The sequence below is a fragment of the Danio rerio genome, chromosome 11 (assembly GCF_049306965.1).
Source record: "Danio rerio strain Tuebingen ecotype United States chromosome 11, GRCz12tu, whole genome shotgun sequence".
Classification (NCBI taxonomy): domain Eukaryota; kingdom Metazoa; phylum Chordata; class Actinopteri; order Cypriniformes; family Danionidae; genus Danio; species Danio rerio.
In genome coordinates this window covers 13,178,984-13,323,162 of record NC_133186.1, presented here as the reverse complement: position 1 = coordinate 13,323,162, position 144,179 = coordinate 13,178,984, and the positions used below count along the sequence as shown (strand labels likewise).

Here is a 144,179-nt window from a genome sequence, read left to right as displayed (position 1 = left end):
TTTCTCTTTTTGTTTTACCTGAAAGCACAATTAATGTTCAAACGATTTATAATGTTTAAAGTGGCTGACAATAATACATATTATTACAATAATAATAGGAATTAATCTGCCTAGTTTTTGAACTGTGCAGTGCTGTAGCTGCTTAATTAAACCTACTACGCTATTGTATTTCAATACTGGTCATTATGGTGGCACTTTGAGAGACAATTTTTTTCTGAGGTGGAACCACTGGCCTAAATGACCTTAGAAACCAGCAGTACGTACATTTGCTTAATTAAATCACATCTAACATGATTTGACAAATCCCACATGCAGCATTAATACAAGAACCAAGAGCCTCATGAAAAAGACAAATAGTGGTGAGCTCACCTAATTTTCTTCTTTTTAGGCTGGGGACGTGAGCGTCTAGTGTTTTGGCCTTTTGATAGATGTCACTGGGCCAGACACTCTTAGTAGGGCAGCTGGAGCCTGTGTTGAGCAGTCTGGTGTCTGCCTGATTTTCATGGCCCTCGGCCTTTCCTTTCTTAACAGGAACCGGTCTCTGATACACAAATGAATCAATGAATGTTAGGCATAGGACGAGAATCGGTTTCAAGCTTACCCAAGCGGCAACCTCCCGCTCTCCCTCAGGAAGCCAATACGGAAGTAACTCCGCTAGTCGTGGCCGCTCCTGGCTCCAAAACAGAGCAAATTTCACAGTGTTTTATGTGGCTTTACACAGTCAACTGCCTTTTGGACTTGTTTCCTACAATTATTAGATGACATGGCATGCTGAGTGCACTTAATTGTGCTCACAAACAATTCACGTGGCCTCCGTTTCCCATGTGATTAAAGTTATATACTTATATACCATCTCTATACATGTATTTGTTTTATTTAAGATCGTTTATATTTATATTTAGAGCTGTAATGCACTCCAGAATCTGACAGATTGACTAGCTGTAGGCTCTAGAACAGTCATCTGAAGCGTTGTCATAAAGTGTTATGCTGGACTTCATCAATAGTCTTACATTAACTAACACAGACTTACTTATATCTGAAGTGTTTGGAAGTAATTCGCGTTTTCCTCCTGTTTAAAAATGTCATAAGAACAATGTTTAGTGGCTTAATGTATTACAGCAGTGTTTTTAAAAGTCTAAACACTTTATTGATATAGTATACAACCAAGCACAAGTGGTCAGAATACAATCGAGTCACAGGTGATAAAGTATTAAGCGTTCTCCCAAAGTAAAGTGTGTCTGAACCAGGTCCAAGCTAAATGCCAGCAGGTGTCTGTAGCTCCGCTCACTCTCCGCCTCTTTGCCCTTGTTTGCTATCCCGCCGTGGGTGTGATGACGCGCGTACAAAATGGCGACGGTTGGCCGCGCCTACTTGTGGCTTCTTTTGCGCTCTTTAGAAACCTATGGGTGACGTCACGGATACTACGTCCATATATTTTACAGTCTATGGGTTTACCATGGTTTGGAAAAGTCAAGGTTTTTAAACCACCAAATGTTTCTGTTTTAACGTTCATATGGTTATGTAAGGTTTTTTATGCATTTTTGAGAGTCAGTGATTAATTTAAATTATTTTGCCGACATGTTTACTGTTCCAAAATATTATGTTTCCTAAAATAAAATGTTCAATGAGAAAAAAAAAAGTTATTTTCTTACTAAGACATTTAAAAAAAAAAAAACTTTATTTTAGAGCAGTTATGTGAAACCGTTACATTTTAATTCAAGGTAATCACACCATCAGAATCTTATACTAGCCCATACCTAATGAATGTGCACCCTTTAAACCAAAAACTGCCTAAGACCTATTTATGGTTAAAGCTGCAGTCCATAAGTTTTGCATCTTTGTCACCATCACTGGTTGAACTGTGCAATCGCAGTTATTTGCAGAATTCAACTCTTTTCATGAAAGAAGCTCCTCAGTGCAGATCTAGCTGATGTTTTGCTGTGTGTGGCTGTCAATCACTGGACCGTTCGGGATACTGTACTTAAGATTTTACATCTTGACAGTTCAACACAAATAGGTAAGCAACATTTGTTCAGACCAACTGAGTGAAAATAAAGTATTACACTAAATCGCACAACATACCATGGTGATTAAATCTAATAGCATTTAGCTTATATCACATCAAACCATGCAAATTATTATTGTACTTTGTTCTAATATTGCTTATCTTTAAAATGTGTGACTGTGAATTTAGTGTTTGTTAAAATTACTTTTAGATTCCAATATCTATGAAGTCTAATCTCTAATTGTCTCAAAATTCAAATTTCAAATTTCAAATTCAAATTGGCTCAGTCCCTAGCTTATCAGGGGTCATCACAGTGGAATGAACCACCAATTACTCTAGAATTTGTTTTTGTTTTTCATGTGACGGACGCCCTTCCATCTGCAACCCAGCACTGACAGTCTACTAAGGCCCAATCCCAATTCTATTTTATGTGGCAGCTGACGTGCAGCAGGGGGGTTGTATCTAAGACAGTTTGCGTTTATTTAAAAGTAAGATTAGTAAATCCAAATGAAATAGTCCCTTAAATATGACATCGGGGCTTCACTTTCATGCTCATGCTGCACGTTTGCACTCACACTTAAAGTGTACCAAACAAACTGAACCACACCTGGGCCCGATTCAGAACACTTGCACTTGTCAAACAAACTGAGAAATGGGCACAGTTCGGATAGCCTAGTGTGAGTAAACCATACTTTGTGAATCCTCAGTGCTGGGAAACACCCATACACTTTCTTATTCACACACACACACACACACACACACACACACACACATACACACACTACAGCAAATTTAATGAATCCAACTAACCTAAATGGCATGTCTTTGGACTATGGGGGTAACAGTGTGTTCACAATCGGAAGCAGCGAGAGCGTCAAAGTAGCAAAAGTCATTCATTTTCCAAGGAGGCCGGCAATGATAAGCAGCGAGGAGCATCACAGCGTCGCTGATGTGGGTGTTGAGGAGAGTTAAAATCAAGTCAACTTTATGGTAATGAGCTATGACATGGTTCTGCGACAAGCAATCAAAATGTAGAAGTCCACCACTTGAGAGGAGTCCAGAGAACACAGTGCTGTGAACTTTGGTTCCGACCATAGTTGTTCCCAAGAATTTGATTATTGCGGTCGCCACTTTTCCAATTATTTACGATGTTTGCTTAGAGGGGCATACATTAAAACGTTACTGGTGAGTTACTAATGTGCATTAATGTTTTTTGGGTTTTTTTCCTTGAAAAATGCGGGAATCGCATGCGACCATACAAAACAAGATTGCTGCTTCAGAATATTTCAAACATATGGACACATATTGGATAAGTAGAGCAAAGCCACACCACAAGCAACCTCCATAGTTAAAATAAATTTGATAAAAAGAGCGCAACATTTTCACGTTAGAAAGCTTGTTTTATGCGGAAACGTAACTGATTTGCTGATATGCTGCAACAGCTCCTTTAAATACAAGATCAATGTTGATAATTTTAACGCTCTCGCTGGTGAAGCTGTGAAGGCAGACAGTGTTGTTGCCAGGGCAGCCAGGAGAAAACGTACACGAACATGTGGAAAACATGTAAACTCCACAAATTTCATATAAAGATATTGTTGTTTAAACCCAAAAGGAAAAAATAAAATGTTTGGAATATTGGAATATTTCCTGCGAAAACCTCCCACTACCACCCCAACTATAAAATATCATTAAAAGCGCACACTTGTGAATCAGGTTAAGGTACAGCAATGATGATAGCTGACTGCCTAAAATAATTTCTTGTAATGAAAAAATTAAAAACACAGACTGCAGCTTTAAAGAAAACATACAGTAAAGAAGAAACACTTACAGTTTTTTGCGCTGTTCGAAAGAATTGAGCCACATCACGGACCATAGTACCAAAGCCATCGTAAATCTTAACATATGGCCTCACCCAGGAAGGAAGCTGATTACGGGCGTCTGCGCTTTTGAATCTGGATTGAAAAACCCAAAAGATTAAAGGGCTAGTTCACTCAAAAAAGAATATTCTGTTATGAATTACTCATTTCATTGCAATCCCCCAAGACCTTTGTCTGTCTTCAGAACACAAACTAATCAGAGAGCTCTCTAATCCGCCATAGAGGGAATAGAAGTTGAGAAAAGGACCAAAAACATTGTCAAAACATTCCACGCGACATCAGTGGCTCAACAGTAATCATAAGAAGCTCCAAGAACAATTTTGTGCACCAAACATCTGTCAATATATCTGTTCGCCTATATATTCTCTTACATATCAAGTCGTCAGCATGCATGTCTTCTATGAACAATATGACCATATTGCCATTAGAGTAAACACAATATGCCTGCAGTAAACACAACCCTGACTTGACACAGGAAACAATAGAGAATAAAGTAAATTTTACAGTTTTTTGCTGCATAAAAGAGTTCTTGGAGTTTTGTATGATTACAATTGAACCACTGAAGTTACCTGGAATGTTTTGACAATGTTGTTGGTCCCTTTTCTGAAAATTTAAGCATCTCAGGACCGTTTCTGTCCAAGGAGGATGAGAGAACTCTCTAGTTTCTTCTTAAGTTAAGTTAATTTGTGTTCTGAAGATGAATGAATGTCTCAGGGGATTAAAATGACATAAGGGTTAGTAATTAGTAGCTAATCCTTTAATATGGATGTACTTGCTCTACAGTCAAACTGGGAATTTGCTGTACTACCATTACCTGTGATCACAGAGAAAGATGGCTCCATAGTCTTCTCTGTGGCGGATCACTCTGCCAATGGCTTGATTCACAGCTCGAGAGGCCTGCTGTCTGTACCATTCCTGGCCAGTCAAATACTGAACAACAAGACAGACCATATAAGAACACATACACACCCAATATCTTTACACAGGGATGTCCACACTTGGTCCTGGAGGGCCAGGGTTCTGAAGAGTTTAGCTCCAACCCTAATCAAATACACCTGAACAAGCTAATTACGCTCTAACTAGGTATACTAGAAACTTCCGGGCAGGTGTGTCAAAGCAAGTTGGGGCTAAACTCTGCAGGACACCGGCCCTCCAAGACTGACTTTGGACAGCCCTGCCTTAACCATAGACAATTTATTGCAGGCTTTTTTTACACCTTGAATACATGCTCACATTTTGATAAAGGTTATTTTTGTTGTTCTTACAGAAAGCAATCCATTTGATGATTTTTCTTCAATATGGTAGTAGAACAGTTTACTTTATTTCTCAATTTATGTGCTAATCGTCAATTTATTTCAATTCATTTATTTAAAACAAGTTAAATACATAGAATTTCATTCAATGTATACGTTGACGCATATTAATAAATAGGTGAATGAACAATTAGTAAATCTGTCTTTTTACTAGTGTTCAAAAATTGGCAGGGTTTAAGATGTTTGTTTTTTTAATGCCTATAAAGTTGTCATGGCTGTAAACACTACACTACAGTAAACACTATTACAATTGAAACATTTGGTAGTGTGACAGCAAAGCAGAATTTCCTGATGCCATTCCTTCAAATCCATCAGTAATCATTTTATTATGCTTCCTTGGTAATCACGAAAAACGTATTCTTATTGACGATTACCTTTACTCCACTAATTTTATTCCTGCACATTTCATCCAGATACTGCATTTTTAGCACCACTCTGGGGTCCATCCTGGGGGGAAAGGGAAGTCCAGTGATAACAACCCCTCGACCGTATGTGTCAGCAAAATCCAATCCTTCACTTGCCTAGGAGAACGATGGAAAAATAAAAAAAAGGGATAATATTACTGATGGTTAATAATAAATATTTATTGCATTAAATATTTATAGTCTCACCTTTCCTCTACACACAGCAAAAAAGCTGCCTCCACTAGAGTTCGGGTCATCCACCTTGCCATAATAGCCATCAATCACCTGTAGAAAAAAAATGCTATATGTTAACATATACAGTGCACCGCATAAATGAGTCAACCCTTACAAAAAAAAAGAATATTTGTATCCTTTTCACAATAATTATAGACATTATATTTTGATATATTTAAACAAAACAGTTTTATTAAGAAGATATATTCATTAAAATGAGAGTTTGTTCACAGAACATCACTAGGAATAAAAACATAATACATTTAAATTAAATTTAGGTATTGCAAATAATATTACAAAGTACAACATTTCAACCAGGTCTGCCGAATATATCGTTACAGCACTGATATTGCAATGTGCATGTTCGCAATAGTCACATCGCAGTGATCGGCAATGTACAGTAGTTGGAACTGACATAACAGTTAACAAAATAGTGCAGTCATTTCATATTTTAACCTTAGAGTGGAAGTTTATTATTTGCATGCGTTTTCAAGAGCTGACTGTAAAAATATGAAGCAATTTTAAGAGATTTGGGCACAATAAATGAAACATTTTATTGTACATTATATAAGTTTTTACTCAGTGAAAACAATACAGTGTTATTTTTATTATTTGACTCACCAGAAAATTATAAATCATCTTTTCTCTGTTGTATTTAACTTTTCTTGTCATTTTTGAAATTAAAATTGCATTTATAAATCGCAATATACATTGCAGTGGATGACAATATTGCAATGTCAGTTTTTACGAATAGCGTTCAGCCCTAATTTCAACTAAATTCCATAATTTTTTAGGTTTCTCTTGATTTTTCCTCTTTATTAAAATTGCATTTCAGATTTTGCCCCAACACATTTATTTGGGTGTACTATTGTTTTAAACTGCGATCTTAAGTTATTTTGTTAAATGAGCTCTAGTTTTGGTACTGAGTGCTCTAATGCATATACAGTGCTCAGCATAATTGAGTACACCCAATATTGAAGATGAATATTTGTATCCATTTCTCAGAGAATATAAGCAATGTATTTTGGTGCATTTGAACAAAACATATTTATTAAATGGATATATTTATTAAAATAATATTTCAGTCACCAAACATCTTTAGAAATAGACAGTAATACATTTAAATTTATGTAAAACATTGGGGAGAAAAAAATAAATTCACAAAATTTCAACAAAATATTAAACCTTTGTTTCTCTTGAATTCTGCCATTTTTAAATTTTGTATTTAATATTTTTCTCTTACATATACATTTGGGTGTACTAATTGTGTACCATTATCATAATTTATTTCGTTAGATTAGATTCAGATTTGGCTTCCGTAGTCACTAATCTAATGTTTATGCAAAAATGTAACTAGAAAATATTAATTTAAATGAGAGATTTATGAGGGGTGTACTCATATATGCTGAGCACTTTACACTAATATATCATTGTATAGCATCATATAGAAAATATTATTGTAAAAGAAAGGGTTGTACTTATTTATGCTGGACACAGTGTGCGAGTATAAATGCATGATGTTTAAATAACAGACAGCAGATGAAGTTACCTCTGTAAAAGTGCCTTTACCCCTCGGCTCTACAAACATGGGTTTCACATTTTCAATGCGATCTGCATGTCCTTTTGCCTGGGAGAGAGAAAGGAATTGTTAGATGCTGATAATTAGTTGTTGTGTAAGTTGGCAAATAATAACACAATCAAAGATTTAAATCATTTTAAACTTAAAGGGGACCTTTTGTGCCCTATTTTACAAGATGTAATCAAGTATCTTATGTCTGTGTGTTAAGTTTCAGCTTAAAACACCACACAAATCATTTTTTTACTTAATCATTTTGAAACTGCCCTTTTAGGCTTTGATCCAAATTATGTCACTTTAAATTCAAATAACATTGTGCTCTCAAAAGTAAGCGGAGCTACAAATGACTGCATAGTGGCAGATTCAAAACAAGACTAACATTCTATGCTAATGGGCAGGGCTTTGCCACTCTGATGACACATACAAAGGAAGAATGTCAATTAAAGTGTTTCTGAAGAAATTCTTGCATAATAGGTCACTTATAAAAACGGAAGCCTAGATATGCTTGTGTATGTCTATCGGGTTATCATAAGCTTAGCAATTATGAACAACATGACTTTAAATTTTTATTTCATTCATTCATCCATTTTTTTTTCGGTTTAGTCCCTTTATTAATCTGGGGTCGCCACAGCGGAATGAATCGCCAACTTATCCAGCATATGTTTTACACAGCGGATGCCCTTCCAGCTACAACCCATCTCTGGGAAACACCCATACACTCATTCACACTCATACACTAGGGACAATTTAGCCAACCCAATTCACCTGTATCGCATGTCTTTGGACTTGTGGGGAAAACCGAAGTACCCGGAGGAAACCCATGCCAACACAGAAATGCCAAATGACTAGGGCCTGACGGAATCTAAATCGGAAACGTTTTTTGCTATTTCTGCTGAGAATTTTGGTAAAAATCTGCGGATTTCTGCGGAATGATTTTGGGAGTATCATAACTAAAACCTTAATATGTAAAATAAAAAATAATATCTTTTTAACTTTTATTTAATGTTTAAAATGCATATTAATTAGATTCACTTTATTTGGTAAACAAAGCAAGTCTCTCATATAATATATCTACTAAAAGACAGAAAATATTACTGTACAAACTGTATTGTAAATAAATCAGATGAAAAGTTTCATATTAGTAAATAAAATTACTATGAATAATTTAAAAACTGAATAAATATGGCTATTACACAAATTTACACAAGTAAATAAACAAAATTTATGATGGGCTAAAAATCTGCGGAAATCTGCACGTGCAGATTCCGTGTGGGCCTACAAATGACCCAGCCGAGGCTCGAACCAGCGACCTTCCTCCTGTGCAGCGCTACCTACTGCGCAACCACGTTGTCTTATTAATTTTTATTTTAGTTAAAATCCAGAAAGAAAACAAATTAAAACAATAAATAAATAAATATAAGAAAGATAAAAAAACATAGTAACTACAGGATTAGGACTCTAAGACTATATCAACTGAAGAATATTCACATTCTCATCAAAGGATGAAACTGAAAAACTGACAAACAAAATTCTATGTGCGCTTAGAAAATAATTCAAGATTTCAATGCAAAAATTAAACATTTTGTTGAAATAAGAATGAGTTTATCAGAATTTTAAATAAGGATGCCCAAACTAGGGCCATGCTAACCTTTGATTTGCCCCACAATCCCATCTGAAAAAATAAGGAAAATGATGGGGATGGTGTAGTTATTGTCATTTTTAATGTAATGTAACCTTTTATTTGTTTGTTTTATTGTTAAGCTACAAAAAAAAGCTTAATTAAAATTAAATGTTTTAATTAAAATTCTGTAGTTTAGTTTAAAATGTACATACTGTCACCTCACAAATAGAGGACAATGCAGAGACTTCAAGGCGATTCAAGGCAGATTCTGCTAGAAAAGTGTATTCAACTTCGCTGTGTTATAAACATCATTATGTTTTTATTGCAATAAGTAACAATTAAAAAGTAATACTGCATTAGTTAATATGATTCAAATTGATGTTTACTATTTATTTTTAAATATTTTGAAATAAATTAGGAAATTACCTATGGCAACTTTAATGAGAAACAGTTTGGTATATTTATCTTTGTCCCACGGCTCTCAATAATATTCGTTTTTTTGCCTTTCTTACGAAAAAGTTTGGGCACCCCTGCTCTTAATCAAAAAATTGATGTTCTTTTGATAAATCTAAATCCCAGCTCCTTTTCTATAGGTGATTTATCTACACGTTTCTCATAGTGAACTGTAATTATAATGTGGTCGTGCAGAAACACACACTCACCCTCCAGAACTCCAGAGTTTTATCCATGACTGGGTATGATGGGAAAAACACTAGCAGCCCATGAGGGACCACCCGTGACAGATTTACTGCAAACACAATAATAAGAGCATCATTCAACTGTTCATCATGCAGATCATCACATTTTCACAAAAAAAAAAAAAAAGATCTTACCGAGAGTGTTTCCCATGGACGACATGTTTTCAGGAACAAACCTTTAAAAAACAATGTAGTATGTTAACATACACACTAAACCAGTAACAAGTAAACAAGTTTTTCAAGTTTTTCAAACAAACCTGTAATTTTTCGAGGACAATAGTCAATTTAAGTGTACATAAGGATGAAAAAAGACATTTATTTAAAGGTGAACTGTGAACATTTAAAACAGGGGTCACCAAACTTGTTCCTAGAGGGCTGGTGTCCGGCAGATTTTAGCTCCAACCCTAATCAAACACACCTGAACTAGCTAATCAAGGTCTTACTAGGTATACTAGAAACACACACGAGGGTGTGTTGAGGCATTCATTTATTCATTCATTTTCTTGTCAGCTTAGTCCCTTTATTAATCCGGGATCGCCACAGCGGAATGACCGCCAACTTATCCAGCAAGTTTTTACGCAGCGGATGCCCTACCCATTTCTGGGAAACATCCACACACACATTCACACACACACTCATACACTACGGACAATTTAGCCTACCCAATTCACCTGTATCGCATGTCTTTGGACTGTGGGGGAAGCCGGAGCAACTGGAGGAAACCCACGCGAAGGCAGGGAGAACATGCAAACTCCACACAGAAACGCCAACTGAGCCGAGGTTCGAACCAGCGACCTTCTTGCTGTGAGACGACAGCACTACCTACCGCACCACTGCCTCGCCTGTGTTGAGGCAAGTTGGAGGTAAACCCTGCAGGGACGCCGGCCCTCTAGAACCAAGATTGGTGACCCCTGATTTAAGTTTGGATATTTTTATATATATTTTTATTAAAGCCTTTTAATGCAGTAAATGCCACATTATTCCATTTTACTACAAAAATAGGGAAAATAATTAGATCACATTTTAAAAAAATGTTTATAACTGTCCGCTTGTTAAGTGTGACGTCACGTGGAGCGGCTTCCGGGTCTAAGCGCTCAATTCAACTGAATGGGGAGATTCATGAAATGGTAATAATAAACGTTTACAAAGCGATTTAATACTTTTTAAAGTCACGATCGCATTATATATGTCCATGCCTAATATCCGATGGCCAGAAAGTGATTCATCGTTTTATAAATTGTTAAAATTTTGGTATTTGTTATGCAGCAAGCCCAGAGATTGTTGTGTACACTATGACTTTATGTAAAATTAACTTTAATGTGTGATAGGAATAAAAAGTGATCATAAACGAATGATTTCTCCACTTAAGTGAATGGCGGCTTGGACCCGGAAACAGTATTACATGCGTCACAAACACGTCATCACTTAACAAGCGGGTAGGGTGCTTTGATGTTTGAGATGAAAACAAGAATAAAAGAATAAAAGTTGATGGTGTGTTATCAGATTGCAAATATGTAATTGTAATTTCTAAATTGTAGACATTTCCTGATTTCAATTAATTAGACATGCTTTTAGACATTCAAACAGTGTCGAAAACATTTTCATTGATTAATTTTCTTTTCAGCTTAGTTCCTCTATTAATTAGAGGTCGCCAACATATTCAGCATATGTGTTACACAGCGGACGTTTTGCTATTTTGATAAACTATAATAGATTTTTTAATAGACCAAAACAAACCCGGTCTAAAGTCCAGTGCAGAGTTGTGCCTCGCTTACACACTGCCTAATACACACGAGATGTAGAGCAATACGCAAATATCTTTACATATGAAAAAGAATTAAAATATTAAGGATATATATATATATATATATATATATATATATATATATATATATATATATATATATATATATATATATATATATATATATATATATATACACACACACACACATATATATATACATACATACATATATTTATATATATATATATATATATATATATATATATATATATATATATATATATATATATATATATATATTTTTTTTTTTTTTTTTTTTTTTTTTTTATATATAAAAACCACTGCATTCATGCCTTCATCTCGGGAGGCTTTTTCAGTTCATTCAATTTGCTTTTGTATAATGTTATTATTATTATTAGCAGTTTTATTTATTATTTCCATATTTATATGGTTTATTAAAAACAAGCTTAGATTTGTCCACCTGCAGGTTTTAGACCATGTGGGGCATAGCATGTGTACTAGGATATAACTCAGATTTTTGACCACACTTTGTTATTATTGTTCATTTATTCGTTTGCTGGAAATTGGAACTGAATTTAGAAATAGTTTTGAAACAAATATTTGGACTTAACAAACTAAATTAATTATTTATAGGCTAACTGATGTCTGTGCGTAAAGGTTTCCCTATCCACGAGAGCGAAAGTAACCGTTAATCATTTATCTCTCATTCTCGTGCTGTACATGCTCTGTTTAACTGTTTTCTTGCTAGTAAAATGCTCAGTTTTTCCACTTACACTTACTTTACATCATTTAAATAGCAAATGTGCTGTGGCGCGATGCAACTGACTCTTAAAGGGAATGGGAGATGAGACTCTGATTGGTTTAATCTCAAAACACACCTATAAATCATTAAGAAAATAAACTCAACCCATTTAGACCATGCGCCACGGCGCAAAGCGGATTTTTCCGTCCTTAAAATAGCATAAATGGATTCTGACATGCCCTGAAAGCGTTTGCGCCCTGCGCTTTGCGCATGGACCGTCAAAATAGAGCCCATAATGTTGGTTTTATGTGACCTGAAACAGAAAGCAGCCTTCCCTCTATACTTAAAGCTAAGATACATAGGAGTTCAATTTTACATTAGGCTATATGTAGATAAAAACATTTATTATTACCCATTTCCTGATTTCAAAATGTATTTTTACAAACTGGATATCTGCAGTATGTGAGTTCAGAACACAAAAAAATCTGAAATTTTAAAATACGCCTATAAAAAAGTCCCGAAAATTTCAGTAATCTTACATTTCAGATGTTTAATATTGAAGTTATGAAATTCAAATTCAAAATAGGACATTAAAATTAATAAATTCTAATTAAGAAATTCAAATTTAGATTGTTTTGGCATATTATTAGCTCCATATGTTTACCGTTATTTTCGATCCATTAATGCATTCTTGCTGAATAACATAAGAACTTTCTTTCAAATGCGTAACCCAGAGCACTTTTAGGAAAACACTGACCTCCTGTCAAAAGCCGTGCTCAGCTGAACTCCATCTGGACCTTTTTCAATGATACTGACGAAGATCTGATCACGCTGGATGACATGAGGGTTCTCCAGGGATACAGGGAAAGGACTGGAAAAAAACGAGCAGAGAATTAGCATCCAGTCCACATGCAACTCATAAAAGCTGAGTGGGGACAGCTGGAGAAGAGGAGCACGGACATTTGCATTTCACAGGTGAAGGATGAGAGCGGCGAGAGGGTTCCGCTGGTCAGAATAATGCAGCGAACTTCCTGACGGAGCAACTCCTGCATGCTGAAGCCCGGAGAAAAACACCAGTAGCTCAGCACGTTCCCTTGAAAACATACACATGCCATTTAAATCTTTTATACAGCTTCGGTATACATGTTTAATGTGCAAAATTTTAAAAATTCGTTATTCCTATGCATTCAAGGAAGGGTTGCATGATATTGGAAAATATGTATATTGGTTTGGAATATGAATAGCTTGAACAGATCTATTTGGAAATAATTCACTCATTTAGACTGATTGGAATGATTTGTAGGAGAGTGAATGATGCATAAAGTATTACAAAGAAATTACAAGCATAGATAAATACAAGAGTAAGGATATAACAGTATTCAGGTTTGGATATGTAATAATCAAATCTAAAATAACAATGTATAGTCTTCATTGTGTATAAAATTGAATTAAATAAATCCAATTGCAATTTCTTGTGCCTGAATACTTAAAAGAGGTGGTCCAGAGTGTATTTTTAAGGCTTGGTTGTGTTTGTAAGATGCAAAGCAATGTGTGCTCATGCTTCACTTGTAGAAATATATATATATATATTAGGGCTGTCAAATGATTAAAAAAATTTACGTAATTAATCACATTTTTTTTCCTAAGTATTTATGATTAATCATGAAACCCGGTGTTATGCTAATAACAAACAAACAAACAAAAATTATTTCCATGTTGGATTCTAAGGGTACTTTCACACTAGCACTTTTGGTCTGCACCCGATTTCGTTTGACGTCATAGTACGGTACGGTTTAGCTAGTGTGAACGTGTCTTCTGAGCTCGGGTGCGCACCCGTGAACCGTACCCGAGTCCGCCTGAAAGAGGTGGTCTGGGGTACGGTTCATGTGAACTCTGGTACGGTTCTGGTACTTTTGATGTGAATGCAATTGTACCAAATCACGGAAGTGAACCACCAACTATACAACAAACTATCGTTTTCATAACGTTTGTTCGTTCGTGTATGTGTGTGTGTCACGTTTCGTACCTTGGTGACACGCGCTGGACTGAGCCAAGGCAAACACAGTGATGCACAGTGATGTCTGCTTGTCTCCTCCAAAAACAGCTTTTTGCAGCAGATGGACGCGAGTCGCTTTCTGTATGTCCCAAACCAAAAGCTTCAGTTAAAGCAGCATGACCGCGATGTGCGGAAGTCTTTCCATTTCAGCGCTTGCTGAACAGACAACGCGCGCAGTACAGCGGACCCGGAGAGCGAGGGATCCCTTCAGACTCATTAACAAGCATGATCGCGTTCACCAAATTTACTTAAACTAAGCGTTCTAAAGTATGTCTGTATTTTACAAGCAAGGATTCTGACACAGCAACGTAAAGCAGACACTTAATGGAAGTTGCGTGTAGGGGGAAACACGTCAAACTTATGAAATGTGAGGGCTCATGGAAGTAGCCTAAAGGCAGAGAATAGGGCGGCTATCTTTGACAGCTTTCGACTTCATCTGCCACTTTCACTACAGTACATTTACATGGACACCAATTCTCCGCTTCTAATATTATTATACTAATTACGTGAAAAGTTCAACTATGAAAAGCTATGCTCTAGAACATGTGCTCAAATTAGGTGAAGCTCCCATATGAAAACAATTCAGAAATTTCACACCTTGTTTCTTAATCGAAGAGGAAGCCCAAACATCCGTGATCTGCTTCTTCTTGAAGTTGCTGTTGTCTGGATGAATGTGGACCTGATATGAGACAGAGTCAGAAATCTCACACAAACTAAATAAGTGAGTGAATAAGTGAATACTGGCCTGACAAACATAATATGTAACATTATAATAACATTATTCACATTTTTGAATTTTTTCAAATTTTTTGTTTTACGTTTCTGAATTAAGACTTTTTCAAGGCTGTTTATTTGAATGTAATGTATTTTTTATTTAGTGCCATGTCAGCAACCAAGGCTATCTTCATGGCAGGAATCTTTCAACAATAAATATACAATTTAAAAATCAACAAACAAAATAAAACATAAATTAAATAAGATTTTTTGTGTTAATACATGATAAAAATTCTAAAATCTTTTCGGGTGTTACTTTGTCAAAAATGTCCTTAAAAGAGTTCATTTCATAAAAAGTCCTTCTGGAATCAGTAAAAGCAGGACAGTCCAGTAAAATATGTTTTACAGTAAGATGAGTTTTGCAATACAAACACTGAGTAGGGTTTTCACCTTGGAGCAAAAAACCATGTGTTATTCTCGTATGCCCAATACGACATCTGGTAAAAACTACTTGATCAAATCGATTCTTAAAATGTCTTAAAATTCTGTGTGAAACTTCAGGTTGGATTTCATGTAATTTATTGTTTTCTAATGCATCCCATTCCTTTTGCCACTTGTTTAAAATGTAAGCGTTGATAAAAGGTTTCATCTCTGACGGAGGAATTTGGCATTTGTTCACTACTTGCTTCAAAGCATCTTTAGCAGCTGCATCAGCTCGCTCATTGCTTAAAAGTCTGACATGTCCTGGAACCCAGCAAAAAATGATGTGATAAAACTGATTTTGTAGTTGGTGAACTTTAGTTAAAATATTGCTGTTTATTTGATGTTAAAAAAAATAAATGCTATTTACAATATTTTTAATTAAATATTAGTTTATTAAACTGATTTTTTATTTATTACGTAATTTATTTTGTTTTCCTTTAATAGCAAAACTAAATGTCCAACAGCCGTTACTCCAGTCCAGTTTCATATGCCAGTCAGTTTAATAATTTACAATTTTTTCTGTTATGCTATTGTGATTCTCAAAAAAAAATATTATAAGTATTTTTTATTATTATAAAAACACTGCTGCCTAATATTTGTGAGACTTTTCTTCAAATATGTGTTAATGAATAGAAAGTAAATTTTAAACAAAATATGTCGATTCTTTTAATGCATTTACTTTTACATTTGACCAGTTTAGTAAATACTTACAGAATAAAATCCTAATTCTAAATCCCAAAGTCCTAATTAAAGAAAAATGACTAAAATAAATAAATAAAATGTTATATTCCACAGATGTGTGTTTATGGATCTAGAAAACAGCTGCATAAAGGAACCACATTAATGAATCAGCACCTCATAGTGATTATGGACAACAACAGACTCAATATTATTTGATTTTTCTACAATCAAATAAAATGTTTATTTACTTCGCCTTAGACCTGATAGCTTCAGACAACTACATGTAGCAACATAGCAATGAAGATTTGATAAACATGGAAAATCAAACCTTGAACTCCTTTAAACTATTTCCAGTCTGTGATTTCTTGCTGCCCTCTGCAGGTTCAGCCACAAACACCAACTAATTCAGAATAGACCGACAAGAAAAATATTAAACAAACAAATAAACCCAGAAAATGGTCAAATCTTTAACATACAATGTCTGACCTGGATAATATCTGCCACTTTCTGAAGTCCACTAGTGTTCAAAAAGACACCAGGTCCTGAAAATTAGAATCAAAATAAGTCATACCTGACTCTTGATACCCCAACATGGAGGCAACAGCCTGTGTTAAAATCCCTGCCTTTTAATATAAATGTTAAAAAACTTGAACGTTTTTAAACAAATTTCATTATCTCTATTACTCTTAACATGGGGAGACATTAAAAATTAATTTAAAGTTCCAGCTAATATCACTTTGTTCTCGCCTATCGCTTTTAACCCTGAATACAGATTGATCTGAAATACATCATTTGTTTTTTAAATGTACTTCAATGAGTGTTCATGAACTAAATTATAAATTCATTAACAGAGTTTATCATACACCCGTTCATTTCAAAAAGATTTACACAAATGCATCAGTTCATTGTTAGGACTCTTTTTGGAAAAAGAATACACCATTTTCTACAAGGACTTTACGATAAAATTGATTTTTTCTCTGGAATTTTATTTGGTATATGGTGGAGTACAGAATGCACAAGGCTGGGGAAGGTTACAGAAAAAATCCTGCAGCTCTGAAAGTTACAATGACCACAATGGCCTCCATCATCCATAAGTGGATGATGTGGAAGAAACACCAGGGGCCTCATGTACGAAGACTTGCGTGGAAATCTTACTAAAACATTGCGTAGGCACAAAGCTGTAAATGTGCGTACGCAGAAAAAATTTCAGATGTATGAAACACTGCGTACGCCGAATCTCACGCATATTCTTTTGTACATTCGAATGAACGTGAAACTGAGCGCAACATGCACGAGTGCAAAACCCCTCCCTGCCTCCTCCCCCGTATGAATATGCTAATGACTATGCTAATGGCAAAACCCAACGAAAAAGCAATGGCAAAAGCAAGCAAAAAGAGAAACTTTGAACAGAATGTGAATTGGAAGTGCTGCTTTCGGAGGTAGACCGGAGAAAAGCGGTGTTATTTGCAAGTTTGTTCTCCGGAATTAACAACAAAAGAAAAAAATAGAGTGAGAGAGTTTAGCTGATGCGGTTAACATAGTTGGGTCTGAACATCGCACTGAGTGCATTAAAAAAAAAGACATAGTATGGTTTATATCTGTAAAATGTTGCAGGACGCTTAATAGTTTCAGTGGCGCTACTCGTTAGACGCATGTGATCATGAATTGATACGTTCGAGCATGAACTCGGCTCGAATCCAGCGTCTGATGAACTCTTTCTTGTTTTTTTTCCCCCGCTACATATCAGATTTTGCCAACTATTTATCACGAGAAAGACAAGTAGGAATCATCAATAAGTTCATATCAATAAGCATCATATTTTATTTGCACATTTATTGAATGGAAATGTTTCTGATTCACGCATGCAAATTCATCTTCAGATGGTGCCTTTATAGCAATGTGCGTGCGGTAGATCGCTCAGATTACATTGGGAAAACAGGCGACTGCTGCAAATTGTGCTTTAATGTTTGGCTGGTCAAATGTATGGTATGGAAACCTTATATACCTGCTGAACCCGTCTCATACAGCTGCCATTGCAAGGCTCAGACACTTTGTAGAGAGCAATTTAACACAACTGCCTCTAGGAGTCGCCAATGGAAACAAAACAGACACGCACAAAAAATGTGCGTACGCCTGCCAGAAAGCTGCCTTAAAGCTGCGCACATTCCCACGTTCAGTTCATTGTTAGTAAATCCAAACGTGAGCGATTCTGAGCGTGAAACCTGGCGTACGCAAAGTTTTTGTGCGTACGCAGCGTTGATACATGAGGCCCCAGGACTCTTCTTAGAGCTGGCTGACCATCTGAGTAATCTGGGGAAAAGGGCCTTAGACAGGGAGATGATCAATAACACAATGGTCACTCTGTCTAAGCTCCGGTGTTCTTCTGTGGAGAGAGAAGAACCTTAAAGAAGGACAACCATCTGTGCAGCAATCCACCAATCAGGCCTATATATTAGGTTGGCCAGACGGAGGCCACTCCCCACCTGGAATTTGCCAAAAGGCATCTGAAGGACTCTCAGACCATAAGAAACTAAATTCTCTGGTCTGATAAGACTAAAATGTAACTCTTTAGAGTGAATGCCAAGCACTACGTTTGGAGAAAACCAGGCACCACTCATCACCAGGCTAATACCATCCCAACAGTAAAGCATGTTGGTGGCAGCATAATGCTGTAGGGATGTCTTTCAGCAGCAGGAACTAGAAGAATAGTCAGGATAGAGGGAAAGATGAATGCAGCAATGCACAGAGACATCCTGAATTAAAACCTGCTACAGAGTGCTCTTGACTTCAGACTGGGGCGATGGTTCATCTTCCAGCAGGACAATGACCCAAAGCACACAACCAAAATATCAATGGCGTGTATTCACATCAACTCAGTGAATGTCCTTGAGTGGTCCAGATAGAGCCCAGCCCTAAATCCTATTGAACATCTCTGGAGAGATCTGAAAATGGCTGTTCCCATCCAACTTAATAGAGCTTGAGAGCTACTGCCAAGAGGAATGGGCAAAAATTCCCAAAGACGGGTGTGCCAAGCATGTGGCATCATATTCAAAAAGACTTGAGGCTGTAATTGTTGCCAAAGGTGCATCAACAAATTGATCAAAGGCTGTGAATACTTATGTGCATGAGATTTTTCAGGATTTTATTTTTAATAAATTTGCAACAATTTAAAAAAATCTTTCTTTACATTTTCATTATAAGATATTGTGTGTAGAATTTTGAGGAAATAAATGAATTTAATCCATTTTGGAATAAGGCTGTAACACAAAAAGTGAAGTGCTATGAATACTTTCCGGATGCACTGTATGTGCTGATGTACTAAATTTACCGATGAATGATTTAAAAAAAAAAAGGATCAACTTATAAAACAATGGATAAATACTCACTGCCAGCTAAATAGCCTGTGATCTGCTCCATGGCTTCAACAGTTTCTGTTTTAGTTTTAGAGTTCACATTAGCCATTTCAAAAAGCTCAAATATGAAGCTTTAAAAGAGGGAAAGAGAAAGAATTAGCATCTAAAAAAAAGGTATGACACAAATATATCAAACAAAGTCTCTTTTACGCTCACCTGCCAGGTTTGGTGATTCCTTGATTGTTTGCTGGCATCTCAAAATCATTAATGGCAGTTTCCAGATCCATCAAAATTTCTGTAAGATTATTTAGTTAGCTTACTGAAAGATGAATCCTAAATAACGTAATAAAATCTATATAATTTCTAAAGTGGAACCTACGTTTTACTTTTGCAATTGTGGTGATGTCCATTTTCAAACCTGTCAAATAATATGAGGTAAACAAGGTTTTTATCAGGGGTTATTTGTAAACAAGTATATAAAATGTCCAATATCCTAAAATAATTTACAAAACTAAAACAAATATTTAAGAAATAATGAAAACTTGATTGTCATTTCAAGTTAAACTAACCTGAATTGAGTGATTCCACATTAAAGTCTTCAGCAGAATCTGCTTTGCTGATGTCTGAGGCCTGCTCTCGCAGAAGTCGATCCACGGCCTCGATGGCAGAAATCAGGTCATGAGGCGTGAGGTCAAACGAGGTGGACTCTTCACACATCTTCTCCTGAAAAAAAACATTTAACCGTTAAAGAAAATCAAGTATAAGTACTGCATTGTTTCATATGATGAATTGCTAAAACAATATAAAGACACTTACGACATTATGAGCTTCGTCAAAAATAACCACAGCCCCTTTCAGCTCTATATTGTGTGCTCTTCGACTCTGTGGATCAACAAAAAACAGAATTTAAAAGTATATGCAATGAATGTGAAATGAATATGAAATAAAACATTATAATGGTACACTACTTTTCAAACTTTTGGTGGTTATTTTTTTAGAAAGAAAGTAATTGTTTCCTTTCAACAATGACTCGTTAAATGGAAATAAGTGACAATAACGTTTTAAAATAGTAAAATAAAAACAATTATCTATTTAATAGCATTGCAAATTGCTCTGGTATGTGTTCACAGTGTGTTTTCACTGCTGTGTGTGTGCACTTAAATTGGGTTAAAAGCAGAGCATAAATTCTAAATATGAATGAAGGCAGCATGGTGGCTTAGTGGTTAGCATTGTCGCCTCACAACAAGAAGTTCACTGGTTCAAGTCCTGGCTGGGCCAGTTGTCATTTCTGTGTGACACTTGCTTGATCTCCCTATGTTCGTGTGGGTTTCCTTTAGGTGCTCTGGTTTCCCCCTTATTCAAAAGCTATGCGGAACAGGTTAACTGAATAAACTAAATTGGCAGTAGTTTATGAGTGTTTGTGAATGTGTATGGGTGTTTCCCAGTACTGGGTTGCATCTGAAAGGGCATTCGCTGCATAAAGTATATGCTGGAAAGGTTGGTGGTTCATTCTGCTGTGGTGACCCCTATTAGATGGACGGACGGACGGACGGACGGACGGATGGACGGACAGACAGACAGACAGACAGACAGACAGACAGACAGACAGACAGACAGACAGACAGATAAATAGATAGATAGATCTAGATCATCTAATGAACCAACCAACCAACAAACAAACAAACCAACCAACGAACCACTGAACGAACCAGCAAACAAACGAACAAACCAAAGAAACAATGAACGAACCAACAAAACCAACAAACAAACGAACGAAATATACATATAATAGATTAGCAGTGCAACGGTTTTCCACATCGGTAAGCTATATGGATGCACTGATGTATCGCTATTGAATTCATTTAAAGCCATAAGCATATCGGCAATAATATAAATACAGTTCATACCTATGGTTATTTGATTACATGAAAGAAATTAGCTGCATGTCATTTGATTAATCCAATGCTCTTCTCTGAGCACAAAAATAAATTAGAATCTGTACAAAATATCAGACCTGAGTCCAATACGTACAAAATGTCAGATGTTTGATGGGAAAGCAGCTGGTGTGTGCTATCCTCAAGCGCAGGTACAAAACCTTTGGTTAGTTTGAGCTATAAACACCTTGGACAGTGAAAGCAACCAACTGCTTTTTAGTGCTTTCAGTAAAATAAACAATGTACATATAACTACAGCCCTGGATTTATTTGTTAAGTTTATTAATTAAATATATTTCATTATATGTCATATCAAAGTTATTGTTGTTAAGAAAATAACAAATAGCATGAAAAAAATCACCTTTAAAGACCTTTGTTATATTATAATTTCATCTTAACTTGTGCCTCTCTTAAAAGATTGCAAAGCTGAATGTTAAACAGATCCAATCCATTGTCATTAAAAGTAATTTAACTGAAAAAAGTAGTACTGTACAGTACTGCAATTTACCAATATCTGTGTTTAAATTGGCTGTAAGTTTTTTTTTTTTTTCAAATCAGTATCGCCACAGATATTAGAAGCAACATGTGCATTACCACTTTACAATATTTCACATTATACAATATTCTCAATCAAATGGATGTAGTCTTCAAAAAACCCAACCCCAAACCTAACCGCTTTTGGTACACTTCTAAAGTGATGATATGAGGGTGAAAATGTCTTACCTTTGGGTCAAGCAGGTAGTTGTAGGGCATGAAGATGACATCAGCGTGTTGTTTGAGTGAGCGTGACAGGTAATATGGACAAACTCTATGAGAACAAACAGTCAAATCCATGACACCATTTACTCTCGCAAAGAAAACATTGGAATAAGAATGCTGCATCACCAGATTGAAGAACTGTTTAAATGCAACTATTTCTTTCATTGCAGCATCTCACCTTTGCTTTTTGCCTGTTTTTACAAGATCCTCCACATCCAGAATAGAATTCACAATCTCCTTGTCAGTGCTTTTCTCTAAAATTGAACAACAACAAAAAAAATTGTGAAAACAATCATATTTATTAGTAGCCTGTGCATTATCTCTTAAGAAAAATGTCTCAATGCTCTTCTGAAAGGTCACCAGTGTAAGCCACACACCATCGACATTGTTGTAGAAGATACAGGAACGGGACGAGACTTTTGCTCTGCACATGTGGACCTTAACATAAAACATAATGCCTTCATTATCATGGTGCAGAAATACTCTGATACGTGACTCTGGACAACAAAACCAGTCGTGATTCTCCTTTTATATTGAAATTTGACATTTATATATTTATACGAAAGCTGAATAAATAAGCATTCCATTGAAGTATGATTTAGGACAATATTTGGCTGAGATACAACTATCTATTTTTAAAATCTGGAATCTGAGAGTTAAAAAAAACTAAATACTTTAAAGTTGTCTTTAAATGTACCTAAGTGAGGTGCTTAGGAATGCACATTACTAATCAAAAGACACAGTTTTGATCTATTTATAGTAGGGAATTTACAAAACGTTTTCTTTTAACATGACCTTTCCTTAATATTCTAAATATTTTTGTCTAGTTTTGTGGTCCAGGGTAACATATTAAGAATCTATTGTCAAATATACTCACAGTGAGGTACTAATCATACCTTAATGTGATTACTTTCATGACGCATCACTTCCTGGTTTATGCAGAGCTGCTCTCTAGATCCCAAAACACAAATCTTTGGCCTACAATTAAAAAAAGCCAGGGATGAGCTGAGATAGAAATTTTGGTCAGTGAAAACAACAGACAAATCTTTATAATTGGAAGCCGATAACCACGATAATAATTAATTCCTGAGCCTGATTAAAAAAACAACAAGGAAATACATAGTAGAAAATTTTCAAAAGCTTTACTGCAGAATACAAGGACTCCAACATAAATTCTTCTAAAATGTGGGTTTTCTCAAAAAAAACTTGTTACATCATGAAGCATATTTCTGATATGAATCAACAAGCAAACATTCTTAATTTATTAGTAAATAATTATTTTTTTAATAATAGTAAAATAAGCATTAATTAGCCGATAACAATTTGGCCGCCAATATATCGTGCACCAAAAAATAAGAACAAAAAAGAGCAATTATTACTTTATAATAGTAAAATATTTATATTATTACCTATTAATATTAAGTAATATTAATCTATTTTTGTGAACAAAAAAATTACCAAAATAAAAAAAGTAAGCTAAACTAAGTCTAACTCAAATGTACAAGCTTAAACAAAAATATCAAGAAGTCCTATCAAGCAACTTTTTTTCCAACATTAATAGAAATAATTATTTCTTCAGAATCAAATCATCATAATAGAATGATGACAATTTAGCTTTGCCATCATATAAATAAATAAAAATGTTCAATTTGTTCAAATAGAAAACAGCTTTTTTAAATTGTAGTAATAATTTACATCGTTAATTTAAGATTTTCATTGTCTATATCAGGGGTGACCAAACTTTTTCTTATGAAGGGCCAAAAACCAAAGTGGATTGAGGGTAATGGGCTGAAGCTAAATTTAAATTTGCCATGTTAACTTCCTAATTTAATTATATTTAAAATGTAGATTTCTACACTTATAAATATAATACAATAAAGATATAAACATTCTTATGTATAACACCATAAAGTTCATTCATTTTTATTTACAAAATTTTTTTGTAGCTCATCAATTAAACAAACAAACATAAGGTTATGTTAAATTAGAAATTACAATCTCTGTTGAAGGCATTCACCCCAACCTTCCCCATTATTCTGCATCTCTTCTCAAATGGGATGGCGGGCCAAATCAAAGCTTACCATGGGCCCTGATGTATATGATCATGACAGACTGACAATAGAATATATTATAAAAATCTTATATTGACTGACCTGTATGATGTATTCTTCAGCTCATTTACAACTTGTGTTAACTGCGAATGAGTCCTGGAGGCATATATGATCTTGGGAATGTCAGTATAATAAGCTTGAAAGAAAGAAAGAAAAAAAATAAGGAAGGAAGGAAGAAAGAAAAAAAGAAAGAAAGAAAGAAAGAAAGAAAGAAAGAAAGAAAGAAAGAAAGTTAATAAAGACAGACAGAAAGAAAGAAAGTTAATAAAGACAGACAGATAGACAGAAATTAATAAAGAAAGATAGACAGACAGACAGACAGACAGGAAGGAAGGAAAGAAAGAAAGAAAGAAAGAAAGAAAGAAAGAAAGAAAGAAAGAAAGAAAGAAAGAAAGAAAGAAAGAAAGAAAGAAAGAAAGAAAGAAAGAAAGAAAGAAAGAAAGAAAGAAAGAAAATTAATAAAGACAGACAGACAGACAGAAATTAATAAAGAAAGACAGACAGACAGACAGACAGACAGGAAGGAAAGAAAGAAAGAAAGAAAGAAAGAAAGTTAATAAAGACAGACAGACAGATAGACAGACAGACAGACAGACAGACAGGAAAGAAAGAAAGAAAGAAAGAAAGAAAGAAAGAAAGAAAGAAAGAAAGAAAGAAAGAAAGAAAGAAAGAAAGAAAGAAAGAAAGAAAGAAAGGTGTGATTTAGCTTATGAATTCATCTCATCATTTATCCTTGAACACAAGATTTTACTAATGATAATAAAAATAAATTCATCAGTGTAGGTCAATACTTGGTGTGTCTCCATCAGTAGCTGCTGTTCCCCATGATGACATTGGTCTATCTGCAAACAGCTCCGCTCCACCCATTCTCTCTGTTATCTTGCGGGCAGAGATCGTGTCTTTGAAGTGGTCTCTCCATGCCAGCGTCGAACACAGAAGACAGAGCGTTTTACCTGTGCCAGTGGGACTTTCAAGGACACCATTGACTTTCTGGAAAAAGTGCAAGGATGTGTCAAAACTATTAATAAGCAATGAATGAATGGAACAATGTGACCTTACCGAAGACTTTTAAAATAGCACTGCATATGATTAAAGTGCTACAGCTTTCGCTTGATACACATTTGGAAATGTTTTATAAATTGCTTGAGCAAAGTGCAATTTGCATTTACTTTGTAAACCACTGATGACAATTCTCTGATATTTAAGACGTTTTTTGTGCATAGAATTAAATTTATATTTGTTTTTAGACAACACAATATCAATGGTTTAGTTTAGTTGAATAGCCTTACTTTTCATTTTACATAGCTAGTTACTCCAATCAACTGTCAAAGTAAAAAAAGACTATGTCTTCATTTTAATTTTTTTTTTATTAACATTATAGAATAAAACAAGTTTTATACTTATACCCGGTTTTGGGTTAATTACTATAAGAAAGTATATAATTACAATTGTATTTATATTACTTTTCTATTTACTTTATCTGAAAGTAAAAAAAAAAAGTGAAAGTTATTTATTAACTAATTAAATTTTTTAACTAAACATTAAACAGAAAATAGAAATTCAACTCTTAAGTAATTAAATTTGTTTTAGTATAGTTTTGTTTTTAAATAACACACAAAAGAAATGTGTTTGCTGCTTAAATAATGGCTGAAACAACAAAATTTCTGAGATTTCTTTGGGACAACTTAATTTTTTACAGTGCACTTACAATTTTATCAATATATCAAAAGATCAGATGCAAAAACCTCTAAATGTCATTCTAAACTTTTCTTCTAAAATGAGCATTTTTCTCAGGCTCTCGTAGGTAGGTTCAGTAAATTCCCTTTTATGTTGATGAATAGACTATTTTCATCATCTGTAAAGTGAGATCATTTAACATAGTAACAAAAGATTAAAAGAAAATTGGCACACTGCCACTTTGGCTCTCAAAAAGTTCTTTAATATCACATAACACAACGTTTCGACCTACATAGTCTTCATCAGGTAAAACAATACAAATTGGAGTACTCGAGAAATAGTGATACAGCTCTACACATCACACCTACAATCAATCACCCAAATCAGCCAAAAAGACAGTAAACAGGCACATAAGCTATACATACAACAATAAACATATGACAATATCAAATACATACATACCATTACAGAAATGATTAAAATACAAATACTCATTTTTTACTTCCTCAGAGACAGAGTATTTAGTGTATAAATATAGCGCATCACATCTGCAAAAAATAATCACATAAATCAACCACAACATCAGTGAACCAGAAGGAAAAAAATTGTATACACATATATTTAGTATACATCTGACAGAATGTCGAAAGTTTGTGTTTCAATGCATTAAAATGAACAGTGATAGCATTTCGTTGATCATTTAATTGTATATTAGTTCTGTTAAGCAATTCTTGTTTTTAAACACTGACTTGTTTTACTAACGTTAGCTAAACCACAAGGGAATTTATTCATTTAGATCACATTTTTGTACTGCATAAAATCACACCTTTAATCTTCAATTGCTTACCCGAATGAGGATGACTAAAAAAACATTTGTTTGTGAAGTTACACTTTGCGCATTGACCACATAATTACCTTAAGGAACTGAGAAAGGATTATCAGACCGTTCAGAACCTTGATCTGTTTATTTAACATAGGATGTTGAGAAAAAATGCTTGTTTTTAAAGGAAATTTCAAATGGCATTTAGAGGTTTTTGCATCTGAACTTTTCATGTGTTAAAATAACAAAGAAACATTTTTAAATAACCACAGCATATTTCGTACACATCACATACTAACATAAATTTCAAAACCATTTTATCGTTTCTTATGCATGTGCTGTCAGACAAATGGTTGAAAAACTGAGGTAATATACAAAATATTGTATTAAAATATATATTTAAAATGTTTAACCCTATAGTCATGAACTGATTCCTCAATTAACCTTTAAAGTATATGCAGTTTCGATAAATGATAAATGTTCTATACTTGACAAATATAATTATTCAGCAAAATTCTCAATAAAGTTGATTTATTTACACTGCTGAATTTATGTACAGTATTTAAGGCAAGTACATTATAAGTAACTACTTAAACTACCTAAAAATTAAATGTAATACATTACTTTTACAATAGAAATAAGATTTAATTACAGAAACTTATGACTTTGTAACTAATTACACCCAACACTGACACCTAATAAACACAGTCAATTCAGAGAAAGTGGAAATTTTCTAACCTTCTCTTCATTTATTTCCATACCTCCAACTTTAGATGAGTTTTAAGAAAGCAAACAAAATGTAGATATACAATTTTTACATCCTTAAACTTTCAAATTGCTAACTTATATGACTTAATTAACAGAATATTTCAATGACCATCTAGACCTGTAGGTGCAGTTAAATGAAGGATAATCAAGACAAGTGTTCTCACTTTCTGCAGGCACTCGATGACTTTGCTCATGTAGTCCTCCTGGCAGGGGTACGGGGTGAAGGGAAAGTCCACATTGATTCCTTTAAGTTTAATAACAGGCATTTTCTACTAAAACACACTGACAACATCTGAAAAAGTAACGCTAAATCACCCACTCTCAACGCTAAACCACAGCCCCTTAATAAAGCACGAATAAACAATCATTCGAATCAATTAGCTCTTTCTGTATAACATGGTGCAACGGTAAACGATGCACTAAACTTTCAACAATCAACATGTCAACTACAGTAGCGCGCCATTTGTTTTTCTCTTCTTCTTTTCTGCGTGTAGACTCGTGTCAAACCAAGATTATGCCGCCTCCTGCAGGCCAGGCTTGAAAGCTGGAAGCAGTAACTTCTAGGGATAGTTAACCCAAAAATCTAATCACTATTGTATTTACTCTCACTTAAGTGGTTAAAAAGGTTTAGTTATTTAAAAAAAATAAAAAAAATGCTTAAAGTAAAAAAACCCATTCATACACACACACACACACACACACACACACACACATACTTAAAAAGTTTATCTTGTGTCAAGTTTTTCTTTGTGAGAAATGCATAAACATTTTACTTAAACACTGAAAAAAAACTTCTGTAACTATAATTGCATTATATATATATATATATATATATATATATATATATATATATATATATATATATATATATATATATATATATATATATATAGTTTTTCATAAGGTTTAAAAGGTTGGTTGTTGCTGTAAAGTATCCAAATGCTAATTTAGAGATGTTTTCCCCCTTTTATTTTCATATCACAACCATTTCTCACATCTAGAGCTTGCATGCTAATATATGAAATAATACAACATCAAAAAAAACAAACCATGGCAACAAAAAGGAATAAAGGGATAGTTAGAAAAATTAAAACTCTGTCATCATTTACTCACTCTTCACTTCAAACCTGACTTTCTGTTGAACACATGAGAAAATATTTTTAAGAAAGCTATAGAAACCAGTAGGTAAGTATTTGCTTTTACAGATTTTCAGCTTTAAAAATATCTTCTTCGATGTTCAGCAGAAGATCTAAAATCATAAAGGTTTGTTTTGTTAGGAATCCTGCCAGAATATGTTGAATTAAATTCATTACCGGACGGTAGTGTATTTGAGGGTTTTTTATTTCTTACATGCTCTTTGAATGGAAAAGATTCGGTTCACAATAAAACAAAAGCCAGAACAATTCCAGAAAGTCTGGAGCCCTTTTCTAAATGTTTAGTCTGAATTATTAGCCCCCCCTTGAATTATTATTTTTTTATATATTTTCTAAATTATGTTTAACAGAGCAAGGACATTTTCACAGTATGTCTGATAATATTTTTTTTCTTCTGAAGAAAGTCTTATTTGATTTATTTCGGCTAGAATAAAAGCAGTTTTAAATTTTTTAAAAACCATTTTAAGGTCAAAATTATTAGCCCGTTTAAGCTTTATTTTTTAATAGTCTACAGAATAAACCATCATTATAACTTGCCTAATAACCCTAACCTGCCTAGTTAACCTAATTACCCTATCAGTGTAAAAAAAAACAGGCCAATCAGAACAAAACACAGACTCTGACAATCCACACAATTGCATGGCCACAGCAGTTTGATTGGATACAATGTTTCTTAACGAGATTACAACAGTGATCACACCCCCACCCATTTTTAAAGTTTAGTTTGTATATTTACTACACTGTAAAAAAAAAATTATAACATATTTTCTTCTGAAGAAAGTCTTATTTGATTTATTTCAGCTAGAATAAAAGCAGTTATTAATTTTTTAAACACACTATTAGGGACAAAATTATTAGCCCCTTTAAGCTATATTTTTTAATAGTCTACAGAATAAACCATCGTTATAACTTGCCTAATAACCGTAACCTGCCTAGTTAACCTAATTAACCTAGTTAAGCCTTTAAATGTCTCTTTTAGCTGTATAAAAGTGTCTTGAAAAATATCTAGTTGAATATTATTTACTGTCACCATGGCAAAGATAAAATAAATCAGTTATGAGAAATGAGTTATTAAAACTATTATGTTTAGAAATGTGTTGAAAAAAATCTTCTTTCTGTCAAAGTGAAATTGGGGAAAAAATAAACAGGGGGGCTAATAATTCAGGGGGACTAATAATTCTGACTTCAACTGTATTTCTTAATTGCCTTTTTCTTTTATTTGTATAATTTATTTATTCTTTTGTTTGTTTGTTTTATTATTCTTATTTTTACATTATCTTATGTTTGTATATCTTTGTGTATATATATGGCATTTTAACTTTTATTTATATACTTTAGTGTATAATTATGATTTCCTGATAATTTCTTGTTTAGTAAATTGTATCAGTGCGTATATCTACATGCATCAATACTATGTGTGCTTTATTGTCTGACCTAAAATGAACCTTATAAAAAAGGAAAAGGTACTGCCCCATGACAGCTTCTGTTTCTTTATTTTTGAGAGTGTGCTGTACTAATAAACTTGAATAAAATTTAGTTTAATTTGCCAATCAAATAAATAACCTCCAAATGCTCAGAAAACATCCGGTGTCCATTCCTAAACAAGTCATGATAAATCAAAGGTTGTTGCTGACAAATTGAAAGTAACATTTTTTTATGAATCAGGAAAAAGAAAAAAAACAGACTTCAAAGTTCATTTAGAAGAGAAAAAAAACTCTATTAAAATGTATACTAATACATCTGCTACTGTTTTTAACCATCGAAATAACACATGAACATGTGCGTGTGAAAATATACGCTCCCACCGTAAAATTTGGCAGGAAGTATGAAGTGTTGTTTCCTCCTTGCAGTTCCCAGCATTGTAAGGCAGAAGTGTCTTCTGCAGCTCTTATTCAGGAGAAATGTATTTTCCGTTAAAGCAAAGATGGATTTCTCTTTACTGAAGTCTCTTTAAAGTTGAAGCCTGAATCAAACATTGTATTTAATGATGTTAAAAATTAAACACTCACCTGATAATGCATACAGGCAATAAAAAAAACAATAAATTGCACAATATAATGGTTATTTCCAATGGTTTTCAAAGCTTAAACTCAGAAGTGCTTTGCATTAATCTGTGAACACTAAATGTATATCACTGTCATAACTGCATAATAAGCATAACACTTTACAATAAGATCTTATTTGTTAAACTAATGAGGTAAAAGTAAAAAAAAAAATTTAGTAGTGATTTCCAAGATTATTTTCACTTGTATTACATTGCAGACATTATGAACACAACATATTCCATGTTTGTCTGGTCAACTTCATTTCATTTGTTAATATACATCCGGTCCTGTAATTGAGACAGATGAAACAAGTTGGGACAGAAGCAAATTAGGGCTAGTAATCAAGTAAATTTGTTAAATAATGATGTTATTTGATATAGGTGATGTCAACATGTGATTGTAATTATGATTTGTTACAAAAGCAGCATCCAAGAAAAGTCTAGTCCTTACCTCAAGCTGGTTTGCCACCCGCCATTAAACCAAGAAGAAGAAGAAGAAGAAGAAGAAGAAGAAGAAGAAGAAGAAGAAGAAGAAGAAGAAGAAGAAGTCTAGTCCTTAAAGAGCAAAGATGATCCAAAGATTGCCAGTTTGCCAACAAATATGTGAGAAAATTATTGAGATGTTTAAAAATAATGTTCCCCAAAGAAAGATAGATTGGCAATAGGATATTTCACCCTCAACAGTGCATAACATAATTAAAAGATTCATGAAATCAAGAATCAGATTAATTTCAGTGCATAAAGGACAAAGGTTAAGCCTAAAGTGATCTAACATGATCTCCATGCGTGATAACATCACATGAGCTCAGGATTACTTTTAAACCATCATGTACAACAAACCATATAGTTACACAAATACCAGTTAAAACATATTGTGCCAAAAGGAAGCCCTATAGCAACAGTGTCCAAAAGCACTGTCTCTGGGCTTAGGCATCTAGCATGGACCATCACACTGTCTGTAAAGAACTGTGGTCAAATGAATAAGGTATTTTTGGGAGAAATGGACTCTGTGTGCTCTGGACCAAAGAAAAAAGGATCAACCAGACTGCTACTAGCAACAACTTCAAAAGCCAGGGTCTGTCGTGGTATGGGTTTGTGTCAGTGCTCTTGGCAAAAAGATAACTTGCACTTCTGTGATGGCACCATTAATGCTGAAAACAGATTTTGGTGCACAATATTTTCTTTTCCAGGGACACCCATTTCAATAAGACAATGCAAAACCATGTTCTGCACACGGTACAAAGTCCTGGATGCAGAGAAAAAGGATATACTTGACCTGTCTGCAGTCCTAACTTGTCTCTAGTAGATAATGTGTGGCACATTTTGAAGTGCAAAATGTGACAAAGAAAACCCTCTCCCAAGACTTGTTTTTAGGAACAATGGAAAAAAATTTTATTCATTCATTCATTTTTTTGTAGGCTTAGTCCCTTTATTAATCCGGGGTCGCCACAGCAGAATGAACCGCCAACTTATCCAACAAGTTTTTGCGCAGCGAATGCCCTTCCAGCCGCAACCCATCTCTGGGATTTTTTTTTTTTTTTTTTTAGTAATCACTATTTTCTTTTTCATTTGTGTTTTCCATACTGTCCTAACTTTTTCTTATTTGGGGTTTTAGAAATTAAAGGAAAACGTTCTTGTTTGTATTAAAATCTAAATTTACATCTGATTCTGATGTCAAATTGTCATAATCTCTTTAAATATTTTAGTTTGATTAAGGATCGGCTTTTCCTGTTTTGATATCAGTCTTGAATTAGGCACTTTCAAAACAATTAAATTGAACTAAAACAACTGAAAATCAAAATGTATACTGTATGATGTATAAAATAATGTATAGAATTGAATGAAATATTTTTATTTTACACATCTGATTCATTCATTATGAATTTATGAATAAAATAAATTTTCCTTCGGCTAAATTAATCAGGGGTCACCACCGCAGAATGAACCACCAACTTATCCAGCATATGTTTTACGCAGTGGATGCTCTTCCAGCCACAACCCGTACACACTCTTTCACACACATACACTACGGACAATTTAACTTATGCAATTCACCTATACCCGCATGTCTTTTGGGGAAACAGGAGCACCCGGAGGAAACCAACGCGAACAAAAGGAGAACATGCAAACTCCACACAGAAATGCGGACTGACCCAGCCGGGGCTCTAACCAGTGACCTTTTTGCTGTGAGGCGATCGTGCTACCCACTGCGCCACCGTGACGCTAAATTAAGGTAATATTATATTTATTTTTTTCTCTTTTTAGGCTACTCAACCTCACATATGGTTCCAAACCTGTAACCGTAAACTTCCATAGTAAGAAAAAAACTTAATTAAGTCAATGGTTTCATGTTTATGACATTTTTACAAAATATCTTCTTGTAGTAAAATAGTTAAAAACTAATGAATGTTTAAAACAAGTACACAATCATGACAGAATTTTAGTTTTGGGGTGAAATATATATTTTTGTTTTGTTTCACTGTGTGTAAATGTTACAATTATTTGTTTATTTATTTAGCAAAAAACATAAACACACGTAAAAATTATTATGCATACTGGGTGAATGTATGCGCCCAGGTGTGCGATAGATATGCATGCACTTGCCTGACAAAATAAAATAGCAAGTAAATTGACAGCAAAAAAAAAAAATGAATAAATAAATAAATAAATAAATAATAATAATAATGCCTGTTTTCTAAGTAAGCATTTTATATGAACGATAATAAAAAACTGAGCTGATTTGTATTTGCGTTCTCAGTCTTGCTTATTTTCACTTCTAAGTGTTTCGTCACAACATGGCGACGCGCTCAGACGCCAGGCACGAATTAAACACTGAAAACACACAGGTACAGTACCTTAACCTGCTCACTGTCGATCAATTTCTGAAGATATAACATTATGAAAGTGTCTAACGTTATGAAAGTCTTGCTGCACGCCCACGAAGGGAACCTGTCGTCAAAAATGAGTGTTATTTACGAAGGAAGTAGCTTTAGCCCGCTAATCAGCAGACAAGCCAACTTACAAGCGCACTTTCAACTCATGTTATCAAAATATCAAGATTAATCTTTAAGATATTTATTAGCGATCTGATTTGTTTATAGTGTTGACATAAACATGTCGGTATGGCTTTATGTACTGAAATTGTGATGAAAATGATAGAATTGTTGAATCTACGCGCGCGAGTGTGCTGAACAGGATAAATGCGGAGTTAGCGAGTTAGCCTGAGGTTTGCAGCTTTATCACTTTACGAATTTATGGCGAGGGCATTTTCAGTTGTAACATTTCATCAGAGATATGATACACTTCATAAATGATCCTTTTAAACTTTTAATTCAGAGAAACTAATGAAAACAGTTAGTTTGTCGCAAATTCAAGTGTGTTTGATACTCCGCATGCTCAATATCAGAATTATCTGGTGAATAATTTAGATATTACCTACATATACTCTTAGCATGTAATAGGGATTATATCTTATAGATATACTAATTTAATATGCGTAAATTTGTGGCGAAATGATGAGCTGTAAAGGTCAGTATCGACGCATTTTCTATTGCACAGATTACTAGTTAACACGTGCTTTGAATAAATGCCTCAGTGGTCAGATTTCTTCATGCGTTAACCTGTTCCTACTCATTTATTTTGCTTGTGCTGGTTATACCTTTCTGGCTTTTTTTTTCAAAATCTAGTGAGTTTCCTGCGTAGACGGCATTTTAAACCCGTGTAATACCAAAAATGTTCCCTAGGTAGGGGGCTCACTGGGATTTGAGACAGTTCTGCGTGTGCTTGCCACACGTGGTCATCTCCATCTCTATTTTCCTGTGTATAAATGTTTTTAAGTTTGTATGTGCCTGTTTGTAGTAAAGATTTTTGTTATGTGTCATTAAAGTGTCATTTGACATAAATGTTCATATTCCACTATATGCATTATTGCTGTCAGGGCACTGAAGACATGGAGGAGATCATTGGGGTCTGTGGTTTAGAGGCCAGAGGACTGGTTGAAGGGAGCAGTTCACCTCCAGATGTGAAGACCCCGTCCCAGGATAACGTGCTGGATTTTGCGGGCCTGGTGAGCAGTGAGGAGGAGAGAGGGGAGACACCAGGACGTGAGGACAGCACCCCTGACCCCCTCGATGTGGAGTTGGATCCTAACGCTGAGAAAACCAAGGACCAAAAGGAATTTGGTTAGTGTTTGCCATTAAATGAATTTGTTGGGTATAAAATAGGAAACCGCAGAGTCCCATATATTTAGCTGCAATTCGTATTTTTGTACTTTGGTGATCCACGATCATTTGTTTTAACAAGTGATAAGAGGCCAGTGTTCAAATGGCAAGTTTCTCCTTGCCTTAGCCTGATTCACAATAGTAAGCTTGTAATAATGTTTTCTAATTTGAGTGGTACCAGTTTTTGTGGAAAATATGGGTGTACTGTCATTCATATACAAACAGCATCCTGGCTAGCAGACTAAATGGCATGTGAGGATCATTTATAGTCTTTTCTCACAGCAGCTGATATACACCATTTTAAAGGACGTAAACCATAACAATGGTCCTAAAGTATTTTCTGTTTTACTTTTATAATTTTCATAGCTTCTGAGAATCCCAAAAGGTAATATTGATAAATAATGTAATGGCAGCTGTTTTACCATTACGTTATGATTAAATTGCCTCTTGTTACTGTTATGAAATGGTTTGACGACAAGCAGTTTACCCAGATATTTAAAAATGAACTCATTTTAGAGCAGTAATCAGAATACCGTGATATTGTGAAACTGTAATATTTTTATCTAAAGTTATCATATCGTCAGAAACTGATGAGCAGGGCCAGACGGAGTCTGCGGATGTTTTTTGCTATTTCTGCTAAGAATTTTGCTAAAAATCTGCGGATTTCAGCGGAATGGTTTTGGGAATACCATAACTAAAACCCTAATATGTAAAATAAAAAATAATAATTTATTTAGTGTTTAAAATGCAAATCCAATTAGATTCACATTATTTGGTAAACAAAGCAAGTCTTGTATAATATGTCTACTAAAAGACAGAAAATATTTCTATACAAACTGCATTGTACATAAATCAGATGAACAATTTCATATTAGTTAATAATATTACTGTAAGTTAAAAACTGAATAAATATAGATTTACACACATTTACTCAAGTATATAAACAGAATAAATGATGGGTTACAACTCTGTGGAATTTTGCACGTGCAGATTTTGCGTGGGCCTACTGATGAGCTTGAAGTTGGTTCATAATACCAGCGACCTTTTTGCTTTGAGGCGATTGTGCTAGACACTGCGCCACTGTGCTGCCATTATTGTTATATATTGCAGTGTTTCCTCTAGGATTTTTTCCAGCTGTGGCGACAGGCCTTTTTTACACAGATCTACCAACTACCTGTGGCATTATTTCAATAACAAATGTCGTAAGCACAGTATTACAAGTCGAGATCGCATTTATGTAATACGAGCATGCAAATCTCTTTGCTTGCGTGCCGATTTCCTCTGTTCTTGCACAAAACTTCTTGCAACTCCCCTCGAATATATGCTGCTTAAGCGCAAAGGATCTTCTTGTGCGCTCTCAAATAAACGCTGCTGAAGTGCGATTTAGTGCGTTTATGTAACAAGTATGTCTCTAACATTTATTATATTTGCTAGGAATATTTATGAATGTCTCCAATAGACCTACAGAGCGGTATTAATGCGTCCTGAAGTGAAGCGGCTATAATCTCCAGCAAGATAAAGTCATTATATGCAGAGCCCCAGACCTGTGTCATTATAGAAGCTGTGTTCATCTTAACTGAAAGCTACGTTGTTTGCTGGCCTCACGCATCATGCACCTGTCAGTCAGTCAGCACGTAACCTTAAAGGGTTAAACAAATAACGCAAAGCACTACTACGATTACAGAAAAGTTTGTGCTGTTATAATTCACTTACCATTTAAAACGTTTTGGTGTGATTATAAACCGCTATTAAAAAAACACGACTGAATGTCATGAATGAGATGCTTTAATGTAGCCATGGCAGGATGAATTTTGCCGTGGCACCCTGCCATGGAAGAATGAATGTAGCGGAAACCATGGATTGTTATATTTATTCACATTGGTAGCATAATGTATGAACATTTTATTGTAAAAATTTGGGCCTTAAAATCTGTGTTTGTGATGTATGGTATCCACACAGTTGTGACTGACCACCACACATAATTCTCAAAATATAATATTCACAATCTTTGAGGAGCTGTGACGATAAAGATAGCACATAACAATGGTCACGCCACTTTTTTTTTATTGCTTGTAAATTCTGTGTAAACAGGAACCAGAACTTTTCAGTATTTCGATGTACTTCTAAATGAAATGGAATAAGTAAGGATGGGACTTTCTTTTGGCGTATCATCCCTTTGTAACAAACTAACAGTAAAGCCTCGTTTCCACTGATTGGTACAGTACGGTATGGTTCGGGTCGGTACGGGTCACCTTTATCAGGTTTGCGTTTCCACCACAAAGGGTACCCTTTTGGTCGGCGTGGTGTATGACAAAGTTTAAGTCGACGTCATGCTCACTCGAATAAATGTCTACAGTAAAGCTGTACAGGTCGTTCACATATCATAATGAGCAGCATGTCTCACAAAACAGATGCTTTATACACATAAATACTTGTTTATAAATGTTTATCACTAACTTTTCTATGGACAGGAGTTGAACTGCAGATAAATGACAGTGTGAAATAGGCTACTGTAATGTCTGTAATTATTTAAAATAAATACATAAATGCAACATATATGAACACATACAGCCCCTTAAAGTCTCCGATATATTATTTATTACAGAAACACTACACACATCATACATTTAGTACTTATTTGAGAACAAAAACACACGCAATATAGCCCACAGTCAGCGCAAACCTCTCATCTGTGTCTGTAATCTTCAGCAGCACATGTAAGCTCTGTCAGAGAGTAATTTTGTCATTCCCAGTTCATAATAGTCCAAAAGGCAAAGATAATCATGGCAGTTTGTTCATAATTCAGGTTGCTAAAACAATTTTGCACCTGTGTTTTGACGGATAGTCTTTTTTTCCGCGTTTCACTCCCGCTTCACTCTCGTGCTTTTTTTCTGAATGGATCAGAGGACGGAGACACTTCAATTATAGCACTCACGTTATTATCATCAGCTCAAGAAGTTCGTTATATCAAATATAGAAGCGATCGCAAGCTCCCGGAAGAAAGCGAATACCGGTCGCACTTTTAGACGGACTCGTAAAACAACAACAGGACACGGCAGATTTTTCTTCTTGGCTTTGTGTCTGTTCGTCGAGACGATGACATGGTTTGTTTGAGCCTGGGTCATCCATGGCTGGTTATTATATGCATATAGTTTTTCCATGTAATGTCTTGGCTGTGTATTTAAAAAAACATGGCGGTTCCTTTGTTTACCTTCTGTGTAGCTCCACGAGCTCGTGACGTATCTCTGTAACCAATCAGCGTTCAGCTGCATGTGTAGCTCCACCTTTTGGTACCCTTTCTCCCGTTTGGTACACTTTCGAAAGGGTGGCGAAAAAGTGGTACGGTACGGTTTGGTTCGGTACACTTTTGACAGTGGAAACGGCCATAAAAGCGTACCAAACCGAACCGTACCATACCGTACCACTCAGTGGAAACGGGCCATAAGAGTGCCGTGGCTAATAATATTGTGGCTGAAGCTGTCAAGCCGAAGGACGGAGCAGAAATGGGCCCTTCACTCCAAAATGGGGAGGCAAATGATCAGACTTTGATTGAAGATTAACAAATCGAACATTTTTTTTTTCAGCTGATCAACATGCACGGATTAATTGTTCACCCTAAGAAAAACAATGTGCGCTAGCAAATTAAATATTGCAAGTTTTGATTGCCTAGAGACTCAAACAGAGATGTAGACAGAAGTTAAATCTGCAGACTTCAGCTTTAAGCAGTATATCTCCTTGTTTTGTAATGTTTAATAAAAGTAAAAAGTTTGTAAAAGATGTAATCTCTTCTGTCAAATGGTTATTCTATGCATAATTTTCCCCTTTGTTGTTGTTGTTGTTGTTGTTGTTGTAGGTAAAGAGGTTTTGTTGCTGATGCAGGCACTTCATACCTTAGCAACCCCTGAAGAGAAACTTGCTGCCCTTTGTAAGAAATATGCAGACCTGGTATGTATTTGGGCATAGAGATATTGGGAATTATATTTCATACTAAATGTCCTTACTGATAGATTTCACCCAAAAATAGATGGTTCTTTAGACGCATGTATAGTTGATTGAAGTGGAAGTGAAAAGAAGATTCCTACACAAAGCAATACTCTAGTTATGTGGTTTATTATAATTTTATTTTTTTTAATTTATTTTTTTTACCACAACTAAATATTCTTAAAGATTTAAAGTTAAAAATAATTAGTTCTTAAAGTTTTTGGTAATTCAATTTCGGTAGTTAAACTTGGTATATTGTTCAGGATGTCATGTTTTAGGACAAATGTAAAAAAAACTGTTGTAGTAAAAAATTTTTGGCAATAAGCATTATTTTTGGTCCACGTTGTTGACATTTACGAACAAATTGAAAATGACAGTGTTATGAGCATGAAATAATTAGAAATGCGTGGCAGGTTTGGTTTGATTTAGGGCCAGTACACAGTATATACCAAGCCGACAAAACCCAACTGCGTTGTCATCTCACGTTGGTCACATCCGGTTCTGTCTAGACCAAAAAGCTGCTTGTGAACACGCCAAGCTGATGGCAGCCCTTAAGACGACGAGGTGACAGCATGGGTTTCGTTGGTGGTTCGGCTAGACATGTACCAGCCTAAAAACAAACTAAAAACGGGACACCATGTGACTGAAAATGTCAGAATGATCAAAGATATCATAAAAGCCATGATGTTGCCCAGCACTAGCGGGATCAAAATCTTTATTCGTGTTTTTGCCATGTAAGAATTATTGTCAGTGTTTTTGATTCTCCACACACACAATAAAGAAGACATAACAAAATAAACCAAAGAGAAGTGTGAACGTTCCCTAAAATAACTGTTTCTTTTTTAAGTGAAATATTTTGTTTGCCAAACTTTGAGTGTATCACTAAATTCTCGTGATCTTCTGATGCAGCTGGAGGAGAGTCGCAGCATGCAAAAGCAGGTGAAGCTGTTGCAGAAGAAGCAGAACCAGGTGCTGAAGGAGAAGATCCACCTGCAGAGCGAACACAGCAAGGCCGTCCTGGCACGCAGTAAACTAGAGAGCCTGTGCAGAGAACTTCAGCGCCATAACAAAACCCTGAAGGTAAATCCACCAGACCTCTTGCACAATCGATGATGGAGATGTTTCACTGGCTTTCACTGATTTAGATCGTCATTGTGATGGCAGGAGGAGAACGCTCAGAGGTTCAGGGAGTACGAGGAGCGGCGCAAGGAGGCAACTCTGCACTTTCAGATGACACTCAATGAGATCGAGGCTCAGATGGAGCAGCACAACTCTCACAACAGCAAGCTGCGCCAAGAGAACATGGAGCTGGCCGAGAAACTCAAGAAGCTCATCGAGCAGTATGAGCTCCGGGAGGAGGTGAGCCAACATCTGTATAATATGCAGATTTGCTGTTATGCTCTGGTCGAATCCTTAAAGCCTGGTTTATACTTCTGCGTCAAGTGACCGGCGTAACCCACGGCGCATGCAACACCCGTAGCCGTGCATTTATACTTCTGCGCGCTGTCTTTGTTGGTCTGCATTAACACCTCCGAAACGCTAGTTGGCAGTGAGGTGTTAATGTTCCTCTGTGTCTAGTTTCTTCACTGCTGTTTTGCTTTTCCTGAACACATCCTGGATGTACAAGTGGCTCAAACTCGCTCATTTTGAGGCAGGAACCGGCTAACTTTAACTATGAGGTAAATACAATACAAAACAAAACTTTCCATCCGGAGCTCCTTCACGGGACTCCACACTTGTAAAGAATTGCTCTATTGGGCTCATGCCATTCGCACGGCTCTCGGTCCCGCCCAGACTTGTCAGCGCTACCAAACCGACCAATCACAGAGCTTGCGCTACGCGTTGTTGCGACGTGTAGTTTCATTTTTTGAGAGGTGCACGTCAGTGACGCTGACGGCCACGTTGAAGGGCTATGCGTCAATGCCATAGCATACGCCGGCGTTTGATTCAGAAGTATAAATCAGCCTTCAGTCTTCACATAATTATGAGGTGTTTTATCTGTCATAATTATATTGTGAAATTAGCTAACATGAAACATCATGCAGTTTGGCACAGATTTATTGGTTTCAGGATCTGTTTTGTCATTATATGATGACATTGTGAACGCAATAAAGATTTCCAGATCTTAGGTCTGTTCTTCCTATGTGGATGATTCTGTTAGCTGGATTTGATTATTGATGATTTAACAGGATCCAGGATAGATTAATTTTTCAAAAACTGGGATCTGGGATTTGTTGTCAAAGCAAAAGCTCTATAAGCTCAAATCTGCTCGGGATTAGATTGTGTTGTTTCAAGAGGAGATGATAATGAAACTACCAACTACTGATATATTTATATAAGAGCACTTTATTAAATTGTGGAAAATAACAATATTCTGAAATTATTATTGTTTTATTGTTTTGCTATTTTTTAAGTCTATGCATAGGTATGTAATCTACAGTCCAGTTTAAAGGTTTAAAAACTGTCACAGAAATAAATTTTCAAGGGGTTCAAAGAGAAAATATTTTTTTATTTAGTGACTAACATGTAATATTAAGGCATGTTAAGTGTTTCTCAAACACTTTTTTGGAGGACTACCAACTTTGCTCATTAGCATGTGTCCTTAACCAAACACAGCTGCTCATTAGCAGAGACTGAAAGACCTGTAATGGGTATGACAAACAAAGGAGACATCCAAAACATGCAGTGCTGGTTTTCCTCCAGGAAAGTGGTTGAGAAACATTGTATTAAGATACAGTATGTACCTTTTAGATATAAATGTGAATTTTGAAAAGGTATTGCCCCAGCTTTTGTAAAATTTTGAGAGTGTATGATTATAGACAGGATTAATATTCTCATAGAGATATTTGTTGATTTGACGCAGCTCAGGAGATTAGGCATGGGCCGGGATAAGATTCTGACGGTATGAGAATCTTGGATAAAAATATCATGGTTTCACGGTATTGTGATTACTGTTCTAATATATGCTCTTTTTAATATACCTTAAAAACGGTTATTGTCCCATGCCTACATAAGATGCAGATCACGTCTTAAATATTAAAATGCTTTTTTGATGCAAAATTAATTTAAATAGCTATTTGTGCCTTTAACAAGTACATTTTTCACTGTCGTGTAGAAAATCAGTAAACTAAAAACTTAAACAGTAAACTTAAACTAAATCAATTGCTAAGGACTCTTGACACATAAAAATGAAAAGAATGTAAAAATAGCCAGCATATATGGAAAGTGTTTAACTCATTGAAAAAATATATATATTGCTGATAATTCAATATTAATCAGATCATGTCATTCCATATATAATTTGGAGTATATACTTTAAGCAGCCGAGCAAGCTGGACACTCAAGTTACCAAATATCAAGTGTCCAAATTTACTCCACAGTTTCACCGATTACCTCCATTTTTCAAAACTGTAAACACGCTGACTGAGATTGAAGTCACTCCCCAATACTAACCAGCCCAATGAAATAGCCCCTCCCCTGTCACTTGATTGACAGGTTTCGGTGTACACATTGAAAATTTAAATGCAAAAGGATTTGCCATTTTATTAGAGTTTTGGCAGGTTACATGCAAAATGCAAGGAAAAAGCAAAAGCAAATGAAGCAAGTAATATTGCTATTTACATATGTCACGCCCAAAGCAAATGGACTTTGCTTTTTCAATTAAAATAGGCACTACGCATTCGCGAAAATACTGAAATGTAAACGGTAATGCAGGATTTGCAATTGCATTTAGATTATGACACAATTTATGCGTCCACCAATAATGGAAAGCCACCAATAATCAAAAATGCATAATTATATGGTGACATGGGTTTGCAATCAAAAAATGTCATTATAATGGAAGTCAATAGAGCATAAACAAAAATCAAAACTCAAAATCAACGTTTGTATTTACTCAGCACACAGATAAAGTGTTCAAACACAAAGAGCTTCAACAACAGCTGATGGACGCTAAACTCCAGCGGACGGCTGAGCTGATGCGAAAGGTGGAGGAGAAACAGCAGAGAGAAAGAGAGTTTGTGAGTATCCTTCTCATAATCCTAATCCTGTTTCTGAGCCTGGCTTGATCCTCAAGTATTAGTACCTACAACTAATATGTTGATAAAGCTCTTCGTTAACATTCCTGTTTCTCCAGACTAATAATTGAAAGCAGTGGCAACTTTGCCACCATTCTACAGATAGTGGCATTAACATCTTTATTTTAGTTGGACAGCACATGTATTATTTATATTAAATGTTTTGTCACTTAGAAAATGCATGTTTAACCGCTTAAATGACCTGTAAGCTTGAGTTTGAGGATGCACAAATGGTAACATCTGAAACTTATATTATATTATATTATATTATATTATATTATATTATATTATATTATATTATATTATGTTATATTATATTATATTATATTATATTATAGTCAGGGCTTGACATTAACTTTTTTTGATCACCAGCCGCTGTGGCTAGTAGTTTCAACAGCACTAGCCACTCTGCATTTTCACTAGCCACAATTTTGTTGTTGGGAAAATATTTTTTTAATGCATAAATTTGACTTGCTGAAATTTAAATAATGTCTTATGTCCACATGCCTCATTCATTTCACTTTTTTGTGTGTTGTGAATGACCTTGCTCAATAGTAGGGTAGGGTTGGGACGACTATGCCATCGTTCATTGCCGATGGCCAATAGACAACACAATGCTGAGCCAACATCACCAATCCTCTGCCCCACCCCCGCCGAAAACCTGCTCACAAACCCATCGTATGATGCCAAATTGTTCGACATCGCCCAACCCTATTTCATAGTGTCGCATTGCAATTAGTTTTATTTCACATGACTTTTAAAAGTTTAACACTTTTTAGAGCTTAAGTATTTACCAATTTTCTCTCTAGCCACACCAAACTAATTATTTCCTTTCCACAAATTTTAAATACTGTGCAAAACATGCTAAATACAGCTGGATACTTACACTTTTTATATACACAGCATTTTTATGTTCTTTAAAAAACAATTGACATTTTTAAATCTATCTAAAACTATACACAGTAGTCTGTCCTGGGTGATGGTCCCAAATCACCAGTTAACTATATATAAATGGATAGAAGGGCTGGGCGATTTTTCAGATTTTTTTCGATTAATTCGAATTTACGTTTTCAGACGATTTAATTTTGAATCAAATCGAGAAATCGCGATTTTTCAAAAATATATATTTAATACATTATAATGGCACCAATGCACTTTGGTTCACTCTATGAAGCAGGAAGCACACCAGAAGCGCCTCACGGCGACGTGCTGCGCAGCATCACGCAGCGCCATGGATTTTAGAATTCTAAACCGGTTTCTATACACACACCGATGCCGACCAGCCACGATTCACGAAGCAGTTCATATTTCAGCCGCGCCACAGAGCGCCATCTGATTAGTTTCATGTTAAATATCATGCGAATGTGCGCGTTTGGTGTGTGATAGTTTAAACTGTCATGTCCGCGCCGTGTCATGTGCGGCACTTCTGGTGTGCGACCTGCTTGACTGCCTGTTAAAGCGTGAAGTCATGTAGGATTTTACTCGTTGCATTAATCTGAGTCACGTCTGTGTGGATTGTCAAGACATTCCCTCATCAAGTTGATAAACTCTTAACATGTATGAAGGATATTTTGTATTCAACAGAACAATCTTCTGAAGTTGCAACTTTTCAACAAAAATTAAGTTGTATCAAAAGGAAATGAAGGTCCACAAAATCCAACCTTTAAGTCTTAGCTTGGAGCCCACCATTCATCACAGTGGCGGTTGCTTGTGTTATGAAATTTGCCGTTTTTGCTCATGGCACATAACTGAGCCAGTCACGTGCTGTACACTCTGGAGCTACAGGAAAATGTATTTCAACATAATACTGATTAGTTTATTCCTGTAGCCTAAATAGTAAAGTAAAACCAAAGTGTTGGGTCTTATACTGAGGAAAGTGATGGAATATAAGAGTCGTTCTATAATTGTAGTTACCTTTTGCATCTGCTAGATCAGGGGTCGGCAACCTTTGTGACCAAAAGAGCCATTTTGGCCCTTTTACCACAAATAAATCAAATTTGCCTGGAGCCACAAACCATACTTGACTGTTAAATTATTATAAAAATGTTTTGTTTAATACAGATGTAAGGAAGTGCCTAGATAAACCTTATATAATAAAAAATGTGTTTTGAATATTAACACATTAAAAAGTCATCTCTAAAAATAATATATTTATGTATGTGTGTTTAAGGACATGTCTTGTAATTATTCACTTAAAGACTACTTTAATTATCCACTTAAAGACTATATTGAACATTCTTCTTCACTTAAAAAGAAATAATGAGTCTGATTTTTGAGTTACTAAAATTACTGCTTAATAAATTAAATTAACATCTTGAGCTAAAGCACAAAATGGTGGAAAAGGTCAACTGTTATTGGCAACTGTTGGTGCAAGTTGAAAAGTTTAACACTAAATTAAACAACAATTAATAACAAAGTCACTTGCTTCGCAAAAATGCATAAATGTTGGTTTCTATTCTCTGTTCAGCTCTTGAAAAATGCAACAGAGTCGAGACACAAATGTGAGCTGATGAAGGAGCAGGAGCATCAGCTAAAGCAGCAGCTCACTTTGTACATGGACAAGTTTGAGGAGTTTCAGACGACTCTCGCTAAGAGCAACGAGGTCTTCACCACCTTCAGACAGGAGATGGAGAAAGTGAGTGTGACATGAACAGCAGAAGTCTGCATTTATTTGATCTAAAATATTTAAATAAAACATAATATTCTTAAATAATATTACATTTAAAACAACTTTTTGCTTTTATTGTAAGATATAATATATTTTAAATATTATTTACTTTTACTGCAAAGCTGCATTTTCATTTACCAAACCCCTCTATTCTTCAAAAGTCATTCTATGAGTGCATGTCCACCAAAATGTTTTTGTTTTCACAAGCTAAGCACTTTTAGTCAATGGAAGCACAACATTTTTAAATGCACATTTTTAAAATGTGAATCTCTTTTTTTAAAATGCTTCGACAGTAGAAAAGCTTGTTTTTAGAACATTACACTGGTGTTTTCAGCTGCGTCAAAAGGCTTTCGTGAATATGTTGTCAAGAGTATTGAGTTTGGTACTGAATTTAAAAAACTTTAACATTTGAGTGGTTCAGCAAGTACATAAACACTGCTGACTGGCCATTGTATCGATCAGCTGGACTGTCTATGAGCAAGAGCGATCCAGTGATGGACCAACTGATCTTCATTGCTTTGAAATGTTCCAGTGTCTGTATATCTGTTTGCACTCTCTGAACAGCAGTGAATTGATGACCTTCACAGTAGAGGTGTGAACCCACACTGGCCTCACAGTTCAATTAGTTTGCGATTATCATGCCATCGATTCGGTACAATTCGATTATCTCTTTGTATTGACGATGCTTAACATACACAGATTTATTTTTTTTTCACAGCAGCAATTCTTGTATTAAAATGTATAAATATATTTATATTTATACACTATTTGTAAAACAATTTTGTCCCTTAATACAAACAGTCAAATACATAAACTGTACCTTTAAACAACACAAGCATTTAAAGTAAATAAACAAATATAAATATCCCACTCGCTTTGTCTAGCAAGTTCTTTCTTACACCCCTTCGCTTGGTCACACAGTCAACAAACAAAGTGCTGCGTGCTGGCGCTCTTCACAGATGAGTGACACGGATAAACGACAGCGACGATCACAGCTGATCCATGATAGACGCGGTGGAGAAAACTGCACAAGCGCTCATGTCTGTATCCAGAAGTATCGCTGTAACAGCCAAGAGGAGAGGAAACATCACCCCAGCTGGTCAAATAGGCCACAGTGAGAGAGAGATGGAGCTTACTTTCATTCTCTCAATCGCAGTGAAATTGGGGCTTCTGCTGTATGTGTCAGTGAAAGACTGTCCAGCAAACACACACACGCAGTGAAATTGTGCACAGTTTCTGCGTTTTCAAGTAGTTGGTGTGTTGTAAATACTTGCGCTTGCCTCCCTCGTCATTGTGAGTTAAGGCGACATGGAGCATATAAGATAAATGACGTCCATACATAATAACCAATATATAATTACCGGTTATGATTATTACTGAACCCATATCGAATTGTCCGCGTACACCGAAGAAACTATTCATTTTGACTACTTCACAGCCAATCACAGGCATTTCTGTTGAGTACGTGAACACAATGGCTAATCAGCAGTGTTTAAGTATGTGCTCAACAGTGCTCAAAAGTTAGCGAGAAATTACTTTTTCTGTACCATTTGGCATATAAATCCCTGTATTGTTACAACACTAAATTGTACCCCAATATGCTAATTTGCTGGAGAAAAAAAATTCATTCGTTTGTAATTTATTTGAAATGGAAATATTTAAAATGAATAGAAATACTGACTGATTATCTTAGTCATCTAACACTTACTTAATATTACACTTGAAGGAACACAAACTATTCAATTACCTAATTATCATAATCTTCAGTCAGTAATACAAGTTAAAATGACATAGAAGTGGTGTCTAAATTTGTTTACAAAAACAATGAGATTTTGTATTTAGTGTTTTTTTTATTATTTATTTATATAAAATAGTACAAAATAATAACATTTAAAGTTTTAAGCATTTAAGTTTTAATATTTCTACTTTTTCATCTTCTCTGAAATGATCAGGCCTGGTTATTTTTAGACATAAGTTTGCACAAAATAAGATGTTTTGTTGATGTAAAAATTGAAATGCTTGCTTTGCTTGACATGTTTTTATTTTCTGTGACTTATCAGATGACAAAGAAGATCAAGAAGCTTGAAAAGGAGACTACGTTATGGAGGACCAAATGGGAGACCAACAACCAGACTCTACTGCAAATGGCAGAAGAGGTAAGGGGGAATTAACACATTTTTCTACATTTCTAAATTCGAGTTATGAACTTCTGAGTGATTAGTTGTATGTTTATGTGTGTCTGTATAAAAATAATTTTCTTTGTGTAAATGTATAATTAGCACTTCTTGTGTGTGCTGCCTTTCCTTGTTGAAGTGCTGAATGCCTTCTTATTTGTAAGTTGCTTTGGACAGAAGCATCTGCTAAATCACTACATGTTAAATGTGTAAAGGTCATATGACCAGCAAGGAAGATCACAGCATCCCATTTTCTACAAGATGCATTCAGTGTTCTTGCAGTCTTCTAAGTTTCATTCTTCCACGATAACTTGCCAAGTGCTGTCTCCACGAGACGGCGAGTCCATTTTCTGCTTTCCTTGTATTGAAAAACAGCCAGAGTCATTTGGCCAAGTGATGATTGTGGTTTGCACTACCTTACCAGATTACTGTGCTGGTTACCAAAATAGTAGTATGATACAATTCACAATGCTGCATTTACAATTTCTGACAATGGAATTTGAAATAATTGGATACCTGAACCACTCAGTGGAATTGAGCCATAGTAATATACTGCTGCCCAAGCACTTACTTAGGGCCCGATCACACAAACGCAGTTTTTCTTTTTTTAAAATGTAAGGTCTTTGTTATTGACAAGAAGAAGAAAAAAAGTTTGTTGCAGTGCTTTTTTTTAATGTTGCTAGGCAACAACTGAATCAACTCCGTATTGTGCATGAGTGTTGCTGTTGATATTATTATAATTTTAATACAGTGCTCCCTCGTTTATCGCAGGAGTTGCGTTCTAAAAATAACCTGGGATAAGCAAAATCCACCAATTAGTCCGCTTTATTTTTTACAATTATTGTAGGTGTTTTAACGCATTAAAAACCCCTGCTACACACTTTATGCACTTTTCTCAGACAGGCGTTAACATTTTTGCACTTTTCTTTCTCGTTCAAACACTGTCAAAGTTCAAACTTTGGTAGAAAAAGAAGTCCAGCATTATAGAATGAAACCAAAGATCAAAATCTGTTGTCAGGCACAAACATTTATCACTATTAACAATAGGTTCATAAAGCTTTTTAGCTTTGTGTGGATAATGTTGGCATAATGTTCTTTTCCCTGCAGTCACTGATCCATAAAGCTAAAGCAGACCCCATCCTTAAGGGGGTCGCACATCAGATGCGCCGTGCACATGACAGCTGGAAGTAACACACACCGGACGGAATATGAACAGTGTTCTGAGTCGTAGTTGGGGCACCACAGGCAGCCGCCAACTTGCGCACTGGTGTGCGTACCCTGATATAAGCCTATGTTTACAATTCTAAAATGCAGGGCACTGTGTGGTGTGATGCATCCGGTGTGCAACCCCCTTTATGATGGTCTTGCTGCGGACAGTTCCAACACTTTTTGCATCCTTGTTGAAACTCACACTGCTAGCGATCAAAGATTTATGTTAATTTGACGAGCTAAACTTATTCTGTACTGTACAGGAGACATGGAGGAGATTGATTGACAATGGTCTACAGCCAATCAGGACGCAGAACACAATGCACTGTAAAAAAAAATGTCGAATGTCGAATTGTACTAAATTAATCCACAAAACTGCGAGGCGAGAGGTAAACCGCATTATAACAAGGGACCACTGTATTTAATAATATTAAGAGATTCAATATTTGTGAAGTCATACAGCTTCAGATAACTCGAAACAGCAACCACAAGTCTCTCCTTCATCTTCAAAAGTCTCCATAGTCATCTTGACTACACAAACACTGCTGTCACCTCAGTGAAAACCCCCGCTTCTGCTTTCATTTGATTGGAGAATTAAAAATATGCGACACTGCACTTTTTCCGCTCATAGTTGACGTTTTTTCAACGGTGGGCTCAACAGCAATAACTCGAAGAGCAGCATGTGGTTAAAATGCTTCCATGCTGTGCAGGTCTCACAATGTGAAAAACGCTCCTGGCCATTAGTAAATTACTCAAAGGCGCCTCTCTACGCAAAAAAATGTGTTCGTGTGATCGGCTACTTATGATGTCTTTTAAGCTCTAAACCAACACCAAAAAAGAAAAGAGCTATAAGTATATCAGTGCCTTTACTCAAACCTTTGAATATTTCAGAATTAGTTTTAAAGTCCCTGTTTTCATTTGTCTTGAAGAAAACAGTGCGAGACAAAAATTACAAGGCCCTCCAAGGTAAACTGGATCGTCTGGAGAAGCTCTGCAGGGCCCTGCAGCGAGAGCGCAACGACCTAAACCAGAAACTCCGAGTACTTCAGGGCCCTGCAAAAGATCCTGAGGAAGAGGGTACTGGACCTCCAGACCCCCAGCCGGAGGAGCTGTCTAACCCAGAGCTGGAAAGAGAGGTGGAGGGAGAGGTGGAGAGAGAAGTAGAGGGAGAGATGGAGGCTTTGGTGCCTGAAACAGAGAAAGTCGGTCTTCAGCCTGACGATTCGAGCAGCACATCATCCACACAACTTATTGACGACTGAGCCTGGCCTTCTGGTGGCCTTTCTTTTTTTGTGGAGGTATATATTTTTGTCTAACAATTATTATCATAAAGTTTGTGAGGAAAAAGCAGGACATTAGTGAAGACGCTAACTGCTCTATACGTTGATAATCCGCTTTGTGGCGAGCACTTTTTACTCCCTATTTTCTATCACATTGTATTTTCGTAGGAAACGGTCATGTGGTCCAAGGCGGCCGCCATGCAGCTTTGTTTCGTATGTTTTTCGTTTTTTTTCTTCTTCCCCGATTCTGTTCTCGGCTTTTTCCTGCTCAGCTTGTGCTATGGTTGCACATTTTTTTGTTTGGTTTAGTTTGTTTCTCTTTAATAAAATGTAGCTCTTCGCTCTGACCTCTAGAATCTGAATAAATCATTTTGGTTGCATATATATATATACATATATATATACATATATATATATATATATATATATATATATATATATATATATATATATACACATATATTTATATTTATATATATATGCATTTTATTTTGAAGTAAGCGTACATGGTCAACAAGCTCTAGATGAGCAGATAACCTTGAGACTTGAGTAACAGGGCATTAATAACAGTAGAAACTGAGGTTAACACACACTCATCTACTCATTGGCACTTTGAATCTGATCCGACACGGGTCTGTAGTAAGTTTGGTTTCTGTGGATTTAATTGAACTGGAATTTATAGGAAGATTCACATCTTGTAAATTAGAGAGTGGTCAAGACTCCTCACCGCTTGCGACTGGTTTTCATATGGGAATCTGAATAAGGGCTAGTTTGACTTTGAAAAAGGCTGCTACATCTCCAACAATTATGTGAAATATTAGAACAGGGCCAAATACTTGCGTCAGTTTTTTTTTTCTTCTCATGTTTAAGAACTTTCTAAGTGAGGGAGTACATTTTTGTACCATGAAAAGTGCACATGTAAAGGATGGTAAAATTCTACTTGGCTTTGTATTCATTGAAATTTAGTTAAACTTTGCATTCCTAAGAGACGTGATAGTTGCTTTTCTTGAATCGGGGATTTTGAACTAGCTGGATTCATAGTTTAATTTGACCAAACCATGGAATCAATCAGCATTTTCTCCCCGAAATATATTTTTGTTTTTCATTCATTCATTTCTCAAAAACTTTCCTTCTCATTTTTAGAAAAATGGCAGTTATTTTTCTAAAAGGATGAGATTTAACTAAGAATCTCCCTTTTGTCTGGTTTTATTTCATTAATCCTGATGATAGCTATTGTTTGAATTCACCTTCTTTTTCTGTCATCTGCAATATTTAAAATGGTTCAATTATAAAAATCATGGGAAAAATATAGTCAGTCTAAGACAATATATACTTGCAAAAGTAAAAAAAGTTTTGTTTTATATATATATATATATATATATATATATATATATATATATATATAAATGAATGTAAATCTACAAAAATGGCAAACCAAAAATTAATTCTTCAGAAATAAAAATAAATTTTGCTAACAAAAAATAAATAATTAAACTGCAAAAGGGAAAGGAAGTTTTGAGAAATAAAAATGAAATTTGCTAACAAAAAAAAAACTCATTAAAAATCAAGGGAACTTGAACGTTTGCTTTATAATTTAAATTTTTTTATTAAGCAAAATATTTTGTTTTTTTCACTGCTTGATTTTTATTTGCAGTTGTTAGCAAAATTTTATTTTATTTATCAACTTAATTTCCCTTTTGCAGTCGTTTATTTTTGTTATCAAAATATTTTTTTTTTTTATAATTTAAATAAATTTTTGCTTTGCGAATTTTGGAAATTTGCATTTATTTATTTTTTGCTCAATACTTAATTTTTTGTTTGCAAAACTCTCTTTTATTTCGTAAATTAATATGGCCCTAGGTTGACTCCATAATAAACCAACCAATCTGACAGTCCAAACCTGTTTGACTGACTTTCTTCACAGAAAAAAAGAGATTTTTCAACACATTTTCTTTTTATGTCATGTTTGGAGTAATATGAGGGATTTTACTTTTGTTTTATCCTTTCGGTGAATTGGCTAATTTAGATATTTTTTTTCCAACTCTTAAACTTGACCCAGAATTGACTACAATTAATTTCACATTTTAAAAAGGGGCCTTGATGTATTTGATGCTGAATGTGATTTCTCTCTTTCGTTTCTTGAACACTGTAGTGATCGAGAATAAAGTCTGTAATTCGATGCTCAAATGTTTAAAAGAGCTGCAAAGATTTTCAATGTTGTTAATGTGAATCTGTCTTTAGAGAACTGAACTGATGAATGTAGAAGTTGCCAATCCCATGTCTACAAACGGGCAGCCCTTTAAGAGCTGATCATTCTCACACATGGACACACAGGGTCTAAAAACACTTGCCAGCCTCCTCGGGTCCATTCCAGCATCTGCCACTGTTCATGTCCTGATCTGGCCAGTACATTCCTGAACGCCGAATCCAACATCACATCCTTCAGATAATCTACTTGTAGTGGAGCTGGGCACACTTTTGTAATAATGTAATGGAGGCATTCGAGAAATGCAGAGTGACACCTATTTTTGTGAGAAACTCGTTTGTTCGAAACATGGGCTGAAATGAAAGTCTGAATGTTTAACTTTGCCAAACTAAAACTCAGTAGATCTTCACCACTTTTCTAAAATCTTGTACCTTGTTTTAATTTTCCATCGTCTAAACTTTCTTCAAATGATGGCTAAGAATGTTGATGTTTATTATAACAGCATATGTTTAATCTTCTCTCCGGAAGTGTGAGCAGTTTTTTTTTTGGACACATCTGTAATTGGGGCCATGTTCATTTGAAATGTTTGGTGTGTTGGTACTGTCACTTCGTATTGCGACTGTTTTTTGTTTTGTTTTTCGCTACGCCCCGGTTCGATTCTCAGGTTATGCAAGAAATCTACCTCTTTAGGTAAGACGTACTGTGAAAGATGCTCAAGAGAGCTTTTCTTTCTCCCCCAGCCCAGCCCGTGACCCCTCTGAGATTGTACAACGCTCTTGTAGTTCTGTCTTGCTTTTCAATAAAACATTTTGTAGAATTTTCTTTACCGTCTCGTTTCTTGTGTCAACCATATTTTTATGTCTACCACATACAAGCAGGACTTGAAATAAAAATGCACAGGGCTGTGTTTCCATCCAGAAGGACTGATCTCTTTGCCATTATCCAGTGTTTCTCAACCACATTCCATTCCACCATTGTTGCATGTTTTGGATGTCTCCTTTCTCACCCATTACTGTTCTTTCAGTCTCTGCTAATGAGCTGATGATCTGAATCAGGTGTGTTTGGTTAAGGAGACATGGAAAATGTGTAGAGACGGTGGTCCTCCAAGAATGTGGTTGAGAAACAGTGCCCTTATCCCTTTAAAGGGATTCTGAATAGAGTGCCGTGTGTGCACCCATCCAACTTCCTTGCGCAAAGGATTATGGGTGCTCGAAGGGCACTTTTAGAAAATACCAATATTTCCAAAATCACAGGAGCTTTATACATTTTGTCACTGAAAGTGGTGTCTGCTAATGTGAACGAGCAATTCCATGGAAAACTTTAATTAGTTGAAGGACCCCTTTCAAGATCATGTGACTGAAGCCCACCTGTTCAGTTTATGTTGTTTTTCACATATTTAACTCTTTTGGAACCGTTATAAAATTACGTTTTTGTTGTCGTTTGCTGTGAAACCCCTATTGTATTAAATAAAATGTATTAATAAAATGTATTAAAAGTAGTCATAGAGAAAATGTATAGGCTATTCATAATTTGATATAAAATGAATCGCTCTACATGAAGATGAATCCCTCTCATGATATTTGCATATTATTAAAAGTAGTTTTTCTTCATTTTTGCTGTATTTAAGGTTCATTCATTTTCTTTTCGGCTTAGTCCTTTTATTAATCAGTGGTCGCCACAGCAGATTAAACTGCCAACTTACCCAGCATATGTTTCGTGCAGCGGATGCCCTTTCCGCTGCAACCCAACACTGGGGAACACCCGCACACACTCACATACATTATAGCTAGGCCCACACAGAATCTGCGCGTACAGAATTCCGCAGATTTCTGCAGATTTTTAGCCCATTATTAATTCTGTTTATTTACTTGAGTAAATCTGTAAATCTGAATTCATTCAGTAATTTATTACTTTTTATTTAATATATTAAGGTTTTAGTTATGATACTCTGCTGGATACTCCCAAAATAATTCCGCAGAAATCCACAGATTTTTACTAAAATTCTCTGCAGAAATAGCAAAAAACGGTCGCAGATTCCATCTGGCCCTGATTATAGCCAATTTAGCTTATTCAATATATAGCGCATGTCTCTGGAGTGTGGGGGAAACTGGAGTACCCAGAGAAAACCCACAGGGAGAATATGCAAACTCCACACATAATGCCAACTGACTGGGGTATTTAAGGTACAATTTAATAAACTTGTACAAACAAAAGAATCGGTAAAGTCAGTACACCCTATATTCTCTCAGACATTCACCCATTATTGCCAGTTGTAAGGCACTGTTGACATACAGAGCAAAGCGTTATGACCCCCTGCATGATTTGCTATTGCCACAAGCCTTGCCGTTTAAAAGATGCTCAACCCACATGCCCTGCTGTAACAATTTGGGGTTCGTCAAAGTTATTTATATTTGCATCCAACACAAGGATACAAGAACTTACATCTTTATGGAGCTAATATGCCAAAACTATCTAACTTTGAATTGTGTTAATCTGAGTAGTAATCTAATAAATCTGACTTTATATATGCCGTTAAAATAGTTTTCAATTTGAATTTCATAACTTAAATTTAATAACATAAGTTTAAAGTTATAATTTGATTATTAAAGATCTGAAATTTAAGACAGTGTGACGCAGTAGGTGGTGCTGTCGCCTCACAGCAAGAAGGTTGCTGGTTCGAGCCTCGGCTGGATCAGTTAAAGTTTCTGTGTGGAGTTTGCATGTTCTTCCTGAGTTTGCGTGGGTTTCCTCAGGGTGCTCCGGTTTCCCCCACAGTTCAAAGACATGCGGTACAGGTGAATTGGGTAGGCAAAACTGTCTGTATGAGTGTGAATGAGTGTGTATGGATGTTTCCCAGAGATGGGTTGGAGCTGGAAGGGCATCCACTGTGTATAAACATATGCTGGATAAGTTGTTGGTTCATTTCTCTGTGGCGACCCCAAATTAATAAAGGGACTAAACTGAAAAGAAAATGAATGAATGAATGAATGAAATTTAAGACAACTGAATTTTTCAAGGCTGATTTTTTTAAAGACGTATTTTCAAACTTCAGATTATTTTGTGTTCTGAATTGACTGCAAGTTTTCAAAATTAAGTAATTCAGAACATTCATTCATTCATTTTCTTTTTGGCTACTGCACCACTGCGTCAAATTATCAACATTAAATTCAATATTCTAAAATAAAAATAATAAAAAAAGAATTTAGAACATCAAATTAAATATTCTAAAATAAAATAAATTTAGAACATCAAATTAAATATTATAAAATAAAATAAATTTAGAACATCAAATTAAATATTATAAAATTAAAAAAGAATTTAGAACATCAAATTAAATATTCTAAAATTAAAAAAAGAATTTAGAACATCCAATTAAATATTCTAAAATAAAATAAATTTAGAACATCCAATTAAAAATTCTAAAATAAAATAAATTTAGAACATCAAATTAAATATTATAAAATAAAATAAATTTAGAACATCAAATTAAATATTATAAAATTAAAAAAGAATTTACAGGGTCCCCGCGGGTCCTTAAAAAGTCTTAAAATGTCTTAAATAAAATTTTCGATTTTTAAGGTCTGAAAATGTCTTAAATTCTGTAATTTTCCATAAGGAGGTCTTAAATTTCATGTGGGATCTTAAATGTCATGTCCGACTCGTCTTATGGCGGCAAATCAATGCCAATATAAATCGAGCGCAGCGGTGATGTTTGCGCGTGAGGAGAAGTGAACCGTGAGCAGATTACAGGTCTACACGCGAGAAAATTACAGCTCGCGAGCGCACAGGGGATCTTCACGCGCGCGCTCAACTGATCCAGCGCGAGAAAACAAGTCCCGCGCGCGCACATTATCATCTGTGCGCACGATGTACGCTCTCGCGAGCGAGGTCATGCCTACAGCGCGCGCGCGATCAGTTCTCTCTTCTCGCTCGCTGGTTCTTCTCTCTGCTCGCGCGAAACATTTTGGATTTTTGTGAGTCCTAGGGCGGGACTTGGTTTTCTTGTTATCTCTAACGCTATTGGCTACTCTACCTTTCCAGAAGTTAGCCGGGATTGGACGCAGGTAAGCTAGTTTCCCCGTTAAATAAAAATATATAGGAAATCTTATCATAATGTCACAGTGTGAAACATAGACTTACTTTCTCAGTAATAATAGGTGACGACTTACTTTCAATAATGAGATATTTCTTGTAATAATTAATCTCATAATAATGCCTATTCTTACCATCATGACCAAGTCATATAATGACATATCAAAATAATGAGATATATTCTTGTAACAAACTTTATTACTTGGGAGAGAAAGAGAGAGTTATACCATGTGGCAAAAGATCTCTCCATTAAACAGAAATTGGGGAAAATATACATGGGCTATTAAATCAGGACGAATAATTCAGACTTTAAATGTGTTTTGAACCATTTGATGAAGTTTAGCACCTACATTTAAACTGAACTCAAGCCAAACGTGTTCAAATTTATAAAAATCTTTTTTTTTTCTAAGATTCATTGTCCTTGACTCATTTTCTGTGAAGAACAAGTCAGAATAAATTGGATGGACAATAGTATACAAAATAGGCTATACATGCATGCAGTGCATAAAGTACAAAGGTTTATAGTAAATATATTGCCATTAGTCTGTTATTCCACTATACAGTTAAAGTCAGAATTATTAGCCCGCCTGAATTAATAGCCCCCTGTTTATTTTTATCCTAATTTTTATTTAACGGAGAGAAGATTTTTTTCAACACATTTCTAAACATTATAGTTTTAATAACTCATTTCTAATAACTGATTTATTTTATCTTTGCCATGATGACAGTAAATAATATTTGACTAGATATTCTTCAAGACACTTCTATACAGCTTAAAGTAACATTTAAAAGCTTCACTTGGTTAACTAGGCAGGGTAATTGGGCAAGTTATTGTATAACGATGGTTTGTTCTGTAGACTTTTGAAAAAAAATAAATAGGTTAAAGAGGGTAATAATATGGACCTTAAAATGGGTTTTAAAAAATTAAAACAGCTTTTTTTCTTGCCGAAATAAAACAAGAAAAAAGTGGGCTACTAATTTTGACTTCAACTGCATATGTGACCTTTAAGATGTGGGCCTGTCGTATAGAAAGTAGTATTTGTATGCCTCTAAAATGGAATGATGTAATGGATAGTGAGTAAAGCCAAACGAAGATTGTAGAAATTAAATTGTTGCTCAATAGGTGGCGATAAAAACCCATCTGAATGTCTGTCACTGTATTTTTTATGTTTAATTGGGCTAATCATTTTTGATTGAAGTCTTTATATGCAGGTTATTCAATCATTAACTAAAAATGAGATTGAAAAATATATGAGCAATTCCATGAAAATGTCAACCTTATCATGAAAAAATAAACTTTTGACCAAAATAACAAAACCTATTTAAATTTGCTCATTAAGGTCTATATTTTATTGTAATGATGTGCTCTTGTTGAATTTTTAAGGAAATTGGTTTGTTTATCCATGAAATATGAGGATTGTGCCAATGGTAAATTTCATTATAATCCAACCACATTTCGTGCTTTAGAATAAGGGATTAAAGACTCACCTTTTCCATGCTTTATGTTAACAGTAATCATTCTGCAGAAGGATTGGAGTCTGTAGTATAAATAATTACCCTTACTTTTTCATAACATTACTGCCCTTTTGATTTATGAGCTGCATATTTAAGACATCACGCAGCTTCGGTCACGTGTCACGTCCGTAACGATTTAATGAAAAAGTTTATACTGTGTGTGAGGGACCGAGCCAGCACGTACAGTAAGGGGCATACAAAAAAGAAGATTTTCAAAAATAATTACTTTAATAAAGTCAAAAAGGTTTACAAAAAGTTCAAAAATAAATTAATTAAATAATTAAATCAATTGAAAGAACAATAAACTAAACAAGGAAAACAAACTGAGTTCAAACCAAACAAATCATGTCTAAACCAAAAACAGAACTCTATGAAATGACAAGACAGACCACATTTATAGCACAGGGACTAGTCCACATTAAACAAGAAGGGGGAGACAAAAACATACAATTTACAAATACAATAAACTAAGCCAAACATCTAAATACAAATCTAAATATAAAGTTAAATAAACTATAAATAAGGCAAAACTAAATATAAATCTGAATAAACAAACATTGCAAATCATTATTGAACCTAAACTAAACATGAGCTCTCCCTCCAAGCCATTAAGCCAATGGTATCGGCAGGCGGAACCAAAAGACGGCATCTTGCGGCACGTCGGACCTTTAGTTGGGCGGACCACACCCGGAAACTCTGTTCCTCGTCGGCACTGCAGCACGGTAACTTAAACTCAAAAGAAAACTAAAATTAACAAAACATACAGTACAGATAACTGATTTTGTGTGCACCCAAAATAGTAATAAATGTACTGTGAATAATAAAGAAAGGTAATGAGAAACTGAAAGTGTATGAGTCTTATTTAAATCAGATATGAATGAAACGAAAATGTATAAACACAATAACTGAACTGTGACCAAAAAATAATCTTAAATGAATAAGTATAACGTGTGTGTGTGTGTGTGTGTGTGTGTGTGTGTGTATGTGTGCGTGCATGCCTCACTCTCAATGTGTGGCCACCACACTGGCCATCACACTGTGGAATAAATATTATAACAAATAAAATGAAACTTTGTATACAAAGCCAAAATATGTCCATACTAATTATGATCGCCAATTCATCTCAGGTCTTTGCTCTAAACAACCACAATTTTGCGTTACGGACGTGACCATTTTTGAACTCCTTATTAATATAAGCCAATGACTAGCGCATATTTGTTCATTAAGATGCTGCATTACAATTACTGACTTACATTACATAACATCCATATGTTATATCAAGAACTGAACATTTCATTTAACTATAAACCACTTTAGTAACATTTCAGAAATAAATGTTTAATAAGAAAACAACATTTTACATATTGCCATAATTGGCCATAATGACTTAACCTATTTCCTCCGTCTTACTTGCGGTTCATGTGCGCACGCGCTGCCTATAGTGAAAGATAATGACAATGAACCATAAGGCTTTAAACCTATACATTTTGTAAAGTATAGGCTAAGCATATAACAATTTTGTTATTTACATGTGATACTGCATTAATTTGCATACATGTTTTATAAGCGGTAAAATGAAGCATCAGTTTGGTGCGAAGTTATAAAATATTTTTCTTTGTTTGATTTGTAGATTAGGCTATTTAAAATGTATATAAGAATCATTAATAGCTGTTATTTTCCAAATGGAAAAAAGGGTGGTTTGTTGATTGTAGTCTGCACTAAATCATGAATATGCCTAGTTGAGTTTATGACGCGGCTCCAGGCAGCACAGACGACCAGGATCAGCGCTGGTTCGTCAACTCCTGTGTCAAACTGTGGCCAGAATATCCTTCTTTCATTTTCCTTTTTTGGCAAAAAACATCTGTAAGCGCGTGTGTTTGCACGTGTTACTGTCATGCCAGTTAACAAATATGTGTTGCTCATAAAAGCCGATCACAACGAACGCGCTTCTTCATCCCAGAGACGTGAGGCGCTCCGCAATGCATTTTATGTTGACAAGAAGAAAAGGAGCACGGTGCTCTTTTGAATGTCACTATAGATAACAACTGAATTAGCTGGTCTATTGTGCGCGAGTGTTGCTGTCAATGTTTTCATAATTTAAATTTTTAAATAACATTATAAAATTCAAGATTTGTAAAGTCATACAACTTTGGATGACTTAAAACAACGACCACAAGTCTCTCCGTCATTAAAAAGTTCGCCGTAGTCATCTTGACACTGCTGTCACCTCCAAGGAAACCCCGCCTCTGCTTTCGTTTGATTGAAGAATGAAAGACGCCACTGAGGTAACATGCTTTTCTTCTGGAGCGCACAAAGCGCGCAATGACAAAACGCGAGGCGCGCAAGGCGCATAATCAATAACCTCCATGCATTTGGTCTTTTCCCACTGCTCAAATGCGCACGCCGCGGGTCAGGCCACAGCGGAGTTTTCGTTTCATGCAGAGCATAAATATGTTTTTTATTTCATTAATTAAATAACTATTTATAAAGATAAATTATCAAAGCGACACAATTCATTTTCCAAGCCCTTTATCCAAAATCTAAGCACTTTCAAAGCTTAAAAATTGGCTATAGCCTACATTAAAATTGAAACATTTTCAAAGATTTCCAGCACCCGGCAAATGCGCTTGAGTGCTTATTAAAATTATTTTAATAAGAATAAGAATAAAATAAGAATAAAATCTTGATATTGATCTAAGCTTTAACTACATTATATGAGTATTAAATTTGTTAGAAAATCGATAGGACCTGCAGCTGTAAATATTTAATTCAATATCTTACACAATCGGTTATGAACTATAGCCTAAAAATATAAACATTATAGTCATCCATCGTACATGCCGACAACCAATGACTATTTTTCTGCTTGTTTAACATAGCCTACACAAAACCTTTCTTAAGTTTTAAAGTTTTCTCTCTCACCCTGGTGCGTATGAACTTTTTGCAACCTGTCCTGAAGTGACTGCCGACGAGAAAAAGAAAGCAAGCGCGAGTGGAGAAATTAAATTATTTATTCCATCAACTAACACGTTAACTAGAATAAACTAAAATAAACTTTGTCAAATATAATATTGCCATATCTGTGACAAAACTAGATTTTAAATATTCTCCACGTAGACAAGGTCTTGCGCAACAGTCGGGCAATGATTTAATTAAAGTTTGTCTGGAAACACTAACTTTAGGAGCCTGCTAAACATAGGCCCATTATAGCTGATTATGTTTATTATAAATTCTATATTATTCAGAGTATAAAAGCACCATGTTAGCATGCAACATTGTTACCGAATTGAGTTTTGAACATTCGAACGTGCGTTAACCTTTAACAACACACAAGCCATAATACGAATTAAATATAACAAGGTGATATCTATTTAAGTTTGATTAATTGTGCAACCTTACCATTCAGATGTCTCAGAGGTTAAAGTTTATTGGTTTACACACCCAACAGATATCCACAAATAGGTCTTTGGTCAAGTTTTGAAAGCATTTATCTGATTTTCATAATGTGTCAACTGTCAATTTCAGAGCAGTCACGTCCGTAACGAAGACAAGTCACGTCCGTAACGATAGTTTTTCCTCATTAATGCAAAAATGAAAAACTAAATAAAATTAATTATATATGTCCCATGCAGAGCCAACCCTTATCCTTTTGACTGTTATATATTTTTTTGGCTTCTGCATTTTCATTCACAGAATTTTCACAAAGTATGTCAACTCACAAAACTCATGTCTTTTTTTTGTCACGTCCGTAACGCATTCATTTTGCCGTCATTTTAAATATAAAACACCTGCATAGACTGATATTTTTTTGATGCCTGAACTCCATGGTTAAGGGGTAAGAAAAATATAAACATATATTTCAATATACTGTTAACATATACCTTCTCTGAGAATATACGTTTCATTTTTTTACTGCAAATGTCACGTCCATAACGCTGGAAACAGCCATATATAATATATATAGATATATATATTTTACACTGATCTATATTACAAACAATGTTAACAATTATAATAATATACAAAGCTGCACTGCACATATAGTATGCATTGTATGGAAAGATCTAAAACGCAAATAAACTCTTCTGAAGACAATATTTCCTAGAAAGATCATCCCCAAGTGTAATAATGAGCACTGCTGTTGTGGTTAATAATGAAGTAAAATACAACAAACCAGACAAGTGCTGCACGGACAAATCAAATGGGTTCAGAAAGTCATGTTACAAGAATGCAAGTCATTATTTGACTGTTTCTCGAGATTGAATCCTCATAAAGTTCATAAAGTTCTCAGAAAGTTTCTTATAATTATGACTTGCAAATTGTATATATATTTAACGGCGTGATCTTTTAACTTGCGTCCAATCCCGGCTAACTTCCGGAAAGGCAGAGTAGCCAATAGCGTTAGAGATAACAAGTAAACCAAGTCAACCAAGTAATCTGCTCACGGTTCACTTCTCCTCACGCGCGAACATCACCGCTGCGCTCGATTTATATTGCTATTGATTTGCTGCCATAGATTTGCCGCCATACTTCACCACATCATTCTGTGTTCACACTGAACATTTTCCTGTTTTTTTATTTTATTTTTTTTTTATTTTTTTTTTTTTTAGGTAAAGTCTTAAATTTTCATTTTAGAGGACTTAAAAAGGTCTTAAAAGGTCTTAAATTTTCTGTTAAAAAATGTGCAGATACCCTGATTTAGAACATCAAATTAAATATTCTAAAATTAAAAAAAGAATTTAGAACATCCAATTAAATATTCTAAAATAAAATAAATTTAGAACATCCAATTAAATATTCTAAAATAAAATAAATTTAGAACATCAAATTAAATATTATAAAATTAAAAAAGAATTTAGAACATCCAATTAAATATTATAAAATTTAAAAAAAGAATTTAGAACATCCAATTAAATATTCTAAAATAAAATAAATTTAGAAAACATCCAATTAAATATTCTAAAATAAAATAAATTTAGAACATCAAATTAAATATTATAAAATTAAAAAAGAATTTAGAACATCAAATTAAATATTATAAAATTAAAAAAAAGAATTTAGAACATCCAATTAAATATTATAAAATTAAATAAATTTAGAACATCAAATTAAATATGCAAAAATAAATAAATTTATAACATCAAATTAAATATTATAAAATAAAATAAATTTAGAACATCAAATTAAATATTCTAAAATTAAAAAAAGAATTTAGAACATCAAATTAAATATTCTAAAATAAAATAAATTTAGAATATCAAATTAAATATTCTAAAATAAAATAAATTTAGAACATCAAATTAAATATTCTAAAATTAAAAAAAGAATTTAGAACATCCAATTAAATATTCTAAAATAAAATAAATTTAGAACATCCAATTAAATATTCTAAAATAAAATAAATTCAGAACATCAAATTAAATATTATAAAATTTAAAAAAGAATTTAGAAGATCAAATTAAATATTATTAAATAAAATAAATGTAGAACATCAAATTAAATATTATAAAATAAAATAAATTTAGAACATCAAATTAAATATTATAAAATTTAAAAAAGAATTTAGAACATCAAATTAAATATTATAAAATTTTAAAAAAGAATTTAGAACATCAAATTAAATATTATAAAATAAAATAAATTTAGAACATCAAATTCAATATTCTAAAATTCAAAACCAGAAATTCAGATCAAATTAAATATTATAAAATAAATTTAGAACATCAAATTAAATATTATAAAATAAAATAAATGTAGAACATCAAATTAAATATTATAAAATAAAATAAATTTAGAACATCAAATTAAATATTATAAAATAAAATAAATTTAGAACATCAAATTAAATATTATAAAATAAAATAAATGTAGAACATCAAATTAAATATTATAAAATAAAATAAATTTAGAACATCAAATTAAATATTATAAAATTTAAAAAAGAATTTAGAACATCAAATTAAATATTATAAAATTAAAAAAAAGAATTTAGAACATCAAATTAAATATTATAAAATAAAATAAATTTAGAACATCAAATTCAATATTCTAAAATTCAAAACCAGAAATTCAGATTGTGAAATTCAGATTCAGCAGAAAGTAGGTCAGGGGTGATCAACAGGAAGAGTAAATGATCACCTAAAAGTCAAACGAAGAATCCCTCACTTCTGCTTGATTCATAATTATAGATGAATTACAGGGTGCAAATTATGAGGCTGATGGAAAATTTTGGAAATAGGTCAAATAAATGTTCTTATCTACATATAGCCTAATGTAAAATTGAACTCGTATGTATTTTAGCTTTAGGTATAGGGAAGGCTGCTCTCTGTTTCAGGTCACATAAAACAAACATTATATCAAAAACTCCTCAAGTGGCTTTCCCTGTACTCTATTCACAACAATAAAGACTTTTAACACCTAGTATGTTAACAAATGAGGTTAACGAGAAATCTCTGAGCAAATCATTCTTAGTGAGTCTCTTAATTCATTTATAAATAATTCGATTCGATTGAATCTGAATGAACAATTCAGTGACAAAGAGAGAGATCTGGCGCCACCATTGGACATTTTGGTTTCAATGTATATTAGCCAAAAACAATGGAATATTTTTAAATATATGGGAAAATCAGATCATTCAAATAAATATAAATGCAAGGTTAAATATGAAATCTTAGATGTGAATGGATGATAATTAAAAGAGGCATTTCAGTGCTGATAATGGGCTTTCGGCAAACATACTCAAATTTTCCCTAAAATACTATCCTATATGCTAAACTGTACTATAATAAATAGCATCTTATATAATTTGATGAAGAAGTGTTGCATGCAAGTATGTACTTGACCACAGTTGTAAAATGCTGACAGTTTGAAAATGCAATTGGAAAGAGCTTAAAGTCCTTACATTTGACTTTGATAAAGGTGTAAGAGCCCTGTGTCTGCTGAAACAACCCGTCCGAGGTTACAGTTTAGGTCAGAATCAGCTCTTTATCCCTCAAAGCACTGAAAATGTTAATAAAATTGGTTAACCAATGAGATTTAATTGAATTAAATATAAGTTTGCTTGACTGAAGCAAGTATATATTTATTACACAAACTACTGAAAATAGCTGACCCCGACAGTCAGTTTGCAGAAGAATTGTGTCCTCCTGAGCCTCACATACACCAGTAAACTCAAGCAGCTCAGTGATTGGCCAAAATGCTTAGTGGGTGCTAAGCTTTTGGGTGATCGTTTACTCTTCCCTGTTGATCACCCCTGACCTACTTTCTGCTGAATCTGAATTTCTGGTTTTTAGCATATTGAATTAGATGTTCTGAATTTCTTCATCTTGAAAACTTGAAACTGCATTTTACAAAACCAATATCTGCAGCCTATCAATTCAGAACACAAAAAATCTAAAGTGTGAAAATTAGTCTTAAAATTCAGTCAAGAAAATAATCAGTTGTCCTAAATTTCAGATGTTCTATATTCAAGTTATGAAATTAAAATTTAAATTAAGCATTTCGAATTTAAAACTATTTTAACAGCATTATTAATTTACAATTCAGATTCAGATTGTTTTGGCATATTATTAGCTCCATACATCTTATTTACCCAGACCTTAAAGAGTTCGTTTACACAAAAATGAAAATTCTGTTATTAATTCCTTGTCAGAACACAAATTAAATGATTGTGTTCATTCTAGATGAAATCTGGGAGCTCTCTGACTCTCCCTAGACAGCAAAAGACGTTCATGGTAAATTACTGAAAGGGAACTAAAAACATTTATGTGACTCCAGTGGTTGAACTGTTATCATGCTAGGCTTCAATAACATCATCAACAGACTATTTTCCACTGCCTCAGATCAGGGTGCGCATTTACTACGTGTAGTATGACTCTTATGTGTTGTGCTGCTGACTCCAATGGTAATCGGTTGTATTGCCCAGTAAACACACCCTGATGTTGAAAAGATGACACTGCTAAACATAGTGGTTTTTAGGGGTTTTTTTGTGGCACAAAAGGGTTCTTGGAGCTTCGTATGATTTCAGTTGAACCACTGAAGTCACATGGAAAATTTTCAGAATGTTTTTAGTTCATTTTCTGATATATATATAACATATCAAATGTTGAGAGAGAGAAATTTTTAAAAATCAGGCCAAATGTTGGCTCATTTTGGATTTCAAGACAGCTACACATTCCAAAAAAGTTAGTACAGGTAGCAATAACAGGCTAGAAAAGTCAAATGTACACATTAGGAACAGCTGGAGGACCAAAGTTCTACTTATTAGGTCAATTGGCAACATGATTGGGTATAAAGAGCCTCTCAGAGTGGCAGTGTCTCTTTGAGGTCAAGATGGGCAGAGGATCACCCATTTCCATCACAAACAGGAATGCTATAATGGAAATCACCATAGGGGCTCAGGACTACTTCCAGAAAATATTGTCGGTAAACACAATCCATTGTGCCATTCAACATTGCCAGCTAAAAGTCTATAAGTCAAAAAAAAAAAGCCATATTTAAACATGACCCAGAAGCGCAGGTGTTTTCTCTGAGCCAAGGCTCATTTAAAAGGAACTGTGACAGCGATCTTTGGTCAGACGAATAAAAATTTAAAGTTCTTTTTGGAAATTTGGACGCCATATTACCCAGACTAAAGTGGACAGGGACGACAGCTTACACATTTGGAAAGGCACCATCAATGTTGAAAGGTATATTTGAGTTTTAGAACAACATATGCTCCCATCCAGACGTCTCTTTCATGCAAGACCTTGCATTTTCCAACATGACAATGCCAGACAATGCTCATACTGCATCAACTAGAACATCAGGGATGTGTAGAAGAAGGAGTCCAGGTACTGAAATGGCCTGCCTGCAGTCCAGAGCTTTAACCCATAGAAAACATTTGATGCATTATTAAGAGGAACAAAGCAACAAAGAAGATCTAAGACAGTCGAGCAGCTAGAAGCCTGTATTAGACAAGAAAGGAAGAACGTTGCTGTTCCTAAACTTGAGCAACTTGCCTTCTCAGTCCCCAGACATTTGCAGACTGTTGTTGTTAAAGGAAGAAGGGAGGCCTCACTGTGGTAAACTTTTTTGAAATGTGTTGATGCCATGAAATATTTAATCAACTTATTTTTCCTTTAAAATAATACATTTTCACAGTTTAAACATTTGACATGTCATTTCTATACTGAAAAAAAATCTTGAAATTTAAAACTTCCACATCATTGCATTCAGATTTGATACACAATTCGTCGTGTCCCAACTTTTTGATATCGGGTTTGTAAAATACCTTCATTTGTGTTCTGAAGATTGGAAGTACATACTGGAAATGATCAACAAAACTCTTAAAACAGCACTCTTTAAGTTTTTTTTCCAAACATAAAATGTTTCTTGAAATAGTCTTGAATAACTTTAAACTAAATAAATTCTGCAGCTTCCTGATCTGCCTCCAGATCTAGTCTGAAATCAAGCTTGCAATTTAGACAAAGGTAAAAGAGAATTACACTCATTGACCACAAGAGGAGCCTTGACAAAGTTGCAGAGACTGCGTCCGAAATGGCCGACTACTCGAATTTAAATTTACTACACGGTCATTGGAAAAGTAAATTCTATACAGAATGAATGCGAGTTGTATGAATGGAGCTAGGACGTAATACATCCTCCATTTGTAATTATCATGTGATCTACCCACGTCACTTGCATCGCTTCTCTCCAATTCATGAATTCTCTCACATGGCATCATGGGATAGCGCAGCTTGCATCGGATGCACATTTCAGAATCTCGCTGGAAGTAGTAGGTCATCCGGGTGCTTCTTGCATACTGTTTTTCAAATACTAGTGATTCGGACATACTACTCGGCTCTCATACTGTTTTTAAAGAACTATATAGTATGAAAGCATGCTATTTCAGACGCAGCCACAGTGTCCCTTTAATACCACAACTGTTACTGGTCTTTATATTTTGGCTTATGTCAAGAGACAGAATAAAGCACATCGAACAGTGCATCTGTACTTTATTTTCAGAATTAAACGGCGTACAGACAGTTATCAACAATTTTGGAATACAAAATCATTTTAAAAGTTATTACAAAAGATTTATTGCAAATTGACACCAGGTTTATGCACACAAAAAAAGAGAAACTGAAATTTGTGATAAGCCACACCAGGCCGTAACTTCTCAGAAGTGATTGAACAAGTGGTGCAGTCTTCCATACCATCCAAACCAAATTACTCTACTGCTAAGGATGATGGGTGAACCTTTTAGATAAGAGTCCACAGAAGGACCCTGTCATGGACGAAGTATCAGAATGCATGGAATGGGGAATAAATGGACTTTACGGGATAATACTGAAAAGCAAAATGTGAAGAGTAAGAAGGGGTTGTATATTTAGAATGAGATCAGTTATGATGCCTGTCCCTCCAGCTCTGACGCAGGAGTGTCTGGCTCTTCATCATTGTAGATGTTCTCAGCCTAGACCAAAGTTTGGGAAAATCAGTATAAAGTCTGGTACCAATTCCACTGAAACAAAATAATGAGAACAGTAAACCTCCAGATTTACTGTACTTACCATCTGCCATACTTGCATAATGTTGTCCTCTGACACGGAACAGATTACCCAGGGTTCATTTGGGTTCCAGGAGAAATCAGAGATCTTAGCTGTGTGCCCACCATGAATGAACTGAAAAAAAAATATTTCAGTAAAACATCTTAGTATGCTACATTGCTATTATCAAAGCCTTAAAGCAGGTGGATCAACTTGGCGTTTAAAAGACCTACAAACAAAATACCTGACCATCTATCTGTCTAATGCAGCACAACTGTTTTCATTTCTTTAATTGCAGTAAATAATAGGGGTTAATAGTAAATCTTTCATGAGCACAAAACCAGCAGATTCCTAAAAAATCATTTGATACTGAAGATTATTAATGGTGCTGAAAATTAACAGAAGAAGAAAAAAACTTGCTTTAAATTGTAATGATTTTTCATTGATAAGACTTTGAGTATTTTATATAAATGCAGATTTAGTAAGCATAGGAAAAGTTTTTAGCAAACAAATAAAAAGTTTTATATAAATAAAAAAACAAAGCTCAAACTTGTATATTATCAATCAAAATTATTTTACCTAAATATTTTACGTGCTATCACACTGGCGTAGTTTTGAAATGTTATTACGAATCATAATAGTTATGAGTACATCTATTTAATTAAATATTTCAACAAATTCTTTTTGACTTACCAGCAGCTCAGGAGGCCCGTCCTCTGCGTCCTCTGCAGACTGCTCTTCTCCAATTTTACTAGAACACACACACACGCAAATATGTTATTCATATTTGTTGCTCCAAACACAGATAAAATCAATGACTTATTCACAATGCAAAAAAGGGATGTGTATTAAGTAAGAAAAAAAAGAAAGATCGAATATTAAAAAATAACAAGAAATAACACTAAAAAGAACAATGAAAGGCCATTTAGACAGAATGCTCTCCATGCTACTTTTCTATTGTTTTCCAATGCTGACACGCGCTGAACCAATGTGTTTAAGCATTACGCTCGCACCTCGCATCTTTTGGAAAACTGCAACAAAGTGAAAGATCTTCAAATTTCACACGCATCACAGCTCATCACTTTTAGGCCCAAAAGCAGTAGCCCAATCGAAAGATCTCGGAGGCAGAGCAACCATTGCCAGCTTCTGTTTATAGTAGAAAATTGGCATGACAGCTGTTTTATTTACTGTTATATCATGGTGGAGGCAGCCCTCATTGTGGATTTGTCTAGATAACCAGATGTCCAAGTTATATGATAGGCTTGGGTGGTAATACGATATACCGCGGGATCTAAAAACAGCAATGGTGTCAGTGTCAATACCGTTATACTGGATATTTAATATTAAATATCCTTTATTTAATGCCTACAAATACGTATGCGTGATTGTCATCACGGGACAGTGTGGAGGATAGAGAGGGTAAGGTGATGTGGCGAGTCGCGCCCAAGTGACCTGCAGTTTGGCAGTATTTCTAGTTTCGACCGAATGAGAAAGGAGACGTGGTAAATATGAACTAGAGGTCTGCATTCCCGCTGCTGTACTGCGGGGTCCGACCAGATTTCTTGCGATGTGGGAATAAATTTCCGAATAAAGCTTGGGAGCCGTCGGCAACTCTGGTGTAATTTGAAAGGGAGCGGACGCACGGTCTAACAATATCACTGCGAGCAAGCGAGCACGCGCATCCGTGTGTGTGTGTGTGTGTCGCTTGGTGCTCTCTGTGTGTGTGTGTGTGTGTGTGTGTGTGTGTGTGTGTGTTTTGTGTGAATGAGAGAGAGAAAGAGCGGTGTGTGTGTAGCTTGGCTCTCTCTCTCTCTCTCTCTCTCTCTCTCTCTGTGTGTGTGTGTGTGTGTGAGAATCAGAGAGGGCGTCCCGCGCAAAAGATTACAAGACAAACAGGTGACCGCGAACCTAAGGTTGCATATACAGTTTTCAGTTTCTGAATGGTTTAGGCACAAGCCAACAGTTTGATGACGCTGTCTAAGCCTAACATCATAATTTTTTTATTATGCACGGCAATACCGGGGTAAAATAGTGAGGAGGTTTGACAGTATCAAAATTTGGATACCGCCCAAGATGTGATGTATCTTCAAGTGCTTGTCATAACATTTTTCCGTTTCGTACGTTTTTTTATATGGGTCTGATATTGTCGTTATTATGTCAGGTTCATAATATCACGTCATGTGGACCTCGAGTTGGGCTGTGGCTTATTTTAAACCATTTCTGAGCGCCGCATAAAGCTTTTTTAAAACAAAGATGCATCCAGTGTGAATAAGCCCTAAGAAAGAAAGATAGAACACTAAAAAAACAACAACAAGAAAGAAAGACAGAAAGTAAGAAAGAACAAGACAGAAAGACAGACAGACAAACAGAAAGACAGACAGAAAGTAAGACAGACAGAAAGACAGACAAACAGAAAGTAAGACAAAAAAGAAATACAGACAGAAAGACAGACAAACAGACAGACAGACAGAAAGAAAGAAAGAAAGAATTTTCCTTAATGATATAAACTGGAAAAAAGTAGTACCTCAGGTCCCAAACATTGAGGCGTCTGTCAGTGCCACTGGAGGCCAGGATGGTTTCGTTATGAGGAGACCACTGGACCTGTCAAAGCATTTGCATTACTCCATTATTCTGTTACATTGTATTTTATCATGACTCCATATTGTTACATTGTAATAGAACCTCTAGTATTACTTACCTGGAAGATTTCATCCTTATGGGACTCAAATGAGTGAAGCTTCAGCTTAAGGTTACGCAGATCCCACAATGCAACAGTCTACAACCAGAAACAAACAGATTACACTGAGGATATTACTTTTTTTTTTATGTTTTTTTAAGAATCCTCCGTTAAGCTGGGGCTCCCAACATAAAAATAAGCATTTCTTGTTGTTTTTATCATAACAATTTGCTAGCTGAATGAAACCATTTCTTTTTTCATCAACTGCAGGTATATCAGGAGCCTTATAGCATGTTGGGTTTTAGTGTATAGTGTGCTGTAATAATAATCATATTGAACAGAAATTTTCTGAAATCACTTTCTAAATATACACATCTAGATTGTACCATTTCACATATAGATTGTACTTTCACAAATGGGTTTGCCTACAAGCTAGTGAGACAACCTGTTTAACTGTCAAAAAATAAAGGTATATAGGTCATAGATAATTTTTTTTAAACTAGATTAATCTTACTGTAATCTTGGAATTATTCTAGATTAAATGGCTCATTTAAATTCTGCCGAAGGCATTCAGAATATCTGTGCTACTCAAAAAATAACTAAAAGTAAGTGTTTGAAAATGGGTTTCTCAAGCCAGGTTTCTCCTGTCTCCAAAATGCATCTTAAACTGCTTGAGAAACTGTTCTACTATCACAAGGATCACCAAACTTGTTCCTGGAGGTCCAGTGTCCTGCAGATTTTAGCTCCAACCCTAATCAAACACACCTGAACAAGCTAATCAAGGTCTTACTACATATACTTGAAACACTCAGGCAGGTGTGTTGAGGTAAGTTGGAACTAAACCCTGCAGGGCAATGAACCTCCAGAAACAAGATTGGTGACATCTGAACTATGATATATGGTGATGAAAATAAATGATGTTCAATAAGATGTTCTTGTGTTTATTGAGTTAAACATGAATTTTAAACTGTAGGCCTACATAAGCTCGTAACAGCGGTTTTTGATTACCTTAATCCAAATAAAATCATAACTAAACTAAACAGAAATGGAATTAAGACGTTTAGTATGCATATATTAGTGGCATTATTCACGTAAACATCACAATCAAACTATTACCATTATGTAGGACTTTTCGCCATATTTTCCAACAAGATCCATATACGTGGCTGTCAGTAAAGGACTGCACACACACATCATGAAATGTGGAAGTTTTTTCTTTCCATTTGGTGCGCGTCATTAAATTCCATAACACTCTCACCAGTCCTTACTTCTTAATTGCGTCTAATACCACGGGGGCATGAATGAAATGTTCATGAGTGAATGTGAAACTGCGCAACTGCAGTTAAAATAACCCAATAACAGAAAACTCTTACATGAAAGCACTTCACATAAACTTTATGCTTTAAGCATCTTCACCCTAAGAAAAACACTTTAGCTACAAAAATCCTTCAGTCTAGAGCAGTGAGGGATGTTCTCCTTGTTGTTTGATTAATGATAAAAACAGGCGGCAGCAGGAATATTTCATGGGGTCTCTTTAATGGTTTCTCTTTCACGTGTCTTTTGATCCTCAACTCGTTTGTTTATTACACAAATGAGGGTTAATATGAATCATCACTAAACTCCGCGTTTTGACACCTATTTGACGCACATGTTAAGATGACTTTAGATGTCTGCGCTCCTCTGCTCGTCTCAGTGTGCGAATGAGACCGAATGGTGACCACATGCTTCTCTCTGTGTGTGCGTGCAGCACACACACATAAGCACGCGGTCTTTCACGATTTTTGTATATGATGCAATAATCGTTTATCTCGATTAATGGTTTTTCATAATCGTTAGAAGCCAAAATCGAAATCGGATTTTCGATTAATTGCACAGCCCTAGGATTTACTATTGTACTAAACATTTTTAGCACTCAAAGTATGTACTTTTTTGAAATGTAACATCCCACAGACCTAGAGACGACAACAACAGAAGTGCCTCTAACTAGCGTTTGTGTGGAGCTGTTCAGAAATACAAGCAATTAGTTCAGATGAACACAGAGAATTTTATAGCTCATTTAGCTCATGTCTGGAGAAAGAATTGGAGCAGACATAGAACTTTTTTTTTCTAGTGGCTATGCAGAAAACCCATCTTTAAGCTTACTATTAACTGGAGTACATGTTCAGATAAGTCCTTGTGTCAAAAAACAAGCCTACTTTGAGTTTAAGTGTGTGTGTAAACACTTAACACTTGTCGCTAAAACAATGTTCTAACTGCTATGTGTGTGTTTGATTATGCAAATTAGGACTGTGGTGAAAATTTGTTCTAGTAATCGAATCAGCAAAAATGATGAGATCTTCAAAATACATCACTATTCTCTCTTAAATCGATTCTCAGTTTCGTTTTGAATAGCAGATGTTGCTCTAGGCTAGTTTTAAAACGTACATTCAAACAAGGAATGAGCTCACAAGGAAGCTGCCTTTCATGGCACAAGATTAATATAAACACAGCTCACAATAAACATTCCTGTAATGTGCTTAAATCTTTCCTAACTTTATTATTTATTTTGCGATCAAGCGGTAATTGTACGGAATTGGATGCAAGCAATGTACAGCTGTTTGTAAATCATACAGCCCCATCTGCTGTTAGAAACTAAGTTTGGAATCCATTCAACAGAGACTAGAACTGGGTTTTGATAATCTCAGACTCAATATCTGGAATGATTTTGAGCCACAGCTCTAAAGCAAATTCCAAAAAGTACAAACCTTGTCTGCTGAGCCAGTGGCCAAGATAAATTCGCTGTAGGGGTTGAAGGACAGACAGTTGACTTCGGCTGTGTGAGCATCCACAGAGTGACTGGGCTTTGAGGTGTTATTGGATCGTGTGTCCCAGCTGTGAAAGACAGACATTTCGACATGTAATCCATTAGCTACATTCATACTGTGAGTATTTTGTGCTCAAACCTCTTTTTTTTTGTCCTCAGATTGTTTTTTTTTTTAAGTTGTTTACTTCCATTGTTGTTTTAAATGTGATTAATATCATATTTATAGTGTGAATGATTCTAAATGGACCTGTATGTGCAAAAGAACAACTACACAAAACGTAAACTTTCTGACTCTGTAAAAATTGTGTACACTAACGTTTGACGTGAATAAAGCAAGTTATCAGGTCAAGTCGTGTTTAATATAATTTTTATTGCCATTTTTACTGACATAAGTGTGTATTTTCCAAATGATTTGTACTTCAGCATTTTAAATACTTATGTTTGTTTACATTTTTTTTGTAAAGATTATTTTGGTGTTTTGAGTTTATTGTAACAGGACAGTAATTGGATGGAATTGGGAAATATCCCCAAGCCAGGATTTAAACTTGGAATGCATGAAGTGCAGTTGTGCTACATGCCAGAACCCTGCCAACAAGGCTATTGGGACAGACACTGTAGGAATGAAAATTATTAAATGCATTTGTTTTTGGTAAAAGATTGCAGAAGGATGGTTTGACTAGAAATGTACAGTTTTTTACCATTATACTGATCATTTTTTGGCAATTTAAATAATTTTTTATATTTAATTATTTTAAATCATATTTTTGCTTAATTATTTTCTAAGAAAACACATTCATTTGTAACATTGAAAGAAAATCTTTATATAATGTCTAAAACTAAAAAAAATAAAAAAAAAAAAGCAAAGAACTATTAAGAATGCGTCTTTACCTGGCCTGCATTTTATAATGTGCCATTTTTCAACATCATGCTCTACAGACTCCTCCACCATCAGCCAATCCCTGCGTTCATAGTTAGTAATGATGCTGACATCATCCATAGCTAATAAGGGTGTACTCACACTAGGCTATCTGAACTGTGCATTTCCCGGTTCGGTTGGGCTTTGGTGCGGTACGCTTGTTGTGTGAGTGCAAAGTGTGAAACTGAAAAGCCAACGTCACTTTTAAAGGACTATTTGATATGGATCTATTAACAGGGCTCGAAATTGCGACCATTTTGGTCGCATATGCACCCGAAATTTTATCTATGCGACCTTAAAATATATTTGGGAGCATTTCTGCGAGTGCTTAAAATTGTTGTGTGCGACCAGTTTTTGCTGCAAAATGTTCACCACATGCGCGGATTCGGGAGACATTCACGCAGAATGCATCTCTAAGCTCTTTGTCTGCACTTGGAACGCGAAACGCAGCGCTCAGGAATGGTTTAAAACAGTTGTCAAGTCAACTTGCTGCAGTAAACAAATCCAAGACCGTAATGCTTGCCCCGCCTTCGCGCTCTTCTTATTGGCCCACCAATGCTCTAGCACTGAACACGAATGATTTTTGAATGAGTTTTAGAAACCATCTAGTTACAAATAATGACACATCTTACTAGTGATCATGTGCTGAATGTTAATCCACAACCTACACTTTTCCAAGAGTAGAAGACTTCCATTGGCTTCAAGTCCGCTATGAAAATCTGTGAGATGCAGTTTTCAGGTAACTGTTTGCCACATCTAGCACGAGAGCTCCTGTTTAATCCTTCATATAATCGCCAGATGCTGTCCGCAGTGCAAGGGGCAGCTATATGTCAAATGTAACACCACGTACACCGTCGTACAAACGGGCTTACGCTGAGTAAACTAACATCGCTACTCCTAAAAAGACCGGTGTTGCTATTAACATGACGTATGCATATAATAAGGTACAGTATGTGTCAAAAGCATCAGTGCAATATCAGACAGCACTTGTGAGAACAGCAGTTATACCGTTAACAGATTCATTTAAGCAGTGCGTGCAGGGCCAGTGAGCGCTCCGTGTATGCTTTGGTCACTCAGTTCTGTTATAAAAATGTATTTTCTTGAGATAACGGGATTTCGTTGAGACATATTTTCCTCACGCTTGCATAAATGTATTAATTTTTTTGCTTGTTAGTTTGATTAGTGTTGATTTCAAATGCTTTAAATATGTTTGTATAAAACTTGTAGTAACGGTGCTCATAATTGGTGGGTGCGACTAAATTTTGGCTGATGCGCCTACATTTTTAAAGTTAGGAGCTCCGGTGAACGCACACTGTCATAGTTAATTAAAGATACAAATGCTGCAGGACAGCTGCACCTTTAGCAAACCTCCTAATACGTGAAGCACGAGGACTTTCATAAACATCTATGAGCGTCAAAAATGGTGGATCTGTTCAGCAAAAGATTTGACTGTTTCATTGCATCACAAATGAGTTAAAATAATGCCAAACAATATAGCTAAAGCAATCTATAATGAACGGAGTGAGAGCGCTTCTCTTCTGTTAAACCGAAGAGTTGCATCATAAGTGTGCTCAGGCTTGGAGGGCAAAAAATGTAATGCGAGTGTGGGACGAGAGGGAGAGAAGAGAGGGGACAACTGTGGTTACTGTGAGTACACCCTAAGCCAATGCTGCCCTCATTTATAGCTTAGGACTTCTCTCTTTTACTTAAAAGTTAGTCTCAACAGCTTTATGAACAGGCTTTAAGAGAAAACTTGCTAAAATGTTCTACTACTATTTAGGAAAGAAGATTAAGTGATTTTTGAATACAGGCCCTGACCTGTATTGAATTTATTACCAGATATGAAAGTGGCATAAATTGAAGTGTAAAATACCAGATTCCATACAGTTTGTGCTGTTCACATGAAAAATGTCACATCGAGGCTAAATATTTGGGCCATATTTGCCTGGAGTGTGAACTATTTCCATCATAACACTTTGCTTACATCATTAGTTTCTGGTCATCAGCCACAGAGCCAAACAGAGACTCGTGTAGAAGGTGCCAGGACACATCCTCCACCACAGCTGTGTGCCCTGTGAAGATGGTCTTGGCATCAACAATCTTGCCCTCCTTTGGTGCACCACTAATGTCCCAAAGACAGATCGTCTAAAGATGAATAAAGACATGATCGGTCAACATATAAATATAAAAATACATGAGCTGTCTTTAGTTTCAGTTTGTTTATTTATTGCCACACTCATGGCTATTTTATGGCAAGATTCATATAAATAAAAACATATAATTAATAAACATAATTAATATAAATTATATAATAATAACTTTATATCTCAATGATGCAGAATAAATAAATATATACAATTTTACATAAAATACATGAGGTTTTTTTAAATGTCAGATCTCTCACATGGTCGTCAGATGCACTGAGCAGGTTTCCACTGAGGTTGGGGTTCCAGGATAAACCATAGCCCTCTTTCTGATGTCCCCGCAGCCTCAGGTCTGGACTACAGTCTCCACTGGGGTCTGAACAATGGAAAGCTCAGACTTAATATTTGCATCGGAGTTGCTGAACTGAGCTTCAACAGTGACATTCATATTAAACTGAACTGAAGCAATTTCAGTTTAACAATTTGAAATATTAAGGCTTTTGCTTTTTTTTTTTTTTTTACTTTTCTTCATTTATTGTTAAGCTGCTTTGACACAATTTACATTGTTAAAAGTGCTATAGAAAAAAATATTGTAATGAATTATTCAAAGCAAGTTCCTTCATACACAATTTAATATAAGGATGTAAGAATAATAAAGGGCTGTTGATTAATTTGAAACACACAAGTTTTATTAAAGCACACCCAAGACGTGCCTTAATTTCATATTACCAAGCTAATTCCTAAACATAATATTAGACCTTCTAGCAGTGGCTTAAGCCATTGATATGCAAGGTACTATCTCAGTTATTACAATTAAAAAAGACTGATTGATTAAAGAGCCCTTATTGAGGGTTTTTTGAGAACGACCTCACATGTAGTGTGTAACACAGCTCTGAGTGAAGTGAAATATACAGCTAAGGCTTAAATCTGAAAATGGACAGTGTTTAAAACTATTGGTTCATTTATAAAAAAAGTCGACTCCTAGTACTTCAATTAAATCATCATCATAACGAGTCTTTAGCCATTTCGCTGTGATGTGGATACGAAACTTAAGCCCCGCCCAGTTGTTGCACACGCAAACCCGGGAGATTTGAAACCCGCGGCCCCGCCTACTAACACAGAAAAAAAGGCTAGACACACACTGTAGCAGACGCCGGTTGAATCAATGCTGTGCTCAGCTGGATATTATTGAAAGTCTCTACCCCAGGCGTGTCCAAACTACGGCCCGCGGGCCATCTGCGGCCCGCAATCAGTTTTGTGGCGGCCCGCGAGGCTTTTTATAAATATTAATAGAATCTGGCCCGCTATACAAAAATGAACGTAATTCAATAAATAACCACCGGGTGCCGCTATTACATGCATTCAATTAAGCAGCAGTTCTTGTTATGATCTATCTATCTATCTATCTATCTATCTATCTATCTATCTATCTATCTATCTATCTATCTATCTATCTATCTATCTATCTATCTATCTATCTATCTATCTATCTATCTATCTATCTATCTATCTATCTATCTATCTATCTATCTATCTATCTATCTATCTATCTATACATACACAGTTGAAGTCTGAATTATTAGCCCCTCTTTGATTTATTTCTTCTTTTTTAAATATTTCCCAAATGATGTTTAACAGAGCAAGGACATTTTTACCGTATATCTGATAATATTTTTTCTTTTGGAGAAAGACTTTTGTTTTATTTCGGCTTGAATAAAAAGCGGTTTAAATTTTTTTATGAACCCTTTTAGTCTTCAGAACAAACCATTGTTATAAAATTACTTGCCTAAATACCTTAACTTAAGTAGTTAACTTGATTAACCTAGTTAAGCCTTTAAATGTCACTTTAAGCTGTATTGAAGTGTCTTAAAAATATCTAGTCAAATATTATTTACTGTCATCATGGCAAAGATAAAATAAATCAGTTATTAGAAATAAGTTACTAAAACTAATATGTTTAGAAATGTGTGGAAAAAAATCTTCTCTCCGTTAAACAGAAATTGGGGAAAAAATAAACGGGGGCTAATAATTTAGGGGGGCTAACAATTCTGACTTCAACTGTATTTATATATATATATATATATATATATATATATATATATATATATATATATATATATATATATATATATATATATATATATACACACACACGTGTCTGTGTGATGTATGTAAAATTTGGCCCGCGACAACGTTTATTTTTTTGCATCTGGCCCTCGGCCCAAAAAGTTTGGACACTCCTGCTCTACCCAAAGATGAAACTGTGAAAATTGAGTGGTTGAGGATTATTTTTGCAAAAATACCTCAGCATTACAGCCCAGCCTTGTGCAGTTCGAGTGCTTCTGGAAAATACATGCTTACAACGGAGAATTCATCGGCCGTTTGCAAAAGGAAGGATCAGAAAAGACTATTGATGTAATCATGGATCAGTTTCTTCCTTCATTTCACAACTGTAAGTACGTAAAATTGTTGCCGCCTCGTTTACTCTAGCTTGCAAATTATGTTTTTAATTTTTTTGTTACTTGTAACCGCTTGTACTGTATCAGGTTAACTCTTTATATTCTCATATCACATGTAAAGCCACGTAGAAAATGCGATGTGTGCAGCTTTGTTTATGGATTTAAATGCGCTTGTGAGTTCGCGTTGCACTGCCGTTTGTCATTGCTATGGCCATCGTCAGCTGTTTTTACACAAAATAGTTCAGCTCAGGTTCAGGGTGTGGTGTCTGAATAACACTCAAGGCTGGAGCAAGCTGAACTGGCGCTTTAGGCGAACGCTGATCACGCTGCTTTAAAACCCGAATGTGAAAAAGAAAGGGACCGTTTCGGAGGGAGGGCGAAAACGAAAGTGAGGACCCGGGGAGACGCCGCCCTCACTATTCTATGGACGCGTAGGCCCTGATAACACTAGTGAGAGCCGGGTACTATGTACTATGGTGTTAGTAACTAATGTGATGTTGTTTCTCTAATATGCATTCTATGTATTCCGTTTTTGAATATTTCTGTCAAGGACTTTTATTTTGGTGTTGTGTCCTCTTGTGTGTCTGTGTGTGTGAAAAAATAGAGTGTGACAGGCTAGGAGACTCGTGTCGATCTCCTCCCCAGTTCTTGGAGTTTTTGCTCAATAAAATAGTTGTCGGTATTTTGCATTTCTCCACTGGCAGTCCAAATCCACGCCTTACACTAATATGAAGCTTGTATGCACTTTGACTACTTCTGTTGATTAGCTGCTGGGCATTTCACTCTGTCTCGCACTGAAGGCTGTCAGTGTCGACCAATCGCAACAGGCTGTCATCGGTCCAATTAGCGCAGATTAGCTTCGCGCTAAGGAGGGGTTTGGGAACAAATGAATCACTAAACGATTCATATGGGAGTCGCTGGGATAATTAGGTCAAAATAAATGCATATCATAAGACCAAGAAAGTGTTTTTTGACCTTGCATGCATATCAGACAGTTGTTGGAGACTCTTACAACCAAAATATGACTCTATTTCATGTATAATAGGGGCTCTTTAAGTGGATTTGAGTAGTTTTGTTATTTGAATTTTAAGTGTTTCGGGAACTAGCTCTGTTGTGAAAAAGTCATGTAGTTTTTCAGCTGAAAAAATTATTCATCTGATAAAATGCTAACAACATGCAATGTGTATATTTCCATGTTTTTGTCAGTGTGTTTGTACTGTTTCTGTATTTGTATAATGAAAAAAATGGTGGGGAAAAGAAAATGTATCTCTAAAGCACATAATGACTATGTATATTAAAATTATTATAACTTATGATCATTTTATTAGATCTTGGGTTCTTTTGCTGTTAAAGACTGCAGGAACCTTTGAAATATGCTAAATCATTTCGCAAAATGAGACAGAACTATAATGCAACCTGACTGGACCATCTTCATTGTGTGCTACCCTGAGAATAATTGTATACCTTAATTCAAAAAATTAAATTCTTTCATCATTTACTCAGCCTTTGCCCTTCAGTTTTATTTGTTCAGTTGAACACAAAAAATATATTTTGAAGAATGTTGTACTTATGGAAAACCATTAACATGAATGGTTTTCATGTTTCCAACATTCTTCAAAAATGTATTATTTTGTGCTCAACAGAAAAAAAACTCTAACTGGTATGAAACAAGTAAAAATTGAGTAAATGACGACAGAATTTTCATTTTTGGTTGAACTAGTCCACAGGTGTCAAACTCAGTTCCAAAAGGGCCGCAGCTCTGCACAGTTTAGTTCCAACCTTAACACACCTGATCAAACTAATTGGGTCCTTCAGGCTTGTTTGAAACCTACAGGTAAGTGTGTTGGAGCAGGGTTGGAACTAAACTGTGCAGGGCTTCGGCCCTCCAGGGATTGAGTTTGACACCCCTGAACTAGTCTTTTAACAACAAAATAAGAGTATTGAGAGTGGACTCAAGTTGCCTTAAAACATGGTAAAACTAGCTCTTTACAACTCTTGCATGGTCGCCCACTGAAGCAAAGTAGGACTGCATCCGGTCAGTACCTGGATGGGAGACCACATGGGAAAGCTAGATTGCTGCTGGAAGTGGTGTTAGTGAGACCAGAAGGGGGTCTGCGGTCTGTGTGGGTCCTAACAACAGAGAATATTGATGGGGACTCTATACTGCTCAGTGAGTGCCATCTTTCAGATGAGAAGTTAAACCGAAGTCTTGACTCTCAATGGTCGTTAAAAATTCCAGGACGTCCTTTGAAAAAAAGGGTAGGGGTTAAACCCCAGCATCCTGGCCAAATTTTCCCACTGGTCTCCTAACCATCCCCAAATCACAATTGGCTTCATCACACGCAATATGGCTGCCATCGCTTCATGTAGGTGAATGCTGTACACTGGTGGTGGATTAAGAGATTCCCCCAATGTAAAAAGCAATTTGAGTGTACAGAAAAGCGCTGTATAAATATAAGGAATTATTATTATTGTTAAAACCTCATATTAACCACAGAGCAAACCCATAATCTTGCCCTTTAGGTGCTCAAGCAGATGTTTGTCATGGAGCAAAAAATAATAAAAATTATGAACATTAAATGTGCGTTTATACTATATTCAACACTACTACGTTTGCATAAGAACAGTAACTGTTGAGGGACTAATAAAATTGTTAAATATTTTTTTTTAGATTTAGTGAACATTTGGTCTGTGCTTTTGTTTTATTTTTTTAAGTTTTAAAATGTTAATGTAATGTTTTTTCAACCTTTTTGCACTGGGCAGAATTTTTATTTTATAAATCTAATACAGACTAGAAAACGAGGCTTTATTATACACATACATGTACATACTGTAAATATTAGAGGTCTTTAGATCATCTGAAAGGCACTGACCTGGTTTGGATGGGTGTTTGGTGTAGTCAAACACCAGCACATCAGAAGTAGGGGTCTTGGTGGCGATGATGCAGGGGTTTTGTGGCATGTATCTGGCTCTGTTCACTTCTCCTTCATGGTTGATCTTAATCTCAATCTCAATCTTTCCACTAACTGATCCAAACCCTCCAAACTCTGAAATAGTTAGTAAACAAAAATACATGCACATCAGTCACATTTTCAAGATGAGTAAATGACAACAGAATTGTAATTTTTCATTTGACTATTCCTAGAACACCAGTATATGGTTATATACATTTAATACAGATATAAACAAAACATAGCTGTCGAAAACACATGCAGCTGTAACATCTTTGTGGAATGATTCACTCTTATTGATCAAATGAATCTGGATTTCCTCTCAACATCCTGACCATACCTGCTGAAGAAACACAAAGACAAAATTGATGTTATTCTAATGACTTCAACACAATAAAACTAAATTAGCATCCATTCATGCTCAGATCAGCTCTTACCTCCTTTCTCACTGTCGTAGTGGGAAGCGTCGAACTGAGCGTCATCATTGGGGATCTGAACACTGGCGATGACCAGATGGTTTTGCTCGTCTGAAGTGTGTGTGCCCAACACCAGCCGGTGAACCACATAGTCCTTCCCCTCAGGCCTGTATAAAAACGGACAGTCATACTTAGGGTCTTGATCAACTGCTCTGTTTTAAAACATACACAAGTTAGCCAGTGGATTACCTGTTGACATCAGGAAGCCACTGCACTGTTAAACTTGGCCACTCGAGCGCATGTGTCATGACTAGGTCATACAGGAATGGTGTGTTTTTCTTCCAGATCTTGTACTCCTCATTTATTACTCTCTCCTCCACGGCGTCATCGTACACTGTGATGGAAGCAAAAAAATAATAATTTGTTAATTTAAAATCAATACAATTTATATGTATACAGCACTTTTCCTAACAAATGAAAGCCAAAATTCAAATGACTTCTGCCTGACTGAAAAACTGAATTTCCTTGACCTATACTGAACAAAATCAGGCAGCTGTTGAGTTGAAAAGTACCTCCAGAATTTTGCAATCTGTTTTTATCGCCAAGCCAAGGATGTGGTGCTAAATTTAGAGGAGTTTGTAATTATTTTAATTGCTGCAGATTTCCTGCAGAATTTGGCCGGATAGGAGGACATTTTCACTTTTTTACATTAAATAGCATTATATTTGCATTCAGTTTGTGATACCTCGAGCTGTCATAGACACATAACGAACTGCACTTTTCCATAGGTGTGATTTACAAACATCATGTGACATTTAGGCCTTTCACAATAATCAGTACATCAACTTACAACACTTAACACATGAACATGACCTCAGACATTTTTTGGTGATGCAATATATATGGCCTATACATAAAAATAGGGCTGGGTGAATAATCAAAAAAGTAATTGAAATCTACATTAAAAACCTATAACCGAGCTCATTTTTCCAGCTCAATTTTTTCAGTTATTTTCTCTACCATGTGTGGAGTCACATGACCCTGATTATACTTCTGCATCAAACCCACATGTATGGTCCTGAGCAGCCTTCGCATGGTTGCATACCCGCACACCTTTCAAAAAATAGCTACATGTTGCACATTTACACTACATTGACAATGATTGAAAGCTGCGCCAGAGATTAAAATAAATAAATAAATTTTTCATAAATTGTAATCAAGTTAAAATGTTCAACTTATCGAGATTTTAATTTTAGCCCAAATTGCTCAGTCCTACATAAAAAGCAATTCTAGCAACATTTTAGCTGATTGCGCAACATCTCTATCTCTATTAAAGCTGTCAGTGTCAGAATGGTTAAAAAACACTAGTGTTTACTAAAAATTACTCTAGCATAGAGCTGCATGATTCTGGCTAAAATGAGAATGGTGAATTATTTTGCCTAAAATAAAAATCATAATTTTCTCACGATTGTGTAGATATAAAATAAAGGTTAATATGAGTGGGCTATTATTATTATTGTTATTCTCAAACATGAGGTAAAAAAGCAATAGGCTTTGTGTAGCTGTACTGTTGGTTAAAATGCTAAATGTTGTAGACTTGGAATGGTGGACTTGAACAGACTTTAGATTTGTCCTGGTCATTAAAGCTGATGATAATTCTGATGTTGAATTATTGTGTTTGAGACATATGCTTACAATCTGTCATTTTCTGCCTTAAATCTGTCACTGATGTGATTTTCGTGAATAAAGAAGACTGGGTGAGTATTTTTGCATTTCGCCGGGTTTTAGAGAGTGTTTGGGCTGGAATCAGTCAGCTACATCTGAGAGCGGTTCACTTTCTGCGCAGCTCCCAAACTCTATGCCACAAACTGAACATTATTTACAACTTTATTATATTATTCACAGCCTACGCAGGTTCTGTTCACTAAAGTTAACTTCATTGAGAGGCTCGCGTGTGCCCGCCCTCTTCGTGGTAACAGCTGATGGTCAACTCACGTCACGTGTGATTTTGCGGTCGCAAATACATTACATGAAGACAAAAATGACATTTTTATGTGAGTTACATCTTATGAATACAGCATGTTACTCTTTCAACACCATTCAGAGGTGTCCACGTAGCTGAACAACATATGTAAAACAATGTGAAGACTAGTTCGGCCACCATTGCTTCTCTCCTGAACTTGAAAATATGACTGACAGAATCGTAGAAATGCTGGATTAAGATCATCTAGGGCAGGGGTCACTAAACTTGTTCCTGGAGGGCCGGTGTCCTGTAGATCTTAGCTCCAACCCTAATCAAACATACCTGAACAGCTAATCAAGGTCTTACTATGCATACTTGAAATATCCAGGCAGGTGTGTTGAAGCAAGTTGGAGCTAAACCCTGCAGGGACACCGGCCCTCCAGGACCGAGATTGGTGAGCCCTGATCTAGGGGGTCGAATCGAGATTTCGATCTTTTTACAATTAATTGTGCAGCTCTACTCTAGCATATTTTAATGTCGGTGTCTGACAACTGAAAATAGATCTGGTAGCAGATATCACAGCCTCTGTTACTTTTTTGCTAACATTTATTATTATTTATTTGTTTAGGATACACATTTTGACATTCTGATTCCAATGTCTAATTATTAAATTGTTAAAAAAAAAAGTTTAATTTATACATTGTAAAACACATTACAAAAATATACAAAAAGGATAACAAACATGTAACAATAAGCAAATACACTGACTAGTATTTTGAGCAAAAATGAATAATAATAATAACAAAAAATTTATTAAAACAAACTAAAAAAAAAACACTAATATAATCTTACTTACAGAAAATACAGGTCTACAATGTGCTGACCAGAACTAGTATTGAGTATCAAGCTAGGAGTAGGCGGGTGGGTGCTCAATCAGAAGGAGCAAGGTCAAGATGAAGAGTTGGACATGTTTGCGAAGGGGTTCCCACAATTTAATGAAAATAGTGTCTAATTTACAAAATTAACATCTAATTGTCTCTAATTTAATAAAGGAAAAAACAATTCTTATCAAACAAGTGTGAGAAAAAGGGCAAGGGCTCTTCCTGTTCAGAAGATTAACCGCCCAGCCAGAAGGGTTAAGAAGGCTCCAAAAGTCTACAAAATGTAAGGGTAAAGTGTGGTCGGGTGGAAGAACCTTAAATAAACCAATTATTGGACAAGGTGGAATATCAACAGTGGTAATAGCAAACAACGAGAGGAACATTTGCCTCCAAAAAGAAAGCAGGGAAGGACAGGACCAAAACATATGGATTAAAGTAGCTAAACCAGAATGACACTTGTCGCACTCAGGGTCATTAGACAGGTTGATGCGAGCTAGCCTGCTCATGGACCAATGAGCTCTATCCACTACCTTGGATTGTATGAGCATTTGATGTGCACAGATTGAGGAAGAATCACCCTGTTCAAGACCGATTTCCATATCTCCTTGTTCATGTCAATTCCAATGTCTTGTGACCAGATGGTCCGTAAGTTATCCGAATTGCAGATTAACAATTATATTAAAATATTTAGAAACTGAACCTTTGACACAGATATTTATGCCCACCAGTAAAGTGTCCAGATCTGAAGCAGGAGGTGCATTTGGAAAGTTGACAAATATTTAAATGAAATATTCTTAAGAATACAATATAACGTGTTCTTTGGAAGACTGTACTTGCATTATGATACTATTATATTGTTATTCTGGCATTATATAATGAGTGGCATGAATTGGTCTTAAAATGCTAATAATATTGTTTATTGCCATATATTTTGGGGCAATATATTGTACAACAAAATACAGATACCAACACGCATTCAGCCAAGGCAAAATGACACAAATACTGCCGCCAATTTTTGTGTTTTTTTTTGTTGTCCATAAAATGTAGGAGACTGGTTGAGCACTGAGCAGACAAAAAAAAAAAAAAAACAAACAAACAGTTTTTTCAACAGTTTGGTCACTACATTTGCCAGTTAGGAAATGGGAAAGGAATAAAATGGCAGTGAAAAATAGCAATCAACATTAACAATTACATTAGGTAAAACACTTGAAACCATGAGATAAAACATATGGTACAGAACGTTTTGATAAATGGGAGTCAAAATGTAAAAAAAAAAATGTATTATATATATATATAATTTATTATATATAAAAATGACTGGCAATTAGGGCTGCACAACATATCATTTCCGCATTGATCTCGCAATGTGATAATTCGCAATAGTCACATTACGTGTATACACAATGCTGGATCTCGATAAAAATTGACCATTTTGCAAGTGTTTTTGAGGCCTGTGACTGTGTGAGGAATACATTAATGAATGTAAAATTGTACCATTTGTAACTGACAAATTAATAACTATTCATTTTATTTTTAATTAATTAATTTTATTGACTTTCTTTATCAAATGAAGACTATGAGTTATTATTTTACATTTGATTATTCAATTACTATAAACAATGATACATTGTTTATTTAATTTTTTTTTTTTTTTTTGAAAAGCCTGTAGATTGTTTGTTATATTTCATGCATATGCATTCCCCTTCAGAATCATCCCAATCAATCTAAAGTTATCAATTCTTTCCAAGTAGTTATTCAACAAATCTAGTGAATCTGTATTCCTATCGCAAAATATATTACTGAACAAAAAAATATTGCAGTGTTAGATTTTTCCAATATCGTGCAGCTCTGCTTTCACTGTCTGGAGTAGATCTTTTAAAAATTTATTCTATTTCATATCTGTGGAAACCCCATTATAAAAAAAAGAACAATACAGAATATCAAACTAACAAACAAACATTAAAGTTATACCCAATAATAATAGTCAAAATAAAACAAAATAAAACAAAGGTTTATAGGAATGTATAGAAAGACTATAGTTAATCTTTAAAACTACTATAAGTACATCTGGTGCCCTTACATTCCTGATGAACTTTAAAGCATCTTTAAAGTTCTACTATAGTATCTTCTAGAAGAAAATAATCTGAAGATCTGGGAGTTCTTGTTCACATATTGCATCTTTGAAGGATAGACTTGAGCGAACCCATGAAATGCATTATGAACTTATAAAGGACTTATCAAATCCACACTGAAGTTGACCAATGTAAAGACTTCATTACAAGCATAACGTGTTTTCTCTCTATTTATTTGTTTATTTATTTATTTATTTTAGGCCAAATGTATGCAAATGATCACATTTCACAAAGACTTAACTGTGAAAGAGCGTTGTGTAGTAGAAAGTTGATGTGCTCCCACATAAATTAGCAGAACTAAAGAGTAAAGATGGGATTTCCTGAATTAACGTTAGTAGATACACAGCAGCAGCATATGAATGATGGAGGGAAATCAGCGAACAACGGAGTTTCAGTCTGCTTTGAGAAGCTATTACTTGTTTTCAAGCCAGTATGTAAATAATAGTAATTTAATCACGCTAGTTGCCATACAATTCACGAAAAGCAAGTTTTTGATAAAGAAAATTGTGACACTCATTCATTCTTATGACAGTATGTGGGTCGCATCCATTAACGTTAGCACATTAGGCTAACGCTAGCAAACTCTGGCAAAAGAATAAATACTGCACGTAATTCACTACGGAAAAAGTTTACCTTCTTTATCGGCCATTTTGGCGTACTTTTCTGTGGGGTAGCCACTGAATGGACCAGGGATATAGAGCCAAAAAGCAGAAAAAACAGGCTTTTACACTCAACACACGTCACTTGCAAAACCAGTTCGCGTATCTCACAAGCGCAAAACCAACGTGAGGTAGTGATGTCCGATTCACAAGCGAGTCGTTCATTTGAACCGACTCTTTTTTTGTTGTTAAATATCAATGCTATTACTATAATAATAATAATAATAATAATAATAATAATAATAATAATAATAATAATAATAATAATAATAATAATAATAATAATAACAACAACAAAATAATATTAACAAAATTGTTATTGTTGTTGTTGTTATTGTCGGTATTAAAACATTTTTGTTGTTGTTAATATAAATGTATTATTGTTTATTATAATTATAATAAACTAATAATAATTAAATTACTAATAGTAGTAGTCGCAGTGGTATAATAAGTGGTACATCATAATACATATAATAATTTTTTATCATTGTTGTTTTATTACTAATAGTAGTACAGTGGTATTAAATGTAGTATCCAGGGGGGACAACAACGGTGAAACAATAAACAACACCAACGATTTCATAGTTTAATTGAACATGTTCATTTATACGATCTGTCCAAATGAACCGACTCGGTAAAGTGAACTGACTTCCCACTTCTAAACTGAGCATGCCCGATCAAAAGCGGCAAGTGATGTCATCTTTGCGCGCGCGTTGAATGATTGGTGAAAATGTGTTGCGCTTGATAGCTTGTGCTGTTGTTGTTTATCAGCGATATGAGTTAAATAATGGTTTGAAATGACGGAGAAGGATTGTTGCTCGATTCAGACAGAGACACAGGACTCTGAGAACCGGTTGAATATGTGTGAAACTCCTTCTGTTGTACTCAGGTGTTGTATCAGACGTTTGACATTGTTGCTGTATTAAATCAGTCAGTATGGATGTGTTTTAATTATTTACAATGTATTTATTTACCAACTTCTTAGTCATAAACAACGACGAGCTGCTCTTAAACGAGAAAGAAGAAAAAGAAAACGCCAAGCGCTTGCTAAAATAAAAGAAGCAGGTAACTTATTTACACGGTTATTGACACGATTTAATTAGCTATTTTCTAGATTTTTTATTTTACTGTTTATTATATTATAGTAGTAGTTATTATTTCTGCACTACGTGTTAAAGTATTTTAAGTCTACAGGTTAAATATTCTAAGCCTCTTAAAATAAATAATATAATAAATAAATAAATGCAATCTCTCAAGACTGCATTTATTTAGTCTTTTAACGTTTATTAAAACAGTAATACTGTAAAATAACAATTTAAAATATTTTTTTGTGAATAATATAATCATAAGATTCAAAACCAATATTGCAACATCATTTCCCTACTTTTCAGATAACAATTTGCAAAATGAGGAACTTCAGTCTGAAGCTGAAGATGAGGACAAACTGAAGGTTGATGAGGAGAGGTAAGGCCTTACAATTTCAATTTAATTAGTTAATATCAGTTGGAAAAGATGGAAATATTTTGAAAATAATACTTTATTAACAATGCAGTGAGCGGTTACACCAAGAATGGATGGAAAGAGAAAGGATTGCGCAGGAAGAATTCAGGTTAAAGAAGGAGCGAGAGGATGCAGCACAACAGAGAAAGGAGGAAGAAGAGGTGAGCCTGTGATTGTAATGTGTAGTATATGGTTTTAATTAGGGATTCTTCGTTTACATTTAATGACTCAGTCGGTACTCGCCAATCTGGCCGATCTCATGAACCGATTGCAAGTGTTTGTTTATGAGTTTACAAGCAGAGGAAGAGGTGACAAGAATGTGTGAACAGGAGAACAGGGGTTCGTTCTTTGTATGTGGATTACTCAATTAGCTGGATTTGGTTATTGACGATTTGACACGATCCAGGATTGTTTTGTTCTTTAAAATTAATCCGAGAGTTGATGTCATTGCAACAGTTCTGGTAGCTCAAACCTGCTCGGGTGCAGGTTTATTTAATATAAACAGCATAAGATTGACTCATTTTAAGCAAAGGTGATACTGAAAGTATGTACCGAATGCTGATATTTTCTTACAGTAGTAACTTATAGGTTATATACACTTGGTAAAATAGTAAAATTAGTTTTAAAATATGTGTATATACATTTGTAATTTATAATAATTAGTATTATTTGCACGTGTAATTAATTACAGTGATTCACTTCAGCTTTACTTCATCAGCACAGCCGCATGTCAGAATAATTATAAAAGAAGATGCTTCAATCTCTGTTTGTGGACATTAAATCAGGTTTATTTTATAAAATAACATAACAGATACCAACACAGCAGTGGAGATTAACCTGTATCCTGTCACATTTGCGTGCAAAAACAGTGCAAAGCTAAGCGCGCTCTGTCTGTCTGTCTGTCTGCCTGTCTGCCTGTGTGTGTGTGTGTGTGCGCGTGCGTGCGTGCGTGCGTGTGTGCGTGCGTGCGCGCGCGTGTGAACTTTGTTACGATATTGCATGTGACTCATCAGTGCAACTGCACAACAAATACTCATTGGTAAAGTTCTTACTGTAGTATTTCCAACAAACGCTACGTGAGATCTTCTTCCTTTAAGTCTGTCTGTTGTCTAACGCAGCCGAGGGAGGAGATTAAAGCACGCGGGAAGGCACATAGAAACAGTAGGCGGGGAGGACTCGCCTTAAAGGCGCAGTACGACAAAATCACCCCCTGGTGGAAAAATGTATAAAACAGGATCTTGTAAAAGGTATAATGAAAAATCTGATGGGTGTTTTGAGCTGAAACTTCTAGGTGCCTTTTAAATAAATTGATAAGTGTAATTCTACAATATAATTTTGTAACACTTCCTATAGATATATTAATTGAAATGAGAAATTTATGATAATATATTTTTATAATATATTTTATATGCAGAGCACTTCATAAATATATCATTTCAATTAACCCTTTCAGGCTCAAATTAAATTTTAGAAACAGGCAAAATCTATGCTTTTAACTGTTGCAAATCAGCAACGCCTGCCTTGAGAGGGTTAATATTTCTATAGGAAGTGTTACAATATTATATTTGTGCATATACATTAGACTAATTCGTACTTAAGCCAGATCTGTAGCTAATCTAACAAAATAACTAACAATAATAATGGTCCAAAAATTAATAGCTCAGGTTTATATGTAAATGTGTAGTTTGTAATTTTTTTCTCATGAATTAAATGTATTATCTTTCTATTTCTAAAGATATTTGGTGACTAAAATATTTTTTGTTTAAATGCACCAACATGTATTACCTATATTCAGTAAGGAATGGATAAAAAATGGATATTATCAGAATGAGGTGTATGCTGAGCGCTGTACATTATAATCGACTAATGCTTTTTTTCTGTAAACCCAGCGGAAAATCAAAGAGGAATGGGAGGAACAGCAAAGAAAGGACAAAGAGGAGCGGGAGCACAAGGAGCAGGAGAAGAGAGAAAGAGAGGTGATCTCTGCACTGGGAGGATAAAGATGCTGATGTCTACATATCCTCTATCAGAAATCAAACATAAAGACTTGTTGATCATGATTTTACATGCACCCACACATGCCATATATCTGTTTTATATGTACATTGTGTGAATTTATGCAAAATTTTGTCTTCGTTTCCTTAACTAAGATTCACAAAAATGCTATATATGAAGCAAGTGTCGACTCCCAATGAAGAACGTATCTTTTCATGTCATTTGTAGTAATGAGATTGCTTACTGATTCCACAGCAGAGAACATATTCGCTGTAAAATATTACAAAATGCTGTACAAATGATCTGCCAGATTGTCTTAACCAGTTCTAACAGACATGTACTTGCACACCACAGAATTTCACCCGCCATACTGTGTATGTTTGCACCATTTATAGGAAGCAGTACAGAAAATGCTGGATCAAGCAGAGAGTCAGGTAACTTCTTGATTCTTGTTATGATAAAAAAATGCAAGTTTTGTATTTGCTCTTCTCATGAAAAGCTATCTTTTGTTGCATTTAGCTGGAAAATGGGGGACCCTGGAAAAACCCAGATGCTCCAAAGGATTACGGAACTGAAAAGGACAAGGCAAACTGTCCATTCTTCCTAAAAACTGGTGCTTGTAGATTTGGAGACCGGTAATTATTTATTACACGACTATATCACAAAGTGTTGACAGTCGAAATGAAATTTCCTGGTCAGGATTATGACGGATAGTTCACCCAAAAATGAAAGTGGTTCTTTATTCTGTTGAACACAAAAAATAATATTTTGAAGAAAGCTGAATTCTTATAACCATTGACTTCCATAGTATTACGTTTTCATACTATGGAAGTCAAAAGGTTTTCAGCTTTCTTCAAAATCTTTTTTTTGTGTGTTTGTTCAACAGAAAAAAGAAACTTAAACCAGTGTGGAACAAGTAAACAAGAGAATTTTCAGTTTTGGATAAATCCTGCAATAAATGTATTGTTCATTCATGTTAGTAAATACATTATGTAACGTTAACTAATGGAAACCTTTTGAAAAGTGTTGCTCAATAGCCTCCCTCACAAGTTCTAATCTAATGACAAACTTTCTAATGTAATATAGCAGTGTTTCTCAACTGGTGGGTCGGGTCGCGGGATCATTTTCAGTGGGTCGCGGAGTGTGTGGAAAAAAAAAAACAACAAAAATAAAGTTTTTAACTTATTTTGACTTTTATTTTGAAATGCGTGCATGATAACCCTATCGTTTGACGTGAAATTTCATTTAAATATAGCAACAAATATGTCAAAAATACATATATTGAGGACAAAAAAGACTTAAAGCCTCAGTGTGTCATAAGTAGCGAGGTGCTCTCACAAGAGAGCATGAAACCTTTTAAATTAAGATGACGTTTAGAAACCAGAAATTTTTTATTAACAGTTTAGTTTAGTTCATGGTAACTGAACCTTTCCTTACCCTAACCACAGTATTTGTCGTTTTTACTTTGTAATATTTCTATAATTTGATCCATTTTGTTAAATGAAAGCAAAATATTGTTTATTTGTAAGCCTTTGTGATTTTCTTATGATTTATCTGTCACTACATGTGTATTTTAACAAATAATTAAAAATTAATTATAATTCCTAAAATTGTATTATAGTTCCTAAAAATTTGGTTCGTGGCTTGATGACCATGTAAAAATTTGGGTTCCATGGTCAAACCAGTTGAGAACCCCTGTAATATAGCACAAACACCTATTTGTCATTGTAATAATATACAATACTAGTTTTAGGGGAACTATCCGTTTAAGATGATGACTTTTTTTAATACTCTTTAATAAACAGGTGCTCTCGAAAACATGACCACCCAGCATCCAGCTGCACTCTGATGGTGAGGGGGATGTTTGTGTCATTCGGGATGGAGCAGAGCAGACGTGATGACTACGACACCGATGCCAGTCTGGAGTACAGTGAGGAGGAGTTGCACCAGCAGTTTCTGGATTTCTATGAAGACGCTCTGCCAGAGTTCAAGAACGCAGGGAGAGTGGTGCAGTTCAAGGTAACTCAAATAAAAGCCTGAAAAACCTTCAACAAATAAAATCTCTCTTTATTTAGATGTTTCTTTAGATTTATCTCGTATGAAAGTCGTATTTTTTATTCTATCAGCTGCAGAAATGTAAATAAATATGTATATTTTTGTAAAATTAAATTGACAATGATTATTATTTGGCCATATTTTAATAGGTGAGCTGCAACTTTGAGCCTCACTTAAGAGGAAACGTTTACGTTCAGTATGAGACGTAAGTTCAGCATTATTATTTTGGAGATTTTTTTTGACAGCAGATTTATAAATGTACGTATATTTGGATATCTTTGTTTATATCCTGCAGAGAGGAGCAATGCAAAGAAGCTTTTGTGATGTTTAATGGTCGCTGGTATGCTGGAAGACAACTGCAATGTGAATTCTCCCCTGTGACTAGATGGAAAACGGCCATATGTGGTAAGGAAAATATTAGTAAGTCACACTTACAATAAGGTTCCATTAGTTAATGTATTTACATGAATTTACATAAAAACATGAATATTAAACAATATTTAGGCATTTATTAATTGTAGTTTGTGTTGAATTCAACATTTTATGACTCGTTTCCACTGATTGGTACAGTACGGTACGGTTTAGGTCGGTACGGGTCATCTTTATCAGGCTTGCGTTTACACTAAAAAGGGTACCCTTTTGGTGGGTGTGGTGTATGACAGTTTCAGTCGATGTAATTTTCGCTCGAGAAAATGTCTATAATACAGCTGAACAGGTCGTTCACGAATCATATGAAAGCAGACGCTTTTTACACATAAATACTTGTGTATAAATGTTTATTGCTAACTTTTCTATAAACAGGATTTGATCAATGACAGTGCGAAATAGCCTACTGTAACGTCTGCAATTATATTAAATAAATAAATGCCACATATATGAACACATACAGCCCCTTACAGTCTCCGAAATGTTACCAACTACAGAAGAACTACACACAGCAGACATTTAGTGCTTATTTAGGTTCAAAAACAAAACAAAATATAGCCTACAGTCAGTGAAAACCTCTCATCAGTATCTTTAATCTCCAGCAGCACATGTAGCCTCTGTTAGATAGTAATTCCATGATTCCGAGGTTATATTAGTCCAAAAGGTAATGATAATAGTTAAACATGGCAGTTTGGTCACGTTTGCTGAAAAATGATGTGCTCCTTTTTTTCCGGCTTCACTCTCGCGTTTGTCAGTTTCTGACAGGATCGGGTTTAAAAAGCATGTCAATAATCAAGCACACGTTGTTATCATTAGCTCAAGAAGTTTGTTGTTTCAGATATAGATGTGTGGTGAGCGCAAGCAGGCAAGTGAAACCACTCACGGTTCAGACTGTCTCGTAAAAAAAACTACAGGGCACATGGTAAATCTGCTCTTTTTTTTTGGCATTGTGGCTGTGCATCAAAACAACGACAAGGTTTGTTTGAGCGCAGGTCGACCATGGCTCATTGTTTTATGTATATATACGTTCACGCTGTAACAAATCTCTCGGCTGTGTATTTTAAACATGTCGGCTCTTTTGTTTTTATTCTGGCTTGTTGAGTAAACGAATGACGTATCTCTGTAAACCAATAGCGTTCAGCTGCGCGTCTAGTGGCTCGTTTCCACTGACTGGTACAGTACAGTACAGGTCACCTTTATCAGGCATGCGTTTCCACCACAAAGGGTACCCTTTTTGGTGGGTGTGGTGTATGACAAAGTTTAAGTCGACATCATGCTTGCTCGAATAAATGTCTACAGTAAGGCTGTACGGGTCGTTCACATATCATGAGCAGCACTTCTCACAAAACAGATGTTTTATACACATAAATACTTGTTTATAAATGTTTATCACTAACTTTTCTATGGACAGGAGTTGATTATAACTGCAGATCAATGACTGTGCAAAATAGGCTACTGTAACGTCTGTAATTCTATAAAATAAATACATAAATGCAACGTATATGAACACATACAGCCCCTTACGGTCTCCGATATATTTTTAATTACAGAAAAACTACACACATCATACATTTAGTACTTATTTGAGTTCAAAAACACACACAATATAGCCCACAGTCAGCGCAAACCTCTCATCTGTGTCTGTAATCTTCACCAGCACATGCAGACTTTGTTAGAGAGTCATTTTGTCATTCCCAGTTCATAATAGTCCAAAAGGCAAAGATAAACATGGCAGTTTGTTCATGATTCAGGTTGTTAAACACTTTTGCTCCTGTGTTTTGCCGGGTTTCTCATTTTTTTTCTGCACTTTACTCTCGCGCTTGTCCTTTTTTTTCTGAATGGATCAGATGACGGAGACACTTCTTCAATCACGTAACGTTACACGTTATTATCATCAGCTCAAGAAGTTCGTTATATCAAATATAGAGGCGATCGCGCACTCCCGGAAGAAAGCGAATACCGTTCGCACTTTAAGATGGGCTCGTAAAGCAACAACAGGACACGGCAGATTTTGTTCTTCTTTGCATTGTGTCTGTTCATCAAGACGACGACACGCTTTGTTTGAGCCCGGGTCATCCATGGCTGGTTATTTTATGCATATAGTAACGTTATATCTATGTAATCTCTTGGCTGTGTATTAGTACATGGCGGATCCTTTGTTTACATTCTGTCTAGCTCCATGAGCTTGTGACGTATCTCTGTAACCAATCAGCATTCAGCTGCGCGTGTAGCTCCACCTTTTGGTACCCTTTCTCGTTTTTGGGACCCTTTCGAAAGGGTGCCGAAAAAGTGGTACAGTACGGTTTGGTTCGGTACGGTATGCTTATTGACAGTGGAAACGGCCATTAAAGCGTACCAAACCAAACCGTACCGTACCACTCAGTGGAAACGGGCCATAGCTCTGCATTTTGGTACACTTTCTCGTGTTTGGTACCCTTCCGAAAAAGTGGTACGATTCGGTCCGGTACTCTTTTATGGCCGTTTCCACTTTCAAAAGGCATACCGAATCGTACCACTTTTTCGAAACCGTACTGCTCAGTGGAAACGGGCCATTACTAATGCATTATTAAAATCTAAATTTGTGCTTTTTAACATTCGTTTACGCCCAAAAAGAATCTGCACAGAAAGCCACAGATTTTTAGCCCATCATTAAGGACATTTATTCACTTGTGTAAATGCTTGTGAATTTATATTTATTCAGTTTTTAAATTAATTTCAGTAATATTATTGTCTAATATGAAAGTGCACATAGGGTTTATATAAAATGCAGTTTGTAAAGTGATGTTTTCTGTCTTTTAGTAGATACATTATATGAGAGACTTGCTTTGTTTATCAAATATGTTAATTGTATTTGCATCCTAAACATTAAATAAACATTAAGGTTTTTGTTTCATATATTACATTTTTTATTATGATATTCCCAGAATCATTCCAAATAAATCTTCACACATTACTTTCCATAAGTAACACATTTGGTTAATCAAAAAATGATTGTTATATATTACTTTTAATACTAACTTTGCATTCAATACATTCATGTTAGGAAATGCATTTTGTAATAGAGCTGCACAATATATCATTTCAGCATCAATATCACAATGTGTGCATTCACAATAGTCATATCAGCATATGCAATGTGGAGTTGCAATTATTATAGTTGATCAGCAATGAACAATGTACAGTGTTATTTTACATTTTACGTTATATTGATTATTCAATAATAGGGCCAGGACAAAATATTAATGCTGATTTATTGTGATAATTCCACCTGCGATGCATTGTTAATGTAGCCAAGTATGGGTATTTATTTAAAGGTACAAAAGATCTGAACTACTGTAATTCATCAGCCATGCACTGCTACCATTTACCACTTAGGTGACATGAGCTGGTGCTACTCATAATGTCGGACCAAACACATATCAATGTTGCAATTTTACAAAATATACATTTTGGTCCATAAATATTGGGACATCGACACAATTCTAACATTTTTGGATCTATACACTAACACGAGGGATTTGAAATGAAACGAACAAGATGTGCTTTAACTGCAGACTGTCAGATTTAGTTTGAGGGTATTTACATCAAAATCAGGTAAACGCTGTAGGAATTAAAACAGTTTGCAAATGTGCCCCCCACTTTTTAAGGGTCCAAAATTAATTTGTACAGAATAATAATCATAAAGCAAACATTCACTTTTTAATACTTGATTGCAAATCCTTTGCTTTTACTTTTGGACCCTTGACAAGTGGGAGGCACATGTGCAAACTGTTGTAATTCCTACAGCGTTCACCTGATTTGGACGTAAAACCCTCAAATTAAAGCTGACTGTTAACGCACATCTTGTTTGTTTCATTTCAAATCCATTGTGTTGGTATAAAAAAGGTAAAAAATGTTAGAATAATGTCAATGTCCTAATGTTTATGGACCTAACTGTATATGCTGTTTATAAAATGGATCCTATAAATTTGTGATGCATTTTCCCCCTTCATTTACAAATGTCATGATATATTGTGAATGGTTTTCTTCTGATATATCACTGATATTGTAATCTATCATAATCAGGGGCAAAACAATATAATAGTATTGTGTTACTGTACCTAAATATCTGATTACTTTTACTTTTTATTTTGAGCTTTTATCTTATTTATTTACACTTGCAGTTATTTGATTTACTCCACTACACTATTATTACAATCAATTGAAATGAATTATTTATTTTCAAATAGAGCTATTCAAGTCATCTGATGAAATTGCATTCATATCGCAATATATATGGGAGAAGAAAAATATCACAATGTCAGATTTTTCCAGTATCGTGCACCCCTAATATATAACATTAACTAATGGAATTCTTCCTCACAAACTGTTCATGTAATCTTATATAGCACAAACATCGTTGTATTAATATTTATATACATTTTTACACAATATATTCTCAGGACTATTCGACAGACGGAAATGTCCAAAGGGAAAACACTGCAACTTCCTTCATGTATTCAGAAATCCAGACAATGAGTTCTGGGAGGCGGACCGTGATCTCCACATGTCACCTGACCGCGGTGGAGGCTTTTCTGCTCGTCACATGAGTGGCAGAGATGGCATGTGGTCGCAATGTGGAAATAGCTCTGAACGATTCCAGCGAAGGAGAACGGACCGAAGGAGCCACAGCCGTGAACGGTACAGTTACAGGGGAAGGCGGAGTCGGAGCAGGGAGAGGCGAAGTCGGAGCAGGGAGAGGCGGAGTCGAAGTAGGGAAAGGCGGAGTCGCAGTAGGGAGAGACAAAATCGAAATAGGGAAAGACAGAGTCGTAGCAGAAGCAGAGAGAAAAGGAAATCAGAGAACTCAATAAGGAGATCAACGTCTCAAAGAGAGCAGTCTAGGAGGAGTAGAAGCCGTTCCCAAAGCAGAGATCGGTTGAAGCAAAGCGATTCAGCAGATTCTGAAAAAAAGATGTCAAAATCAAACAGTCCAGAACATGTGTCCAAAAACGGGTCTGTGAAAAGGAAGAGTCACAGGAAGGAAAGCCAAAGCCCAGAAAACACTGACCGGATGGATGCACATCACCACAAGCACTCGAAAAAGAGCAAGAAGAAGAAGAAGGGCAAGAAGAAGCACAAAAGAAAGAAGAGTAAATCACGCAGCTCGAGCTCGTCTGCAGGGTCTGATGAAGAGTCCCGCATTAAAGGATTTGAGGAAACACCGTCTAAATCACAAGCTTCTGTTGAAGAATGTCCAGCTGCTGCGTCCAGCACAGGTTCACCAGAAGCTAAAGGAGAGGCCACAGCCTTGGACTGTTGTAATCCAGAGGAAGAAATGCAGTCCACGGTAATAGATGCTCTGAAATCCGATAGCATCACACCATCTGAATAATTCTATCAAATAATTGGGTTTCTGTTGCCTTAAAACATTAGTTCACTCAAAAATGAGAACTTCTGCTATTAATTACTCACCCTCATGTCGTTTCAATTTCCTGAACACAAATTTGAGAAATCTGAGGCTCTCGCATCCTCTATAGCAGTGTTTCTCAACCTCATTCCTGGAGGACCACCAACATGTCATGTTTTGAATGTATTTTCTTTTTGTCTGTCACACACACAGGTCTTTCAGACTCTGCTAATGAGCTGATGATCTGAATCCGGTGTGTTTGTGTTAAGGAAACATGGAAAGTGTGCAGATCTGATGCTCCTCCAGGAACATGGTTGAAAAACTCTACTCTATAGACAGCAACTGTTCAAAAATGGTTAAAGTTCAGAATAAGAACCAAAAACATTAGACGTTCTCTTAAAATATAATTTTTGCTGCTTGTTCACACTACTTATCTACATAATTCTTTTTTATATTTTCAGTCCACTTAATAAAAACATTTATGCTAACTTCATCAATTTGTGTTAGGACAGCATGAAGGAGTTGTGGGGAACCCAGAATTGTTTTACAGTGTTTCATGTCACTTCAGTTTTTCAACTGTAATCCATATGAAGCTTCAAGAGCAACAAAACTGTAAATATAACTTCGTTAGTCTTCTGTCATGCATCAGTTTGTTGGTTCGTGTTAACTCTAGTCTATACTAAATATTGCCAATAGAGTCTTATTCTAGGCGCTTTAAAGGACTACAGTTGAACCACTGAAGTGACATGGAGTGTTTTCTGGTTCCTTATTTATGTCCGGACTGTTGATGTCTAAAGAGAATCAAGGAGCACTCTGATTTGATCTAAAATATGTTCATTTGTGTTGTGAAGATGAATGAAAGTCTCAGGGGATTGGAGCAAATGGGAGTGAGTCATTATTAAAAGGGTCTTCATTTTTGGATGAAGTAACTCTTTAATGCAGCTGATGTTATTTTAGTTTGCATAACTACATGGCTGGTTTTCGGACTCCTCTGATAAATACTTGCCTGTACAGTTGTAATTAAATTTAGTGTTTTTTAAAATGTTGTAAAAAGTGTCGCAATCGTCTTTTTGTTCATTTTCAGTGGCTTTTTTTTTTCTTCGAGATTGTCATGTACAATGATGAGTCGAAAGGTTACGACCAGTCATGGGAGAACCGAATTGATCATTAATTAAATGGACGTAATGGCATCAGATGCCCTGTAAGACAACAACAACCCATTGAATGGAGCGTGATGATGCTCTTAACAATGTTACGCTTAGAAACCCTGGGTCCAGCAATTCATGTGGATGTAAATTTGATACCTTGCTAAACATTGTCGGTTTTTAATCTTTTAAAGACATAGTTTAGTGTTGACCTAGGGGGTATTCCAGAAAGCAGGTTATGTGACATACTTGGAGACGTTTAAGGATATCAAGCAGATAATGTCAGATTATCCTAACTAAGATCATTTTTAGGGTAAGTTGCAGTTGCAATTTACGCTCTGACTGCTTCAGAGCAGGTTAAGTTCATCTTAGGTTTAGTTCACCTCTGAGTTGTTGAATGTTTCTTAATGAATTTTAGAAATTTTCAGTACAACCCTATTATTAAATTAATAATTTGTACTGGTATTTATTTATTATAGTTTTTCCATAACACTACTTGAAGGGCTGTTCTTAAGACTGTCATGCAACTTTCATAATCATGACACGGCACGTCATGAATGTAAATGAGATTTTTATTCATGCTTATAACATTTTAAATTCAAATATGACATAAACAAATACATCACAACCTGTTTTTGTCTGTCATGACAGCTTGACATTACCAAGACAACAAAACGTGTCATAAATCTGTCATAAACATGAATGTCATGATGCCATTATAAATGTCATGAATTCTATAGCAGCATTGTTAATCTTTTTCTTTTTTTTTTTTACCTCAGCTTCAGTGAAACAAGCTGAATTTGTCATTACATATTAATTACGCACATACATATTTGACAGAGTAATGACACTTAATGAGACATTTTAGTGACAAATACACTTTGTTCCACCGAAAACGTTATATTCATGACTATTATAATGGCCTAAAGACAATCATGTTTATGACAGATTTATGACAAGTTATGTTGTCTTGGTAATGTTAGGTTGTATTTATGTTAATTTGTCATAACCATAGCATGTAACATAATTACAACTGTCATAAGCAGGCATAAAATCTCATTCACATTAATGACAAGTCATGTCATGATTATAAAGGTCTAATGAACATCCCTTCATGTAAAGTGTTAACCATTTTTTGATTAAATATATTGCTTTTGTAATTTTTTATATAAATATAAATCACCTTTAAACAAATGGTAGACCAGCCATTTTTGGCATGTGTAGTTAGCATCTTGTTCCCAATAAAAAAAAAAAAAACTTTTTTTGAAATGATTTAAGATCAAGGCTTCAAGATAATTCTAATATGGCAGATAAGCCCTAGTAATAACACGCCATTTAAAAGAAGAAGAGGTGTGGCACTTTACTTTTTGACATGTATTTCAATGGGGATTTATGATATTATTCGGTATATGGAAAGTCTTTTGTGTTCAGGGCTAACATACTCAGAGTTGACTGAATTATTCCTAAGACTGCTTTTGGATCTATCATACTTTGTGTAAGCAGGTTTAGGGTTAATCAACCCAGAATTCAACATTATTTATCCATTCATTCATTTTCCTTTGGTTTAGTTCCTTATTTATCCGGGGTCACAACATCAGAATGAACTGTTCCAGCATATGTTTTTAGCAGCAGATGTCCTTCCAGCCACAACTGAGTACTGGGAAACACCCATTCACACACATACTCCTACACTACGGCCAATTTTAGTTTATGCAATTCCCCTATAGCGCATGTCTTTGGACTGTGAGGGAAACCGGAGCGACCTGCAGGAAACGCACACAATCACAACATGCAGTCTTTACAGAGAAATGCCAAGTGGTCCAGCCGGTACTCGAACCAGTGATCTTACTGTGAGGTGACAGTGCTAATCACAAAGCCACCATGTCGTTGGATAATGTGTAAGTAAATTAACTTGCTTTATAGAATACATTCAAGCTCTCCAAATTCTCCAGATTTCAATCCAGTTGAACATCTGTGAGGTTTGCAGGTCAACAAGTTAGATCCAGGTGGTGCAGTGGGTAGCGCAGTTGCCCCACAACAAGATGGTCACTGGTTCAAGCCTCTGCTGAGTCAGTTGGAATTTCTGTGTGGAGTTTACATGTTGTGTTGGTGTGGGTTTCCTCCGGGTGCTCCAGTTTCCCCCACAGTCCAAAGACATACGCTATTGGTGAATTGAATAAGCTACATTTTCCATAGTGTATGTGTGTGAAAGAGAGTGTATGGGTGTTTCCCCGTGATGGCTTGCAGTTGAATGGGCATCTGCCGTGTAAAACATATGCTAGATAAGTTGGCGGTTCATTTCACAGTGGCAACCCCTGATTAATAAAGGTACCAAGCCGAAAAGGAAATGAATGAATGAACAAGTTAGATCCAGAATAAATCCACATTATGATCTACAGAACGATAGGGTGTTCTGCCAATACTTGAAGCCAGATATCACAGGACACCTTCAGGGGTCCTGCAGAGTTCACTCTTCAGCGTATGTGATGTTTCGGCTCATCTGTGTGCGTCAGAGTAAAACATATTTTTGTAAAGAAATAAAAATGTAGGATAGGGACAGGAAAACATTTTAATGTGAGCTCAAATTCATTAAAGGGGCAATTCACTCAAAAACAAAAATAATGTCACCCGTCCAATGTTTCATACCTATTTGAGTTTCTTTTGAAGATAAATTGAAGAATGTTGTAAAACAGCCACTGGCTTCCATAGTATTTTGTGTTCCTACCATTGATTCAGATCAATTCATCTTTATTTTTATAGCGCTTTCACAATGTAGATTGTCAAAGCAGCTTCACAGAAGATTATAGTGATTTGAAACAGTTTCAGTTCAGTTCAGTGTGGTTTAGTATTCACTGCTGAGAGTCCAAACACTGAAAAGCAAATCTATCGATGCGCAGTTCTACAAATCCCAAACTATGCAAGCCAGAGGCAACAGCGGTGAGAAAAAAAAACTACCAATTGGTGAAAGTGAAGAATAAAAATGCGCATTTCTGATATGGGCATAAAAAAATATAAATGCGCTGATAAATAGCACCATGGTGCTCACGGCAATTTTGATTCTTGGCTCGAGGTCCTTTGCTCCCAATACTTTCCTGTCTGTAACCTCCACTATCCTACCCACATTTAAAAATAAATCCTAAAAGAATAATTTAAAAGAAAAAATGTGTATAAACTACAATGAAAACACTTTTACCAAACAAATTACAGTATGAGCATTAAAAAAGTCATGTGGTTTTCTTATGAGACAATCAGGTGACAAACCAGCAGACTGAGCACATTGTAAAACATCTGACAGTGTCTCACACCATCAAACACCGCTACGCACTCATTCCGTGTCGACATACTGTCTCCTGAGGCACAAGTCAGTTATTAAATAAAGAAAAGATTCACGCAGCTGCAAAATCAATTTAGTTTACTTTTGATATTTGGCCAGTTAATTAGGAAGTGACGATTTTGTTCTGTTTGACTCGTTGGATGGAAACACTATTCTCTAGGTTATTTTGCACATCTTTCTTGCGATATTTCAGTTTTGTGCACACATTTAATTCGCATTGTTAGATGGAAACAAAGCTAATGACTGCCACCCCTTATCTTGTTTATTTTTTACAGAAATAAAATCAATAAAAGTTTAGAACTACTTCATTATATCTTTGAGTGAACTATCCCTTTAAGATGCATTTACAAAACAGTGACGTTTCATTTCATGCTGAAGCAAAGAATAACTAGTCTGCATATTTAATTATATTCTTTATTAGTAAGATATTGCCAAAGATTTGGACAACATGCTGCAATCATCTGACTTTTATTCTTGTTTATATAGAGCTTCAAAAGACACGTGTCCTCAACAGGACGTCAGAGAATCAAAGTCAAACAAAATAAAGATGAATTTAAGGGAAAAAGGCATGAAGATGGTGGAGAAGATTCTTTGGCATTGAAAATAAAACAGTGGTTCAAAGGGCATAGATCACCCCAGAAATGAAAATTTATTCAGTTTATCCATCCTCAAGTGCTTCCAAACCTTTATGAGTTTCTTTAATCTGTTGAACACAAATAGAGATATTCTGAAGAATGCTAAAAAGCCTGTAACTATTGACTCTCATAATAGGAGAAACAAATACCAAGTCGAAGGCTTTCTTCAAAATATCTTCATTTGTGTTTAAGAAGAAATTCAAACATGTTTGGAACAAAATGGAGGATAAGAAAATTTTCATTTTTGGGTGAACTATCTCTTTAAAAGGCAAATACCAATTATGTTTACAGGAATAAATTATTACAGTGTTTTTGGTCAAGAATTTACTAATACTGTTGTGTTTACTTGTGCCTTAGTTAATACAATTTATCCCTTAAAAGTCTAAGTGTTCAGCTTACATTATCTATGGTTCCCCTTTGAAGCGAAATAAATGGTTTGGTCCGTAACACTTCAGCAAATCTCAGTATAGAACTGCTGACTTGGAACTACAGAGAGTTGCATAAGTTACAGTGTGAGCTGGAGATGAGTGTTTTAAGGCAGCTGAAGGTGAGAGGTAATGTTTGAAATCAGAGAAGATGGAAAGTTGTGGGGATGCTAATGCTAACGCTAACCTTTGCTACACGCATTCTAATCCAAACAGTCGAACGCTATGGGGAATTTGCATAACTACTGAGATTAATATTTCCATGTGCTCGATTCCCTCAGATGTTTGGCAGTAGAAATACAAGAGTCTATATGGGTAATGCTGGAAGTGTTGATTATGTTAAACACTACTTTAGCCTGCAAGCTAACCTAAAATACAGACTTGGAGAAAATGCCCACAGAAAAAAAGACAGTAAGATGCGTTTGGAGTAGGATGTGCTCTCGACATTTATGTCAGTCCAATCTCCTCCAGAACACTACGTGGTGTCTCGGCTTCCTGTTAAAGATGAGAATCAGATTTTAGTTTATATCTTCACTAAATAAATCCAAGATTCAGAACAAGCAGTGTCTGTGTTTCTCACCTCCTGCAGCATGTCCGCTTGCTCTATGGCCTTTAGAACGTTCTTCTTCGATGTCTCTTGGGCTTCACCGCCCAGTATAAACTCATCCAGAATGTAATAGGCTTTCTCAAAGTTGAAGATAATGTCCAGCTCACACACCTAGTGTTCAAACACAAAAAGCATCACAATGAGCACTCGCAAGAGTTTTTTCAAAGGATCTATTGGTCATTAGCTACTATGTCTAGAATTTGAAGTAATATTGGGTTTACTACTGGATTGTGAGTTCTCCCCATGTTCCAGTGGGTTCTCTCTGGGTGCTCCAGTTTCCGCCACAGTCCAAAGACGTGGCATAGATGAATTGGGTAAAACCTAATTAAGTGGCCATGGTGAATGAATGTGTGTGAATGAGAGTGTATAGACTTCAATGTGGTCATGTCATTGGCTCATGAACATTTCCTGCTTGTTATCAAACTATTTCATAACTGTAGCAAGATTTATTCATAACCTTATGTTAGAACAGCTATCATAACATTATTTATCAATATGTGGCTCTTTTTGGATTCTCTCTAAGCTATAGAAATTAAAAATGTCAATCAGGAAATACATTGGGAACATTGTTTTTGTTTACATCCCTTAAAATGGTCTATAGGTGTTTCCCAGCACTGGGTTGTGGCTGGCAGGGCACTCACTGCATAAAACATATGCCAAAGTAATTAGTAGTTCATTCTGCTGTGGTGACCCCTGATTAATCAAGACTAATCTGATAGTGAGTGATTCACATGGGGCATCAGCGTCAATGCTTCCCATTCACTTTGAATGGGTGACGTCAAACATTGCCGAACTGAATTATGGATTTGCGCTCGCTGCAGAGGTTGGGAATTTCTCAACTTTAAGCGCTTTGGAAGCGTCAGCCAATCATGGGTGCGTTTCCCAAACAACGGCATAACTTGTAGCTTAACTATCATAGTATGATGCATAGAACGATGCAGGGACGAGTGTTTCCCAAAACCGTAGTTTCTCTGTCACAGATCTATCGTTTGACCCATGTTAAGTTATACTGCAAAACGCCCATAACGATGCTTTAAACGGGGTAGAGTAACTACTAAGAAAAACCCCATAACTTTGTGCAAAAAATTGTTTTAAATGCATACACTATTTTTAAAAATTCCATTAGTTTTTGTAAAAACATGCACTTTTTCCCCATATTTCATATTAATTGAAATATATGTAAATGACACATATAGGACTTATACATGTTTCCTTTACAGATATTATTGAGAATATTCCATATAAAATCACTTAGCTAACTCATATTCTAATCTCATATAGAAATCATATAAATCGTTAATGGTTGTAAGCCTAATTTACAGTAGCCTATTTATTAAGAAATAAAAAATCCTACTTAATAATAATAATAATATTAATTTCCCCAATTTCAGTTAAACAGAGAGATTTTTTCAACACATTTCTAAACATAATAGTTTTAACAACTCATCTCTAATAACTGATTTATTTTATCTTTGTCATGATGACAGTAAATAATATTTTACTAGATATTTTTTCAAGACACTTTCAAGACAGCTTAAATGGGCTAATATATTAGTCCTTAAAATGGTGTTTAAAAAATTCAAAACTGCTTTTTTTTTTAGCCAAAATAAAACAAAATATGACTTTCTCCAAAAGAAAAAACATTATCAGACATACTGTGAAAAATTCCTTGCTCTGTTTAAAATCATTAGGAAAATATTCAAAGGGGGCTAATAATTCTGACTTTATATGTATGTATGTATGTATGTATGTATGTATATTGTTTCACAAGCTTTGGAGACGTAACAGCCTAAATTCCACTTTTAAATAAAAGGGCACCTATAGCTTTCATAATTAGCCACAGCTGAGTTTGAAATGGCATAAATGTTTTTAAAGTGCTTTACGAAGGGAGCGCAATTGTAAACATGAAGATTGCTAAAAACTGAACTGTAAAAATACTTTGAAAGCATATTACACTTAAAAGAGATGACTTTATTGTACTTTTTTTAATCATTGCAAGATTAATTTATAGAATGTTCTAAATTAATAGGGCCTAGGGGTTATAACAGGGAATAGAACACAAGCAGAAACTATGCTTCTAATTACAGCTCTAGAGGTGTAGTTGCAAGCATACAAGTTTGCCACGCAGTTTGCGAATGTTCATTGGAGCAATGGATTTGGGAAACGGCAAATGTCTGTAGCGATGGAACTTGCAGCCTTAGCTAGCTAACGATGGTTTTCGGAAATGCACCCTAGATCGATTTATGCAAATAAGACGATTGCATCTGCCCCAACTTCCGACAGGCCCTCCATCAAGCGTTGACGCTGATGCCTCTTAAGAATCTACCGTGAGTGAGTTGGGAGAATAATCATCTACATGCTTGAGCATCACTTGCAGTATTTCAGAGGGGTCAGTACTCGATCCAAATTTATTTTTACTTTTTATAATTTATATTAGTAATATGTCAAAAATAGTAATGTTATTTTAATTGCAGATGACAAATATTGTTCTGTTCTTGGGGAAATTTAAAAGTTATCAGAGACTATTAATTTTGAAATAAGCAAACTAAAAAAAGTGGTTTGATAGAATTATCATTCGTTCAATAATTTTTTTTTCTGGGAAACACCCATACATACATACATGCCCTTATACGATCCTGCCAATTTAGTTCATCCAATTCCCATTTACCACGTCTTTGGACTTTGGGGGAAACCGGAATACCCGGAGGATACCCACGCGAACACGATGAGAACTTGCAAACTCCACACAGAAATGCCAACGGGCCCAGCTGGGACTTAAACCAGCAACCTTCTGGCTGTGAGTCTACAGTGATAACCACTGAGCCACCTCGCCACCAAAATAAATTATCATTATATGTAATAAAACAAAATGTATGGTGTTTAGCAAAAATTTTAAGAGTATTCTAGTTCATATACAAAAGAAATGGTATAGATATCGAAAGAGTTTGATGGCGATTCTATGGATGTAAAAAGAATAAAGAAAAATACATTTGTGGGGTGATAATAAATAATAAATTAAGTTGAAAATCTCACATAAATCCCGTACATAATAAACTAAAGTGTCTCTGTTTTGAATAAAGGAACCACAAATCACTCCACATAATTTATAGTGCAATAATATTAGCAGATTTCAATTATTGCTCAGAGGTTTAGGGCAACATATATAAATGTAGATTATCATCATTATCGATGCTGAAAAAAAGAGCAATACAGATTTATAAAATTGGCTATGGAGATTTCTTTAATCAAAGATAATAAAATATATTTATTAGTTTCATTTTCAAACAGCAGAAATAAAGTATAAAAGCAAAGAATAATTTGCTTCCTGTTAATATTCAAAATGGTTTATTAATGAGGAGGAAAGGAGTGATTTTAGGAGAGAGTGTAAACATCATCTTTTCATTTTTGTATTTCTGTGTGGAGTGAATCTGTGGAACAGACTAGAGCACAAGCAATGACCGAGTTTGACTTTGTTCAAAAAGCAATATAAACATATGGTTTTCAGAACGGATATGGAAAAAGAACAGATTTGACTGGCGTTTCTACAATAACAGTTGATATACATGTGTGAAAGAGTGTATAAGATAAGAATGAGATGACAATGATGGAGTTATTTGAGGATTATTGTTGTGATTATGGCTTAATGTAGATTAGTATGAGTCGGACTAAATTCCTAGATATTCCAAGAATTCCTATTCGGACATGAAAAGGTTAAAATTGTTTTGTGTTGTGTTGTATTGTGTTGTATTGTAATATTTAGCTTTTTTACTAATACTATTGTAAGAATTTATTTTCACATCTTTGAAATGATGTCTAAGTCTATGTTATTCAAAACACATTGAAGTTATTTAGAACAGATTGCCTAGCTCAAATTTCCTTCTGTTCATCAAACAAGGCTAATATCTGGCTTCAGAAAGTTTGGAATATAGCCATATGGATGGTTTTATTTAAAGCCCTTATGGTTTTGGAGTTTGAAACAAAACAAGGATGAATAAATGATGTGATTTTAGGGTGAACTGCTCATTTAACATCTGATAAACACCAGCTGCTCGAGTCTGAATAGCAAATATTAGCAAAAAACTCACACTGCCAAAATACTTGTCCAGCAGCTCCACGTATCGGTGGATGATCTCCAGAGTTATCAACTCATTTTCCTGGTCCTCCACAGCACAGCAAAAGTACAGGCTGGCATATCTGAAATGTGAAATAAAGCTTAACTTACTGTACAACGAAATCAAAAAGCCTTTTTTCTGTTCCTCTTTTAATCTGACCGCAGTGCAAATCTGTCACTTACACACCATCAGAAAGAAGATAGTGTTGTTCTGAAAAGATATTCTTTTCCACTTTCTTGATAACATTTAAATAACGTTACAATGTGGCTGTTGCTTTCTTATACACTGTAATCCAATTAGTATTGGGCAATCCAATAAACAAAGTTAGGAGTTGACAGTAAAAATTTTACTTTTACTTTTTTCAACTCAACCATTCTCAGGCTTTACATGAAATTACACTTTCCACATATAAACTTCAGAATAGTCAGGATTTAAGAGTCAAATATCTAATTTATTTGCTCCAAAATAATGTAGAAATCATTACAGACAGATCTACATTGAGATTTAATGTCTAGATTGCTTATAATGCTGTAAATGCTTTGGAATGACTTAACAATGTTGTTATATTTAAGCAATTCCATGCAATTGTCAACCTTGCCATGACAAAATGTAAGTTTTCACCAAAATACTGAAACCATTTGTTGTTTTTTGTGTGTGTAAGCAAGTATTTTACAGCTTTTTCGAAATACTCAAAACTTTCTCTGTCCATGTTTTTAAACAATTTTATTTGATTTACCAAAGTCACAGTAATGACGATTTCACATTGGTCACATCCATAATAGAAAGGATCTCACATCCATAACAAAGCTTTTACCGCATAAATGCAAAAATATTCAATAAAATAAAATCAATCATGTTTGTTCTATAGAGAGCCAACTCTTATCCTTTTGAATAGCATTATTGTTTTTGGGTTGTGCAGTTTAATTCACAGAATTTCTAAAAAACATGTTGTAAACTGCAAACTTGCATACCAGGCCCGTAGCCAGGGGGGGTTCGGTGGTTCGAAAGACCCACCCCTCAATAACAAAGGTCCAAAATTTGTTCCATACATGAGCTCATGTGTCTTATTTTGACTGCTATGCCATCATAAATAGTGAAATTAATCCATTAAAAAAGGCTTTAAGACCAAGCAAAATGCTATGTTCAAATTAATTTGAAAAACTAATATGGCTATTTTTGTTATCCTTGAATTTTCAATCAAATCAAATGTACTTTTTTTTACAGGAGAGGCTAGAAAAATTGTGAAGCTTTTATTATTATTATGTTTTAATTTTTTAATATTCAAATAGCCAAATTCTGACTGAAGATAGTTGAATGTTCTGGCCATTTTGTTGGCTAAGGCAGTTTTTTAATTTAAAACTTAAGCAGATTCCTATTTTTTTTCTCTAATGATTTATGATGTAATAAATTTGTATTTTAAAATAAGTATTTATTCATTTTCTTTATTCTAAATCTTTAGGAAATATTTTGGTACATTAAATGTTTCGTTATGATGATGATCTAATAGGCAAATCCAGCTAAAAATAGTGCTTTAATTGTCACTAAAATACAGTTTTTAAATCTCATACATTGTAAATGGGTTGAGTAACTGCAAAGAAGGTCCACATTTTGAGAAAAAGAACCACTCCTTATAACAGGCTGGAATACTTTTTTGGTCACATCTATAACGCATGCTTATTTTCCTCATTTAAAGGAACAAAACATGTTTACAGAAAATTTTTTTCTGATTTGTATTTTCTGATAGATTAACTCTAGTTAGTGGTTCTGGAAAATATAAACGGATAATGTAACATACTTTCTATGTAAATTTATGTTTTGAGTTTTTTTTACTGCAAATGTTACATCCATAATGCTGGAATTGATCATTTATAGTCATATTGTATATTTTTTAAATCACAACAATTCCATTTACAATTGTGCCTTTTTTTACTTTCTGCAATCTTCAAATACGTTTACAAATCTAAGGTTTGTAATGGTTGTGATTCTCCTCATTGCTGGTTGGGTTGGTAGATGTTTTTTAATTAAATCAAATTCAATGTATTTTAAACTATCGTTACAAAGTAAAGTAAATATAATAATCATACACAGTAAATATGTATTTACTTACGTTAACTAATTATATGTCAACATCACATTCTTGTCATTTGAATTGCTGAATACAGTTGAGAGAAGGTCAGACTCCCTAAGTTGGGGCGGACCATGTTTACCGCTTCAAAGGGGTCCTACTTACATTTAAGGTGTTAAAAACTTGCCCCTTGTCTTGCAAAGACAACTTCATCTCATTTAATAGTTTATCAAATATAAATAGTATATATCACAACACAAAAACAGCGTAACGTCAGTGCCTGTAATGCGTTTGAAATAATCAGTGAACACCCAAGTCTACCGAATTCATGGAAAATGCCAAATACAATGTATCTGTAGTTTCCTCCATGCGATGCAGGTCGTTTGCCAACCTTTTATAGACGATCTTCAAATCCCTCCATTCCAGGAAGCTGCACATTTTAGGTTTGCGTGCCAGCACCATCTGAATGACCTCACGGGAGATTTTCTTCTTCTGTGTGTCAGACAACGGCACGTACCATTTCTGAAGCCGCAGCTTTCCCTGCCTGCTAAAAAGCAGCATGAACTGCATCTGAAAACAAGAAAACAAACAAAAAGAGAGTCTTAAACCGTGTTTGTACGCTGTATCACCGTAAATGCCCAGTCAAGTCAAGTCCAAATAGTACTTAGCATTTCCCACCTATTCATACAGGAAACATTTATCATGTCACCTATTTCAAAAAGTAATTTCACATTTGACATGAACCAAGCGACGCACTGTCGTGTTGCGTGAATTACTTCTGTTTGTCGTGACAAAGAAGGAAGAATCGCGTTAGCATGAAGGCTGCGGCCGCTGTAAATGTTACATATTTCAACTACACACACACATTAAAAAGCCATGTGTGTTTGCTCAAGCAAGTCCGAAACATCTGTAATCGTCCATCAATGCAAGAGATAAAATGTTGCTTTTACCTTCAAGTTTATTTTACACTCGTTCCCGTGAGCAGCATGAGCTTTGTGGCTGATGGCAGTAAACGCAGATGTGAGGAGTCCCGTTACATGGACGCATCATCGCCCTTTTGCTAGATAGCTGGAATCGCGTCTTCTCATTGGCTCACAGACTCACCGATGACACTCTGTATTGGTCCACACCCGAACAGGATGGGTGAAGCTTTGAGACGGAGGTTTTTTATGCAGTGATATTGATCATGAAAATGAATCTGTGGGGAGAAAAAAGAAACACACACACACGCACACGCACACACAGTAAATAATTGGACACATTTATATGATCTTAATTTTAAAATAGTATTTTTATTTCTGTTTAAAAATTACAGAAACTTATTAAATGCAATTTTTGGCATACATTTACCCAAAAAAAAACTATTGGACACTCCAATCATCTATTACCCAGACTTATGTCTTTTTTTATCAAATTTTATCCAACCAGATCCTATGGAAGGTCGTTGGGGCCAAAACATATGCAGCAAACGCGTTAACGTTGGTACGTTTTAACACGTTTTTTTTCAACTAGTCATATTTTTAAAGCCATCCTTTAATAAGTTCTCCAACCTGATCATTTTAATTGTATAATGTAATTTAACTTGAATCACAATAAATGTTTTGCAGTCAATGATCTGTAGCAGATATTTTGTGTTATGAAAGGCATGTTATGCAGGAATGTTATGTTTGATGGCCTGGGACATTATAATGCTTGTCATCCAGCTGCGGAGATTTCTTTGAAAAATGAGATAGTTTAAAAAAAAACAACGCGTACCAACGTGTTAACGTGTAAATTACTATAACGTGTTTGTTGCAGGCGTTTGGGCCCCAATGAACTTCCATAAGATCCAAACACAGGGATCCATCTGGGATGTTGAGGGAGGCTTGATATATGGCTTTATTATTCATCCACTAGAGATCGCTGTGATGATCAGATTCTCCTCAACTTTTCAAGCGTCGACTGAAGCATCAGCAAATCAGATCACTGTATGCAAATACACCAGCTCAGACAGAACCGATTGCAGACTTATTTCATTGGCTGATATTGCTATGATGATCGCGTGAGCCCTTAACTTCAAACACGCCCTCTGTCAAGCTTTACATTCTTGAATGGCCTGATATGATACATAATAATAATAATAACTCTAGGGGATTTAAAATGTTAAGTGAAACCTGAACACATCCATCCATGTCCGAACAGCCTAATTATGTGTTGTGTCACTAAATGAAGTGCTTATACTCAACAAAATATTTATTAAAAGTAAAAACTCCAAGTATAAGAGTGGTTTTATACTATTACCCATGGATGTTGAAAACAGTCCGATTTTGGCCTCCATGCGGTCATGAAATGGAGTCACTGAATTCCTACTGAAATTTCATATCTTCCAGAGAGAGGCGGTATCGTACCATAACCGTGTTGACAATCTGTAATTTGTGTCTTTGATGTTAACAAACAAACGCGAAGCCCCACAACTATTGAAAATATATTTAAAAAAATAATTTAAAGTGACCTGCACAAAAATAAATGACCTATTTATAATTAATTATTAATGTATTTTAGTAAATTATATTATCTATTGATTACTGTTTAAACATGTCACAGTAGTAAAATACAAACGCTAAAGTTTGTTTCTCCCTGCTTTACTCAGGCTGCACTGCAGTGTCTATTCTCAGATGCAATCCCACCACTGATCAGCTCGGGGGCTTTGACCTGCTCCTTCTCTGACTTGAACCGGTTCACCCCTCCTGACACGACCTAGGGGTCCCGAGCTCCCCCAGGAGCACCATATCGATACCTAACTTAGTGTGGACGCCTGATCGACATAGTCCACTGCAGTCCAGAAGCCCTGAGCTCAAGCAATCTGCAGCCTCATGCCCCATTCACACGGGGCTTCAGCATGAACGCTTGACTGAAGGCGTGTCTGAAGTTGGGGCTGAAGCGATCGTCATAGAAGCGTCAGGGGGAGCTTGGGACCACCAGGTCGTGTAATGAGGGGTGAACCGGCCCAGGTCGGAAACGAAGCAGGTCAAATCCCCCGTGCTGATCAGTAGTGGGATCACACCTGAGAATAGACACTGCAGTGCAGCCTGAGCGACACAGAGAGACGCAGACTTTTCTCCCAGGAGCACTTACACATACAAAATAAAGAGAAGAAATACTAATTAATCTCTTTCCCTAATTTTTTATTGTTCTGACCATTCTAGATTTATAGGGTCATCATAATTGCATTATAACAGGCTTCATTAGGCAGTAAATCTTTTGGACTCTTAAAATGTTCTTTTGATTATCAGAGACAATAAATATCACACACTTCTGATCACTTCTACATTCACTGTAATCCACTGCCACAATTACACACACACACACACACACACACACACACACACACACACACACACACACACACACACACACACACACACACACACACAGACACATTGCTGTATAATAAAGCTTTGAACTAAACTTTGGATTTGGATGAGGCAACTTTAATATTTTATTGATTTTAACACATAATGAAGATCAAAGGCAATCATGAAGTGATTTACATTATAAACGCAGCAGGAAATGATGAGATTAGAGAGTTTTAAATCATTTTTAACACACGGAAATAAACTTTTGTAGAAAATAAATTTGAAGGTGCCTTTAAAAAGTGTTAAATTACTTTAAAAACGAAAAAACAAATCGCCAATAGGTGGCAGCAAGAGACCGCTTTAATCGAGTGAAGCTTTGAGTGATTCATTCAGCCACGAATTACTGATTCATTGACTCGTCCGACTCTTTACAAAGGCCAGAATCATTCGTGTACGGAAACGCTGCTGTATTTTATTCAGAGATGTCCAACTGTTCTGCTGTTTATTTAATTATTATCATAGTAATGATTTCACTATTATTTATGAGAAAATAACGCGGAAGTTTTTCAGCGCCTCGTCACGTGATTATCAGCATCCATGGCAACGGTTCTTTTTGTGTTGTTTTGAACTTCGCTCTGTCATTGGCATCTGATCTCGGCGTCCTTCGTGGCAACTGATTCCCAGATTATTGATATTATTGATTGTTGGATACATCGATTGATCCTCTGCTGCTCCCTTCATTCAGGTTTGAATCTTGTTATCACACTGTAGTTTGTATTCAGTATGTCTTGTGTTCATTACAGGTTTCAGAGTCGGCTCACCTACGACTCGCTCCAGTTTGAGGGCCTCAACATCACTGTGGGAGAGCTGAAGCGGCAGATCATGAGGCGCGAGAGGCTGAAGTTCTGCCAGCTGAAGATCAGCAAAGCCCAAACTGATGAAGGTGAGATGAGGAAAAGCCACTTAAACTATACTACACTAACATTAGATGTGTTATCAGACAGACTTGTAGAAGCTGACATGTGTTATCATGACTCTGATGGTGACATATAGTGATGTTCTGAGTGTTTTAAAATGCTAATGGCGCTCAAAGTATACCATGGTAAATGATTATTGCTATATTCAAACTTTATTTTGCTGTCAGAATACACAGATGATGATGCTCTCATCCCCAAAAACACGTCGGTCATCATCAGACGGGTCCCTGCGGCTGGACTGAAGTCCTCCAACAGAAGATTTGTTGGGTAAGTCATGTGAAATAAGCGCAACCATCCTCTGATAGATGTTATATCAAGAGTTTGAGTCTGTCTGTGGTGTTTTAGTCACACAAGCTCCTTTCTTTTGCAGACATCAAGCTGGATTATCAGCCAAATCTTCTCAAACAGGTGATTCTTCACTCCTCTCACTGGAGCAGCTGTTGAAGGTATTGAACAAATGATTAATTCACCCCACTGTGCTGCTCTGTATTGAACTGCAGTGTTTGCATTTGAGGTGTCATAATGACATGTAGTGCAGAATATCAATACGCAGTGTTTAGCAAACAACAATACACACAAACACACACACACAAACACACAGCTTCTTAGGGAGATTTGAGGGTGTTTATTTAGAGCAAATCAGTGAAATAAAATTCTAATGTGCAAATGCCTGTGAAACAGACTGAGAATCTAGCTGAGGCAAAGGCATCAGAGGAGGACAAGCTAAAAGCGGTGATGTACCAGTCCAGTCTGTGCTACTACTCCAGCAGGTGAGCGTTCAGACACTGACAGGTTTGGTTTGTGAGAAATGTTAGAGCTGATTCTCATGGTTCTGATGTTCATCAGTGAGGCCATGACACTGCTTGGGCTTCTTCCACCCAACTATGTCTGCTTTCACTGTGGGATCCCAGGACACCACATTAGGCACTGCCCCTCTAAAGGGGTAACTGGGTTTTCTAAGCTTATGGTTGCTGTGAACTTGAGCTCTTGTCTCCATCAGTCAGATTGTTTGCTCTGTCGTTTGACTGTCACTCATGAATTCACAGGGCAGCAGCTCTGCTCCGCACAAGCGCATCAGGAGGAGCACAGGAATTCCCAGCAGCTTCCTGTTGGAGGTGGACGACCCAAACCGAAAGGGAGTCATGATGGACGGCAGCGGCAAATACGTCATTCCCATCATAGACGCGTGAGTAAACTGTACTTGGCATTGCAGCATGTTCTATTGTTTGTGAAAATCTCACATTATGTCTGCTTGTGTGTGTTTGCACTCGATCTGTTCAGTGAGGCCTATGCTGCTGAGAAGAAAAAGAGGCCTTCCTTCTGCCAGACCAAGCCGCTGCCCTCCTCTACCTCAGCTGGTACAGCATCTTCAGTCCAGGACGCCAGAGGGAAACGTTCCCGCTCCCCATCTCCACCAGAGACGCACAACGACCAGAAGAGACCACGGCACTGAGAGACCTTCACCCAAGAGACCTGGAGCCGACGTGAGCACAGTGTATATATTGTACATAGTTTATGAATAAAACTGAATAAAGATTATAGCAGCATAAACTGTGGACTGGTTGACCTTCACACAATACAGAAACACAAAAGAAAATGATCAACACATTAAGATAGAAATGATGAACAAACATGCTGCGGGAGAACCAGTGTGCTGTCCTGCTCACAATCTAAAACTTTTAGTTAAAGTTTATTTCAGAGGTGCTTCAGGGAAACTTTTTCTTATGAAAGGCCAAAAACTAAACTCGTCTGAGGGTGGTGGGCTGGAGGTAAATCTACCAAACTGTAAAATTGTCAATGTAATTTCCTAATTTATTATTATTATTCATTATATAATTTACATGATTCACTGAATACTGTAATTTACAACATTTCAAATTCTTTAATTGTATTAATAATTATACATTTTATAATGAATGAAAGTCTTACAATAAAACATGAACAATCCCATCTATAACACTAAAAATACACTTTGCCTTCGCTTACTGATGTCTTCTGTAATGTCTGCTCTCCTTCAAGTGACTATTATTTAATTTGATTCATTCACAACATTTCATTGAAACGTTTAATTTCAGTTTGTTTATTTTTGTATCTCAACAGTTAAAAAACAAAGTTATGTTGTATTAGAAATGACAATCTCTGTTAAAGACTTTTCCCCCAAAACTCCCCATCATTCTCCCTCTCTTCTCAGATGGGATGGAGGGCCAAATCAAAGGTTACCGTGGATCCACTTTGGCCCACGGGCCCTAGTTTGGGCATCTCTGGTTTACACCGATGACATGCTCATCTAATCAATCCTGGCCAAACAAAATGTTGCAGCTCATCAGGGGCCTCATGTATCAACGCTGCGTACGCACAAAAACTTTGCGTACGCCAGGTTTCACGCTCAGAATCGCTCACGTTTGGATTTACTAACAATGAACTGAACGTGGGAATGTGCGCACCTTCACGGCAGCTTTCTGGCAGGCGTACGCACATTTTTTGTGCGTGTCTGTTTTATTTCCATTGGCGACTCCTAGAGGCAGTTGTGTTAAATTCCTCTCTACAAAGTGTCTGAGCCTTGCAATGGCAGCTGTATGAGACGGGTTCAGCAGGTATATAAGGTTTCCATACCATACATTTGACCAGCTAAACATTTAAGCACAATTTGCAGCAGTCGCCTGTTTTCCCAATGTAATCTGAGCGATCTACCGCACGCACATTGCTATAAAGACACTATCTGAACTGAAGATGAATTTGCATGTGTGAATCAGAAACATTTCCATTCAATAAATGTGCAAATAAAATATGATGCTTATTGATATGAACTTATTGATGATTCCTACTTGTCTTTCTCGTGATAAATAGTTGGCAAAATCTGATATGTAGCGGGGGAAAAAACAAGAAAGAGTTCATCAGAAGCTGGATTCGAGCCGAGTTCATGCTCGAACGTATCAATTCATGATCACATGAGTCTTACGAGCGCGCCACTGAGACTGTTCAGCATACTTCAACAGTTTACAGATATAAACCACACTATTTCTTTTTTTTTTTTTAATGCACTCAGTGCGATATGTTCAGACCCGACTGTGTTAACCGCATCAGCTAAACTCTTCCACTCTATTTTTTTCTTTTGTTGTTAATTCCGGAGAACAAACTTGCAAATAACACCGCTTTTCTCCGGTCTACCTCCGAAAGCAGCACCTCCAATTCACATTCTGTTCAAAGTTTCTCTTTTTGCTTGATTTTGCCGTTGCTTTTTCGTTGGGTTTTGCCATTAGCATAGTCATTAGCATATTCATACGGGGGAGGAGGCAGGGAGGGGTTTTGTGCTCGTGCATGTTGCGCTCAGTTTCACGTTCATTCAGATGTACAAAAGAATATGCATGAGATTCGGCGTACGCAGTGTTTCATACATCTGAAATTTTTTCTGCGTACGCACATTTACAGCTTCGTGCGTACGCAATGTTTTAGTAAGATTTCCACGCAAGTCTTCGTACATGAGGCCCCTGGTCTTCAATGATCCCAAGAGAGCCCACGTCACACCTCTCTTACCTCTCCACTTACACTGGCTGTCAGCTGAAGGTTCAAAACATCTCCACTTGCTACTTGGTACACTTGCCCCTGTGTCCAGAAGTGAGCACTGCCTCTTAGAACCATCCCATCAAGGATTTGGGGGTGTTTAACCCTTCTGTGCTGTTGGTGAAGTTTTGGTCCACTCTGGGCTGATTTTGAGGCTTAATTTACCAACAACTTTCTCTGTGGTTCAGCAAATGGGATGATTTTTGGTGACAAATCTTGTTGACACATATTTTGGGAAAATACTTTTAGAATTTTTTAAAAACTCAACAATACACTCTGGGCAAATTTACCACCCTTTCATTGTGTTCATGGCTGTTTTTGCCCAAGTGATTTCCATTATTTTTAAATGCAACGTCATGACAGCGTATAATCATGCATTCTTGATTGTTGGTGGTTTTTCCTGTTGGGAAGAGGTAAGATTTGTGATTTTTGCTGGTGATCATCAGTTACAGTTCAAAAAAGCTTGATTTCTTGCTTTTATTTGGTGTTTAGTGAGTGTGTGAGGTTGTAAGAGAGACTTTTACACACATAAATTGATGTGTAGGAGAAAATACAAAATAGGCACCTCAGCTGTCAGAACATAGTAAACATAGTAAGTGTACTTATGCATGCACTCTATAAATTGCAGTTTTACTCCACAGAACTCCATATAAAAGTCAGACACGCTTTTGCACGGGGCAATGTGAAGGATTTAATGGTGCCAACTGATGATCAACAGTAAAAATGAAATTTGACCTCTTCCTAAGTGGGAACCCACTAACCAGAGTTGCTGCTGGTCAAAAGGAGACCCTAAGATAATTTTTACTGCGGTGCTTCAGCAGAGAAACAAAAACACACAAACATACGTATTTAAATGTGTATTCATTGATTATATATAAAAATATGCATATAAACACTCAACATTAAATGTTTCATAAAATAACAGTTTACGTAAAAATAAACACTGACATGTCTTCTGCAGAAGGATTCCTAATTGCAAACATTTACAAAGGTTGTCATAAAACCCTGTCTGAAGCTGTAGAGATAGACGGTCCTCGGTGCTGCATGCTATATCTGTAACGGTCAGCTGCTGGTGTCTCTGGAGTAGTGCTGGATCAGGCCACCTCATCTACTTTTATGACAAATTTCAGCACTGAACCTCCATGTACAATGCAGAAGAAAGAAAAAAACTCATGACACCATTACAGTTTTTTTACAATTGTTTTGCCACAAATTTCAAAACTCTGGTGTCAATTTTCAAAATTCACAACCATTGCTAAAATTGCACATTTTTGCAAAACCCTTAACTCTTTTTCAAATGCTTGGATAAAACACACACAAGTCAAAAATACGTTGTTCATTGACCTAAGATCACCTTTTCAATATAACACAATTAAACTTCAAATTGATCCCATTTCAAAATGCAACTCAAACATTACATATTTGACAGTTCTGTATGTATGTAAGAAAGCCCAATCACAGCAATATCAGGCCTGGATTCACATTGACAGAAGGTTCTTTCCAAGATTTATGACTTATGAAAACACCACTGTGATGTAGAGGAGAACCAAACCCACAAGACCAGAAAGATGGAAACCCAGATCCTAAAATAGAAATCTGATATATAGAAATATTTGCAAATTACATATGTGACATAATAGTTCATATGAATTTTACATATATAAAATATGTTATACATGTCAAAATATAGCCTTTTTTAAACTATAATAATTACTAATATGTACATAAGATCTATTATGTTATATATTTTACCCCTACAAATATATTACCTATAATTTGTATAGGTGTCCAAATGGCTGAATATGAACACACACACACACACACACACACAAAAAAAAAAAAAAAAAAAAAAAAAAATATATATATATATATATATATATATATATGCCTGTGTGTGTGTGTGTGTGTGTGTATGATATGGCTGAAAAAAATGTAAACAGTGACTTTTGCATTCATTCATTTTCTTGTCGGCTTAGTCCCTTTATTAATCCGGGGTCACCACAGCAGAATGAACCACCAACTTATCCAGCAAGTTTTTACGCAGCGGATGCCCTTCCAGGCACAACCCATCTCTGGGAAACATTCACACACACACTCATACACTACAGACAATTTTGCTTACCCAATTCACCTGTACCACATGTCTTTGGACTGTGGGGGAAACCGGAGCACCAGTAGGAAACCCACGCGAATGCAGGGAGGACATGCAAAACACCAACTGAGCCGAGGTTCGAACCAGCAACCCAGCAACTTTCTTGCTGGGAGGCAACAGCACTACCTACTGTACCACTGCCTCGCCGATTTTTGCACTATTTTGACAAATTATTGACTATTATGACATGTTATAATAATGTAATTTGCACATGTTGCCATATATCAGCTTTCTATATGGGGATGTGCAGTGAGGAAAACATTACAGTAAACCTACATTATGATGGAATGAATAAAACTAGATCAGTATATCCACTGTCTGCACCGTTCCCTCTACACTTATGTATAAACCATCATGAAACCTGTATCATATATTTTAAACAACAATATTTAATGATTGTTAATGATTGTTTATTGAAACAATGTACATTTTGTGTGCTGGTGATCTAAAGTTGTGTTCCTGTAGTATTTGTATGATAATAGGATTATGTGAACCAATGATCCTGCTAATGCAAGACTTCCTTAAGGAAATGAATGCAGCATGCAGAGTTTTGAATACTGGAGAGTTTGTGTTAAAAGTAGTGACTGTTTAGTGTTTTGTGTCTAAGAGTTTTGAAAATTGACATCAGGGTTCTAATATTTGTGGCAAAATGATTGAAAAATACTGTAAGAGAACGGTAGTCAAGCACTTTTCATAATGTATTTGAATTACTTCATAATATGGAGTTAATTCAAGCCTTTCTGCAATGATGAGTCACACACAATGTCATTACAAAGTTCCTGTGCGCACACAGACACACACACATATGCGTTTTAAAGCTGATTTATACTTCTGCATCAAGTTTACGTGTATGGAGTATGGACACTGACGCTGACCTCTCAAAAAATAAAACTATATATCACGACAATGCGTATCGCAAACTCTGTGAATGGTCGGCTTGGTAGAGCTGAGATGTGTGGTCAGGGCTGAGAGCCATGGGAGAGTGTTTACAGGTGTTGAATCTGGTGAAGGAGCTCCATATGGAAACTTTTGTTTTGTGTTTACCTTATGATTAAAGTTGTTGCACATTCCCTGGTTCCCGACTATGAATGAGTGAGTTTGAGCTACAGTATGTTGCATTAACAAGAAGAAACTCAACACAAAGGACCATTGAAAACCTGCTGTCAGCTAGCATTTTGGAAGTGTTATTGGAGAGCAACACTAACAGAACACAGAAGTTTAAGTGCATGGCTTCACGCAAGGCATGTGCCATAGGTCACGGTGATAACTTGTTGCAGAAGTATAAATCAGCCTGAACTTTTCACTGTTTTTGACAGAAATGTGACAGTGAAACCCCTATATGACTGTTCATGTCTGTACATGATAAATGATTCTGTGTGCCTTATAGTAGGGGAGAGCGGGGACGAAAGTAACAGTGGACGAAAGTAACAAAGGCCAGATAACATTGGCTTTCCAGGCTATGACAGCATATTCAGCCCGTAACTGTAACAGCAGGGCAGGAGTGGGACTTCTTTTCAGCCCTGCAGTTTCAAGCCTTTGACCGGCCCACCTCTGTTCACGACTGACTATATTAAAATAAGGTCATTTGCAATTCAGTTTCTAAAGACACTATCATGTCTTTTTCAAGGAAACAGCTGCATTAGAACTTCAAATGTTTTTCATAAATATGAGAAGATTAAAGGGTAGCTAAATCTCCAAAGCTATACTTTAAACATCACATTGGCCCTTCCTGCAATATCTGACAATATATTCTGTGCAAAATTATTTATAGATATGCTGTCTTTTGTAACGGTGGTCACACAAAAAATCTAAATAAAATATGTACACCCACATAAGTAACCCAAACAGTATTATATTGTCCTCCTAACACTAAAAATGAAATAATAATAATAAAAATAACACTTTACTCAGGAGAGGTTAGAGCAGCAGCATCACAACACAACATGCTGACCATGTCGTGTTCGGTTCCTTTTCTTTCAATCAGCAATCGAGTCAGTGGGTCTTGATTTCAAAAGTTGGATTTATTGCCAGACAATAAAAACGAGAGGCTAACAGACAAACAAATGTCTCTCCATGAACCTCTGCCTCTCTGTGTCCCTGTCTTGCTTTTATACATGTAGTGTTGCAGACTTTTCCCACAGATATGGTCTTGTGCTGTGAACCTGCTATATTTTTGGCTGTGCCTTTTGAACTCAGGTATATTCTTGGCTGTTTGCCCTTTAGGTGCTGGTTTAAAGTTTACATGTACTCAGCTAACTACTAGGCTTGCTCTTACTGTTATACATTCACTTCACACTTATTTGTACACATATTAATATGATTATACAGAATAACATGTTCATTGCATATGTTAAACAATATATGTTTACTTGCACACTTGCACACAATTGGAGATATTTACTGCATATTCACTGCACACTTTACCCAATATATGTTCACTGCACACTATTAGAGAGAAGATCAAATCCTTAACATACAAATATATGTTCACTGCACACTATTGGAGACAAGATTACAATTTCTCCGTCATATTCCCTCCTCTTAAGACTTTTTCTGAAGTCTTAATATTATTGTTTTTTACCCATAGTGCAATTTCACAATCCGGTTCCCTTAGTTACCACTATCTAGTGACTGATATTAGCCACATAATAGTTACCAATTGACCAGATTATGCTACCGCACTGTGGCAGAAGTAGAAGCCAAACATCTACCCCTACTGTTGACATAGGGATAGTAAAAGACTTCTTCCTCTGTTTTTTCTGTTTCATAGAAAATAGTGTTTAAAGCATGAGCGTGCAATTGGTTCAGCACTTGCCTGTGGGTGTCACAGTTATGTAGAATACAATACTATATATAGATATTGTTATCATTAATCTTTTACACACATAATATATCTCACACAATAATCACAAACATCAAAAGTAGTTGCCCATCACAACGTGTTCCTCTTCAGCCCAGATACTTTGCGCATCGTTGAGGGCTTCCCTTGGGGTAGAGGTTCTAGCACTTACACCCAGGGTATGAATCATTTGTATTCCTTTTCTTCGTCTGAGCTTTCAGACTCTTCAGAACTTGTTGATATTTGAGTTTGCCATTTAAGTTGATCTGCCCAGTGCCCAGACTGTCCATAATGGTCATTTACAAGCATCATTTTCCCACTTCCGTGATATTGTAGCATTTCCATTTGCTTTGTTGAAGCTTTGACAATTAATGATTTTAATAATGGCAGTACACAACAAAATAATAATGCTCCTATTAATATTGCCACACCTAAAAACATTCCCATTTTAGCTAGCCAGGCTCCCCATGCTCCTAGTTTCAGATCAAACCAGTCCCACATTTTTTCATCTCTCCCCGCATTTGTAGCCATCTCTACCTGTAATTCTTTGAGTTTTGTCATAGCTTTTGTAAACGTACCTTCTGGCGCTGTATTATTTGGTATATAAGTGCAACACTGGTCGCCAAAGAGCACACATACGCCCGATTTATCCGCTAACATCCAATTAAGCGCTAATCTATTTTGCCATGTCATTCTACTAGTTGCATCTAATTGTTCCCCCAATGACATTAATGCTTCATTTGTGTGATTAATAAATCTTTGTTGGTTGTAGTAAATGTAATTTATCCATTCTGTGTTTTTGTTTTGTGATATCCAAATAAGTATTGATTCAATTCCTGATTTAACCTCATTTCTTGCTTTGAATTGATCTGGTATACCTCGTGGCTGACCTATGGAATCTATGTATACTGTAGGGTCTGGTTTATAACTTCTTTTAACTCTATAATTAATTGTGTCACTTTCACCTATTGTAGATTCAGTATCCCAATTTATAACTTGTATTTCTTGTATTATACGTACTCTAGTACAGGTACCAGTCCATCCTAAGGGTAAAGAAGGTAACAGCTTTCTATTCCCACACATCCAAAAGAAGTCTGCTAGTGCTAGCGTTTGATCCTTATATCTATCTATATCAGGTAAAGCTATAGTTTGATTTTCACAATTTTTTGCTGGCTCTATTATCTTTCCATGTTTTGTTCCTGTTGCTCGAAATGATGACGCAAATGGTGGATCGTCATAATTTCTAAGAGTTTTTTGTGGATCAAGATTCCAAATTACACTACATTTTCCTTTAAATTTGCCAACATCTACTACTCCTGAAGGTTTAACAAAACATTCATATTCTTTTGTGTAATCAATAGAAAACCATAGAGGAATTTCTACTTGAATATTTTTCACTTTTAAATTTTCATTAATGCCAAAGCTTCTACATTTAGATTTCAAACGTCCAACATGTCTAAATAAAGTTTTTAGTGTTGAGTGGCTTAAGTAACCCAAACATTCAGCTGGACAGAAAAGTCTCAAGTCTTGTTCCATATGACAGAAATCTCTGTTAAATTCAGCACAATGTTCATAAGTGAAAGGATTTGGGACCACAACCACTTGACTCATTGGAGTTTTTGTACAGAAAAGGCAGTTCTCTTTGCTAATTTCTGATGCTGTGAAAGAAGCCCATTGAAACCATTGATTACTCTGTGCTGTTTCCAAAAGTATGTCTAGTTCTGTGTGTTCCTCGTGAATGACGTACAAGTTATCAACATCCCTTCGCTGTTTTCCATATTCTTCTAGTGGCAGTTCACTTGTATTGGCACTACTACTTTCATTCCTTAGTGACTGCAGTGTGGTCCGCATGGAAGTGTAATTGGGCCTTTGAGTTATGCTTCCTGTATCTGAGATGTTTCTCATAAGTTGGAGGTCGTCATTGAGAGTGGTTGGATTTTGAGTTATATTGTTTCTAGTGGCTTGATTTTGTGGCATGTATATGATGCTTAGACATATTATCATAGTCACTTGTCTAATAGTTTTATTCATCATTCTCTGCCACATTTTGCTCACCATCACTCTCTGCTGTGGGCTTTTCTGGGCTGGCAGTTTCCCGCTGGTGGTCTCCTGCTGTCACTTTCTCCTTTGGAACCCTCGTGCAGTGGTTTAGATGGTACCACGTTGTACTCCCCTCCACTTGAATTGAAGTTGGGGTGGCTCTCACAACTCGATATGGTCCTTCCCGTCTTGGCTCATTCCACTTTCTCCGGAACACCTTTAGATACACCTGATCACCTGGCACCACCGGTCCTGGCGTTTCTCCCTTCTCAGGTGGCTGTCGCCTGGTTTCCTGGACATAAATAGCTTTGTGTATTGCAGTTAGTTTCTTCATATATGATTTTAATTCCATTTGTAATTGTTCTAGTGGTGGTCCTTTATAGGGCCCTCTACAAAAAGGTGCAGGCATAGGCCGGCCTGTTAGCATTTCATGCGGTGTTAGATGTGTGTTTCTATTAGTTTGCATGCGGTAACTCATTAAAGCAAGAGGCAAAGCATCCACCCAGTTAAGTTTAGTACTGGCACAGATTTTGTTAAGTTTAGCTTTTAAGGTTCCATTGACTCTTTCAACAATTCCTTGTGATTGTGGATGATAAATACATCCTAGTCTTTGCTTTATTCTTAAATGTTGTAATACTTGTTTGAAAGTTTTTTGGACAAATGCTGATCCATTATCTGAACTAATTTCTGATGGTATTCCAAATCTAGGTATTACTTCCCTAGTTAAAAATTTAATAACTGTTCCTGCTCCCAGATCTGCTGATGGTACTGCTTCCACCCACCTACTGAACCTATCAATTATCACAAGCATGTATCTTTTGCCTTGGACTCGTTTTATCATATCTACGTAATCCATTACCAAATGTTTAAATGGTCCTTCAGGTACTGGTATATGGCCTATAGGTGTTGCTGTTCCTTTTCTCACATTATATTTAGCGCAAATTTCACATGAGGACAAAAACTCACCAACCATTGCATGTAAATAAGGAGACCAATATCCTTGTTGTTTGATTTTTTTTATTACTTCTCCTTTTGCACAGTGATCAAAACCATGTGCATCTGATATTAAAATATTTAGAAGTGCTGTTGGTGCAACAATTTGCCCTTCATGTGTACGCCAAATATCGTGTGAGTCTTTTTTAGCCCCCCTTTGATGCCACATTGATTGTTCATAGGGACCTGCTTGTTGTTGTATTCGTACAATATCATCTAATTGAGGTTGTGGCTCTATTAGCACTACTGGGGTTAGAACTGCTACTTCACACCCTGATGCTTTTTTAGCTTCTAAATCTGCCATGTTATTTCCTTTTATGACAAAGTCATTTCCTTTTTTATGTGCTTGACACTTTATTATTGCCAATCGTTTTGGTTGCATCATTGCTGAAATTAATTCACTTATTTGTTCTGCATGTTGGATAGGAGACCCATCAGTTTTCTTAAAGCCTCGTTGTTTCCATACTGCTCCGAATAAGTGACATACACCATGTGCATATGCTGAATCTGTATAAATATTTGCAGTAAGTCCCTTTGCTAATTGGCAAGCAGTAGTAAGCGCTTTTAATTCTGCTAATTGAGCAGAGCATGGTTGAACACAATGATGAGATATTACTGATACAAATTCTTCCTTCTCTTTTTTGACTACTGCATATCCTGTATGGATTCCTAAATGGTCCCTAAAACTTGAACCATCTACAAAATAAGTTACTTCTGCCTCAGGAAGGGGTATAGATTCAAGATCTGGTCTTAATCTAGTAAATGTTAATGAATTTGCCACACAGTCGTGTGGTTCTCCTTCAAATGCTAATGGAATTAATTCAGCTGGATTAACTGTTTTACATCGCTTAATAGTTACATCTGGATATGTTAATAGAGTTGAATAAGCTAAAATGCGAGCTTGAGTTAAAACAAATTTTCCTTGTTCTATTAACTCTACAGTTTTATGGTGAGTATAAATTGTGACTGGATAACCCATGGTTATTGATGATGCTTTTTCATAAGCATAATGAATTGCTGCGAGACCTTGTTGATAGCATGGTGGAAAACCTTGAGCTGTATTATCAAGTTTAGTGCTATAGTATGCTATAGGCTGCTTTTTTCTTCCGCTACAAGTTTCTTGCATTAGTACAGCTGATGCGTAACCATCCATTCTATTTGCTACATACAAAGAAAATTCTTTAGAGTAATCAGGATTTCCTAATGCTGGTGTTTTTTGTAATTCTTTTTTTATTGTTTCAAATGCTATCCTTGCATCTGTATTCCATGTTAATGAGTTTTTTAAGTTTTGTAATCCTGCTTGTTTCATAAGCTCTCTTAGTGGTGCTGTTTTTATTGCATAGTCCTCTACCCAGTCTGAACTAAAACCTGTCATTCCTAAAAAAGTCATCATTTGTCCTACTGTTTGGGGTAATGGTGTTTTACTTATTCCTTCCAACTGAGCTGGAGCTATAGCTCGTGTACCAAAGGCAATCAATCGTCCCAAATATTCAACCTGAGGTTGACAGTACTGCATTTTGTTTTTAGATACTTTATGACCTCCTTGTGCCAACTTAGTGAGGACTTTAATTGAATCTTTATGACATTGTTCTAATGAAGGAGAGCAGATGATTAAGTCATCTACATATTGTAACAGAGTACTGTCCATTACAAGATCCTCCAAATCTTCTTTAAGAATTTGGTTGAATACATGTGGCGAATGCTTGAACCCCTGGGGCATTCTGGTGTAAGTATATTGTTTACCCCCATATGTGAAAGCAAACAAGTACCTACTTTCTTTTGCTAATGGCACACTGAAATAGGCTGAACAAAGGTCAATCACTGTGAAATATTTAGCATTAGGAGGGACATTTGTCAAGAGTGTATGTGGGTTAGGAACTTCAGCTGGAAAATCCTCTACAATGTCATTAATTGCCCTTAAATCATGAACCAGACGCCATCTGTTTTTATCTGCTTTAATTACAGGCATTATCGGAGTGTTACAATAACTGGTTGTTTCTTCTAATACACCTGCTTTTAATAAACCCTCAATAGTGTTTTTGATTCCTAATTCTGCCTCAGGCCGCAATGGATATTGTGCTTTTCTGGGCAGTTGGGTATTTGGTTTAATTTGAACTCTTACTGGATTTGCTGATTTTATCAAGCCAACATCATTATCATATAAAGACCATAATTCTGGTGGCACTTGGCATTCCATTTCTTTAAACATTTCAGTTTCTAAGTCATTTATTAATTCTGATGTTGTACTCATTTGTGTTATTTTGTCTTGTCCGATAATAACTTCTTGGGGAATTCCCATCAAATTGGTTGTACACACAATTTTGATATAATTTTCATCATCTGACTGAAAGATTAGTGGATTTTCTGTTGATACCCATTTGCTCTGTTCTGCCTTTTTTACCATTTGTCCCAAATCTTTTGTTTTCCAGTTATTTCCAACATATATAGCTATATGTGGAACTGAATCTGTAACATTAAACCATTTTTCAGCAAATTTATTTTTTACTATGGTTAGAGCTGCTCCTTGCTTACCTAATATGATGTGTTGTGAGATCATTTCAATTTTTTGCCCTTCTGTCTCTTTCTGCCATTGCTGTTCTATGTCTGGATTTCTTTCAGAATCATAAACCATTGTGCAATGGAAACCTGATTTTGGTATCTGTGCTTCATCAATTTGTGCTTCAATGTATTTTCCCCATTTATTTATTGTTTGTTTTACATCATTTTCTATTTGTCCTATCCAATACACATTAGCTTTTGGTTCGGTAATTACCATTTGATTTTCAATTCCTTTTGCATCTATATACACTCCATCTGAAGTACACCAAATATGTAGTCCTAATTTACATAATGCATCTCTTCCTAGCAAATTGACAGGAGTTTGACTTGATACTAGAATGGGTAGCGTCACACTTTGATTTTTAGTTTGGATACAAACTGGAGTAGTCATTGGAATTAATTGAACTTTTCCCGAGAATCCTATTGTCTTTGCATATTTACCAGACAGGGGAAGATGTGACGCATAATTTGAATTAACAGAAGTGTAAACAGCTCCAGTATCAAGGAGCATTGGTATTGTTTTTCCCTCTATTTTAATTGGTAGCATAGGTTCTTCGTTAGCATTAGTTGTTAACATTGGAAGCTGATTATCCCCTATAGGATTCTCTGGGCATCTTCAATATCCCTTATTGGGTCCTCTCCAAGGATTAACTGGACCTTGGTTAGGATTTGGATATGTTTGATGCCAAGTTACCTCCCTTCCACCCCGAGGAAACTGCTCCCATGGATTGGTGGGACAGTCTTTTTTGGTGTGTCCTGATAATCCGCAACCCCAACACATGCCTGTAGGTGTCACATAGGCTTTGCCATTCCCTCTTTGCTCTCTGGGTCTTTTTCTCCAGGTCGCGGCTGCTGGCTGTTGGGTATAAATGTTTATTATGGGTGGAGTCATTTGGGTATTAGCTGGATGTTTAGCTTGTGAGGCAGACTGCATAGCTGGTGCTGGAGCTGTAACTGGAGCCATCATTGTTAGTGGTTCCCCCTCCTCTGTCTCTACAAGAGCTTGGATCTTTTTCTTGTTCTTTTTAGTCAGTTCATCAAGTTGCAATTGAGCTAATTTTCTTTGCAGCTCACTTTCTTGCTTTTTGAGTTTTTGTTCATTTTTCCTGTACTGCTCAACTGCATGTGCCACATAATCACAAAACTCTTTGTGAGATTTAGAGTTTAACCCCACCACATCTTCTAACCTGCTCTTCACTGAGGAAGGCATAGAGTCAATTATGGCTTGTCGAAACAATGTAGCCATTATAGGGTCTCTTTCAGGATCAATTTCAGTGTCATGTTTCCATTGTCGTGAATGTCTCTGAACATACGTTATTGGATTCTCTGTTTCCCCCAACTGATCACCTCTTAACATATTAGGGTCCAGTCTTAGTGGATACTCTGCACGCAGTGCCTGCCACACTGCTGGACGGAAGGCATCAAAAATAGTCCCATCCATCTGTTGAGAGTTCACAGCCCTGTCAAGGTTAGAAGCGTGAAGGATTTCATCCATCTTTGCTCCTCCTACAGTCTTTGCAAGAAGAGATTTAATGTCTCCCAAAGAAATCAATTTTCCAACTGATTCCTCTTCAAATACCCTTATCCACTTTGCTGCCCCCTCATGGATGTTTGGGAGCCTAGCAATCAAACCCTCCAAATCCAATGTAGGCCAAGGGACATACTGTGCTTGTGCACCTTTTATTAAAATTGGGCATTGTTTAAATGGCCTAAGCCTGTTCCCCCTTTCCCAGTTTCCTGTATCAAGTATTGACTCCTCCCAATCTTCTTCCTCATCTGAACTGAATAACAATCTCCTTTTTTGTTTTACTTTGTCATATGTGTCTTTTAACAGTTTTTCAGTTTCTCCAATTGTACTTCCCACGTCAATATCTTTAATTCCACCCCATGCTCCCCTTTCCTTATTATATGATTTTGTCTGCTCTTTTGGCTCCCTATAGTCTAATTTGTCCTCACACTGTTTATTCATTTGTTCTAATGCTTCACGGGCCTGTTTATAACAATCCAAGGGTGCATATGCCCCTTTATTTTGCTTATTTGCTGATCGTTTTGATTTTATGCTTGCCCCTAATTGTTTTTCCTCCATTTCCATCTCTCCTTCCATTTTAAGTTCTCCTGACACCTCCATGAGCCCTTTAAGCATAGGGAATTGCCCTTCAGCTTGTAAATAAGGTGGAGGGCTATTAAACATTTGCTCTTTAGCAGTGGTTTCTTTGTCAGCCTCTTTCAGCATTTTTCTTGCCTTTTTAATATTTCTTAAATTATCTTCTCCTTCTTTTTTGAACATGTTTAACACTTCTCTCTCTTTTGCTCTTTTTTCATCTCGTTTTTGTCTCCTTCTGCTACTACCTTTTCTTTTATAATTTTTTATTAGAGTATCCATTTCTTCACATAATGCTACATCAAAAGTTCCACCTTGTGGCCAGATTGTCATCATATTTTTAGTTCTAAGTTGCCACTTTTTTGAATATTTATCAATAAGCTCTTTACACAATGGATACTTTGATCCTAGTATTTCTACTGGAGAGCTTGCCATTGCTATCTTCTTTATTTGTAAACTATTATGTGTCTTTATTTTGTTATTTTTTATTTATTCGTTTTATCACTTGATTGTTGTTCTTCTTATTATTATAATTATTTTTATTATTATTATAATTAAAACTTTGTTTTTATTATTTGTATTTGACTTTAATCAATTTTCTTTTTCCACTTGTTTGGTATCTAAATTTTATTTATTTATTTATTTTTATTTATTTATATATTTTTTTTTATTTATTATTATTATTTATTAGTAGTATTATTTTTTTCTTTTTACTTATTTGTTTATTTATTCTTTAAATAAGTAGTTTAAATTTTATATAATTTGTACGTCTAATTAATTTTTATTTTCTATTTATTATTATTTTTTTTATTATTATTATTTTTATTTATTTATTGAGTTTTTATTATTGTGACTTCTTTTTTTTCTTGTTTAAACAGTAATCAATATTAATTTTTTATCCTTCTATTTTATCCTTTATTTATTTTAGTCATGTTATGTTTATTTATTTATTTATTTATTTTGATTGTTAATTTATTTATTTAATTTTTATATTTATTTTTATTTTATTATTATTGTTTTACCCTCACTTTTATTTTAAATTTTAATTGCTGCAGCACAAGCCTAATTATTATTATTATTATTACTTTTTTGTTTTAACTAGTTAACTTTTCCATTTATTCTACTTAGTTTTCCCAAGTCTTTCCTCAATTTTTATTCACAATTCTTTCTTCAAACATTCATTCACTTCAATGCTTTATTGCATACACACTTCTAAAAACATTCACTCCTCTACCCCCCTTATCCTATGGGGTTCATAAAATATTTTATCACACACTTTTTAAAGCATTTACTTTTCTACCCCCCTTATCCTATGGGGTTCATGTATTAACCTTATTCAATACCGCAATCTCACGGACACAGAGCCCAACACACACAGGCTTTCAACACTTTCCTAAGTGACCTGTTACTTCTGCTTCCAATCTCTACTGCTCTACAGTAAAAATAGCATTTTCCAGGATTTTTGCCTTTTTTCCCCCAGCCTCCTGAATCATAATATTTATTATTATTAAAACAGAACGGGTACTCCGAGGTCTTTGCGCGCTTCTCTCTACTTTATTAATCTGTTTTAACTTATTAATCGTCACAATCTATTAAGATTTTATCCTTACTTCCTTCACAAATCTTTAATATAAGTAACAATTAGTTGTTAATGTCTTATCTTTATCCTCAAGGCCCTCTTAAAGCAAGACACAGATTGTTGCATGCAACATTTTCTTCTGAAATCAAAACCCTTTTTTAAACGTATTAATTATTTAAGTTTGGAAGAGCACTTTGAGTGTTTTTACCCTCACAAGCAGAGTCCGTCGAGCCACACAATTTTTCATTAAATAAGCAAAAAATTGCTTACCTTTTTTCACAGTGGCCACTGCAATTGTGTCGCCCGCATCAGACTCCGCCAGCGAGGTCCCCACTCCGTTGCTCCTAGCCAAATCACGTCGGGGTCACCAATTTGTCGTGTTCGGTTCCTTTTCTTTCAATCAGCAATCGAGTCAGTGGGTCTTGATTTCAAAAGTTGGATTTATTGCCAGACAATAAAAACGAGAGGCTAACAGACAAACAAATGTCTCTCCATGAACCTCTGCCTCTCTGTGTCCCTGTCTTGCTTTTATACATGTAGTGTTGCAGACTTTTCCCACAGATATGGTCTTGTGCTGTGAACCTGCTATATTTTTGGCTGTGCCTTTTGAACTCAGGTATATTCTTGGCTGTTTGCCCTTTAGGTGCTGGTTTAAAGTTTACATGTACTCAGCTAACTACTAGGCTTGCTCTTACTGTTATACATTCACTTCACACTTATTTGTACACATATTAATATGATTATACAGAATAACATGTTCATTGCATATGTTAAACAATATATGTTTACTTGCACACTTGCACACAATTGGAGATATTTACTGCATATTCACTGCACACTTTACCCAATATATGTTCACTGCACACTATTAGAGAGAAGATCAAATCCTTAACATACAAATATATGTTCACTGCACACTATTGGAGACAAGATTACAATTTCTCCGTCAACCACTGGACCACAATGTAGCTGTTATGTTGGTGCGTTTGGAAGAATAAATAAATATTGCGCTGGTATCTGCAAGACTCTTTTAACCACAGTATTACTTTCTATTGAAGGCTTAATCTTTTCACCCCTTTTTTATATTTCTGATCAAGTTATGTCAGATTTATTACTGTAGTGAATCATCTGATTTTCATTGAGCAGGTGTAATATTCAATAATATTAATTATTCAAATTCTTTTTTTCACTAAGGTGCCGCTGTTTAAGGTCGAATGCTAAATGATCATCATTAACCTGCCGGCTGCGTTTTGCTGCCTGCGAGAAAATAAATAAAAAGAGTGAGGCTATGTGGTATGTTTATTAAGTATACCTGCTCCTTTAAATTTCTAAGAAAGCTTAAGTTTTTTAATTTTCTGTTCTGCACCCGCCTCCTCCTTTTCTGTACTGACTGCACATGGGAGAGGTGGGTGTCTGCAGCTCTAATTGATCTTAAATCATATTTACTTGACTTTTGAAGCCAGTTTTTATGTTTCAATATTATGTATAACTTTCTTTTTCACATATTTCACATAGTTCGTTATTTTTGTGTTTTCACTTTAATTGAGGTTTTGATTTATATTTGTCTGATTGAAGCATGTAAAAGTGATGAGGGCGAAGACACACTGTAAAATCTGTGCTTTTGTTTACATCAGGAGTGATTAAAGAGCCGTCACAACTGCTGATACCTGTCTGGTTATTCCCACAATAAAAAGAAAACACAATGCAGAACCCTTGATGGAGCTGCCAAATATCAGATGATGGGTTCAAAGTAACAATGTGTAAATTATGTTTAAAGTGAAATTCATTCAATCATTCATTTTCATTTCGGCTTAGTCCCTTTATTAATCGGGTGTCACCACAGCGGAATGAACCGCCAGTTTTTCCAGCATATGTTTTACGCAGAGGATGCCCTCCCATGTTGCAACCCATTACTGGAAAACACCCATACACTACAGACAATTTAGCTTACCCAATTCACCTATACCGTATGTCTTTGGACTTGTGGGGTAAACCAGACCAACCAGTGAAAACCCACACCAACACGGAGAGAACTAAAGTGAAATTCTTCTATAATTTTTTTAAAATACCACCCGATATTGATAGACCACACTTATGAGTTAGTAACCACAGCACAACATATTTCTGTCTAAAACATCATCTTTTCAAAATACACTCATGAAATTGAGATAATTTCTGTGTTTCTGTTTACAAATAAAATGTCTAATCTACAAATAAACTTTTATTCATTCATTTATTTTCTTTTCAGCTTAGTCCCGTTGGTTCACCACAGCGGAATGAACCCCCCAACTTATCCAGCACGTTTTTAGCAGATGCCCTTCCAGCTGCAACCCATCACTCGAAAAAACTAAACTTTTAGTTATTTCTAATTATAACACACAGCCATGTCATTCATCTCAAAACCTTTATTACTTCTTTTTTACTGTTAGAAAGATATATCAGAGTAAAAACAACTAGTGTAAAAGTCTGCGTCTCTCTGTGTCGCTCAGGCTGCACTGCAGTGTCTATTCACAGGCGCGATCCCACTACTGATCAGCACGGGGGATTTGACCTGCTCCGTCTCCGACCTGGGCCGGTTCACCCCTCCTTAAACGACCTGGTGGTCCCGAGCTCCCCCAGGAGAACCATATCGATACCGAACTTAGCGCGGACACCCGATCAACATAGTCCACTGCAGCCCAGAAGCCCTGAGCTCAAGCGATCCGCAGCCTCAGCCTCCCAGCAGCTTGGATTACAGGCGCGCGCCACTGAACCCGGCGAGAGCTGAGAGAATCAGAGCTGTGGAGAATCTGATCATCACAGCGACCTCTAGTGGAGGAAAACTGAATGATGAATGATGAATAATAACTGACTTCATAGCCTTATGACATTAGATAATAATAAACAGCAGTATGATCACAAATAAAAAAATTACAGTAATTAGTATCAACATAATATTTTTGAACTAAAGATTATTATACCATATTTATTAGCCTTTACAACTCATTTTATGAGTGCCACAACATTCTGTTTTCTGTATCAAGTGATAAATTGTAATAAATACTGTAGTATACTTTAGTTTTTTTACAGTAAAAGTGGTTTATTGTATCATAATACATATAGCTGTAGAAAACATATTACAGAATGGGTGATTTGTTTATATTAGGTGTGCATCTGCATAAAACATTACAAACAATCTACGAGCAGAGATAAATACAATATAAAATTCTGAAATAAAATGAACAGAGCTTTGTTGTTTTTCAACGAGTCTAACAGTATTCAGGTACAGTAATGTAATAATCAAATGTACAATAATACTGCTATTGTCTTCATTTTTTTATTAAATAAAATGATTTGCAATTAAAATGACAAATTATGCAATTTATTAGACCTAAAGCTTTTACAGTCGCAGGCCTCAGAAACACACGCAAACGCTAAATTATAATCCAGACTCAACCTTGTATTTCTTGTGATGTGACTATTGTGAATGATCATTGATGCTGAAATAATGCTCTGGGATAATTTATGTGAGCTAAGGGATAATTGACCCAAAAATGTTAATTCATAATCGTCACAATCATATTTATGTGGTGAACTATCCATTTAAGATTGTGCAAACAGTGAATCTCTGAAAAAGTAAAGCTTTAATGTTTTAATTTTCCACTTAAATACCAGTTCCTCATCTAACATTCATTCATGCAGTGAATAACTATCATTAACTGAGTTACATATTTATTATTCAGTTTACTCTTACTCATCTACTAACTGTGGTGTCAGATGCGGTTTTGACCTCCATCAGTGTTTTTAACATAAGACTCGACAGAATCTCACACAATCTGTGGCATAAATTGATAGACTGTTTCAGCTTTAGCAGCACATCATGCTGAATTACTGATCCTGAGCTGAACATTGTTTATACAAGTACCACAAGTTATTTAATCTGTCTAAAGACTAAAAAGCTGTTTAATATTAAAGATAAAAGGTAAACTAAAACCACTTTGTCCTCTCTAACACTAAATATGTTTTAGCTGTTTTATGATTAAAAAATTATGTTTGTGATTATTAATCTGCAACCAACAACCTGCAGTATTTTATAATATGGTGGCCTTTAGCGTCATTGTGCAATATATGAACTGTGGATTACACTAGAGGCCACATCTGCATCTGACACCATATTTAGTGACTGAAAAAGTGTTGATTCAATTAGTGAATGAATGAATGAATGAATGAGATACTCACTGAATGAGTGAATGTTAGTCGCTGAACTGCTTTTCTGTTGTCATTTAAAAGCTTTTCATTTCCTGATGAACTGTGGCCTATTTGACGAGATGTTTCGCTGTTAAACGGCAAATCATAAATAATTTAGTTATGAAAATATTGTTTCTATATGTATTAATCATTAAATATATAATATATATGAGTCACTGGGGTTTGCAGGCACTGTTATTCAATGGTTCAGATCTTACCTCTCTGACAGGTCATTCAGTGTGTCTTGGAGGGGAAAGGTGTCCAACCTACAGCATCTAAACACTGGGGTACCTCAAGGCTCTGTTCTTGGGCCACTTCTCTTCTCCATCTACACGACATCTCTAGGACCAGTCATTCAGAAACATGGATTCTCCTACCACTGCTATGCTGATGATACCCAACTACCTCTCTTTTCACCCTGATGATCCCTCGGTTCCAGCTCGCATCTCAGCCTGCCTGTCGGACATTTCACACTGGATGAAAGATCATCATCTTCAGCTTAACCTTGCGAAAACAGAAATGCTTGGAGTTTCTTCCAACCCGACTCTGCACCACAGTTGCCTTTAAATAGCACAACATTGTGATTAACTATTCAGTACAATAAACTTTACTACGTGGTTCTAAAATACTATAGTATTTAGTTTAAATAACTATATTTTATTTGGGACCGTACTGCTGTTTATTTTTATCCAAACAGTGCCATAAGACCAATAAAAAGTCAACTTTACTTCATCATTCATCATTTCCTCCACTAGAGGTCGCTGTGATGATCAGATTCTCCACAGCTCTGATTCTCGCAGCTTTCGCCGGGTTCAGTGGCGCGCGCCTGTAATCCAAGCTACTGGGAGGCTGAGGCTGCGGATCGCTTGAGCTCAGGGCTTCTGGACTGCAGTGTGATTATGTTGATCAGGTGTCCACACTAAGTTCGGTATCGATATGGTGCTCCTGGGGGAGCTTGGGACCACCAGGTTGTGTAATGAGGGGTGAACCGGCCCAGGTCGGCGACGGAGCAGGTCAAATCCCCCGTGCTGATCAGTAGTGGGATCACACCTGAGAATAGACACTGCAGTGCAGCCTGAGTGACACAGAGAGACGCAGACTTTTCTTCCAGGAGCACTTACACATACAAAAAAAAGAGGAGAAATACTAATTAATCTCTTTCCCTAATTTTTTATTGTTCTGACCATTCTAGATTTATAGGGTCATCATAATTGCATTATAACAGGCTTCATCAGGCAGTAAATCTTTTGGACTCTTAAAATGTTCTTTTGATTATCAGAAACAATAAATATCACACACTTCTGATCACTTCTACATTCACTGTAATCCACTGCCACAATCACACACACACACACACACACACACACACACACACACACACACACACACACACACACACACACACACACACACACGCACACACACGCACACACACACACACACACACACATTGCTGTATAATAAAGCTTTGAACTAAACTTTGGATTTGGATGAGGCAACTTTAATATTTTATTGATTTTAACACGTAATGAAGATCAAAGGCAAACATGAAGGGATTTACATTATAAACGCATCAGGAAATGATGAGATTAGAGAGTTTTAAATCATTTTTAACACACGGAAATAAACTTTTGTAGAAAATAAATTTGAAGGTGCCTTTAAAAAAAGTGTTAAATTACTTTAAAAACGAAAAAACAAATCGCCAATAGGTGGCAGCAAGAGACCGCTTTAATCGAGTGAAGCTTTGAGTGATTCATTCAGCCACGAATCACTGATTCATTGACTCGCCCGACTCTTTACAAAGGCCAGAATCATTCGTGTACGGAAACGCAGCTGTGTTTTATTCAGAGAGGTCCAACTGTTCAGCTGTTTATTTTATTATTATCATAGTAATGATTTCACTATTATTTATGAGAAAATAACGCGGAAGTTTTTCAGCGCCTCGTCACGTGATCGTCAACATCCATGGCAACGGTTCTTTTTGTGTTGTTTTGAACTTCGCTCTGTCATTGGCATCTGATCTCGGCGTCCTTCCTGGCAACAGATTCCCAGATTATTGATATTATTGATTGTTGGATACATCGATTGATCGTCTGCTTCTCCCATCATTCAGGTTTGAATCTTGTTATCACACTGTGGTTTGTATTCAGTATGTCTTGTGTTCATTACAGGTTTCAGAGTCGACTCACCTACGACTCGCTCCAGTTTGAGGGCCTCAACATCACTGCGGGAGAGCTGAAGCGGCAGATCATGAGGCGCGAGAGGCTGAAGTTCTGCCAGCTGAAGATCAGCAAAGCCCAAACTGATGAAGGTGAGATGAGGAAAAGCCACTTAAACTATACTACACTAACATTAGATGTGTTATCAGACAGACTTGTAGAAGCTGACATGTGTTATCATGACTCTGATGGTGACATATAGTGATGTTCTGAGTGTTTTAAAATGCTAATGGAACTCAAAGTATACCATGGTAAATGATTATTACTATATTCAAACTTTATTTTGCTGTCAGAATACACAGATGATGATGCTCTCATCCCCAAAAACACATCTGTCATCATCAGACGGGTCCCTGCGGCTGGACTGAAGTCCTCCAACAGAAGATTTGTTGGGTAAGTCATGTGAAATGAGCGCAATCGTCCACTGATAGATGTTATATCAAGATTTTGAGTTTTTGTCTGTGGTGTTTTAGTCACACAAGCTCCTTTGTTTTGCAGCCATCAAGCTGGACCATCAGCTAAATCTTCTCAAACATGTGATTCTTCACTCCTCTCACTGGAGCAGCTGTTGAAGGTATTGAACAAATGATTAATTCACCCCACTGTGCTGCTCTGTATTGAACTGCAGTGTTTGCATTTGAGGCGTCATAATGACATGTAGTGCAGAATATCAATACACAGTGTAAACCCCCCCCCCCCCCCCACACACACACACACACACACACAGCTTCTTAGACAGACCAGTAAAATAAAATTCTAATGTGCAAATGCCTGTGAAACAGACTGAGAATTTGGCTGAGGCAAAGGCATCAGAGGAGGACAAGCTAAAAGCGGTGATGTACCAGTCCAGTCTGTGCTACTACTCCAGCAGGTGAGCGTTCAGACACTGACAGGTTTGGTTTGTGAGAAATGTTAGAGCTGATTCTCATGGTTCTGATGTTCATCAGTGAGGCCATGACACTGCTTGGGCTTCTTCCACCCAACTATGTCTGCTTTCAATGTGGGATCCCAGGACACCACATTAGGCACTGCCCCTCTAAAGGGGTAACTGGGTTTTCTAAGCTTATGGTTGCTGTGAACATGAGCTCTTGTCTCCATCAGTCAGATTGTTTGCTCTGTCGTTTGACTGTCACTCATGAATTCACAGGGCAGCAGCTCTGCTCCGCACAAGCGCATCAGGAGGAGCACAGGGATTCCCCGCAGCTTCCTGTTGGAGGTGGACGACCCAAACCGAAAGGGAGTCATGATGGACGGCAGCGGCAAATACGTCATTCCCATCATAGACGCGTGAGTAAACTGTACTTGGCATTGCAGCATGTTCTATTGTTTGTGAAAATCTCACATTATGTCTGCTTGTGTGTGTTTGCACTCGATCTGTTCAGTGAGGCCTATGCTGCTGAGAAGAAAAAGAGGCCGTCCTTCTCCTGCCAGACCAAGCCGCTGCCCTCCTCTTCCTCAGCTGGTGCAGCATCTTCAGTCCAGGACGCCAGAGGGAAACGTTCCCGTTCCCCATCTTCACCAGAGACGCACGGAGACCAGAAGAGACCACGTCACTGAGAGACCTTCACCCAAGAGACCTGGAGCCGACGTGAGCACAGTGTATATATTGTACATAGTTTATGAATAAAACTGAATAAAGATTATAGCAGCATAAACTGTGGACTGGTTGACCTTCACACAATACAGAAACACAAAAGAAAATGATCAACACATTAAGATAGAAATGATGAACAAACATGCTGCGGGAGAACCAGTGTGCTGTCCTGCTCACAATCTAAAACTTTTAGTTAAAGTTTATTTCAGAGGTGCTTCAGGGAAACTTTTTCTTATGAAAGGCCAAAAACTAAACTCGTCTGAGGGTGGTGGGCTGGAGGTAAATCTACCAAACTGTAAAATTGTCAATGTAATTTCCAAATTTATTATTATTATTCATTATATAATTTACATGATTCACTGAATACTGTAATTTACAACATTTCAAATTCTTTAATTGTATTAATAATTATACATTTTATAATGAATGAAAGTCTTACAATAAAACATGAACAATCCCATCTATAACGCTTAAAATACACTTTGCCTTCGCTTGCTGATGTCTTCTGTAATGTTTGCTCTCCTTCAAGTGACTATTATTTTATTTGATTCATTCACAACATTTCATTGAAACGTTTAATTTCAGTTTGTTTATTTGTGTATCTCAACAGTTAAAAAATAAAGTTATGTTGTATTAGAAATGACAATCTCTGTTAAAGACTTTCCCCCAAAACTCCCCATCATTCTCCCTCTCTTCTCAGATGGGATGGAGGGCCAAATCAAAGGTTACAGTGGATCCACTTTGGCCCACGGGCCCTAGTTTGGGCATCTCTGGTTTACACCGATGACATGCTCATCTAATCAATCCTGGCCAAACAAAATGTTGCAGCTCATCTGGTCTTCAATGATCCCAAGAGAGCCCACGTCACACCTCTCTTACCTCTCCACTTACACTGGCTGTCAGCTGAAGGTTCAAAACATCTCCACTTGCTACTTGGTACACTTGCCCCTCTGTCCAGAAGTGAGCACTGCCTCTTAGAACCATGCCATCAAGGATTTGGGGGTGTTTAACCCTTCTGTGCTGTTGGTGAAGTTTTGGTCCACTCTGGGCTGATTTTGAGGCTTAATTTACCAACAACTTTCTCTGTGGTTCAGCAAATGGGATGATTTTTGGTGACAAGTCTTGTTGACACATATTTTGGGAAAATACTTTTTGAATTTTTTAAAAACTCAACAATACACTCTGAGCAAATTTACCACCCTTTCATTGTGTTCATGGCTGTTTTTGCCCAAGTGATTTCCATTATTTTTAAATGCAACGTCATGACAGCGTATAATCATGCATTCTTGATTGTTGGTGGTTTTTCCTGTTGGGAAGAGGTAAGATTTGTGATTTTTACTGGTGATCATCAGTTACAGTGCAAAAAAGCTTGATTTCTTGCTTTTATTTGGTGTTTAGTGAGTGTGTGAGGTTGTAAGAGAGACTTTTACACACATATATTGATGTGTAGGAGAAAATACAAAATAGGCACCTCAGCTGTCAGAACATAGTAAACATAGTAAGTGTACTTATGCATGCACTCTATAAATTGCAGTTTTACTCCACAGAACTCCATATAAAAGTCAGACACGCTTT

At 35.8% G+C, this 144,179-nt stretch overlaps 7 protein-coding genes across 15 annotated transcripts in view; 4 read left to right on the top strand and 3 right to left on the bottom strand.

Moving 5' to 3' along the window:
• Positions 1-28,068, bottom strand: part of rtel1 (regulator of telomere elongation helicase 1) — a 46,400-nt gene extending 18,332 nt beyond the window's left edge. The window contains exons 1-25 of one of the 3 annotated variants that reach the window (XM_073915858.1): positions 27,759-28,068; positions 25,121-25,319; positions 24,372-24,465; positions 23,115-23,196; positions 22,596-22,656; positions 22,397-22,472; positions 22,183-22,267; positions 20,342-20,407; positions 20,095-20,248; positions 19,905-19,943; positions 19,742-19,820; positions 19,559-19,656; positions 16,659-16,714; positions 16,501-16,572; positions 13,999-14,973; positions 13,199-13,803; positions 12,996-13,109; positions 9,864-9,904; positions 9,693-9,778; positions 7,383-7,460; positions 5,807-5,884; positions 5,570-5,716; positions 4,697-4,812; positions 3,834-3,957; positions 370-541 (exon numbers count right to left, since the gene is read on the bottom strand). In XM_073915858.1, the coding sequence (XP_073771959.1) occupies positions 370-541; positions 3,834-3,957; positions 4,697-4,812; positions 5,570-5,716; positions 5,807-5,884; positions 7,383-7,460; positions 9,693-9,778; positions 9,864-9,904; positions 12,996-13,109; positions 13,199-13,353 (1,111 nt within the window). In that variant the 5' untranslated portion in view covers positions 13,354-13,803; positions 13,999-14,973; positions 16,501-16,572; ... (11 more) ...; positions 25,121-25,319; positions 27,759-28,068. 3 annotated transcript variants of the gene reach the window in all.
• Positions 28,069-33,564: 5,496 nt separating this feature from the next.
• On the top strand, positions 33,565-53,428 carry txlng (taxilin gamma). 3 transcript variants are annotated; one of them, XM_073915515.1, is made up of 10 exons: positions 33,565-33,638; positions 34,730-34,973; positions 38,866-38,957; positions 39,903-40,073; positions 40,158-40,352; positions 42,893-43,012; positions 45,537-45,704; positions 47,798-47,893; positions 50,050-50,418; positions 52,642-53,428. In XM_073915515.1, the coding sequence occupies exons 1-9, from the start codon at positions 33,588-33,590 to the stop codon at positions 50,380-50,382; spliced, it is 1,470 nt and encodes a 489-aa protein (XP_073771616.1). In that variant the 5' UTR covers positions 33,565-33,587; the 3' UTR covers positions 50,383-50,418; positions 52,642-53,428.
• A 14,763-nt stretch (positions 53,429-68,191) lies between these two features.
• Positions 68,192-88,863, bottom strand: rbbp7 (RB binding protein 7, chromatin remodeling factor). 2 transcript variants are annotated; one of them, XM_068224109.2, is made up of 12 exons: positions 88,715-88,863; positions 83,355-83,499; positions 83,127-83,272; positions 82,612-82,785; positions 77,540-77,655; positions 77,120-77,280; positions 74,161-74,287; positions 71,438-71,515; positions 71,264-71,340; positions 69,433-69,490; positions 68,764-68,874; positions 68,192-68,666 (listed from the first exon to the last, which is right to left on the bottom strand). In XM_068224109.2, exons 1-12 carry the CDS (start codon positions 88,728-88,730, stop codon positions 68,598-68,600), a joined length of 1,278 nt encoding a protein of 425 aa, XP_068080210.1. In that variant the 5' UTR covers positions 88,731-88,863; the 3' UTR covers positions 68,192-68,597.
• Positions 88,864-89,459: 596 nt separating this feature from the next.
• On the top strand, positions 89,460-101,158 carry zrsr2 (zinc finger (CCCH type), RNA-binding motif and serine/arginine rich 2). Of its 2 annotated transcripts, XM_073916486.1 has the most exons (12): positions 89,460-89,629; positions 89,726-89,805; positions 90,132-90,204; positions 90,293-90,401; positions 92,130-92,256; positions 92,397-92,440; positions 92,569-92,669; positions 92,755-92,870; positions 94,041-94,254; positions 94,440-94,495; positions 94,586-94,695; positions 99,159-101,158. In XM_073916486.1, the coding sequence occupies exons 7-12, from the start codon at positions 92,646-92,648 to the stop codon at positions 100,088-100,090; spliced, it is 1,452 nt and encodes a 483-aa protein (XP_073772587.1). In that variant the 5' UTR covers positions 89,460-89,629; positions 89,726-89,805; positions 90,132-90,204; positions 90,293-90,401; positions 92,130-92,256; positions 92,397-92,440; positions 92,569-92,645; the 3' UTR covers positions 100,091-101,158. The 2 variants fall into 2 exon arrangements, with proteins under 2 accessions (XP_073772587.1, XP_021335623.2); XM_021479948.3 differs by lacking the exon at positions 92,397-92,440 and having other exon boundaries at positions 92,130-92,216; positions 92,631-92,669.
• A 3,826-nt stretch (positions 101,159-104,984) lies between these two features.
• ap1s2 (adaptor related protein complex 1 subunit sigma 2) lies at positions 104,985-113,424 on the bottom strand. The gene is made up of 5 exons (NM_205558.1): positions 113,379-113,424; positions 112,820-112,998; positions 110,337-110,445; positions 106,225-106,362; positions 104,985-106,139 (listed from the first exon to the last, which is right to left on the bottom strand). The coding sequence occupies exons 2-5, from the start codon at positions 112,996-112,998 to the stop codon at positions 106,092-106,094; spliced, it is 474 nt and encodes a 157-aa protein (NP_991121.1). The 5' UTR covers positions 113,379-113,424; the 3' UTR covers positions 104,985-106,091.
• Positions 113,425-116,400: 2,976 nt separating this feature from the next.
• LOC141375068 (E3 ubiquitin-protein ligase RBBP6-like) lies at positions 116,401-118,291 on the top strand. 2 transcript variants are annotated; one of them, XM_073916520.1, is made up of 7 exons: positions 116,401-116,706; positions 116,908-117,007; positions 117,111-117,186; positions 117,422-117,510; positions 117,587-117,683; positions 117,787-117,926; positions 118,022-118,291. In XM_073916520.1, the coding sequence occupies exons 1-7, from the start codon at positions 116,547-116,549 to the stop codon at positions 118,191-118,193; spliced, it is 834 nt and encodes a 277-aa protein (XP_073772621.1). In that variant the 5' UTR covers positions 116,401-116,546; the 3' UTR covers positions 118,194-118,291. The 2 variants fall into 2 exon arrangements, with proteins under 2 accessions (XP_073772621.1, XP_073772622.1); XM_073916521.1 differs by lacking the exon at positions 117,587-117,683.
• A 21,690-nt stretch (positions 118,292-139,981) lies between these two features.
• LOC110438900 (E3 ubiquitin-protein ligase RBBP6-like) lies at positions 139,982-142,665 on the top strand. Of its 2 annotated transcripts, XM_073917225.1 has the most exons (7): positions 139,982-141,102; positions 141,304-141,403; positions 141,509-141,584; positions 141,793-141,881; positions 141,958-142,054; positions 142,158-142,297; positions 142,393-142,665. In XM_073917225.1, the coding sequence occupies exons 1-7, from the start codon at positions 140,943-140,945 to the stop codon at positions 142,565-142,567; spliced, it is 837 nt and encodes a 278-aa protein (XP_073773326.1). In that variant the 5' UTR covers positions 139,982-140,942; the 3' UTR covers positions 142,568-142,665. The 2 variants fall into 2 exon arrangements, with proteins under 2 accessions (XP_073773326.1, XP_073773327.1); XM_073917226.1 differs by lacking the exon at positions 141,958-142,054.
• The last annotated feature ends 1,514 nt before the right edge of the window (positions 142,666-144,179 follow it).

Excerpts from the sequence above, each read along its gene's own strand:
- LOC141375068 (XM_073916520.1), top strand. The coding sequence starts at position 116,547 with ATGTCTTGTGTTCATTACAGGTTTCAGAGTCGGCTCACCTACGACTCG. Across the intron at positions 117,511-117,586 it reads CTGTGCTACTACTCCAGCAG|TGAGGCCATGACACTGCTTG; the intron begins GTGAGCGTTCAG and ends GATGTTCATCAG. Across the intron at positions 117,927-118,021 it reads GTCATTCCCATCATAGACGC|TGAGGCCTATGCTGCTGAGA; the intron begins GTGAGTAAACTG and ends CGATCTGTTCAG.
- LOC110438900 (XM_073917225.1), top strand. The coding sequence starts at position 140,943 with ATGTCTTGTGTTCATTACAGGTTTCAGAGTCGACTCACCTACGACTCG. Across the intron at positions 141,103-141,303 it reads CAAAGCCCAAACTGATGAAG|AATACACAGATGATGATGCT; the intron begins GTGAGATGAGGA and ends TTTTGCTGTCAG. Across the intron at positions 142,298-142,392 it reads GTCATTCCCATCATAGACGC|TGAGGCCTATGCTGCTGAGA; the intron begins GTGAGTAAACTG and ends CGATCTGTTCAG.
- rbbp7 (XM_068224109.2), bottom strand. Across the intron at positions 82,786-83,126 it reads CTACGACAGTGAGAAAGGAG|AGTTTGGAGGGTTTGGATCA; the intron begins GTAAGAGCTGAT and ends TAACTATTTCAG. Across the intron at positions 71,341-71,437 it reads ATAAGGATGAAATCTTCCAG|GTCCAGTGGTCTCCTCATAA; the intron begins GTAAGTAATACT and ends ATGCTTTGACAG.
- zrsr2 (XM_021479948.3), top strand. The coding sequence starts at position 89,538 with ATGACGGAGAAGGATTGTTGCTCGATTCAGACAGAGACACAGGACTCT. Across the intron at positions 89,630-89,725 it reads ACTCCTTCTGTTGTACTCAG|TCATAAACAACGACGAGCTG; the intron begins GTGTTGTATCAG and ends CCAACTTCTTAG. Across the intron at positions 92,871-94,040 it reads GCTTGTAGATTTGGAGACCG|GTGCTCTCGAAAACATGACC; the intron begins GTAATTATTTAT and ends TTTAATAAACAG.
- ap1s2 (NM_205558.1), bottom strand. The coding sequence starts at position 112,998 with ATGCAGTTCATGCTGCTTTTTAGCAGGCAGGGAAAGCTGCGGCTTCAG. Across the intron at positions 106,363-110,336 it reads TGGACAAGTATTTTGGCAGT|GTGTGTGAGCTGGACATTAT; the intron begins GTGAGTTTTTTG and ends TTTGAACACTAG. Across the intron at positions 106,140-106,224 it reads AAGCGGACATGCTGCAGGAG|GAAGCCGAGACACCACGTAG; the intron begins GTGAGAAACACA and ends CATCTTTAACAG.
- txlng (XM_073915515.1), top strand. The coding sequence starts at position 33,588 with ATGGCGACGCGCTCAGACGCCAGGCACGAATTAAACACTGAAAACACA. Across the intron at positions 34,974-38,865 it reads CAAGGACCAAAAGGAATTTG|GTAAAGAGGTTTTGTTGCTG; the intron begins GTTAGTGTTTGC and ends TTGTTGTTGTAG. Across the intron at positions 45,705-47,797 it reads TCAGACAGGAGATGGAGAAA|ATGACAAAGAAGATCAAGAA; the intron begins GTGAGTGTGACA and ends GTGACTTATCAG.